The 144,179-nt window shown below is 43.5% G+C and overlaps 2 protein-coding genes across 4 annotated transcripts; both read right to left on the bottom strand.

Moving 5' to 3' along the window:
* Positions 1 to 38,082: 38,082 nt before the first annotated feature.
* Positions 38,083 to 86,617, bottom strand: LONRF3 (LON peptidase N-terminal domain and ring finger 3). 3 transcript variants are annotated; one of them, XM_008965072.3, is made up of 12 exons: positions 85,601 to 86,609; positions 82,465 to 82,583; positions 77,947 to 78,069; positions 73,834 to 73,989; positions 71,245 to 71,509; positions 70,357 to 70,447; positions 54,719 to 54,833; positions 51,730 to 51,851; positions 49,005 to 49,163; positions 47,777 to 47,939; positions 46,622 to 46,771; positions 38,083 to 43,437 (listed from the first exon to the last, which is right to left on the bottom strand). In XM_008965072.3, exons 1-12 carry the CDS (start codon positions 86,415 to 86,417, stop codon positions 43,288 to 43,290), a joined length of 2,430 nt encoding a protein of 809 aa, XP_008963320.1. In that variant the 5' UTR covers positions 86,418 to 86,609; the 3' UTR covers positions 38,083 to 43,287. The 3 variants fall into 3 exon arrangements, with proteins under 3 accessions (XP_008963320.1, XP_003812682.1, XP_003812681.1); XM_003812634.5 differs by lacking the exon at positions 73,834 to 73,989 and having other exon boundaries at positions 85,601 to 86,617; XM_003812633.6 differs by lacking the exons at positions 73,834 to 73,989; positions 77,947 to 78,069 and having other exon boundaries at positions 85,601 to 86,608.
* Positions 86,618 to 122,224: 35,607 nt separating this feature from the next.
* Positions 122,225 to 122,887, bottom strand: LOC100967405 (protein cordon-bleu-like). The gene has a single exon (XM_063601567.1). It carries the CDS (start codon positions 122,878 to 122,880, stop codon positions 122,368 to 122,370), a length of 513 nt encoding a protein of 170 aa, XP_063457637.1. The 5' UTR covers positions 122,881 to 122,887; the 3' UTR covers positions 122,225 to 122,367.
* Between the last annotated feature and the right edge of the window lie 21,292 nt (positions 122,888 to 144,179).

Below are 144,179 nucleotides of genomic sequence, written 5' to 3'. Positions count from 1 at the left end.
TTTTTTGAGACGGAGTCTTGCTCTGTCACCCAGGCTGGAGTGCAGTGGCATGATCTCAACTCACTGCAACTTCTGCCTCCCAGTTTCAAGCAATTCTCTTGCCTCAGTCTCCCGAGTAGCTGGGATTACAGGCTACTGCCACCACACCCAGCTAATTTTTGTATTTTTAGTAGAGATGGGGTTTCATCATGCTGGAAAGGCTGGTCTCAAACTCCTGACCTCAGGTGATCCACCCACCTCGACCTCCCAAAGTGTTGGGATTACAGGCTTGAGCCACGCCACCCGGCCATATTTTCTTTAAGAAAATGTTTTTAGCTTTTTGATACATTATTATCTTTTCAATGAAAAACATGCTGGCAACATTTTTTCTAAAATTTAATAAAATATTTCTTTTTTCTTTTTTTAGCCACATTTTACAGATGATCATATTTCTTTAATTATGAATGAATCACAGACCCACAATAACAAACTCAAATTCATACTCCTGTGCCAATTATCTCAGAAACTTTAAATTTAAATTTCTACTTGCACAGGAGCAACCCACTCACTAACATAGAGAATAACAATATGGAGACTGTCTGTGTGCCATGATTTTAGACGCTTTTGAAATACTTACAGTGTTCTTAGTAAAATGTTCAGTCCCATTATCTTCATCTCATCGAACGAGTTAATAATGGAAACCAGTACTGAAGGACTCCAGTCTCTGGCTATGGAACTTTTTCAATTACTTAACATTGTTTCCCATGTTTTCTTTTTCTCTCATAATCTTGTCCCTTGATGAGTTGCTCTGGGTGACACAATCTAGATGGGAAACTGTAACCTGGCAACGTGTATCTTTCCTACTCCATCAAATCCATACTTTCTTTCCAAGTGAAGCGCTGAGCAGTAGAGACCTAATAGCCTTAGAAGTACTGAAAAACCTGTTAGGATCATTAACACGGGAAAGTTACACAGCAAGTGCTTCTAGATTTGGTGAGCTAAGATTGACATGATAACAAAGACAATGTTATGTTAAAACTACTTGAAGTTTATGAACGTATAGGTGCTGCAGTTTCATTTGAAGAATTCTCAAGCCTTTTGAAAAATAGAAGCCCTCCAGGATTGTTCTCTTCTTCATAGCGGACATAATGAATTTTTTCCCACCAAGAAATTTAAAACAAGAAGTAATGGCTGAGGGGTAAATTATTACACTTTATCTCTTTTTGGCCACAGCTCAGTCAGCTTTTGTGACAATTTTTTTTTTCCAGAAACAGAAGCAAGCTTGTCATACAACTTGACAAATCCAACCGGCATTTTGCCTCAGTCATTAGAATATTTTAATCTTTACAATAAACTATTCATGTCATGGAATACAGAACTGCAGGATTTCCATCTGCCTGCCTCTAACAAAGCTTATTTGAGCAATGGATTTGGAATTTCTCTCCATTGTCCTCCCTGTTTGGCTCCTGTGTCTCATGCTTACCCTTAGAAACCACTTCTACATGTGAGAGATAAAGCTGCGGCAAACCCCTTATTCATGCCAGGCAAGAGAGTCTTCTGTCACTTTACCTCCATTCCTAACCCTCCACAAAGTCCCTTTGTTAGAGTAGGCAGATAGCCAGGAACGAACAGGCAAAGGAGCCCCTGGGAAAAGAAGTCGCGGAGACGCTGCCCACTGACAGCAAAAAAGATGGGCTACACTGGCTACTTCTGGTTTTGTGGTTGGGCTCCTCCAGCCCTGAAGGAGACTTATCAGGCCCTAGTTGGAGATAACCATGATAGGGACTTCCCAGGCAGATGTGCATGCACACTCCTCCAATAGCTTGCCCTAGAGTACCCTTTTGCTCATTATAATAGTAAAAAACAGACCCTTGAGTGGGGATTTTAAATACTAATGATACATGTGTCATGCATGCTAACATGTACCATCATCCAGCATGTGTACCCAAGGGTACCACCTAAAACATGATTGCAAGTGACACCCCGTTATGCCCCTTCATGAATAATCAAGTAAGATTCTCTTAGAGTCCCCCAGCACCAGCTGTTGCTAGCCCATTCTTTTGAGCAGCCTGCTCTGACTCGTGCTTCAAAGTGTACTGTCTGTTTAAATAAACCTTGCTGCTGCTGCTGCTTTCCAGCCAGACCAGCCCAGAGCTGTTTTGCAGCCAAGTTAACTGGCTCCTCTCTTGGGTTGTACTCTTATCTCTTTAATAAACCTTTGGCTTGCATTACTAATTGTCCCTTGGCCAAATTCTTTCTCCCAAATTAGACAAGAACCAAGGATTCCTGCACTTCCCAGTAACACCTTCACTTTTTCCATCTTCTCACTTCCACCCTCTTGAAGGGGGCCAGAAATGGGGATGCTATAGAAGAGCAAAATGGAATCATACAGAGCTGGGGTCACTTGTGGGCCTACTTCATAGTTTTCTCAGGCCTGGCCCTGACTCTTCTGAGATGTGCACTTGCTTTTCCTGGCTTGCTCACCAGTTTTTCTCATCTTAATATTCCAGGGTCACCTTTAACCAGTGAGCAGGCCATGCTCCTTCTTCCATGAACAGAAAGTAGATGACCTTAGAATAAGAGTTATGCCTGAACAGAGGGGTCTTGTACCATTCTTCTGTCACACTCATCTTTTTCTTAGTACGTTAACACAATGGGGATTTCTTGATTGCTCATTTTTAATGACGTAGAGCATAAATTAGACAAGGTAATATTTTATGGACAATAATGCTCAAAGGAAGAGAGATTTTCTTTAATTACACAATCAATCCATGTTCAATGTAGAAAATTTAAAACTGCACATGATTAAATAATACAAAGAAAATTAGTGTATGGCCGGCCACTGTGGCTCATGTCTCTAATCCCAGCATTTTGAGAGGCCGAAGTGGGCAGATCGCTTCAGCCCAGGAGTTTGAGACCAGCCTGGACAACATGGGGAGACCATATCTCTAAAAAAAATACAAAAATTAGCCAGATGTGGTGGCACGTGCCTGTAACCCCAGCTACTTGGGAGGCTGAAATGGGAGGAACACTTGTGCCTGGGAGGTTGAGACTGCGGTGAGCCGAAATCATGCCACTGCACTCCAACCTGGGTGACAGAGTAAGACCCTGTCTCAAAAAAACAAAAAAACAAAAAACAAAAAAAATTACAAAAATTGAAAAAAGAAAGAAAAACAGCTTATGATCCCATCATCCAGAAGTTGTTGTTGTTAACCCTTTTGTGTGTTTTTTGTAGGTTTATTTTTATATGTATATAAACATATGAACACATGAAACAATTAACCTATTAATTTGAGAAAGGTATTCACACTCAGAAATTTCTCACATAGATCTGAAAAGTGCATTTGAAGCTTCCACTCCCATTCCCATGGATGTTTTTCCAGTGTCGTGCTAAGTATGAGCTAACCACAGAAACAACAATGTGCACTGTTGGACCTTTCTTATTTAAGAGTCCATCACAGGCTGGATATGTATATAGAAAAGAGCACCAAGTTCTAAAATCTCCCTCTGTGGAGCTATTAACCAGCCTGTGGGGCACTACTTGAGGAGCCAGATCTTTGGCGTTGGCATCCTGAGGGTAAGAACCTAAGGGGCTTCTAAAATGACATTGAAAACTATCACTTCAGTTTTAAAAATTATCTTATTTTTAAAATATTAATACATGCACAGAAAGACAATCAGTGAAAAGCAAGACTTCCTCCTGCTTCTCCCTTAAACCATCCTCCTGAGACAAACAAGGTTACTGATTTCCTTGTGTGCATTAAGAGACGTTCCACACTTACACAGTCTAAACATGTTTTTCTTAGAAATGTTGCATACTAGACACTGTTGTGTGCTTTGTTTTTCCCTTAACACTACATCTTGGAGATCCTTCAGTATCAAACTACAGAGAGCTGCCTCATTTTTTAAAGGCTGCATAGTATTCTATTGTATGTATGTATCGTATTTTGTAGAATCAGTCTTAATTGAAGGACATAGTTTTCAATTTTTTGCTATTATGAATAATGATGCAATGAGTGAATATTGATGTATGTGTGTGTGTGAGAAGGGTAAGTGCATTTTTGATTTTAATAGACATTGCCAAATCACTCTCCAGCTTGATAGTATTGTCAGTTTACACTCTTGCCAGCAATGCATGAGGGTACTTATTTTCCCACACCTTGGATCACACAAGGTGTAATTAAACTTTGTGTCTTTGCCAACATAACAGGTAAAAATGGTATCTGGGTGTGGTTTTATTTTGCATTTCTTTTGTTACTACTATTGATGGGCATCTTTTCATGAGCTGATGCAGCTCTTATATTTCCTATGAACTTTTTATTTATTCCTTTGCAAACTTGAATTGAATTGATGGCTTTTGTTGTTGTTGTTGTGTCAATTTGTAGGAGTTCTTTATGTATAATAAGAAAATTATCCTTTTGTCTGTGATACATGTAACAAGTATTATTCCCAGTCTGTCATTTTTATTTTTTACATTGTTCTTTGTTTATAGTGTATTTCGAAATGCAGAAGTTGTTTTACTTATATGAGTTCAAATTTATCAATGTTTCCTTTTATGGCTTCTGGATTTCTGTCATACTTAAAAAGGCCTTCTCAACTGCAAAATTGTATATAAAAATTATCCTGTGTTTTCTTCTATTTCTTCATGATTTTGTTGTAAAATCCTTGACTCATTTGGAATTCATTTAGGTGTAAGGGACACTCAGGTTTCTTAAAATAAGTGATATTTCCTGGATTGACACAAGATTCCAAGTCTTCCAATCACTAGGTCTTAAATTCTTCTTAAAATGTCACCTAATTTTCTCTTGTTATTTCAGCAAGCTGAATATCCAACAAATATAAATAATTTTCTCTTGTTAACAAATATAAATAATTTTCTCTTGTTACTTCAGCAAGCTGAATATCCAACAAATATAAATATAAAATAATATAGTATATAAATATCAGTATTTATATTCCAAAAAGATTTTATGGATCACAATGTACTGGCTCGTCACCCAAGAAACCCGCTGAGGCCATCTTGCAATGATTAAGAACTTCAAAATTTTTACCATTCATGTAAAGAAAACAGGAGCACAATGTATAACCAAGACCAGCAATTTCAAAATTAATCCAGTCACTCTACAAAAATTAATTGGGTGTTTTAATAGATGGTGCTGAAACAATTGGGCATCCATGTACAAAAAGAGAATCTCAACACACGCTTTGCACCTTACACAAAATTAACCCAAAATGAATCATAGAGCTAAATGGAAAATGCAAAACTACAAAAGGTCCAGAAGAAAACGTAGGAGAAAACTTTATGATTTGGAGTTTGGCAATGTATTTTTAGATATAACACCAAAAGGCTAATCCGTGAAAGAAAAAATTGATATGTTTGACTTTATTACTATTAAAAACTTCTCTTCAAAAGATTCTATTAAGTGAATGAAAAGGCAAGCCACAGGCTGGGAGAATATGAAGAGGCTGATGGGATGTTTTGAAATCAAATCTAGGACTATTTGGACTCAGGAGACAGTAAATCCAATCTCAGGAGCCATTTTCAGTTCCGGATGAAGACGGCCCAGAATGATGACCCTGAGGACCTCCTCTTCTCAGAGCATTAGTGTTAGGACTCAGGCATGAAAGTGGATTCACCCATTTTGGGTAAAAATTTTAAGGGCCAAAAATGTAATAAACTATACATTCTATCAAACCCTCCATTAATCAGAAGACCGATCCCTTTGGCATTTCAGTGGTTGGCTTTCCACCTGGCACAAGGATGGGATGTATGTCTTTTGACTGAGGTTCTTCACTTGAGTTCTTTTCCCAGACACTTATGTTGACACCAAGTAAACCAAAAAGAAGAAGAAGAAGAAGAAGAAGAAGAAGAAGAAGAAGAAGAAGAATTATTGCAGGAATATAAGGAAAGCTGTGGTTACTTCAAACTATTTTATTATTTTTTAAAATTTTTATTTATTGTAGCTTTAAGAAAGTAATTAAATGTGACTATTAAAAGTGTTGGATAACTCTTGAGTTAGGAAATCAGTGTTTTGGTTCACTTTACTCCTAAGAGCATCTGTGGCCCATATTCACCCATTGGTGAAAGCATTCTTAAGCCTGATTAGATGAAGCCAGTGATAATAAAATGGATATTGTCTATTTCTTTGAGTTATTGATGAAATGTGGTAAAACTTGATTAAATGGCTAGATATCTTTTACATTGAGAAATTACAGGCTTCAACATATTAGTTTTCAAATTTTAGAAAAGGGACAACAAAAATTCTAAAATAGGTCAATAAACAAAATCTGTTTAAGGACAAGTTAATACATAATAAGAAAAAAAAATAAGACACTTGAAAAGCAATATGGTTGAAAATTAAGCAAGCCAATCTGTAAATTAGACATGGCCTCAAATGACACTCAGGCAGTTAAAAAGACTTAGATACTTTGCAGAGTTGAGGTAGGTTGAGGAGAACAGCACTGGCACTCAGTAGTCTCTCACTGCAAGATAGTGCTATTTCCTCTGTGCACTTCTAAATCTAGAAGTTTTATTATGTCTGTATATGCCCACCTTCATTTCCACCTGCAAAGACTATGAACTCTTAACTCTTTATGACTTTTATGTCTTGATATCTTCCCAGTATCTGGCATATAATATATTCTCTCTCTCTCAATATGTATGTGTTTATATTTATCTTTATATATTTATGTATATATGTACCATATGTGCATGTATACATATATTTCATGTCATACATATATCGAATTAAAGAGTAGTGAAGGATAAGAAGTCTCAGCATTCCATGACCATATGGCTAACAAAGGGCTAAAAACTCAGCAGGAATTCAGAGATGGCTATAAAAACTGTTGAGGCTAAATAACTAAAAATCATAGTATTTCAAAGTTTTAAAAGAGCTAAAGGAAAATCTTATTGTGGAGCACTCTTAGTTCAAGGTGAATTCATTTCAGTTCCTAATTATTGCTGAACTAGGTTCTGCAGGAATGTAGCAAAACAGACATGAACTGTGACCTCAAGGGATTCCAGCTTAATTATGGGCATAAGACAACAACCAATAACTACAATACAAGTTAGAATATCTGGTCAGTGATAAAGGAATGGAAATGAGTCTTGGAGGATGGATGAGATTTCCACAGGAAGAAATAAGAGGGAATTAGTTGAGGTCAAACAAATGCACAGAGGCAGAAAAGTATGGATGCTAATTGGGGAATGGAATTTACTGAGATATGGCTGAAGGCCACAATATAGGTAGAACAGAGGTGAGAGACAAGGCAAGCAGGAGGAGGTATGAAGGCCTTTTTTATTTTTTGACATCTTTATTGACATATAATTCACATATCATACAAGTCACCTATTGTAAGTGGACAAGTCAATGTTTTATAGTATAGTCACAGAGTTGTACATTCTTCACCACAATCTAATTTTATACTGAAAACTACAAAACATTGTTGAGAGAAATTAAAGACCTCAATACATTTTTTAAGAAGCATAAAATCTGGCCGGGCACGGGGGCTCACGCCTGTAATCCCAGCACTTTGGGAGACCGAGGCGGGTGGATCACGAGGTCAGGAGATCGAGACCATCCTGGCTAACACGGTGAAACCCCGTATCTGCTAAATAATACAAAAAATTAGCCGGGTGTGGTGGCGGGCGCCTGTAGTCCCAACTACTCGGGAGGCTGAGGCAGGAGAATGGCGTGAACCTGGGAGGCGGAGTTTGCAGTGAGCCGAGATCGCGCCACTGCACTCCATCCTGGGTGACAGAGCAAGACTCCATCTGAAAAAAAAAAAAAAAAGTGCAAAATCTAATTTTTCTTTTTCTTTTTTTTGAGAGGGAGTCTCTCTCTGTCGCCCAGGCTGGAGTGTAGTGGCGTGATCTCAGCTCACTACAACCTCTGCCTTCCAGGTTCAAGTGATTTTCCTGCCTCAGCCTCCTGAGTAGCTGGGATTAGAGGTGCACACCACCATATCCAGCTAATTTTTGTATTTTAGTAGAGACAGGGTTTCACCATGTTGGCCAGGCTGGTCTCGAACTCCTGACCTCAAGTGATCCACCCACCTCGGCCTCCCAAAGTGCTGGGATTACAGGCATGAGCCACTGCGCCCAGCCTAATTTTTCATTTTTGTTCCCCTTAAAGAAAATTACAGGCATTAGCCATCAATACCCATTATCCTTTACCTGCCCTACCACCATCTCCCCCTACCCCCAGCCCTAGGAAACTACGAATCTACTTTCTTTCTTTTTTAACATTTGCCATTCCTTTTATTTCATTTATCAAGTTTCATATACGTGTGGTTATTTCTTGGATTCTCTATTGTTTCATTGGACTATTTGTCTATCTTTGCTCTGTTACCACATTGTTTTTTTTTTCAGCTTTTATTTTAGGTTCAGGGGGTACATGTGCAGGTTTGTTACATGAGCAAATGTCCTGAAGTTTTCTTTTTTCATTATGTCTCTGCCAGGTTTTGGTATCAGTTTTGTTCAGGCAAAAATCCTCTCTAGGGAGGTTGGGAAATTTTTCTTGGACAATATCCTCAAATATGTTTCCCAAGTTGCTTACTCTCTCTCCCTCTCTTTCAGGGATGCCAATGAGCCATAGGTTTGGTCTGTACGTAATCCCACATTTCTCAAAAGTTTTATTCATTCTTTTTCATTCTTTTTGTTTTTGTCTGACTAGTTGATTTGAAGAACCTGTATTCAAGCTCTGAGATTCTTTCTTCAGCTTAGTCTATTCTGCTGTTAATATTTCTGATTGTATTACGAGATTCTTATAGTGAGTTTTTCAACTCTATCAGATTGGTTTAGTTATTTCTTAAAGAGGTGATTTCACCTTTCAGCTCTTGTATCATTTTACTGAATTCCTTAGTTTCCTTGGACTGGGTTTCAACTTTCTCCTGAATCTCAATGATCTTTAACGCCATACACATTCTGAATTTTATTTCTGTCATTCCAGCCATTTCAATCTGGTCAACAACCATTGCTGGAAAGCTGTTGCATTGTTTGGAGTTAAGAAGACACTCTGGCTTTTTGAGTTGCCAGATTTCTTGCACTGGTTCTTTCTTATCTGTGTGGGATAATGTTCCTTTAATTTTTGAAGTTGCTGTCCTTTGGATGAGGCTTTTTGCTTTTATATTATTTGATGTCTTCTAAGGTTTGACTGTGATATAAGTTGAATTTAGTTGACTGGCTTTGTTTCTGGATGATTTCAGGAGGCCAAGGCTCAGCTCAGCACTCCTGGGCTGCATGGTCATACATTGGGGGTTGGGACTAGGCCCACAGCTTTGTTCTCTGGCCCCTCAAGGTTGAGCCCTTGCTGTGCTGGAGGGGCTGAAGTGTCTCTGGTCCACTGGCAACAACACTCCAATGGGGGATGCCAGCAAAAGTACCTCATTGTGGCAGTGGCAGCAGGGTCTGCACTTGCACACACATGCTAGCAGCAGCAGGGCAGCAGCACAGCGGGCCTGTGTGCTCACCAGTGGCAGCAGGGCAGCAGTGTTAAGGTCCACACACACACACACATACATGCCAATGCTAATCTACTTTGTTGGTTTTTGTTTGTTTCTTTGTTTGTTTGTTTGAGACAGAGCCTCGCACTGCCCCCTGGGCTGGAGTGCAGTGGTGCGAATTCGGATCACTGCAACCTCTGCCTCTCAGGTTCAAGCTATTCTCCTGCCTCAGCCTCCCAAGTAGCTGGGATTACAGGCACCTGCCACCACGCCCAGCTATTTTTTTTTTTTTTTTTTGTATTTTTAGTAGAGACGGGGTTTCATGGAGTTTGGACAGGCTGGTCTCAAACTCCTGACCTGGTGATCTGCCCGCCTCGGCCTCCCAAAGTGCTGGGATTACAAGTGTGAGCCACCGCGCCCTGCCAATCTACTTTCTATTTCTAAGGATTTACCTATTCTGGACATTTCATATAAGTGGAATCATATAAAATGTGGCATTTTGTGACTGGCTTCTTTCTTTAGCAGAATACTTTCAAGGTTCTTCATGTTGTAACCTGTCTCAGTACTTCATTTCTTTTGGGATATACTGTATGGATATGCTGCACTTTATTCATTCATCAGTTCATGGACATTTGGGTTTTATGAATACCCAAATGTATTTGGTCATTATGAATAATGCTGCTATGAATATTTATGTACAAGATTTTGTGTGGAAATATGTTCTCAGTTTATTTGGGATATATACCTAGGAGTGGAACTGCTGGGTCATATAGTAATTCTAAGTTTAATTTTTTTTTTGAGACAGGGTCTTGCTCTGTTGCCCAGGCTAGAGTGCAGTGATGTGATCATGGTTCACTGCAGCCTCAGTCTCCTGGATTCAAGTGATCCTCCCACCTCAGCTTCCCAAGCAGCTGGGACTACAGGTGTGTACCTCCATTCCTAGGTAATTTTTGTACATTTTGTGGAGACAATGTTTCACCATATTGCCCAGGCTGGTCTCAAACTCCTGGGCTCAAGTGATCCACCTCATTCAGCCTCCCAAAGTGCTGGGATTATGGGTGTGATACACCGTGCCCAGCCTTTGTTTAACCTTTTGAAGAACTACCAAACTGTTTTCCAAGGCAGCTGTACCATTTTACCTTTCCACCACCAATGTATGAGGGTTCCAATTTTTCCACATCCTTGTCAACACTTATGATTGTCTTTTTTATTATAGCCATCTAGTGAGTGTGAAGTGATATCTCATGGTAGTTTTGATTTTCATTTCCCTTATGGCTAATGATGTTGAGCATTTTTTGTGTGCTTATTGCTCATTTACATATCTTTTTTAGAAAAATGTCAACTCACATCCTTTGCTAATTTTTAATTGGGTTATTTCTCTTTTTATTGCTGAGTTCTAATTGTGCTTCATATGTTCTGGACACAAGTACCTTAACAGGTATATGATGTTCAAATATTTTCTCCTGTTCTGTGGATTGTCTTTTCATTTTCTTGATGGTGTTCTTTAAAGCACAAAGTATTTTAATTGTGATAATGTACAATTTATCTAATTTTTCTTTGGTTGCTTGTGTATTTGGTCATGTCTAAGAAATCATTGCCTAGCTAAGATCACAAAAATTTAAGCCTATATTTTATTTTAAGACTGTTAGACTTTTACCTCTAACATTTAGGTCTTGAGTTCATTTTGAGTTTATTTTTATATATGGTGTGAGGGAGGTAACAGTCCAACTTAATTCTTTTGCATGTGGATACAGTTGTTCCAGCATCATTTCTTGAAGAGAATATTCTTTTCCCATTGAATCATCTCGACACCCTTGTTGAAAATCAATGGACTATAGATGCATGGGCCTGTATCAGGACCCTAGATTGTTCTGTTGGCCTATATGTCTATCTTTGTGCCCAATACCACACTGTCAAGATTATGGTAGCTTTGTAGTAAGCTTTAAAATCAGGGAGTTTGAGTCTTCCAACTATGTTCTTTTAAAAATTTATCTTGGCTATTCAGGTTTCCTTGTCCTTCCCTATGAATTTTAGGATCAAATTGTCTGTTTCTTCAAAAATTCCAGCTGGCATTTTGATAGGGATCATGGTGAATCTGTAGATCAACTTGAGAAGTATGCCATCAAACAACATTAAGTCTTCTAATCTGTAAATATGATATGTCTGTCCATTTAGTTAGGTCTTCTTTAATTTCTTTCAGCTTTTTTTTTTTTTGTAATTTTCAGTGTGTAAGTCATGACCTTCCTTGGCTAAATTTACCCCTAAGTATTTTATTATTTATTATGCTATTATAAATAGAATTGTTTTCTAAATTTCATTTTTGGAATATTCATTGCTAGTAGAGATAAATACAACTGCTTTTGGTGTATTAATCTTATTTCTGCCATGGAAGGCTTTTCACTAGGGGCGTGACTTGCTTAATATTTAATTCAGGAATCGTTATATTAGAGCTTAGTCTGGGTAATCTCTAGCTTTTTTTCCAAGCTCTGTGCTTTTAGAGGTGATGAGGTCCTGAAATAGGAACAATTGAAATGTAGAGGAAGACGTGTTTATGAGAGAACTTTGGTTTTATTTTTTAGAGATTTTCTGTGTGTATCTCCTCCTCTCCACCATCACTATCACTGCCTCAGTCAAGGTCCTTGTGATCTTTCTCTTGTAGTTGCATTAACAATGATCATTTAACTGTTATCACCTTGTTACCATTCTTGCCACCACCTCCTGCCCACCCAAACCCTTTCTCCATGCTGTTATTAGAGTGATCTTTTGAACATAGATCTGATATGTTGCAAAATCTAGTGTCCATTTCTCTATGTGTTTCCTTTGCTTTTTAGCAACATTCAAGATGCTTTACCACACTCTCCTTCATGAAACACTTTCCTCTCTAGACTTCTGGGGAACCACTCGATGGATTTTTCTTCCTATTTCACCAATCTCTTCTAAGTTTCCTTTGCTGCATCCTACCCCTCTGCTTAATCTTTAAGTCTTAGAATGACCAAGGCTCTGCCCGGGGACTCTTGCTCCTCATCCCCTCTCTCTCTAGCAATCCTATCCAGTCCCATGGCTTTAAATATTGTCAATGATGTTGACGCCTTTATTTTCATCTCCAGGCCTGACTTTTTCCAAGAACTCCAGACGTATATCCAGCTCTCCACTTCTATGGCATCTTAAATTTAACATATCCCAAATGGTACTCTTGATTCTTTCCCACCTCCAGTTACAGTGTTTCCCACTTCAGTTCTTAGTTGCTCAAGTCAAAAACCTAAAGTTCATGTTTAATTGTTTTTATTCTTTTACCACTCACCTGCAATATCTTAAGAAGTAGTATTTGCTGTAGCTCCAAAACATATCCCAAATCCATCCATCTCAATCACCACCACCTTAGGCCAAGCCTAAGGTTATTCTATTATTAAAATGTATTCTATTATTTCTTTGCCAGATGAATACAAACACATACACACACACACACCTTATTCTCTATACAGTGACCAGAGTGATCTTTCTTTCTTTCTTTCTTTCTTTCTTTCTTTCTTTCTTTCTTTCTTTCTTTCTTTCTTTCTTTCTCTTTCTTTCTCCCTTCCTTCCTTCCTTCCTTCCTTTCTTTCATTCTTTCTCTTTCTCTCTTTCTCTCTTTCTTCCTTTCTTTTGAGACAAAGTCTCACTTTGTTGCCCAGGCTGGAGCACAGTGGTGTGATCGCTGCTCACTGCAACCTTCACTTCCTGGGTTCAATTGATTCTACTGCCTCAGCCTCCCAAATAGCTGGAATTATAGGTGTGCACCACCATGCCCAGCTAATTTTTGTATTTTTAGTAGAGACGGGGTTTCACCATATTGGTCAGGCTGGTCTCAAACTACTGACTTCAGGTGACCTGCCCATTTTGGCCTCCCAAAGTGCCGGCATTACAGGCATGAGCCACCACGCCCGGCCTGCCTGCTTGCCTGCCTCCCTCCCTCTTTCTTTCTTTCTTTCTTTCTTTCTTTCTTTCTTTCTTTCTTTCTTTCTTTCTTTCTTCTTTCTTTCTTTCCTTCTTTCTTTCTCTCTCTTTCTTTCTTTCTTTCTTTCTTTCTTTCTTTCTTTCCTTCCTTCCTTCCTTCCTTCCTTCAGAAAAGGTCTTGCTGTGCTGTCCAGGCCAGTCTTAAACTCAAGTGATCCTCCCACCTCAGCTGCTGAGTAGCTGGGACTACAGGTGAGCACCACCACGCCCAGCTCAAGTGATGTTTTAAAGACATAAATCAGATCATGGTACTCTTTTACCTAAAATTTATCAATGGCTTCTTCTGGCACATAAATCTATCATGCCCTACATGCTTTATATGATATGGTTTCTGCCTATGTCTGTGACATCATGTTGTACTAATTTCTTATTCACTATGCTCTAGCCTATCTCTGTTTCTATTTCTTGAACACACCAAGTTCAACACAACCATAGAGTCTTGCTGCAGCTCTTTTCTCTTTCCCCCCATATCTTCCCATGGTTGGCTCTTTTCTGTCATTCAGTTCTTCCTTTAAAAGTCATCACCTCAGGAAGGCCTGATCACTTAATCTAAATTAGCCTATTTACTCAATTCAATCACTATCACATATCTCTGCTTGATTTTCATCAAATAATTCATCATTGCTGGATATTTTCTTCTGTATTTACTGTTTTGTTTATTTTCTCTTTCTTCTCCATTAGAATGTAAGCTCTATGAGAACAGAGACCTTGTTTATCTTATTTAGCACCTCATCTACAGCACCTAAAACAAACATTCAATAAATATTTATTGCATAAATGAACTCTAAGTTTGGAGCAAAAGTGAGAGGTTAGAGCTAAAGAGCAAGAAAAGAGAGAGGCCGGGCACAGTGGCTCACGCCTGTAATCCCAGCACTTTGGGAGGCCGAGGCGAGTGGATCATGAGGTCAGGAAATTGAGATCATCCTGGCTAACACGGTGAAACCCTGTCTCTACTAAAAATACAAAAAATTAGCCGGGCGTGGTGGTGGGCGCCTGTAGTCCCAGCTACTCGGGAGGCTGAGGCAGGAGAATCGCTTGAACCCGTGAGACGGAGCTTGCAGTGAGCAGAGATGGTGCCACTGCACTCCAGCCTGGGCGACAGAGCAAGACTCCGTCTCAAAAAAAAAAAAAAAAGAAGAGAGAGAGAGGAGAGAGAGAGAGAGAGAGAAATTATTAGAAATCGGCCCACATGATTATGGAGACAGAAACATCCCAAGATCTGCAGGATGAGTTGGCAAGGTGAAGGCCCAGAGAAGATGATAATGTAGTTCCAGTCTGAGTCAGAATGACTGAAACCCAGAAGAACCAACAGTGTAGTTCCAGTCCAAAGGCTGGCAGGCTCGTGACTCAAAGAAGAGCCAGTTTGAAGAATGTCAGGCAGGAGGAGTTCCCAGTTACTAGAAGGAGGGTCAGCCTTTTTTGTTCTATTCAGGCCTTCAACTAATTCATGAGGCCCATCCCCACCCACATTAGAGAGGACAATCTGCTTTACTCAGTATATTGATTATAATGGAGTTTTGGGTTTTTTTGTGTTGCTTTCTTTTTTGAGACAGGTTCTCACTCTGTCGCCCAGGCTGGAGTGAAGTGGCACAATCATGGCTCACTGAAGCCTCTGCTTCCTGGGCTCAAGTGATCCTCTCATTTCAGATTACAGGAATGCACCACCATGCCTGGCTATTTTATTATTATTATTATTTGTAGAGATGGGGGTCTCACTATTTTGCCCAGGCTGGGCTTCAACTCTTGAGCTCAAGCAATCCTCCCACCTCAGCCTCCCAAAGTACTGGGATTACAGGTGTGAGCCGCCACGCAGCTCCTCAAATGTTAATCTCATCCAGAAATACCCTCATAGACACACCTAGAATAATGTTTGACCAAATATCTAGGCCTAGTCTGGTTGACACACAAAATTAGCCATCACAAATGATAATTTGCATTTGTATAACTTGTAACTTTTCAAAGAACATTCACATATTTTCTTATGATGTCTTTATAATCACTGTGTATGTTGAAAAAGTGGGTATTAAACCTTGGGGAAACTGAGTTTCTGAGCGGATGGCTGACACTATAATCCAACTCTCCAAATTACTAACTCTATTAGTTCAAACTCTACTTCCAATGAAGAGTGGAATGTTTGGACAGTGCTATTGTTTGAATGTACCCCCTAAAGTTCATGTGTTGGAAACTTAATTTCTCTACCTTCATGAATGGATTAATGTCAGCTCTGGCCTCATGAATGAATTAATGTTGTTATCATGGAAGTGGGTTCATTATCTCAGGAGTGGCTTTGTTATAAAAGCAAAGTCTCTCTGACTCTTTTGACCTCTCTCCATGTGATACCCTCCACCATGTTACAATGCAGCAAGAAGGCTCTCACCAGATGCCAGTAAGGCTTTGGCATCTTAGATTTCCCAGCCTTCAGAACTGTGAGCTAAATAAATTTCTTTATAAATTACCCAGTCTATGGCATTCTGTTACAGCAACAGAAAACAGACCAAGACATAGTCTTGTGGAAATCATAGAGACCCAAGTGATTTGAATGGAAACTGAAGAAGACATTTGCTAAGTAACCACACAGGTTCTCATAACCTGTACATTCTAGCATAGTCTCTCTTGTGTTTTTCTGTCCATTTGTGGGAATAAATGAGTGGCTTCAAAGTGTTGTTTTATGGTTACCTGAGTGATATAAAGGACACCTGGTGCTCAGTTGCAGAGGAGCAGAGTGGGAAATGCATATGAAGAAATCTTGTGGGGGAAAAAAGAGAATAAAACAGAAGATATCTTTATTACCTCAAGTAGCTTTTATTTAAGTGGCTTTATTCTACCAAAAATCGACAGAAGAAGATTCATGAAGAGTTGGAAATGACAAATGGAATAAATAAATGTATCTTTTCAGAGCAGCTCAGAATACTCAATCTGTTTGATCAATATTTTAATTCTCAGCCAGGTTTGGTGGCTTACACCTGTAATCCTAGTACTCTGGGAGGCCAAGGTGGGAGGATTGCTTGAGGCCAGGAGTTTGAGACCAGCCTGGCCAACATGGTGAAACCCCATCTCTACGAAAAATACAAAAAAGAATTATTCAGACGTGGTGGCACGCTTCCGTAATCCCAGTTACTCAGGATGCTGAGGCATGAGAGTCACTTGAACCTGGAAAGTGGAGGTTGCAGTGAGTCAAGATCATGCCACTGCACTCTGGCCTGGGCGACAGAGTAAGACTGTCTAAAAAAATATGTATATTTCAATTCTCAAATCTCTACCTGCCCACTCTTAATTCCAACTTGTGCACATTTGTAAAGGCTCATCCTGTTCCCAATCCTAAACATAGTGGTGAATGTCAATGAGAGCATTCACAAGGGGGAAGAATCTCCCAGAAATAGACTTGTGTTAACACAGGAAGTTATCTTTTCAGGATAAAAATTTTTAAAAATGTACACAGAATTCTGACATTCTGCCTTATAGATTCTGGTCAATGTAAGTATCTTCTCTAGTCTGAGTGGTCTTCTTGGATTGGATTGGTTAGCTTAGTAAGTTAAACATTAAAAGAGTTGTGCAGTGTGATGTGTAATTTTGGTCCAGTTACTTGGCCTCCCTAAACCTCCATCTCTTCATCTATAAAGTGGAGAAAATAAAAGTTCCTACCTCCTAGCATTTGTTTTGTGCTTAGCGCAATTCTGGCAAATAGGGAGTAATCAATAAGTATTAGCTGTTATTATTTAAGGTAAAACAAATGATATTACAGTGGAAAGTTGCATGCTGTCCTGGAAAGGGCACTGAATTGGGTATCAGGGGTCCTGGATTCTAGTCCTGATTCTGCCACTAAATAAACATAATGGCCTTGGGTAAATGACAAAACCTCTCTAGAACTTAGTTTATTCACTTGTTAAAAATGTGGACATACGAGCCCTTCCAAAGTTAAATATCATTCCACGACAATTCCATAACCCCCTTATTGCTGAAAAGTCCACTCTATCTGACTTCTACTACTCCAAACTTCAGGAAACAGAAATGTTTTCCCATAAATTATTGGATTAAATGTCCATGAGGTTATCAGAGGAAAATACAGGCTCCTCACCAGCACTGCAGCACATTTCTCCCCATAGCAGTAGTCTGTTGTGAGGGGTAAAGTACAACAGGAACCCTGGAATAACCTGTTGGAGAAGGTTGGCACAGGCTGTATGTCATTAGTATGCCCAATGAGGCTGTCAAGGCCACACCTTATTGTCAACATTTAAGTGACTCTACTCTTTGCATTTGGAACACATGGGGGTGCCTCAGGGGTGCCCACATGATAGTTCTTTGATGACTGTGTCTAGAACAATTAAAATATCCGCACAGATCTTGCCTTTGGTTTTGTGTGTGTGTGCCATTACTGAAGCTTTGTTTCTGGGGAAAAAAGTTTCCTCTGGAGGCTGGAAGCCTTTCTATTTCCTATGACTACAATCCGAGATTGAAAAGTTATGTGGTGAATTGGTCTTCACTGATTTGGGGGGGATATTAAAAGCACTCACTGCCCTGAAATTAGATCTCTGTATCTGTCATGGAAAGACTTAGTAACATTTCATAGAAGCTCACTTCCAGAGTTTCCTTTCTTTTGAGGGAAAAACAAAAAAAAACAAATTAAACATAAAGAAATTTGTTAGAAAACATCTTGATTAGGCCAGGCACAGTGGCTCACGCCTGTAATCCCAGCACTTTGGGAGGCCGAGGCGGGTGGATCATGAGGTCAGGAGTTCAAGACCAGTCTGATCAATATGGTGAAACCCCATCTCTACTAAAAATACAAAGATTAGCCAGGCATGGTGGTATGCGCTGGTAGTCCCAGCTACTCCAGAGGCTGAGGCAGGAGAATCGCTTCAACCTGGGAGGCAGAGGTTGGAGTGAGCCAAGATTGTGCCACTGCACTCCACTCTTGGCGATAGAGCGAGACTCTGTCTAAAAAAAGAATATATTGATTAATGTGCTGTTTCCAGAGAACGAACCTCGCAAAATAGCCTTCAATTTGAGAGCTGGTCAGTTCCATTGAGAGCTGAGTATGATGTTAGGGCATCCAAGGGATGCCTAAAAGGTCAAGTGTGCAGAAGAACCCAGGGAGCACCCAAGTGGTCAAAGGTCAAGTTATACTGACAGTGATGAACAACGACATCATCTTCTATATGGGCTGGACAAATCATTCCGTTAGTATGAACACAGAAAACCCTGGGATAGACCCTAACAGAAGTCTAACAAGGTAGTTAATAGAAGATAGTCACTACATTCATGGTAGAAGGTAGTTAATGCATTTATACACTCCTTACCAAGCATTAGGGAAGCTCAGAGAGAAGCCCATGTGTTGTTTCATGCCTAGCTTTTTGGGATATGTGGCCTTCGATTGGGTCAACATGTGCTGAGGGTTGATCCTCAGCTTTTAGGATGCAGAAATTAGATTAGATCACTGCCTCCTCTTCCAGGGTGATGAGGTTCTGGGGAGATAATTATCACTAATCAAACTCATAATAAATGGATTTTAAACACACATGGCCAATTTAGTGATTTACAGTGGAGATAACCTTCTATTTACCTCTATATAGCAGTGACTCCAAGATTAGATTTCATCAACTAATTTAACTTCCAAAATGATTTGGGGGAGTAATTTAATAATGATTCACACTCTTCGAGCACTTACTGTGTGACAGGGACTTTGAGACTTTTTTTACATGATTTATCTTCTTTAAACTTCACGATAATCCTGTGACGTATTATAAAGCACCATTTTATCTCCTCATTGTAGATGAGGAAATTAAACCTCAGACAGAGGATGTAATCTACAGGTGGTAAATGACAAATCTGTATGATTCCAAAGCCATCAAATGTCATAATAATAATAGAAGACACAGCTCCTTCCTCAATCAGCTGGGAAGAGTATGGGAGGGGATGAGGAAGGAGGCCTAGAAGCGGAAAACATAGCTTGTCTCCCACTGCCTATGACTCAGCTGCAGCTGTGACTCATAGAGGACTGAAGGTCACTCAGCAAGCTGGAAATGACCCTGGACTTCAGTATTAGAGCCAATGCATGAGTGCTGTAGCTCTGGTTGTTATCCCCAACTGACCTCTCTCACCACTACTCCCCCAGAGTTACACATTCTTCAGTCCTGCACTCCTACCTTCTCTCAGACAAACGTGATCAAAGGTAACGAATAAGCCACCTGGGTGTGCTGTTTGGGGATTGGGGAGGTCAGAGGTGGGTTCTGAGACAGCAATGATGTTGACAAGAAAGCAATTTTCAGGGTCAAGAAGTTGGGCAGCATCCCAGACTGGTCTTTTGGCATTTGCATGATTGGTGAGAATGGGGACCCTGACCCCTATGATAGGACTGATGTGGATCAGGCGACAGGCTTTCCTCCCACAGGATGCTGAGAAAAGAGAATCCATCTCTCTCTCCTTCAATGTGTGACCCAGGCTGGAAACAATTTTTTTCTAAATCAACCCTGTGCTCTTCAGCAGATGCAAAAGAAAACAGTTGCCTTGTATGATGCTCTGCAATTCCCACATTAAATGAAACTGGGTTGATTAATCTATTTGCATCCGGTTTGCAGAGGTGTTGCTGAGATAAAAGAGCCTAATGGTGGGTATTCATTTCCAGCAGTCTCTGTATTAAGCACCAGTTTTTTATCTGCCACTTGTAGGCATAATGGGAACTTACAGTGGTTGGAATAGGTTGCGGGATAGGGAAGAATGAGGACTGAAAGGAATGTGTCTCTCGGATAGCTCAGCCTTCCTAATGTTGGCAAACCTTCAGGTTCCCAAGCCTAGGTTTTTTGTAACTGCCAGCATGCCCATCCTGGTCTTCCTGTTTTCTTGTCCACATATCGCTTTACTCCCAAGTCCAGCCGGTTATAGGGGAATAACAATAGGCCTCCCCGCCGACCCTTCTCCCCCATCAAAAAGAGGCCTGCCCACTCTTACCAGATTAGCAGGAGCAGCAGGGATCGTCTAGTCTGGGTAGTGCCAGACTTCTAACTCAAACCTTAAGCTTTCTGTTTTCTCAGGTTTTGTGGGTTTTTTTCCCTTCTTTAATGCATTCCCCCACCGCCTCCCATCCTGAAAACATAGGAACAACATGTTTTTGTTAAGCTTTCTGTTTTCTTAGGTTTTGTTTTTTTCATTCTTTAATGCACTTCCCCACCACTTCCCATCCTGAAAACATAGGTACAACATGCACACGCCTTGTCTCTCACCCCAGGTGAAGGCCCTCCTGATAATAGGGAAGAGTGATGCAGCCTCGGGCCTTTATAAAGACCTACTTGCTTCCTCCTGGGTGAGTGGGCTGTGACCTTCACTTATTCCAATTATATACTCATTGGTCAGCCGATTCCCATAAAGCTCTTCTCTGACCTAGTTGCACCTCTCAACTTAATGATTTCATAGGTTACCAGAGGTGCGGCTGCCAGGTTGCTATAGAAACCTTTGCTCTACTGACCTTTTTTCCCCCAATAAAAAGTTAAATTAAAAAAAAGTTAAATCAACTATTCAATGAAGAATTGGGTATATTTTAAGTATAATGTTTTCTTTCACAGTGGGGAATACTTCGAAGCCTTCTACCTTAGAGAAATATAATTTGTCTCCTGGGGTATTTTTGTTTTGTTTCTTATTTTCACATTTCCAATCAAATAATCCTGGCCAGGCATGGTGGCTCACACCTGTAATCCCAGCACTTTGGGAGGCCAAAGCAGGTGGATCACCTGAGGTCAGGAGTTCGAGACAAGCCTGGCCAACATGCTGAAACCCCATCTCTACTAAAAATACAAAAATTAGCTGGGCGTGGTGATGGTCACCTGTAATCCCAGCTACTCAGGAGGCAGGAGAATCGCTTGAACCCCGGAGGCAGAGGTTGCAGTGAGCCGAGATCGCACCATTGCACTCCCACTGGACAACAAGGGTAACACTCCGTCTCAAATAATAATAATCCCATTGAGTTCTCAAAAAGGATAGACAATAACCTGGGAGTTGTACATGCTATTGCTAAAGGACCAAATTTGTTGTCATGCCCAGGCTGTACAGGCTTGAAAGGAGTGGGGAAGGGCTGATGCACATAAGAGCTCTGATGAAAGAGTTCGGGCAAGGACAGAGAACAGGTGGCATTGATCTTACCCAGAGGACATTTTCTCAGGTCACTTTAATTCCTTTATGAGATGACAAAGGACACCTGCCAATCTGAACTCTGGAAATCTGAACTAAAAGATCAGCCTCCCCTCAAAGACTGATAATTGTGTTTATAATAATGGCAAAGAAGAGTTGGAAGTACCAGAAGCCGGGCAAGCCTGAGGTTGCATTTTTCAAAGGTCAGCTAAGGATTATGTTCTACGCCCAAGGGATGGGGCCACAAAAGCCATGAATCCTGTGCTTGGGGGACTATTGAGTGAAGAGTTAGGTGCCTTGGCAACCAGACGTCAGGCCCCTCCCATCATCTTATCTAATACCAGCTACTTTTTCTTCTCTATCAATCAGTTCTTTGTTAATGTCCTAGCAGCCTTGTGGCTGCACTCACCTAAATTAAAACATCTGGAGTTCTTAAACCTCCTGATCTGATATCCTTCTAGATGACCTTTGAATTGCTCCACCTAATGGCAGCTAGTTCCTGTATAAGTATCAATTCATGACCCAAAGCCCAGATGGGTGGAGATGCCTAGGGACATTTGACTATCATGTTCCTCAAGATAACCTATGGAGAAAATGATTCAAATGTGGTCCTGCTGCCCTTGAAAAGATCACAGTATATACGCACCACTGTTAATTTAAAAAGGTTAGGTACAGTTGTCATGTTTCATTATCAGAAATGCACTATTTTGTTTTTTCAATATACTTCTAGGTCACTGAGGAGCGTTAACCCAAGAGTTTCTCTATCTAGCTCTCATTTAAAAGTTTTCCATAATCCTGATTTTTAAATTGATAGTCATTAATTTTCCCCCAATAGATGGCTGTTAGTAGAAGTGACCTAGCTAAAATTCTGCTGTAAAAGAGTGAAACGAGGTTATTTTGTTTATGAGCCCCTATGTGTACATCTCTGGGCTCAGTCTGATTACCTTTTTTCTTTAGCCAAATAGAATGTCCTACTTTTTTCTTTAGCCAAATAGAATGTTCTATCCTTTAGCCCCACAGCTAAGAGAGGTGGGGATAGGTGTAATGCTACTGCTGGCAAGCGAGGGGTTTTGAATAGTAAAAGCCAATGGAGAATAGAAAAATAGTCAGAACTAGACTTTTAAAAAATATATCAACGTGGCTTCCTGAGTTGTGAGGTTTTTGTCTGTTTGTTTTCTGCAAAGCAGAAATCTATGAGAATCATGATCAAAATGCAGTTGTATCTTGTGAAGCCATATGAAACTCTTCAGGAGAATAAGAAAAAGCCCATCAGTGGGAGATGCTAGGACCATCAGCTGAGCCAGGGAGAGGATGATTAGGCATGTAATGTTCAGAGGCTACTTGAGGGGAAAGGGAGAACAAAAAAAACCAGCGTAATGAAAGGCCTCAAAGAATTAACAATAAAACTATATTTGATCCAGCAATCCCACTGGGAAACTACCCAAAGGAAAAGAAATAATTATATCAAAAAGACATCTATACTCAACGTTTATCACAGCACTATTCATAATAGTTATGCTACGGAATCAAACTAAGTGTCCATCAATGGATGATTGGATAAAGGAAATGTGATATATATACACAATGGAATATTATTCAGCCATAAAAAGAATGGAATTATGAATTTTGCAGCAAAATGAATGGACCTGGAGGCCATTAAGTGAAACAACTCAGAAACAAAAAGTCAAATACTGCATGTTCTCACTTACAAGTGGGAGCTAAATAATGCATTCACATGGACATAGAATGTGTAATAATCACTGGAGAGGCAGAAGGGTGGGAGGGTGGAAGAGGGGTGAAGGATAAGAAATTACTTAATGGGGGCTGGGCGCAGTGGCTCACGCCTGTAATCCCAGTACTTTGGGAGGGTGAGGTGGGCGGATCACGAGGTCAGGAGATTGAGACCATCCTGGCTAACATGGTGAAACCCCCGTCTCTACTAAAAATACAAAAAATTAGCCGGGTGTGGTGGTGGGTGCCTGTAGTCCCAGCTACTCGGGAGGCTGAGGCAGGAGAATGCCGTGAACCCGGGAGGTGGAGCTTGCCAGTGAGCACAGATAGTGTCACTGCACTCCAGTCTGGGCGACAGAGCAAGACGCCATCTCAAAAAAAAAAAAAAAATTTTACTTAAAGGGTAGAATGTACACTATATGTGTGATGGATACACTAAAAGCCTAAACATCAACACTATGCAATGTAGCCACATAATGAAACTGCATTTGTCCTCCTTAAATTTATACGAATATAATTGTAAAAAAAAAAGAAAGAAAAGAAGAGCTAAAGGAGTCAGAAAGAAAAAGTGGCTAGAAATATAATTATGAATCCAAGATAGGAGAGCCCAAGTATGGGGAAGCCAGGACAGAAACTACCAGACAAATGTGAAAAAAAAAAAGAAAAAAAAAAAACACCAGGAAGTGAATGTCCAGTTGGCTTTGGTCTAGACTCTAGGGTCAGAGAAAAACTATTCCCAGGAAGGGCCCAGATCAGAAGCCAGAAAGCAAATAGATGAGGATGGCCTGGGGGTGTATGTCAGGGGGTCTAAGAGCCACCAAATATATCTGCCCAGGGATATGCCCTACAGTGTTTTCTCAAAGGCAGAAAAACTTAAATATATTTCTGTTTCCACGGAATGGCCCCAGAAAGATTCAGTGAGTATTTACATTTGCTTGTTTGCTGAGTCAATTCTAGGCTATAGCCAGATAGCCAGCATGCCTGGGAGACTAAGTCAGAAGGGGTGGAGAGGGCAGTCCCCAAACTTGTCAGACTGGGAAAGTGGGAGTTTGGGATAAGTCCAAATTTAGCGTGTTATCCTAATATACTTAGCCACCAACAAATATTGAAATATTATGGGGCTCTCATGTTAATGCAACCTTGGTAGTCTCAAACAGTTATGGCTTAGAACTTCCTATTAAGGACTGTGGACTTTAGTGTGTAGAAAGCCTTATACTGGAGTACACATTGATTCAGGGGAGGTCTGTAGACTGTATGCAAAGTGCATGCAAAAATTGTGTGTGTGTGTGTGTGTGTGCGTGCCTTTTTCTGGAGAGCAGATAGTGTTCCACATGTGTGTGGTGGTAATCACTGAGATACAGCAATACTTTCATGCTTGTGCTGCCCCTCTATGAGCTACAGTGAGAGCTGGCGCTGTGAGGCCAAGTGCAGCAGACAGTACTCGTGGCAGGCCTTTTGCTGCAACAAGCCCTGTGTTGGGTGGAATGTGTAGAGGGCAGCTGGAAAAGCCATTTGATCAAGGCCTTACATTCTTTTTTTTTTTTTTTTTTTGAGACGGAGTCTCCCTCTGTCGCCCAGGCTGGAGTGCAGTGGTGCAATCTTGGCCCACTGCAACCTCCACCTCCCGGGTTCAAGCCATTCTCCTACTTCAGCCTCCCGAGTAGCTGGGACTACAGGCATGCGCCACCATGCCTGGCTAATTTTGGTATTTTTAGTAGAGACAAGGTTTCACCATATTGGTCAGGCTGGTCTTGAACTCCTTACCTCATGATCTGCCCTACTCAGCCTCCCAAAGTTCTGGGATTACAGGTGTGAGCCACCACACCAAGCCGGCCTTACATTCTTGAAGGGCCTCTATGAGGTTATCTCACAAAAAAAAGGCTATCTTTCATACATTCAGAGATTTATGGACAGGACTGAACAGAGACAACATTCATCATACAAATTTAACCTTGTGGCCAGGCGTGGTGGCTCACGCCCATAATTCCAGCACTTTGGGAGGCTGAGGTGGGTGGATCGCTTGAGTTCAGGAGTTTGAGACCAGGCTAGGCAACATGGCAAGACCCTATCTCTATGAAAAATACAGAAATTAGCTGGGTGTGGTGGCACACGCCTGTAGTCTCAGCTACTTGGGAGGCTGAAGCTGGAGGATTGCTTGAGCCCGCACAGAGGAGGTTGCAGTGAGCCGAGATGACACCACTGCACCCCAGCCCAGGTGACAGAGTGAGATCCTGTCTAAAAAAAACAAAACAAAACAAACAAATTTAAGCTTGTGTTTCCTTTCCAGACCACACTGCATATAATGCAGGACAAATTAATTTTTATATAAATCCTAGATTTATCTTGCAAAGAGCAAAGTTATACTGTATTAAACTGCTCTGTGATTAAATGCGCAAATGTGTTACCACAATATTTGCAGCCTTATCTTTGGCATTTCCTCATTTTTTTTAATACTCACAAAAAGATTTTTTTTAATTATGGTAAAAACCATGTAACATTAAATTTGCCATCTTAGCCATCTTTAAATATACAGTTCAGTTGCATTAACTATATTCACATTGTTGTGCAACAGATCTCTAGAACTTTTTTATCTTGCAAAACCAAAAATATCCCTATTGAACAACTCTCCGTTTATCTTATAAATAGCAAATTTATATTGCATTAAGTTGCTGTGTATTAAATGTGTGAATGTATTTTCACAAATTTTCTTTTGTTATCTTTATTATTATTTGTTTTTGAGGCAAGATCTCACTCTCTCATGCAGACTGTAGTGCAGTGGTGCAATCTCAGCTCATAGCAACCTCCACTTCCTGGGCTCAAGCTATCCTCCCACCTCAGCCTCCCGAGTAGCTGGGACCACAGGCACGTGCCACAATGCCTGGCCAATTTTTTTTTGTTGCTGTATTTTTTACAGAGACAGGGTTTCACCATGTTTCCCAGGCTGGTCTCGAACTCCTGAGCTCAAGTGGTCCACCCACCTCAGCCTCTCAAAGTGCTGGGATTACAGGCATGATATTTCCACACATTTTCCAACTTTTTCTTTGACATTTCCTCATTTTTTGTTTGTTCATTTGTCTGCTTTAATACATTAGAAAGATCGTAAAATGAAAATGGCCTGGGACTTTCTCAGCTTCTGTAATTTTCTCATTTATAACAGTCAAGTTCAGCAACCGATCAGTTTCCAGGTGTGCTGGCCCACAATGGACAGGGAGAGGAAATGGGCTGGTCAGAGAGAGCAGCAATGAGTCTGGGCTGAGCTATGGGAATGTTGGGGTGATCAGACCCAACACCAGGTCATGGGGGCAACAAAGTCTGGTGGAGTCAAAGGAATGAGAAAAAGTTTGAGATTGAAAGTGGGACCAGGGGGCCATCGTGAGTATGGAGGCTGCAAAGGCCCCGAGCTCTGGGAGCTCACCCTATTTATTGGTGATCAAAGAAACAGTTGGTGAGGATGTGGGGGTTGAAAGGAAACAGTGTATCAAGTGAATGAGAAATATATGGCTACTTGAGATAATGGGAGTGCTAGAAGCAAGGGGCCAGCAAGTCTACCAGACATGCAAGCCCTGCCTCAGCTTCTCTCCCAACACTCAGCTTTTCTCCCAACATGGGAAGAGCCACGGGGACAACTTTAATGGGAGAAAGTTCTCTAACACGAAGAAGGAGTGCTCTGGAAGCAGCCTGCCCACATTCAGATCCCCCTCCACTGCTCCATTGCTGTGTGCCTTCAAACAAGTTCCTTAACCTCTCTGAGCCTTGGTTTCCTCTTCTATAAAATGGGGATGATAGTAGTACTTGACCTATTGGACTGTTGTGTTAAAAAATATTTTGCCTGTTATATAGGAAGCCGTAAATATATATTTGCTGCTGCTGATGCTGCTGCTGCTGCTGTTGTTGTTGTTGTTATTTACCCCTGTGTCGTGGTGGTGCACAGAAACTTCTCTAGCTGGGAGTTCCTGGGCTGGGGACCTCTCAGTCCATCTTGTCATGGCCTTAGTGGGATGAATGATGAGGGATTCAACTGCTTTATTCCACTGAAATCCTAGGCAGGGGAAATAATTTCTATCTTGTGGTTTGAAGGGGGTGAGCTGGAGGGATGGCCGTAAGCAAAAATGTAGGAGAGTGTTGTTTATTACGCACATTTCAATAACATATCTCTCAACCACACCATTATGGATGGTGTCTCTGGCAGATCTCTGTTAAAGTGCAAATAAATTACCTAAAAACCAAGACCAGAAATCTGGACTCTTAGCACTTTACATATCCATGTGAATTAGTTGCGGGGGTTCCTTTTTCCTGAAAACAGCCCTATTGGCATTGGAAGTAAGCATAAAGACAGAGAAAGGAAGCACGCCCAGAGGCAGTGGTATGCTGGAAAAATGTAACAACCAGTTCTCTGTGAGGTGTGCCTTCATTTCTAGTGTGATGTAAATACTCCCACCTTGCCGATTTCAGCTACCACCCTGACATCACTGAACGTGGAGTTGGGAAGAGCTGCTTAGCGGCACACCATTCTATAGTAGCATTGCCACCACACAGATGCAGTAGACCTAAATACCTTCAAGAGCACAGATAACATTAAAAGTAGTAAAATAATTAGGAAGCAATAGGTTTTGAGTATTTATTACTTTGTTTTTAATGTTACTTAATTGTAAGTTTAGATAATTTTTTTTAAAATAATGGCTGTGTTTAACAGCTGGCTTTCAAAATTTTTGAAGTCTTAATGATCAGCTCTCATGAGCTAGTATGAGCCAGTTCTAGTATGCCAGAGCCCTGGTTTGTCTTTGGTTGATCAAGGTGAAGAGATTCATCTGGGTCCGTTATCCCAAAGCCTCCAGGTCATACAAATCATAATCCTCGATTCTAGTCATGCCAACTGCTTGCTTTCCTCCTCCCTTCCCAGCCAGTCTCCCCACTCCTATGGTTTTTTTTTTTTTTTTTTGACACGGAGTTTTGCTCTTGTTTCCCAAGCTAGAGTGCAATGGCACAATCTCAGCTCACTGCAACCTCTGCCTCCCGGGTTCAAGCAATTCTCCTGCCTCTGCCTCCCAAGTAGTTGGGATCACAGGCGCATGCCACCATGACCAGCTAATTTTTGTATTTTTAGTAGAGACGGGGTTTCGCCATGTTGGCCAGGCTGGTTTCGAACTCCTGACCTCAAGTGATCTGCCTGCCTCAGCCTCCCAAAGTGCTGGGATTGCAGGTGTGAGCCACTGTTCCTGGCCCCCACTTCTGAACACTCCAATCACTCCTCAAAAATTGTCTGTATCACCAACTACCACTTCTCTTCCTCTTGTGCAAACCCTAAGGGGCTTCCTGAGCCCAGCACCCAGCATCAGGCTGTGCCAAGGGGACTCCCTTGGTGGCTACCCATTAAACCGACTTGGCCAGCAAGCTGTGCTCTCATAGGCCAACCCTCTCCCCCTCACTCAAAAGCCTGCTGCACAGACCTCCTTGGAGACCCCCTTGGAGACCAGATTTTAATTGGAATGAAACAAAACCGTGAGAAACCAGGCCCTGCTCCCCTGTCAGGAACTTGCATACCTTAAGCCCTGTTCGTTACCAGGCTGAACTGCTCATAACATTCCACACGACTGGTCAATTCTCTCTCTATGGATCATCAGATGTTTTTCATGAGTTGTTGCGTCTGCCTGGAGTGCTCTTCAGCCCTTCCCTACTCTCTCATCTGCTTCGACCCTTCTCTACTCTCTTACGTGGAAAGCATCTCATTCTTCTGAGTTCAGCTCCTGCATCACCTCCTCCCAAAGCCCTCCCTGAACACCTCCCCAGGCAACATTAGGTGCCTTTCCTGTGAGGTACCACCACCATGCCCTGTGTAATGAATAAGTCCGTGTTTTCTTCCTTTGGCTGCAAACTTCTCAAGGGCAGGGATAGTGTTGTATTCCTCTCTATAGCCCAATGCCTAGCATATGATATGTGTCCTGCAAATGTTTGTTCCATTAATAAATGAATAAATTAGAGATGTTAATGCCCTTTTAGGGCCTGGACTAAGAATTACCATGATAGCTGAGCCTCTATTTTCCTGGCAGTTTCTATAAGTGAACATCCTCACATTTGAACCTTGAGGTAGGCGTGAGCACTAGAATTCCCCCTTTCTCCCTTTAAAAATTCCTTCATCTGTGGGTTTAGACCTGTTAGCCAACAAAAAACCCTCCCTTTAAGGCTTCTGGTCCCCAGCAGAAAGGACTGGATTGACTTGCTGCTTTTGTCAATCTACTTCACCATGGGGCTTTAAAAACATTCAGGAAAGATAGACCAGGCACTTGGATGGGATTGTTGAACCTGTGACCCCAGTCCTGAAATCTCTTGCTTCTTGTCTTCCTGTTGAAAAAGATAATGTATGTCTATTTTGGGTGGGAAAATTACAGGAAATATTTTGATGACCTGTCCTATGAAGTAGACACAATTGTTTTGCAGATGTGGAAACAAGGATAGTTTCTTTATCACATAGATAGTAAGTGGTGGGGGCAAGATTCTAACATAAACAGTCTAACTCTAGGGTCTGTGATCTCAACCCCTGCACTGTAGTAATATTTGATGGATGGATTAATGAATTAATAAATGCAGTGGAAAGCACTGCAGGCTGAAGGGCTGTCTATGCTGGATCAGGATCCCAAAGTCTGATTTTAGTCGTAACTGTGTCCGGAATTGGTTGGTTCTTGGTCTCACTGACTTCAAGAATGAAGCTGCGGACCCTCACGGTGAGTGTTACAGCTCTTAAGGTGGCACGTCTGGAGTTTGTTCCTTCTGATGTTCAGATGTGTTCGGAGTTTCTTCTTTCTGGTGGGTTCATGGTCTCACTGGCTCAGGAGTGAAGCTGCAGACCTTCGCAGTGAGTGTTACAGCTCTTAAGGCAGAGCGTCTGGAGTTGTTCGTTCCTCCCGGTGGGCTCATGGTCTCGCTGGGCTCAGGAGTGAAGCTGCACATCTTCGTGGTGAGTGTTACAGCTCATAAAAGCAGTGTGGGCCCAAAAAGTGAGCAGTAGCAAGATTTATTGCAAAGAGTGAAAGAACAAAGCTTCCACAGCGTGGAAGAAGACCCTAGCGCGTTGCCACTATTGGCGCCGCAGCCTGCTTTTATTCTCTTATCTGGCCCCACCCACATCCTGCTGATTGGTAGAGCCCAGTGGCCTGTTTTGACAGGGCGCTGATTGGTGCGTTTACAATCCCTGAGCTAGATACAAAGGTTCTCCAGGTCCCCATCAGATTAGTTAGATACAGAGGTTCGACACACAGGTTCTCCAAGGCCCCACCAGAGCAGCTAGATACAGAGTGTCGATTGGTGCACTCACAAACTTTGAGCTAAACACAGGGTGCTGATTGGTGTATCCACAAACCTTGAGCTAGATACAGAGTGCCGATTGGTGTATTTACAATCCCTGAGCTAGACACAAAGGTTCTCCAAGGCCTCACCAGTGCAGCTAGATACAGAGTGTCGATTGGTGCACTCACAAACCTTGAGCTAAACACAGGGTGCTGATTGGTGTGTTTACAAACCTTGAGCTAGATACAGAGTGCCGATTGGCGTATTTACAATCCCTGAGCTAGACATAAAGGTTCTGCAAGGCCCCACCAGAGCAGCTAGCTACAGAGTGTCGATTGGTGCACTCACAAACCTTGAGCTAAACACAGGGTGCTGATTGGTGTGTTTACAATCCCTGAGCTAGACATAAAGACTCTCCACGTCCCCACCAGACTCAGGAGCCCAGCTGGCTTCACCTAGTGGATCCTACACCGGGGCTGCAGGTGGAGCTGCCTGCCAGTCCCGCGCCATGTGCTTGCACTCCTCAGCCCTTGGGTGGTCGATGGGACTGGGCGCCGTGGAGCAGGGGGTGGTGCTCATCGGGGAGGCTCAGGCCGCACAGGAGCCCATGGAGTGGGTGGAAGGCTCAGGCATGGTGGGCTGCAGGTCCCGAGCCCTGCCCTGCAGGAAAGCAGCTAAGGCTCGGTGAGAAATCAAGCACAGCGCCGGTGGGCTGGCACTGCTGGGGGACCTAGTACACCCTCCGCAGCCACTGGCCCGGGTGCTAAGTCCCTCATTGCCCGGGGCCAGCAGGGCTGGCCGGCTGCTCCGAGTGCGGGGCCCACCAAGCCCACGCCCACCGGGAACTCCAGCTGGCGTGCAAGCGCCGCACGCAGCCCCGGTTCCCGCTGGTGCCTCTCCCTCCACACCTCCCTGCAAGCTGAGGGAGTGGCCTCCAGCCTTGGCCAGCCCAGAAAGGGGCTTCCACAGTGCAGTGGTGGGCTGAAGAGCTCCTCAAATGCCACCAAAGTGGGAGCCCAGGCAGAGGAGGTGCCGAGAGCAAGCGAGGGCTCTGAGGACTGCCAGCACGCTGTCACCTCTCATAACTGTGATAGCCATTCCAACTCCTTCCATGATCACCTGAATGACTGGGGGCACAGGGTGTGTGAGTTGGCAGGCATGAGGTTCCTCTTTTTCAGCCAAAAGCAGTCTGCCTCACTTTCATGAAACCCAAACTTCTGTGAATGGAGTGGAAGATTTCTCCTAAGTAACAGATTGTGTGAGAGAAAGGTTCCTAGAACAGGGAAGCAATCTAAAGAGAAGTTTGGGTCGGGGAGGGTGAGAGAGAGAACAGTCCCTAAAGGGGACTTTCCAAATAGGCTGTAGCTCTTTAAAAAATTCTTTGTTCTTCCCAATGAAAGTTCCATGTCCAAGAAGCCACACATCAGAACACTCGGGGTGGGGAGGGCCAGCTGTGAGCTTCTTCTAGTGTGTTGAGTGTGCATTACATTTTAGGCTCTTGTCTCATTTGGCCACTAACTCATGGAGTGATCTTGAACACTGTTGTGCAACCATAGTTCTCTTATCTGCAAAATGGGAAAAATAATAGTGGCTGAAAGCAGGAGATTTAGCTGGGCTGAATGATTTCTTAAGGCCTCCTTCAGCACTGGTGAGAGGTGACAAAGTGCTAGCAGCCCTCACTCACTCTCGGGCACCTCCTCGGCCTCGGCGGCATTTGAGGAGCCCTTCAGCCCTCCACTGCGCTGTGGGGGCCCCTCTCTGGGGCTGGCCAATGCCGGAGCTGGCTCCCTCTGCTTGCGGGGAGGCGTGGAGGGAGAGGCGTAGAGGGGAGCAGGCTACGCGCAGCGCTCGCGCTCACGCTCACGGGCCAGCGTGGGTTCCAGGTGGGCGCCGGCGCCTGCTGGGCTTGATCGGGGACGAGCTCCCTCTGGGCTGCCGGAGTGCCAGGGCTAGGTGCTGCAAAGTCCCGCGGCGGTGAGGGCCACTGAAAGGTGAAGCTGGCTGGGCTTCTGCCTCTGGTGGGGACTTGGAGAACTTTTCTGTCTAGTTAAAGGATTGTAAATGCACCAATCAGCACTCTGTGTCTAGCTAGAGGTTTGTAAACGCACCAATCAGCACTCTGTGTCTAGCTAAAGGTTTATAAACGCACCAGTCAGCACTCTGTGTCTAGCTAATCTGGTGGGGACTTGGAAAACTTTTGTGTCTAGCTAAAGGATTGTAAACGCACCAATCGGAACTCTCTGTCTCGCTAAAGGTTCATAAATCCACCAATCAGCACTTTGTGTCTAGCTCAAGGTTTGTAAATGCACCAGTCAGCACTCTGTGTCTAGCTCAAGGTTTGTAAATGCACCAATCAGTGCTCTGTGTCTAGCTAATCTAGTGGGGACTCGGTGAACTTTTGTGTCTAGCTAAAGGATTGTAAATCCACCAATCAGCACTCTGTGTCTACCTCAAGGTTTGTAAACACACCAGTTAGCACCCTGTCAAAACGGACCAATCAGCTCTCTGTAAAATGGACCAGGATGTGGGTGGGGGTCAGATAAGGGAATAAAAGCAGGCTGCCCAAGCCAGCAGGGGCAACCTGCTGGGGTCCCTTTCCAGGATGTGGAAGCTTTGTTCTTTTGCACCTGGCAATAAATCTTGCTGCTGCCCACTCTTTGGGTCCCTGCCACATTTATGAGCTGTAACACTCACCACGAAGGTCTGCAGCTTCACTCCTGAAGTCAGTGAGACCACGAACCCACCAGAAGGAAGAAACTCCGGACACATCTGAACATCTGAAGGAACAAACTCCGGACACACCATCCTTAAGAACTGTAATACACACTGCGAGGATCCATGGCTTCATTCTTGAAGTCAGTGAGACCAAACCCACCAATTCCGGACACACTGGGATGTATGACTCTAGAACATACATCTGTATGTATGTAGCTTTCAACGTTTATCTTTTATTTCGCCTTTTGAATCTCCAAATCTATACTCCTATTTTTTCTTTGATGCAAAAATAAATCAAATCGGCCACAGAGGTGAGTAGGGAGAAGAACAAGTTGGGCAAGCTGCGTTGATAATCAAGGGGCCCCAGAGCTTGTAGTCATTAGGGAGAGAGGCCTTCATGGAGGAGGACCCCAAAGACAGAAGAGGAGGCAGGTTTGGAGGGACTAGAGTTAGAATATGATAAGGCACAGGAATCAAGGCCCGAGAAGTGAGGAGAATGGTGGGCTTTATGAGAGGCACCCTAACTCACAGAGTGAGTAAGAACAACAGCTGTGGGGCAGACAGCCTGGATCCCAAGCCCCGCCTCCCTGCTTCCTAACCACATGACCTTGAACAAGTCACTTTATTTTTCTGAGCTGCCGTGTAAAAGCTGGGTAATAATAGCACCGACTTCAGAACTAAATAAGGTAATGCTTAGCACAGTGCACAGCACATAGTTCACATTCAATAAATGGTTGCTGTTGTTTTGCTGTCATCATTACTGGACGTTCTCCACCAGACATTTTTTAAAATTTAATTTTAAGTTCTGGGATACATGTGCAGGATGTGCAGGTTTGTTACATAGGTAAACGTGCTGTGGTGGTTTGCTGCACCTGTCAAACCATCACCTAGGAATTAAGCCCCATATGCATTAGCTATTTATCCTGACACCTAGGTATTAAGCCCCACATGCATTAGCTATTTATCCTGACACCTAGGTATTAAGCCCCACATGCATTAGCTATTTATCCTGATGCTCTCCCTCCCACCACCCCTCTGACAGGCCCCAGTGTGTGGTGTTCCCCTCCCTGTGTCTCATTCTTCTCATTGTTCAGCTCCCACTTAAGAGTGAGAAGACGCAATGTTCCTGTGTTAGTTTGCCAAGGATAATGGCTTCCAGCTCCATGCATGTCCCTGCAAAGGACATGATCTTGTTCCTTTTTATGGCTGTATAGTATTCCATGATGTGTATGTACCACATTTTGTTTATCCAGTCTATCATTGATGTCCATTTTGGTTGATTCCTTGTCTTTGCTACTGTGAATAGTGCTGCAGTGAACATATGCGTGCATGTATCTTTGTAATAAAATGATTTATATTGCTTTGGGTATATACCCAGTAATGGGATTGCTGGGCCAAATGGTATTTCTGGTTCTAGATCTTTGAGATATCACCACACTGTTTTCTGCAAAGGATGAACTAACTTACATTCCCACCAACAGTGTAAAAGTATTCCTATTTCTCCACAGCCTCACCAGCATCTGTTGTTTCTTGACTTTTTAATAATTGCCATTCTGACTGGTGTGAGATGGTATCTCATCGTAGTTTCGATTTGCATTTATGAACTGAGTTGTTCTCTTGGGTCTGTGGCACTACACAATGGGCGGCCCGTAACAGTGGGTAAGATTGTGGGCTTTGGAATCCATGCGGGCTCTGGCCCAGATCTTAATCAGCATGACCATTGGTAAGTAACAAAACCACCCTGTGCCATAGTTTACTTGCCTATAACAAGTATATAACAAGATGTCTACTTCACATATTATAGTGAGCTCTACTTCAGATTATTGTGAAGAGCTCTACTTCACAGATTATTATTTCTTTTTCTTTTTGAGACATAGTCTCGCTCTGTCACCCAGGCTGGAGTGCAGTGGCACAATCTCAGCTCACTGCAACCTCTGCCTCCTGGGTTCCAGCGATTCTCCTGGCTCAGCCTCCTGAGTAGCTGGGATTACAGGTGCGGGCTACTACGCCCGACAATTTTTATTTTTTTATTTTTTTATTTTTAGTAGAGAAGGGGTTTCACCGCGTTGACCAAGCTGGTCTCAAACTCCTGACCTCAGGTGATCCACCCGCCTCGGCCTCCCAAATTGCTGGGATTATTGGCGTGAGTCACCGCGCCTGGCCACAGATTATTATTTCTAAGAAGAATGTTAAAAATTCTAGAAACAAACATGGCACGTAATGAACACTCAATGGACACTGGCTTGGCCTTTGGATCAGTGACCAGCTCAATGAGGAGCTGCTGATACACTGTCTGTCCTTTCTGGGATCAGCCTACAGGTGCAAGAACATGGCTCATATTTTCTGAAGACATGACTGCAGTCTTAGTTTGGGCATAAGTGACTTCCCAAATCAGGATGGAAGATCAAGTCCACAGTTAATATGGGAAGAGGATACATGATGTTCCGGCCAGGAGATGAAAAGGTAACCACTTCGACTCTCATAATTAGCCATTTAACCCTTCTTTGCCTTCATTCCTCTCTTTTCCTTCTTTTCCTCTCCCCATCCTTTTCTCTGTCCAATGGGAGCTCATCACTGTAGACTGCTTAAGCAGAAGGGCTTAACTCCATTTGTGGACATAATGCTCCCCCTTCCCTAATAACCACTATCTTCTTATGAGAGTGTTCATTTCAGCTCGCAGAAGAAACACACAGTCCTGAGACTGTAGAGTTGCCTTCTACCAGTGGCAACAGACATCCTGATAGGCCAAAGGTGCAATGATCTCCCCTGTTCCCATGACTGTATCGAATATCACCATAATGCCCTTCTAAAATCCAAGAGAAGCAAGATTTCTGTAGCAAAACTGGATTTAGGGCAAGTGGGCTATTTCGGCCCTTTGCAGCATTTGTAGTGTCCAGAAATTGTTGATATTGACTTACTAGAAGGTAGGAAGTATTCTGCAAAGGGGTGCAATTTGGGAGGCCGTACTTCAATAAATGGAGTAGAATTTTTTCAGGTCTTTGTAATGCAACGATGACATTTGATAATATATGTGTGTAAGTGGACAGGAAACGTGTATGACCAGTCAATGTGAGTATAGGTTGAAATGGGAAAATCAGTAACCAAAAACTGGAAAGGGTGGGAGAAGGGGCCTCAGAGATACAGAGGCAGGGCTCCTCAGAACTTACACTTCTCTACCTTGACCAGAACATACCTCTGCATTGAGCTGACCACAGACAAGTCTGGCTAGGATATCTACATTACCTGAAGAAGTCAATATGGGGAGTACTGACACCAGCCCCTTCCCATCCCACCTCAGGCCCTCCTGGGAATGAAGAAATCATAAAACATAAGAGAACACGGAAAAGTTTAGGCTTCTGGGAGTCTAGGGCATTTTTCCTTCCTTTCTCTTGTTCATATCTCGTTTTTCAACTGGTGTTATCTTCTAGGGAGGCATCTTTGGCCCTGGAGAACTCAAAAGAGCCAGAATGGGCCAGGCGTGGTGGCTCACACCTGTGATCCCAGCACTTTGGGAGGCCGAGGTGGGTGGATCATGAGGTAAGGAGATCGAGACCATCCTGGCTAACATGGTGAAAACCCGTCTCTACTAAAAATACAAAAAAAATTAGCAGGGCATGGTGGCGGGTGCCTGTAGCCCCAGCTACTCGGGAGGCCGAGGCAGGAGAATGGCGTGAACCTGGGAGGCGGAGCTTGCAGTGAGCCGATTGCGCCACTGTACTCCAGCCTGGGCGGCAGAGCAAGACTCCGTCTCAAAAAAAAAAAAAAAAAAAAAAAAGCCAGAGTGGATCCCAGAAGAGAGGATGCAGTAAGTGTTGGCTTTGGTTCTAACAAAGGCCTGGGGTACAACTGCAAACAGAAGCTTCTTTTAAGATGGCTCAATTCGGTTCTCCAGAGAAAAATTATGCAGGGATTCTGGGCAGGACTGTCTTGGAAGGACTGGCTTGTGCCTTTAAGTGTACTCTATCTCTTAAGAACCAGCGAGTGGCAGACTGGGCACAGAAGGATGAAGTCTAACAGAGCCAAGTCTTTCCTCTGGGGCCTAGATGGACAGGAGTTCTGATTTTTTTCTATATCCCCCAAGGTCCTGTTACACAGAATAAGATCAAGCTCAAGTGGAATTTTCTATCATTTCATTTTTAATTGTCCCATTCTTGTGTCCTTCTTCCCTCAACGGTAAGAACTCATTTAAAAGTTATCAATAGCATAAGACTAAAATCAGTACTGTAGAGAAGATGGGATGTTGCTGAAGCTCTTCTGCTGGGATCAGCTTGGTCAGTATCACTTATTGTCACAAATGTTACCAATTTTCCTGTTAAAAGGTTCATGTTTGGGGCCTTAGCTTTTAGCCTATTGTTAATAAACTGCTTGTTTAAAATAAAAACGTGTTATTTGTTTTCTTGAACATTTTATGATGCCAAAGAAAATAGTAGGCAGTGTGTTGTGCTTTAAGCAAACCCAATATGTGAATGCTTGGATTTACATATAAAGTAGGGGCAGATATTGAAAAAATGCTTCAACATAATTCTTTATGTAACAAGCTTTTCTGGTGCATTTTGAAACACTTTATGGCCAGTTTTTCAGAACACATCAGTCACATTAATCAGTTCACACCTGCCTCGCTGTCACATACATGGGAGTTTGCTGTCTGAATGCAAGTATATTTCCTTAAAGGATCTTCTGGTATTACAACCAATAGGAACAAGAACAAATACATGTTCCTGAAGCATTCCTTTCTATTCAGCTTCCACCGAAGTGATACTGAAGCTAGTTGGATAATTCTTTTCCTAAGGTAGGAATACAGTTTTGTTGGACACAAAGTGAGGCAATAGGAAACATTTTTTAATGAACAAACAACTTTCACACAAACTGTCTGTATCACATTGTTATTACAACACAGATGAGCTGAAACGTTTTTGTACAGATTTGGAGGATGGGAATCCTAAAAAGAAATCAAGCATATAGAGGTAGTTGAATAGCAATATGGGGGGAAAAAAGCATTATCTTATATTTCCCTTCAGTTCATTACAGTGCAAGAGTAAAATGGCTGCTTACCAAACAAATGGAAAACACACACACATTTGCCACTGTTTACATGGCTTGCTTGATATTTTAATCCTGGCATTACTTACAACTGCATAAGATGATGGAACTAATTTACCTAAAATAAGCCTATGGTGCCACATTGGCCTATTTGCTTTCCTTTTATTCCATTATTAGTGTTGCTTTAACAATAGATAAATGTTAGTCAACTTTTAAAATTATGCATTAGCTACAGTGTTGCTTTGTAAACTTCTGTTAAATCACGTTTGCTGCAAAAACATTTTAAACAACAGCTACAGTCATGAAGCAAAAGCTTTAAAGTGACACCAGGAACAGAGATTACAGGCACTTCTCTCTGGAGGTTAACTTAGCATGTTTGGAAATACACATTTGTAAGTGAAAATTTCTTCATTTCACCTCTGGATGTGTGTAACCCAGATTATTAAATAGTTGTACAGTGTAATAAGGTGGGAGCTATCATTCTAAGATGAATTGAATGTGTACACTTTATGTGGCTCCTTTTCCTTCCTTCTGTTTGAACTCAGAAGGGCCACAAATTGAAGCCCATGCTGCCAGCTGCTTTTTAGAACTGTCTTCTACCATAAATCAAAACCTCACTTAGCCCCAAGAATGGGCTGAAAATCTCCTCTTTTCCATTGTTTGGGCTGCCCTCCATTTGCATCTTTGTCACACACCACTGCTATGGTTCTGCCTTGGTGAGCAGAAATGGATGCGAAGTCAACATGTTGGGAACTCAAAAATGAGTTCCTGAATAAAATTCCCATCTTGGAAATGGAGTTGGTGTGGGGAACACAGACGGATTGCAGTCTGTCAACAGTATGCAATCTGTTGACTGTAAGAGACCTCTGGGTGCTGTGAACTAGCCTCAGGAGCTCCACCGCTCCAATGGCCAGTCACAGGGGATTATCTGAGCCCAGGCCAGCTCCACAGGTAGAGCTGGAAGCGCCACATGCGCAATGACTCAGCTTGCCCCTTGCTGCTGAGGCAGCACTGGGCTAAAAGCAACCTTCAGAAAAGGCAAACTTTAAAAATTGTCATTCTCTGCCCCGCTAAGTCAGGGGCAGGCACTCTTTTCTCCAAGTTGTCTACAGAAAATTGGTTTTTCATTTTCTACATTTTGCTGGTTATTTGCTAGCAGCAGTAGTACAGTACAAAGCAGAAAGATATGATGTCTGCTTGCTACCTAGTGTATATATATATACACACACACATACACACACACATACACACACAAAGACATACATACATACATACATACATACATACATACATACATACAAAATATAACCTACTAGGCAAAGACTGGGTCCGTCATGATAGACAGAAAAACTAACTAAATAAGTGGCACTATCTACTGTGGGGGAAGTCTTATTTTTCTGGCCTAGATTTAGCCTTATGTCTTTCTTCTGTATACCCTTCATTCCCAAGCTGTGCAGCAAAACCAATTTCCCAGTGTAAAAATGGTCAAGACCAATTGATTACCTCGTTAAGGTACATCCCAAAGAAAGCCAAAGCTTAGCCTTGCATCCTGCCTTGCAACTACACAAAATATTTAACATAGTGGAGGCTCAGTTTTCTCATTCATAATATGGGGATAATAACTGCTCTCGCAGGGTTGGTATGAGAAATAAATGATGTAATGAGCTCAGGTATGTGAGATCACTTGGCTCAGTACCTGGTACATGGGGATCTCAGTACATTTTTTGTTGAATCTGTTACTTTGGGCAACATAAAGAAATACTATCAACTAAGAACAGAAGTCACAGATTGTAAACTCTCATCATCTGGGATGGGTAAGGTTCTCAATACATTTTGGAGAACAGGGAGTGAAAAGTTGATTATTCTAATGGAGCTAGAACTTAAGGCTTCCATTCTATCAGAAATCCTAGGCTGGGTGCGGTGGCTCACACCCACACCCGTAATCCCAGCACTTTGGGAGGCCCAGGCAGGTGGATCACCTGAGGTCAGGAGTTCGAGACTAGCCTGACCAACATGGTGAAACCCCATCTCTACTAAAACTACAAAAATTAGCCAGGCGTGGTGGTGCGTGCCTGTAATCCCAGCTACTTGGGGGGCTGAGACAAGGGAATCACTTGAACCTGGGAGGCGGAGGTTGCAGTGAACTGAGATCGAGCCACTGCACTCCAGCCTGGGTGACAGAGTGAGACTCAGACTCGCACACACACACACACACACACACACACACAAAAGAAAGAAAGGAAAGGAAAGGAAAAAGAAAGGAAGGAAGGAAGGAAGGGAGGGAAAGAGAGAGGGAGGGAGGGAACGAAAGAAAAAGAAAGGAAGGAAGGAAGGAAGAAATCCTAGACCTACATAGGGCACTACCTTCTAGCCCTTATTGAAGCAGGAAAAAAATTTCTGGTATAGGATTGATTCCTATCTCTGACCCTCATTTGTTCTCCAGTTATTTCACTTTCACACACATTTAATTCCCAAAAGAATTATCTGTAAATCATCAAATTATGGGTCCAAAAATCAGTGGTATCTATTCCCCCAACTAAGTTTAAAGGGGTTTCAAGTGGATATTGTGTGTAAAGGCAGTGTTTTATACAAATGTAGGCCCTTGATGATATTCTATAACTATGACTAATCTAATAGTAGCTATTATTTCTTGAATGCATTCTAGGTGTGAGACACTGTGCTAATTGATTTACACGTTATCTCATTTAATTTTCGTAACAACCCTATATGCAGAACTTATCACTATCATTTCATAGATTAGAAAACTGAGGGTTGGCAAAAGTTAAATCAATTGCCAAAAATAATATATCTAATAAGTAGAGAAGCTTAGGGCCTTTTTCTTTGTTGCATTTACACTAGATAACAAGAAACTATTAGGATTGTGTTATGACCACATGGTCTGGGAACCAGGTGGGAGGGGGAGTCTTTTCTGCTCCCTGAGCTTTGTGGAGTTTGCTTGCGCAGAAATAATGCCTATACTTCCGCCTATTTCTGTTCTTCACCTGCCCAGACTAGCTCCAAACATCAAATCTGATAAACACAACACTCTGGCAACATAATGTCCATTAAGTGAGTGCAGAAAAGACCATCTGGTTTCTGCTTACATGCATCTTTTTTTATGTTGTCTGGATCATCTCATTCTCCCTTTCCTGTTTCTAGCTACAGGTGGTGATGGGAGAAGTAAGAATTACACTCTCACCTTAACAGAGTGATGGGCTGTGAATGACTGATGCAAAAATCATTCACTGTCCAAAATCACATGGTATAATTTGCATGAAGGTACTAATGGCACAATTCACTTCCTCCCTGCTCTAATCGTTTCACTCTGCCATTATAACACTCCCGTACTCGTGGTACTTTACAGGCTGTCCTGCCACTGAAGGACTCAAACTAGCACTAAGCAAGCTAAATCAGGGCTTACTCTTACTCCTCACCCTATATTCTCCCCATACATTGAAATATTTCACCCATGCAACTAGAAGCAAAGGCAGTACTTAGGTAAAATAATAGATTATCTGGTTTCTTTTTTTTTTTGAGACGCAGGTTTGCTCGTTGTCCAGGCTGGAGTGCAGTGGTGCAATCTCGGCTCACTGCAACCTCCATCTCCCAGGTTCATGTGATTCTCCTGCCTCAGCCTCCCAAGTAGCTGGGATTACAGGCATACACCACCAAGCCTGGCTAATTTTGTATCCATTTTTAGTAGAGACAGGGTTTCATCATGTTAGTTAGGCTGCTCTCGAACTCCTGACCTCAAGTGATCCGCCTGCCTCGGCCTCCCAAAGTGCTGGGATTACAGGCGTGAGCCACCGTGCCCGGCCATCTGGTTCCTTTAAAAAGATTTCTATAGGGTTCTACTCTATTTGTCTTATTTACATTTTTAATAATAAAAAGTCCTTATCAAGTGTTTCTGTCCAGGTCTTGATCCTCAGAACCCCGGGGAGAGGTGGGTTATGGAGGCTAGTTGGGCATGACTGTGATGTGCTAAACTGAACACCATTTCCTCTGAAGAGTTAATTATGATCCTGCCTAAAATCCGATTCCTAACTGCACTGGGGAAAAATTAGATACACGTACAATTAGATTGCTGAAGTAAATGCCTATAATAAAAATAATTCTTTCAGCTTTGTTCTGTATTACACACAGAAAATGAATTATTTTACTTTACCTTGGCATATACCATAATCTAGGCCAAATCCCTTAAGTATTTTATATTGTTTAGTTCAAACTGAAAAAAAAAAGTGGACTCTGAAGACAGATGATCTTAGCATCATTCTGAACTTCTTTTAAGCATCCATTTGGATAGATACAGAAATGGTCTAAGAACTAGTGTCATTGTAGTAAAAAAAAGATAAAAGCAAAAACTGCACACTTCTAGTATTGTTATTTCCCCCTAGGTACATGGTAAACCACATCAATAAATAAAGCAATGGACTTTTCAGCAATGTACGCTTAAATAGTTACAAACATACATGTAGAAAAAAGGATACAGTAGTGCAAAAAATAAATTATTAAAACAGAAGTATGAACATTATTTTACACAATGCTCTATAAAACCTGAACCATTTGGAATGAGACCTCAAGTCAGTGAAATTATACAGCAACATTATTAGTATCTTTGTTTTCACATTTCAACCACACAGTCATTGATCTATGAAAGAAAGAATATTAAAGCAAAACCACTTTAAACTTTTGGAAATTTTAGTGTTAAAATCAAATTATGTTTTTCTGGGCTCTTAAACACCTCTGCTGTTTATGTAGTTATGCAGCATGTCAAGAAGCATCTTAAGACAGAAAGTTTCAAATAGGTCACATTCTTTTGGTCTTTCTACTCAATTTCTCTCTGTGATCAACAGCAGGCTGATGCCTCTGTTTGACACCCCCTTCTGTTAAGATATTATTGCAATTAGATATATTTACAAGAAGACTCCCCCCGACGGCAGTGGGGAAGGTGGGAGCTCCTCTTCGGCAATCCACTCACTAGTTTTAGTTTCGGGATATGAAGGCCAGGACTCGTCGAATACCATTCAGTCTGTCCTTTAAGGACCTCATTGCTAGGAAGGGGAGCTGAGCTCGGCTTTCCAAGGGAAGAACTGCTAACATCCACCAGCACCAGGCTGGGCCATTCGGGTTCATCTGCAACAGAGAAACACAATGGAGTCATCCTATTCCCATCCAAGAACATCAGTCTGCAGAGTTCCAAATGCTCAAGGTAAAGACCCCAGGTAGAACAACTCCATGTGGCAGATTGCTAATTGACCCTATATCTATTTTCCCCCTTATTTTAGCAGGGCATATAGCCACCCAGAAAAAAGACTGCATTTCTCAGCTTCCCTTGCAGCTAGGTGAGGCCATGAGACAAAGTTCTGGCTAATGAGATGTAAAAGGAAGTGATATGTGTAACCTCTTGGTCATGCTCTGGGAAAGAAGCATATGCCCTCTGCCTTCCTCTTTCTCTCCCTTTCCCCTAGCTAGAACATGGACGTGGTGAGGATCAGCCTTTCTCAATCAAGAGGATGAGGGAGACATTTTAAGGATGGTAGAGTTTTGTGATGAAGGAGCCTGGGTGCCTGAATGCTCTTGTGGAATAGAGCTGCCCTAACTGTCCAAGACTTAGCCCCTCCATCTTGTTTAAGCTCCAGTCATTTTTGTTTCTTGTTAAAGCAAACCAACCAGTATCCTAACAGATACACCATGCCTCCTAGTCAATGTGATTTTACAAGCTGGTATCTACTACGTAGTCTCTTCCACTTCTAATATTCTGTTGAGGTCCTTTGGACTGATGCATTTAACATTCAGGCCTTCGATTCCCATGACCCCTTGACCTTTGCATGTCTTTTAAGTCCCCTCATTTCCTTGATGTGGCTGAAGGCAATAGTCCATGTATACCATATCACTATACAGGGCCATAGCTCTCTTCTCCCCTGAAACCAAAGGCTATGATTTACAGTCCCAAAGAATCACAACCTCACTTTGCAAAAATTCCAATTAGAAAACATTCACATTAGAAATATATTCTGCCCCAGGGCCGGGCACAGTGGCTCACGCCTGTAATCCCAGCACTTTGGGAGGCCGGCGGGTGGATCACGAGGTCAGGAGATCGAGACCATCCTGGCTAACACGATGAAACCCCATCTCTACTAAAAATACAAAAAATTAGCCGGGCGCGGTGGCGGGCTTCTGTAGTCCCAGCTACTCCGGAGGCTGAGGCAGGAGAGTGGCGTGAACCTGGGAGGCGGAGCTTGCAGTGAGCTGAGATATGCCACTGCACTCCAGCCTGGGTGACAGAGCAAGACTCCGTCTCAAAAAAAAAAAAAAAAAGAAAGAAAGAAAGAAAGAAAGAAATATATTCTGCCCCTAGATTTCCTTTTAATAAAGAGCTTTCCCATTCCACATAAATCCTTCCCCAAAGCAGCTTCCCTGGCACATATTTTAGACATTGGGTACTTATTTCCTTCTAAGCCTAAAACGAGCTTTCTGCCCACAACTTTCACAAGTTTGGTTTTAGGACTATAGAGAACCATTCTGGTCAAAGTGCCTACACCTGAAATTATTTGGCTCCAAATTGGTTCCTCTGATCGTCACCAAATCTCACTGCCTTCTTTGCTTCTTTGTGCCTCTAGCTTCATTTGCATTCTTTTTTGTCCCTCCCTGAAGCTGGCAATATGCTCTCCCTCCTATGATCAGTTCTGAATATTAGACTGATGTTCTGAACTTTCTTTCCAAGGATCACCAACAAAGATATTTAAGCTGGTATTAACACTTGTGGCAGTTTCTAAGAAACATCCTCCTGACAGAACATGCTTATTTGTGGGACCACTGGGGCTGCAGCATTGACTGGAGCAAACTGGGATGGGTTTGGGTTTTTCTTTTTTGCTGGTGCTGCTGCTGCCAAAGCAACATAATAACAGAACTAAGAAAAAAGGAAGTGAAACCCAAGATTTCAACTTTCTCTGTCATTAGCCTTTATGAATCACACTGTAGCATCTGTGTTTTCCCGTTACCATTGCTGATCTGTATCTTTTGCCTAAGGGAGAACGCTTCCCGGAAGGTGAAGGGGACCATTAAGCTTGATCGTGAGTTTGCTCAGAGGTATATGCTGCAGTCCTGACTCATCGTGGCCCAGAGCCAGGAGCTGGGTCACAGGAAGCACTAACTGGCCTTTCTCCCTTGAAAACTCATGATGCCTTTGCATGGGGGCGGGGAAAGAAGCCACCTTTGTGGTCTGAGGAAAGCAAGACATTTCATTTAGGGAACAGACTGGTGTCTTAGAACCTCAGAATGCAAGAGGAAGAGGGGGCTTTAGAACCCTCCTCATGTCAGAGATGGGACAAAAGTTGAGAAAGGGAAAGGAATCTTCCCAAGGTCATACTGCTAGTGAGGTAAGCAGGACCAGACTTTTGGTCAGAATATGCATATTGAGATTTTTCTTTTGTGACAGAGTTGGGGATGAGCATAAGTAAAGAATCAATGTAGGAGAGCCAGCTTGGAGCACAGGAAGAGATGGTGGTGAGGAAATATGTGGTTAGGATATCTCCAGCCTTATCCTAGAAAGACAGTATTCCCTGATTTATTCCAGGCAAGCAAAGCTTAGTGAAACTTAACCATCTCCACTCTCCTAGAGAGCTTCTGATCTGCAGCTTGATCTTGCAAATAGGCCTATCCCCCAGGAAGAACACTGATCAGTAGAACCTAACAAACTACTGTCTAGTATAACTCAACTAACAGTATTTAATGATGAACAGAGCTGTTCAGCCCTGGTGAGGACAATAGCAAGGGTCTAGACTTGCAGGGCGAAGCATAGATAGACCGAGGCACGAAAAGTTTTTGTGGTCTTGCAGTTGTAATCTTATAAGGGTAGCTGGCCCTATCCCCTAGTTCCCAAAGCAATGAGGGAGAGGGTTATGAAGTTACCTGAAAGCAGCAGCTTTTGGTCTCAGCTCCCAGGATACCCTTCTCTTAAGTCCTGGCCTTTGCATGTAACTTGTCACCCTAACATTACCATGGTGTGAATCTGGACTCCCATGGAAGGTTCTTCTGTTGGTGATATCTATGTTCCCATTCTCTTATCTTACTTAGTTCTCAAAACCTGCCTTGGATCCAAGTTCCTACTGCTTTACTTTAGTTACCCCAATTCTAACTTGGGATCTTTTTGGTCTTACTCATGACGCTCACTGTGCAGCCAAACAACACCAAATTAAATCCATCTTCCTCTCTGCATTCGATGTGCTGAATGGCAGCGACATACCCATCTAATCACAAACACTAGGCACTCTCTTCTAGTGGGACAACCCGTTTAAAAATAGACATTTTTCTATACCTGAGGATCGGCGTCTTTCTCCGGCATGGGACCAAAGTGATTGAGTATCCGATTCTTTAGGGATAATTTGAGCGAATGAAACCACAATGATGCTTGCTGATAGACACAGTTATGTAATCCCATGAGCTCAGCACAATCCTCTCCCTGAACCTGAAAGTATCAAAGTGGAAGTGAAACATTCTGTACCCTCTCCATCATTCCCAGAGTCACTTTTGACACCTGATTCGCTTTGAGCATCCATCCTGCCTTCCTATGGGAAGGCTCACCCATTCAGCTTTCTCCTTTGCTTGATGTGAAATGCCCCTTAGTCAAGTGCTGGACAGTGTGTAGATACTGCTGACCATGGAGGAAGGAGAAAGGTTCAGCTGGGTAGATTAGCTGAAACAGCAAAACATGCAGAAAACCAGAGATTCAAACCGGCCTGAGTGGAGGCATGTGGTTAAACCAGGTTATGCTGGTCCATGCCTTTGCCCTTTTCATTTTTACATCTGTTTTCTCATTACTTGCTGGAAAAGACACAGGAGTATGTCAGTCTCAGCATGTAACTATCTTGGTCAAACACATTTACTCAGTCATCAGATATTTATTAATCTACTATGTAACAAATGTAAATATAAATGAATATAGGATTATTTACCTCTTCTTCCACCCATTACCCCAGAAAACCAAGGATTAACTAGATGTGTCATCTTTCTGCCTTATGGGATGATGGATTATTGGGAAGGGCTCTTAGCCAGGTTACGTACTTTAAAATACAAATGCATGTGTGGATCTATAATTGTCTCAAAAGAAAAAAGTTTAAAATATACATAAATCGATAGATAAAATATATATGTATAGACCCACCCCAGATCTATTCCTTGCAATCTTTGGCAGAGACTTAACTCCCAAGCTGAATGAGCCCCAGGGTTGATCTAGGATAGCATTTCCTATGCATGAATGCAACTCAGCAGCTAAGCAGAGCCAGGACAGTAGGCGCCCTCACTGCCATAGTGCAACTGGACAGCAATCCAGCAGCATTCAATGTTGCTGCAGCAATTTGGTGTGAAATCCCAAGGCCCTCAAGGGTTCTGAGAAATCCTTTCACAACTATCTTTGTGTATCAAGTTACAAGGATAGCCTGGCTTTGGGATTCTTGGCACTGGCCACCCTTACCTTTTGGTCTTCAATGTATTCAATGTCGGCTGTGTTGTAGCCATCCCGCTGGCTCTGATGGAGCACCCTGAAGCGCCTCTTGCCTATGCTGTCAACCACTGAGCGGCCATCAGCAAAGAATCGAACATTTCTGATCTCTAGGATGCAGCCATATTCTGCAAACCTGTTTATTGAGAATGGAGTCGAGAGACTAAATCCTTGATGAGTTCTGTTTCCCTGGGCTGGCACCCAGCCATTTCTGTAGCCCCATGCTGTGGCTCAAGGGACTTCTGCCTATTTTCCTGTCCCTGGGTTACAGCTTCAATTACACAACAGGCAGTGCCTGTGTGAAGAAAAAAAATTCGTAATGTATTCGTGTAACTGCTACCATTTATTGAGCACATACTATGTGCTGTGCCAGTGCTATGGTTTGAATGTTTGCCTCCTCTACAACCCATTTTGAAATTTAATTGCTATTGTAACATTATTAAGAGGTGGGACATTTAAGAGGTGATTAGGCCTCCACCCTCATGAATGCATTAATGCTGATATGGTGAAAGTACAGTAGGGTTGTTATTAATATAAAAGGGCAAGTTTGACCCCCTTCTTTCTCTCTCTCTCTGTTGCCCTTCTGCCATGCCCTTCCACTATGTTGTGATAAAGGAAGAAGGCCCTTGCCAGATGCCAGCACCTTGACCTTGGACTTCCCAGCCTCCAGAACCATGAGAAATAAATTTTGATTGTTCATAAATTATTAGTCTGTGGCATTCTGTTATAGTAGCACAAAATGGACTAAGGAAGCCAGGAACTGTGCTCAGCATTTTATGTACATTATTAACTCACCAATCTTCCAAGCAAACCCAATGAGGTAGGTACTATTATTGTACCCACTTTACAAATAAGGAAACTGGGATACAGAAAGGTTAAATAGCTTGCTCAAACTCAAACTTGCTCCAAGGCTGCAACTAGATAATGAACGCAGGCAGTTTGACTCCAAGGCCCACATTCTTACAAGTTTTATAACATATACCACCTGTTTAACCAAATATTAATTCTAGGGTTCTTTAAATAGACAGCCTCTCACATGGTAAACTAACCACCAAAGGGACAATGATCCTTACAAATGCTCATATTCTTCAGTTGGCTAAACCTCATGAGCTAGGCCTCCCTGTCTCCTGGGAGTACCCCAAAGTAAAACAGAAATCCCTCATTACACAACCTCCCTTTGCTCGCATGGCTCCTCACTTACCCTTTGACAGGATCTCCAAGGCACATGCCAAACTGTCTCGTGCCTGTCTCAATGCATCTACGAATCATCAGGCGGTAACAAGGCTCAAAGATGTGCAGGGGACAAGGAACGGTGGGATAGGCAATAGTACACACGAAAATAGGCACATTCTTATTAAGGCTGTCAGAAAGAGAAAATGACAGGGATCTCAAAGCAATCGGACAGAACACAAAAATATTGGTCAAATGTTAGCATGTGATACTCCTGGGGGAAGGCAGAGACACCAAGTTTGTTTTTTGACAGTGTCACTTGCCAAAGATACATCAAGTTTTGATGGCTAATAGAAAAATATTGAAATGCAATTGATAGTGTGGGCTGAGTCCCATGATCTGATGCAGAGGTTAGCCTAAGGTCTAAGAAATTAAAATTGGCATTCTACACATTTTAATTTGGCTGAAGAAGTTCTCTAGTATCTTAATATTGTGGATGATAGCTATAATTCATATTTTTTCTTTCTTTCATGCTCTCCACTCAAAACAATCTTTTCAGGTGTTTTTCAGGCTGCATGGGGAAGGTTGCTGATGATAGAAGTGGACTCAGCTCTCCAGAAGGGTGGTGGAAAATTCTCTGTAAGGTCCCTAGGGCATCTCAAATTTGCAAGGACCCCAAAGAACCTGCAAAGGAGGCACAGCTGAAAGGAGGAAGGACCAAGAGATAGGCAAGAGTAATCCAGCCCAGTGATGCTCAAATGCTTCTTTGCATCAGAATCAACAGGGGCTCTTCAATCAAGATGACTTGGACACCACATTACCAGAGATACTGATGCATTAGCTCTGGAATTGGGACCCAAGGGTCTTTCTTTTTCTTTCTCTTTTTTTTTTTTTAAGCGGAGTCTCACTCTGTCACCCAGGCTGGAGTGCAGTGGTGCAATCTTGGCTCACTGCAACCTCCGCCTCCCGGGTTCAAGCAATTCTCTTGCCTCAGCCTCCTGAGTAGCTGGGATTACAGGTGCATGCCACCATGCCTGGCTAATTTTTGTAATTTTATTAGAGATGGGGTTTCACCATGCTGGGCAGGCTGGTCTTGAACTCCTGACCTCAAGCAATCCACTGGCCTCTGCCTCCCAAAATACTAGGATTACATGCATGAGCCACCATGCCCGGCCCTGCCTTTCAATAAGTACCCCCAGAGATTCACACACACAACCCGTTGGGGAACCAAAACAGAGCCAGCTCCTCTGGGATCCTTGTCTTATTTGTCTAGTAAATCCAACACAGGAACATCTGAACCTAAACCTATCAAGAAATATAAGACCAACTGCCCAAATCTCAAAAGGATCAAGTTCAGGATTCATTTACATAGAAAGCCCTAATACATCTCAGTATTTGTTAATAAGACCTTAAATGAGATTTGAGATGAGGGCTTAGAGAGGCTCAATGCTAATTTACAGATCAGAAATAAAGATAAAGATCCCCCGAGTAGTTCCAATGTAAATTAATGAGAAAAAAAAAACGATTTCTAGTTTCTGAGAAAAGCATTAGTCTAAGTGAGGAGTGCATTCAAACAAGCCACTGGCAGAGTTTACGAATGTTCTCTACACAGTGGGCATGAAACCAGAACCATTTTTGCTGTCAGGAACCTTGCCTCTGGAATGCTGTTAGGATTCTACTGCGGATGGAGGGAGGAGAGGGCAGAAGCAAGAGAGGCAGAAATTAGTGATTGCCTCCTGCTTTTTCTGCTAAGGGAGCTGTTCTTACAGCCAGGCAGAGTGCTGAGAGCCTCAATGACGCCTCTGCCCCTCCCCTTCACCTCTCACATTACCTGTGCACGGCAGAGAAAGCGCTTGACAAGTATTAGTATTATTACCATTAATTAAGTGCTTACTATGCACAAACTCATTTGATTTTCATAAGAAGTCCATGAGGTGGCCAGGCATGGTGGCTCACGCCTGTAATCCCAGCACCTTGGGAGGCCCAGGTGGGAGGATCACTTGAGTTCAGGAGTTCAAGACCAGCCTGGCAAACATGGTGAAGCCCTGTCTACTAAAAAATACAAAAATTCGCTGGGCATGGTGGTGCATGCCTGTAATCTCAGCTACTCGGGTGGCTGAGGCAGGAGAATCGCTTGAACCCGGAAGGCGGAGGTTGCAGTAAGCCAAGATCGTACCACTGCACTCCAGCTTGGGTGACAGAGTGAGACTCAATCTCAAAAAAAGAAGTCCATGAGGTAAGAACTCAAGTTATTAAATTATTCTCAAGCTACAGATAAGGAAACTAAGGCCCAGAAAGGTTAAATGACCTGCCTAGGGTCGTGAAGTAGACTCACTTTGAGGTAGAACTGGGTCTTAAGCCCGGTTCTGGTTGACACCAAAGTTCTTAACCTCATAGCAACTCCTTATGTATCTGAAAACAATCTTTTGGACATTTCGTTAAGTTCCCCTGTTTATGCTACTCCAATTTACTCTTGCCAACAATACCCTGTTACTGGGGGCAGGGCGTACCCTCATCACTGGTTTCGCTTATGCTTCTTCAGTGGTATGCTGGTATGTTTAACAACTGGCTCTCTGGGTGCAGCGGAAACCCTGGTTTGTAGCACTTGCCAATTTCCATGGTGTAAATACTCTCACCATAGCCAATTTCAAGCAGCTAGCATGACATCACTAAGTTGGAAGCTGGGAAGTAATGTGCACATTCAGCTCTCATGAGCTGGTATGAGTGAAACAAAACAGAAATATGCATATACATACTTAGAAAGTTCTTCCATTTCCTCTTCATAAAGCTTCCTTCGTTCCTTCAGTTCTTCTGGAAGGAATTTAGCTATGAGCTCCTCCATTATTACATTTTTGCTGTATTTTCTTGATGCCAAGCACTATATGGGGGGAGGCAATTAGACAATATGCAATTAGGTAATACGCAGCAATCAGCAAAACACTTCTGATGTAATCAGTGAACAAGTCAAATGACCCACATATTGGAGTAATCTGGACCCACAAATTAGCAGCTGTTACCATCATAATATATGTATTTTCTGGATGTTAGTTTCATTTAAAAAAACACACATGCAATTGATTATCTTTATAATTAGAAAAAAATTTTTAACAAGGGGGTAAAACCTGCATTGAAGTTTTAAAACTCTCACAGTTTTTCTGAAACACTGAAATCAAGATCATGTTCTTGTCCAAAAAGTAGGGTGGGGGGAATTCTTCCCTTTCCATTTTCTGATGATTGTATTTACAAGCTCACAGAAATTGTCTCCATCTGGGATATGCTCAAAGTTAGTGGCCAAAAGTTTCAGGGAACTAAAAAGCAATTTTCAATCACTGATCCTTTCCTGCCCTGTCCCACTCCCAGCCTAACCCAATGCTTGGCTTCTGGATATTGCCAAATATACCTATTTTTTCTCTTTTAATTTTAGTTTAAAAAAACACAAACAGCTAAATATTGATTTGCCTATTTGCCTTTCTAATATACCATCTAGGTATCACTGAGATTAAAAGTCATGATTTCAAGAACTGGACTCAGGCTCAATTGTCACTGTTACTCTCCTCCCAAACACCCCTGTCCGATGCATACCCAGGGATGTTTAGGTAGTGGGTATTTAACGGTGTGAATCAAACAACTGATGTTAAAACATCTGCAGAGAATTGCTTGCTATGGAAACTACCCCTACAGTCCCAGCAGGGGGAGCGCCTGAGTATAAAACTGTTGGCTTCAAACAATTTTGTTCCTTTCTCAGTATGGGCTGTGTCTCTATTCTGCAGTGAAAATGATTGGAATATTTAATTCTATGTAAAATGGTGCAAGTGTGACCCTATGTGAATAAACAGAGATAGATAAGAATATCTTCTAGACCCCAAGTCCTGAACTCTATAGCATCTGTCTCCAGGATGCCTTATCTGCCACTGTCACTGCCATTGCCTGGCTATGGGAAAATCAACTGCATTTCCCAGTCCCAGTTGTGGGGGATAAGCATTGACTGAGGAGGTAGTCAGTCTAAAAAGTAGGTGACTCCTCTGCTGATACTAAAACAAAAAGCCAGAAAAGGCACATACTAAAATGTTAACTAACAGTGGTTTTCTCTAGGTACTGAGCATATGGGTAGATTTTTCTTCTTTCCACTTAATCTGAATTTTCCAGTGCTACAACAACACAGATGTATTATTTCAGTATAAGGATCAAGGACTTCTCACCTACAATCAGGCCTGCAAATCCTACAACTTTATCCAGGGAAAGGTATGACATTGACCCTCCTCCCAATCCCAACGCATACCCTCAGGGCTACCAGTGATGATGATTTCACTCCATTCCCTTAATTTAAATACTGGGGTGATGGTAAAGCTCAACATGTGACTTCTCTTGACCTGTAGTCACCTAGAGATAGCCTTGCATCTCCAACCTCTCCTCAGGAATGACAGGGGTCAAGGAACATTAACACCGATTGTAAAATGTGGCAGATAAGTCCCTGAGGGAGGGAAAACAAGATAGATTCTCAGGTCTTCTTTATCTGTAGGAAATTCCTTCAGGTTCACTTGAAAAACAAAGGTGGGAGTCTGTGTGATTAGTTTTAGAGAACCTGGAAGTCCTAGAGGGCTGCGGTCTGCTAAATTGGCTTACTGCAAAAGCTCTAGGGCTTCCAGGTACAGTGGCTCCTGAGGGGTTGGACAAGGATCACACTGAAGTTCTGTGAGGTTCTCTTCAAGCCACAGAATAAACACTGATGATAAGGGAACATCAGGGCTTACCTAGTCCAATCCTAGAGGGGACAAAAGATTTACTCAAGATTACAGTGTATCAGGTGCCACGATGACATTAGAACCAGGATCCAAGTTTATCATCTATTTAATACTTTCGTTTCCAACACAAATTAATTTCCCTACTTACACTGCATAAAAAGCTGCATGTTGCCTCATTTTCCTGAAGGACTTTATGGAGAGGGGGACAGTGGCTATAAGACAGGAGAAATAGGCTGGGCGTGGTGGCTCATGCCTGTAATCCCAGCACTTTGGGAGGCTGAGGTGGGTGGATCACCTGAGGTCAGGAGTTCGAGACCAGCCTGACCAATATGGCGAAACCCCATTTCTACTAAAAATACAAAAATTAGGCCGGGCGTGGTGGCTCACGCCTGTAATCCCAGCACTTTGGGAGGCCGAGGCGGGTGGATCACGAGGTCAGGAGATCCAGATCATCCAGGTTAACACGGTGAAACCCCGTCTCTACTAAAAATACAAAAAATTAGCCAGGCGTGGTGGCGGGCGCCTGTAGTCCCAGCTACTCGGGGAGGCTGAGGCAGGAGAATGGCATGAACCCGGGAGGCGGAGCTTGCAGTGAGTGGAGATCACATCACTGCCCTCCAGCCTGGGCGACAGAGCGAGACTCCGTCTCAACAAAACAAAACAAAACAAAACAAAAATTAGCCGAGCGTGGTGGCATGCGCCTGTAATCCCAGCTACTTGGGAGGCTGAGGCAGGAGAACTGCTGGAACCCAGGAGGCGGAGGTTGCAGTGACCCGCGATCACGCCACTGCACTCCAGCCTGGGTGGGAGAGTGGAGACTCCGTCAAAAAAAAAAAAAAAAAAGACAGTAGAAATAGATGGTTTGAGGGAGTAATGTGCCCTACCACAGTGCCGTGGCTGGGGGTCCAGTTGAACACTGTCTTAGTGCCCAATTCCAAATAAACTAAACAAAACAAGAAAGAAATACTGATTTAAACCAAACAAGAAAGAAATATTGATTTACCTGTGAAAGACCGTCTTTGCACAATGGACACTTTGCGTTGTGATCTAGGCATCTTTCTAGGCATTTTAAGCAAAAAGTATGCCCGCAAGGTGTTGTGACTGGCTCATAGAATAATCTGAAATTTAGGAATCAAAATGGAAGAAAACTGCAATAAGACCAAAAATAAAAGAGTGACTCAAAGCTAAGTTTTTAAAGCATTATTTAGAATATTTTAGGGTGGGGGAGGAGTTCTTTTTAAAAAGTCGCTATTGTTATACTTCAGATAAACATTTGCCTTTCATTTTTGAGCTGGATTAAAATACATTTATTAAAGTTTAGGGCATAGCTAGATCATTTTGTAACATCAATTCTAGTCTATCTCTTCTGGGGAATTCAGATTTTTTGCCCTGTCTGGTCCAAGAAAAATAGAGATTAATGCACAGAGTGTCTGGATAAATTCCATTCCGAAAATATTTAGCCAACCTGTTCACCTGAGTATATGTAAACACACACACACACAAACACACACACACGCACACACATTCTCTCTCTTACACATTTACCCATTTAAGCACTTTACATCATATTACCATGGAAAAAAACCGTTTGCTAACCTTGATTCCTCTTTTCGTCTAAGCAATGTTAATGCCTGAAGGATATCAAAATTGTACCTCTAACAAACATAACTGCCTTTTATATAGATAATTTTCATAGGGGCAGGAGAATAGTATTGTTAGTGTGCTTACTGATATAGACTAGATATGGATCTATATTGATGCATATACACACATATATACATACATTTACATGTGTACATACATATATATACATACATATACTTCAATTTGGTACTATTTTAATTCCTTGGGGAGAACAGGATATTTTCAAAGCAATGTGGGAATCCTTTTATAAATTTGTTCTGTACCTTCAGAAATTAATGGATTTACTTTGCTTAAAAAAAGGCTCACCTGCAGCGAGATCAGTGAGTGAGGGTAGCTGAAGATGACCGTTGAGGAGTGGGGCTTGCACTCACCAAGAGGAGCAGCACAGGAAGAAGGGAAAGACCCCTGCCTGACCAGCCTATTTTCACCTCACAAGAGTGTTCAGTGGAGAATCAGAGGCTGCCAGCTGCACGGCTCCCTCGTGTGGCCAGGAGGTGCACCAGCAGCCTGGCCAGCACTGCCAGACTGAGTAGAAGCAGCAACATGCCAGCTGAAAAGTACTTGAGAAGAAACTGAACTCACTAACTAGAATGAACCTGAGGTCCACAGGGGTTGAAGTTACTTGTCTAAGTGTGCACAGCCAACTGTTGACAGATGAAAGTCTATCCAACTTCCACTTCAGTCATGTGCCTTTTCTATTACAACAATAATTCTCAACCATTGCTGCGCATCAGAATCACCTGAACAGCTTTATCTTTAAACAGCTTTACTGATGCAAAATTGACATAAAATAAATGGAACAGACGTAAAGTGTACAATTTGATAAGTTCTGACATATGTACACACTTATGAAACCATCGCCACAATCAAGATAGGAAACATACCCATCCCTCCCAAATGTTTCCTCATGCCCCTTTGTAAGCCCTCCTTCCTGCCTCCCCCAATCACCTGGGGAGCCTATGAAAACTCTAGATGCCCACTACAGCACCTACAGAGATTCAGATCAGTAGGCCCAGTGTACAGGACAGGCATCAGAAATTTTTTTTAAGCCTCCCAGTGGTTTTAATGTACAGCCAAGGTTGAGGATCACTGTGTTACACAATCCCATTAATCTCTGCACAGGCAAACTTACTGTATTGGTCTTCAAATATCAGTTACGTGTGGAGCAAAAAAACCCATACATTGTGAAGCTCCACTGGCTAAAGTTCCAGATTCAGCAGGTCAAGGAGACCAGCAGAAATGGGATATTTTTAACAAGCCAATGGAGGTCTGGAGGAGGAGAGAGACTTTTCATGTATTCAACTTTTTGGTACTTTTTGAATTTTATGATTCTGTTTAAAAAGTAGTTAATTTGTTTAACAAATTAATTAAAACTAATAAATTTTAGTTATCAAATTGGCCAAAAAGCAAAGTTATTTTAAAAAGAAAAACTATTTACTATGGAGGTCTCAGTGCACTAAGGCAAGAAAAAAAATGAGAACTGGAGAGGAAAAAAACAAATCTGTCATTATTCACAAATGATATGATGGTGAACTTAGAAAAATCTAAAAGAATCTACAAATGATTATTAGAATAAGAATAGAATTAACAAAGTTACTAGATAAATACACACACACGTGCACACACAATTATAGTTCTATATACCAGCAATAGACATTAGAAATGTCATCATCTTAAAGATAACATTTGCAACTCCTTTTAAAAATCAAGTGTCCAGGAAGAAATCTAACAACAGTTGTAGGAGACCTCTATTGGAAAAAGCTACAAACACCTCACTGAAAGAAATTAAACAACTAAGTCCCAATAAAAAACCTCAATGGGTTATTTCATTTGTTTATTTTTGTAGAACTTGACAAGTTGATTTCTAAACTTTATAAGGAAAAGCAAAGGGCCAAGAGCCAAGATACATCTGAAGAGCAACGATGTGGGAGGACTCACTCTACCAGATTACAGAACATATAAAGCTGCAGTGATTAAAACAGTATATGACTAGCACAAGGACAAATAGACTCGGGGAACAGAACAGAAAGCCCAGAAACAGATCCAGACGTGGATTCTTGATTTATGACAAATGTGCCACTTCAAAGCAGATGGGGGAAAGATTTTCAATACATAAATAGCATTCTCAATAAATGGTATTAGGAGAGTTGGCTATCTATAGGGGGAAATGAAATTGAATCATCTCTCATATCATTCACAAAAATCAATTCCATGTGGGCTGTAAAAATAAATGTGAAAAGCAGAACAATAAAACGTTCATAAGATGAAATAGCCAGGCACAGTGGCTAGCACCTCTAATCCCAGCTACTTGAGGCGGGGGTGCTGAGGCAAGAGGATCGCTTGAGACCAGGAGTTTGACACCCCATGTCTCAAATAAATTAATTAGTCAAATAAAAGAAAATAAAGATAAAATAGGAGAATATCTTTATGACCTGAAGGTTAAAAAAATGAATTGTGACCCTGTCTATAAATGAAAAGATTGATAATTTTGACTGTATTAAAATGAAGAGCTTTTGGCTGGGTGCAGTGGCTCACACCTGTAACCCCAGCACTCTGAGGCTGAGGCGGGTGGATCATCTGGGGTGAGGAGCTCAAGACCAGCCTGGCCAACATGGCAAAATCCCATAAAAATTAGCAGACTGTGGTGGTGCATGCCTGTAATCCCAGCTACTGGGGAGGCTGAGACAGGAGAATCGCTTGAACCCAGGAGGTGGAGGTTGCCGTAAGCCGAGATTGCACCACTGCACTCCAGCCTGGGCAACAGAGTGAGACTCCATCTCAAAATAAAAAAAATAAAATAAAAAAACAAGAAGAAACGCTTTTAAGTTCATCAAAAAATGTCATTAAGAGGGCAAAAAGGCAAGCCAGAGTAGGAGAAGGTATCTGCAACACATACGACTAGCAAAGAACTTGTATCTAGAGCATACATAGACACCCTACAAGTCAGTAAGAAAAAGAGAAGGAAGCCAACAGAAAATGAACAAACACTTATAAGCACCAGCAGATGTAAACAATGTTTATAGCAATGTTGTCCATGATATCCCCTAACTAGATACAATCCATAAGAGAACTGATAAAACAGACTGTGGTGGATTCATATAATGGGATATTATACAATAATGAAAGTGAACAAACTTCACCTATATGCAATAACATGGATAAATCCTAATACTTAGTAAAAGAAGCCAGATTGAAATAATAAATTCTGGATAATTCAGTTTATATAAAGCTTTTACATAGGCAAAACTAGATTGCATCGCCTAGATACACATATTCGGGTAGTAAAGCTATAAAGAGAAACAAGATAAAAGTCAAGATAGTGGTTGGGGTAGGGAGGATAGTCCTGATTGGGAAGAGGCATATGGGCAGCTTCTTGAGTCCTGGCAATATTTTACTTCTTGAACTGAGAGGGGTTACATAAGTATCTTCTCTACAATATTTTGTTAAGAGAACATATTTATGTTTTATGCACTTTTCCACTGTGTGTCTTTCACAATTTAAAATGTTTTTCAAAAGTGTGATTTGGAACCACTGCTGTGATCTAATTATCAGAGCAGCCAAACCAAAATATCTCATTTCCTTGGTAACTTAGTCCTGTGAATCTGAATGCCTTATATTATTTGATGGTACTAATGATGAAGATGATTGATGAATCTGTATCTACAACTAATATGCAAAACCATTTTTCCTGAGAATTTTGCAATTGGGCCTATCGTTCATTTAAGAATGTAACCTAATGTAATCTATCTAAAATAACAAAGATATAGCTGGCTAATTAATTGCAATAAATACTGACATTTAGTGAGCAGATGAATAAAACACACACAAAAGGACACAGCAATCTCTTAGCAAAAGCTGTGATTAAAATGCCCCTGACTGAGTGGTAGCAAACACAAATGCGGCCACAGATGCTGCATAATTATTCCTTTGAAATAGTTCAGGGTTCAGATGCTTAGAATACATTACACTTTTCAATACTCAATTCACTTCTATATTTAGGGCTACTCTGCTTCTCTGCACAGCCAAAGTGACTGGAACAGATGGAATATATTTTTCTGGCTGTATTTCTTGGTGTGTCAATACTTAACTTTGTATATTAAGAGGTGGTAATTATGATTAGCTTCATTATACTACTGAGAAAATTTAAACCCAGACAGGTTAAAATAACTTGCCTAAGATCACACAGCTAGCTGGTAAGTAGCAGGGCTTTGGGATGTCAGGTCAGATCTGACTCTCGAGCCCATCTTTCTTCTTCACTCTATGATGCGGCAACAAATGTGTGCATGTATTTCTGCATCCAAATAGACATCATCCATCTACATGTAGATGCACACACTCATATGCACATTTTCCTCCCTCCCTCTCTCCTCTCTCCCTCCTTCTGAAAAAGAGAGAGACAGAGAGAACTTGACTAGAATTTTTTTACCACTTTAGGTAACGATTTCAGAAAACACATCCAAGAGGTATTTATAAATCAGAGCAGGGCCAGATTTTCACACAAAAAAACATTTTACATTGTTACAGTGATGGAGTAAACAATAGCAATAATAAATGCTTTCAGTTTGATGTCAGCCCAGATAAAATGTTTGGCTTGTCTGGAAATAGCTATCTTTTCCCACCAGTTACATCCTTGTATTGTTTTCTTTTGCTATCAAATGAGAGCAAAGAGGAAAGGAGGAGGAGAGGAGGGAGGGGAGAAGGAGAGGGAGAAATAGGGAGAGAGAGGGAGGAAGGAAGAGAGAGTGACAGTGAGAGAGAGAGAGAGAGAGAGAGAGAATGAGAGTGAACTGACAAGATCCTTAACACCAAGCTACTTGAGTAGCTAAAACTAGGTTAAATATGAAGCTTCTTGTTAGAATTGACAAAGAGGTCACTGGGCCATTAGATAACTGGTTCAAATATCAAACATTCTTACTGCATATCTCAAAATGTCTTTGTCACCCCAAAAGTTCTGCTCCACAGCAGCCCCAGAGGTGGCCCCCAATGGCTAAGGTATCCACACGAGGCAAATATCAAAGGAGAATTTGCAACCACTAAGGATTGAGGAGCAGAGTTCTTAAGGGTTGAAGTTAGGGGGTAACTTCCCTCAACAGAGCTCTCCCAGTTCAGCAAGGGAGACCTGGAGATTGGAATGGTCCTCACTTACACACCTCCGATTATTGTTCCATTCACTCTTTTCACCCTTTTTCCTGTGGAACTTACAACCTGCTTCTCCTAATTTTCTCTCTAGAATCCGTGTATACAAATTCATACTCTAACTTGTTTTTCTACCAATGCAGCACCATGAAACTGGATTTCATACTAAAATCTTGCACAAGTAGTACAAATGTCTAATTTCATGACCTCCACAGATTGTTTCAGACACTTTCTTTACTCTCAGACACTCTCCCCCAAGGACACATGAGGGTAATAAGAGAACCAATCATATTCCTAACAACAAGAAAGAGAAGAAAAACACTGGAGAGGTGGAATCAAAAGCTTTGTCAAGGCTATCATAATTCAAGCTGAAGCATGTGTTTGAAATAGCCTCTGTCAACATCCAATGTCTAACTTATAGACAAACCCTGTTGGAAAGGTAACTACATGCTTCTGACCGATGGCTGCAGTTTTCAGAACCTCAAGATCCAAAGTTCTGTCTAGATTTAGTAGGTTTCTTATCACCATCAAGCAGTGAGAGGCCAGCTACAACTTAGCAGTGTATGCAATGGCTACTCCAGGCACAGAGGGTTTTGTTTTGTTTTGTTTTGAAGTCTCACTTAGAACGGAGGGGCAGGATAAGGGAAATGATGGCTTTTAAATTTCGAGTGAGCCAACTAGAAGGGGGTCTTATCCTCTTGGTGTTTATTTCTTGGACCAAATTTTGAGACCTCCTCCAAAGCCCCCTGTTGAGTTCAAGGACAAACAAGATGAAAGGGAGAAAGCAGAGGAACAAAAGAACTTACACCTCAGGATTCTTAGTTTTCAGAGAAAACACAAACAGGATGAGTCTGTATGTTTGATTTCTTGTCCCCTGGATGTTGGGGAGAGTGTTAAGAAGGATACGCACAACAAAGACCTGGTCTCTGAGCAGGCTAAGTCAAGTCTACTCCACAGCGCACATCATGGGCTTAGAGCCACAACAGTGTTACCTGCAGGAGCCCATTGCTCTGCCTGGAAGCAGGATTTCTCTATCTTCTACCTTGGCTTTGCCAGAACCCACCTGCCATTCTATCATGAGGGGGTGAGGGAAGTAGTGAAAGGAACCTGCTCATTTAGCCCCTCCCACCCTAGCCCACTCCACCCACACCAACTCCTGACAGCATGGGAGGCTTGCTTTGAGTGCTTCAACATTCCACCTGCTGAGTTGTTTGTTATCAGGTCTGCCAAAGCTTATGAGAAAATCTGGCACCTAAAATTTTTTTTAAGAGAAAGAAGGTCCACATTTCAGGTAACGGCTGTGTTACTCGTTTTTAGTCATCCAACAACAATCATTCAGAATACAAATGCACATGATCGATATGAGAAGCATATGTGCTCATAAAGGGCGAGGAAATATCTGAGCAGTTTCTGCTGGCTGGATCCCACCATGTAGTGTATGAAAATACTTTTTTAGGGCCAGGCATAGTGGCTTATGCCTGTAATCCCAGCACCTTGGAAGGCCAAGGCGGGTGGATCACCTGAGGTTAGGAGTTCAAGACCAGCCTGACCAACATGGTGAAGCCTCATCTCTACTAAAAATACAAAAATTTGCCAGGCAGGAGGCTGAATTGCCTGAACTGGGAGGCAGAGGATGCAGTGAGATGAAATCACACCACTGCACTCCAGCCCGGGTGACAAAGTGAGACTCTGTCTCAAAAACAAAATGAATTTAACTTTATTTTTAAAAATGAAATAAATAAAAAGACTTTTGTTATATTTTCTCTTGGGTCAATCTTCTTAATTTCTGTTTTTAATTTATTTTATTTTTCCGTAAGTTATTGGGGTACAGGAGGTATTTGGTTACATGAGTAGGTTCTTTAGTGGTGATTTCTGAGATTTTGGTGCACCATCACCCGAGCATTATACACTGCACCGTATTTGTAGTCTTTTATTCTTCACCCCCTTCCCACTTTTCCCCCCAAGTCCCCAAGTCCATTGTATCATTCTTATGCCTTTGCATCCTTATAGCTTAGCTCCCACATATCAGTGAGAACATACAATGTTTAGTTTTCCATTCCTGAGTTACATCACTTAAAATAGTCTCCAATCTCATCCAGGTCACTGCAAATGCTGTTAATTTATTCCTTTTTATGGCTGCATAGTATTCCATTGTATATATATACCAGAGTTTCTTTATCCACTCGTTGATGGGCATTTGGGTTGGTTCCACGATTTTGCAATTGTGAATTGTGTTGCCATAAACATGCATGTGCAAGTATCTTTCTTGAATAATGGCTTCTTTTCCTCTGGGTAGATACCCAGTGGGATTGCTGGATCAAATGGCAGTTCTACTTTTAGTTCTTTAAGCAGTCTCCACAGTTTTCCATAGTGGTTGTACTAGTTTACATTCCCACCAGCAGTGTAGAAGTGTTCCCTGTTCACCACATCCATGCCAGCATCTACTGTTTTTTGAGTTTTTTATTATGGCCATTCTTACAGGAGTAAGGTGGTATCTCAATGTGGTTTTGATTTGCATTTTCCTGATCATTAGTGATGCTGAGCATTTCTTTATGTTTGTTGGCCATTTGTGTATCTTCTTTTGAGAATTATCTATTCATGTCCTTAGCCCATATTTTGATGGGATTGTTTTTTTCTTACTGATTTGTTTAAGTTTGTTGTAGATTCTGGATATTAGTCCTTTGTCAGATGTATAGATAGTGAAGATTTTCTCCCACTCTGTGGGTTGTCTGTTTACTCTGCTGACTGTTCCTTTTGCCATGCAAAAGCTCTTTAGTTTAGTTAGGTCCCAGCTGTCCCAGCTATTTATCTTTGTTTTTATTGCATTTGCTTTTCGGTTCTCGGTCATGAAATCCTTGCCTAAGCCAATGTCTAGAAGGGTTTTTCCAATGTTATCTTCTAGAGTTTTTATAGTTTCAGGTCTTAGGCTTAAGTCCTTAATCCATCTTGACTTGATTTTTGTACAAAGAGATGAGGATTCAGTTTCATTCTCCTACATGTGGCTAGCCAATTATCCCAGCACCATTTGTTGAAAAGGGTGTCCTTTCCCCACTTTGTGTTTTTGTTTGCTTTGTTGAAGATCAGTTGGCTGTATGTATTTGGGTTTATTTCTGGGTTCTCTATTTTGTTCCATTGGTCTATGTGCCTATTTTTATATGAGTACCATGCTGTTTTGGTGACTATGGCCTTATAGTATAGTTTGAAATCAGATAGTTTGATGCCTCCAGATTTGTTCTTTTTGCTTAGTCTTGCTTTGGCTATGCAGGCTCTTTTTTGGGTCCATATGAATTTTAGAATTTTTTTTTTCTAATTCTATGAAGAATGATGGGGATTGCACTGAATTTGTAGATTGCTTTTGGCAGTATGGTCATTTTCACAGTATTGATTCTACCCATCCATGAGCATGGGATGTGCTTCCATTTGTTTGTGTCGTCTCCAATTTCTTTCAGCAGTGTTTTGTAGTTTTCTTTTCTTTGTTTTTTTTTTTTTTTTTTTTTTGAGATGGAGTCTAGCTCTGTTGCCCAGGCTGGAGTGCAGTGGTGTGATCTCTGCTCACTGCAAGCTCCGCCTCCTGGGTTCACACCATTCTCCTGCCTCAGCCTCCCGAGTAGCTGGGACTACAGGTGCCCGCCACCACGCCCAGCTAATTTTTTGTATTTTTAGTAGAGACAGGATTTCATTGTGGTAGCCAGGATGGTCTGGATCTCCTGACCTCGTGATCTGCCTGCCTTGGCCTCCCAAAGTGCTGGGATTACAGGCGTGAGCCACCGCACCTGGCCTGTGTTTTGTAGTTTTCTTGTAGAGGTCTTTTGACTCCTTGGTTAGATATATTCCTAAATATTTTATTTTTTTGCAGCTGTTGTAAAAGGGGTTCTTGATTTGACTCTCTGCTTGGTCACTGTTGGTGTATAGAAGAGCTTCTGATTTGTGTACATTAATCTTGTATCCAGAAACCTTACTGAATTCTTTTGTCAGTTCTAGGAGCTTTCTAGAGGAGTCCTTAGGGTTTTCAAGGTAAATGATCATATCGTCAGCAAACAGTGACAGTCTGAGTTCCTCTTTACTGATTTGGATGCCCTTTATTTCTTTCTCTTGTCTGATTGTTCTGGCTAGGACATCCAGTACTGTGTTGAAAAGGAGTGGTAAGAGTGGGCATCCTTGTCTTGTTCCAGTTCTCAGAGGGAATGCTTTCAACTTTTCCCCGTTCAGTATTATGACAAACCCACAACCAACATGATACTGAACAGAAATCAAAACAAAAATCACATGATCATCTCAATAGATGCAGAAAAATCATTAAACAAAATCCAGCATCGCTTTATGATTAAAACTCTCAGCAAAATCAGCATACAAGGGACATACCTTAATGTGGTTTTCTTTTTTTGGTTGTCCTTTCCTGGTTTTGTTATTAGGGTGATGCTGGCTTCATAGAATGAATTAGGGAGGGTTCCCTCTTTATCTTGTGGAATAGTGTCAAAATGATTGGCACCAATTCTTCTTTGAATGTCTGGTAGAATTCTGCTGTTAATCTGTCTGGTCCTGGACTTCTTTTTGTTGTTGTTAGCAATTTTTAAGTTATCATTTCAATCTTGCTGCTTGTTATTGGTCTGTTCAGGGTATCTCATCCTTCCTGATTTAAGCTAGGAGGATTGTAGTTTTCTAGGAATATAGCCATCTCTTCTAGGTTTTCTAGTTTAAGTGCATAAAGGTGTTCATAGTAGCCTAGACTAATCTTTTGTATTTCAGTGGTGTCAGTTGTGGTATCTCCTGTTTTATTTCTTAGTGAGGTTTTTTGAATTTTCTCTCTTCTTCCCTTGATAAATCTTGCTAATGGTCTATCAATTTTACTGATCTTTTCAAAGAACATTTTTTGTTTCATTTATCTTTTGTATTGTTGTTGTTGTTTCAATTTAATTTAGTTCTGCTCTGATCTTGGTTATTTCCTTTATTCTGCTGGGTTTGAGTTTGGTTTGTTCTTGTTTCTCTAGTTCCTTGAGGTGTGACCTTAGATTGTCTGTTTGTGCTCTTTCAGACTTTTTGATGTAGGTGCTCAGGGATATGAACTATCCTCTTAGCACTGCCTTTGCTGTATCCCAGAGGTTTTGATAGGTTGTGTCATTATTGTCATTCAGTTTGAAGAATTTTTTAATTTCCATCTTGATCTTGTTTTTGACACAACGCTCATTCAGGAGCAGGTTGTTCAATTTCCATGTTATTTGCATGGTTTTGAAGGTTCCTTTTACAGTTGATTTCCAGTTTTATTCCACTGTGGTCTCAGAGAGTACTTGATATAATTTCAGTTCTCTTAAATTTAGTGAGGCTCATTTTATGGTCTATCATATGGTCTATCTTGGAGAAAGTTTCATGCACTGTTGAATAGAATGTGTATTCTGCAGTTGTTGGATAAAATGTTCTGTATGTATCTGTTAAGTCCATTTGTTCCAAGGCATAATTTAAATCCATTGTTTCTTTGTTGACTTTCTGTCTTGATGACCTGTCTAGTGCTGTCAGTGGAGTACTGAAGTCCCTCACTATTATTGTGTTGCTGTCTATCTCATTTCTTAGGTCTATTCGTAATTGTTTTATAAATTTGGGACTTCCAGTGTTAGGTGCATATATGTTTAGGATTGTGATATTTTCCTGTTGGACAAGGCCTTTTACCATTATATACTGTCCCTCTTTGTCTCTTTTAACTGCTGTTGCTTTAGAGTTTGTTTTGGGCCGGGTGCAGTGACTCATGCCTGTAATCCCAGCACTTTGGGAGGCCGAGGTGGGTGGATCATGATGTCAGGAGTTCAAGACCAGCCTGACCAACATGGTGAAACCCAGTCTCTACTAAAAATACAAAAATTAGCCGGGCATGGTGGCGCGTGCCTGTAATCTCAGCTACTCAGGAGGCTGAGGCAGGAGAATCGCTTGAACCCGGTGGCGAATGTTGCAGTGAGCTGAGATCACACCATTGCGCTCCAGCCTGGGTGACAGAGGGAGACTCTGTCTCAAAAAAAAAAATTTTTGTTTTGTCTGATATAAAAATAGCTACCCCTGCTCATTTTGGGTGTCCATTTGCATGAAACGCCTTTTTTTCACCCCTTTACTTCAAGTTTATGTGAGTCTTTATGTGTTAGGTGAGTGTCCTGAAGGCAGCAGATGGTTGGTGAGTTCTTATCCATTCTGCGGTTCTGTATCTTTTAAGTGGGGCATTTAGGCCATTTACATTGTTAGTATTGAAATGTAGTGTACCGTAGCATTCATTGTGCTCTTTGTTGCGTGTGTACTTTGGTTTTTGTTTTTGCTTTTTAACTTGTATTTTTGTTTTATAGGTCCTATGTGATTTATGCCTTAAAGAGGTTCTGTTTTGATGTGTTTCCAGGATTTGTTTCAAGATTTAGAGCTCCTTTTAGCAGTTCTTGTAGTGGTAGCTTGCTAATGGCAAATTCTCTCAGCATTTGTTTGTCTGAAAATGACTATCTTTCCTTCATAAGTGATGCTTAGTTTCACTGGATACAAAATTCTTGGCTGGTAATTGTTTTGCTTGAGGAGGCTGAAGATAGGTCCCCAGTCCCTTCTAGCTTTTAGGGTTTCTGCTGAGAAATATGCTTTTAATCTGATAGGTTTTCCTTTATAGGTTAGCTGGTGCTCTGTCTCAGTTCTTAAGACTCTTTCCTTCATCTTAACTTTGGATAATCTGATGACAATGTGCCTAGGTGAGGATCTGCTTGTGATGAATTTCCCAGGTGTTCTTTGTGCTTCTTGTGTTTGGCTATCTAGGTCTCTCACAAGGCCGGGGAAGTTTTCCTCGATTATTCCCCCAAATACATTTTCCAGACTTTTAGAATTTTCTTCTTCCACAGGTACACCGATTATTATTAGGTTTGGTGGTTTAACATAATCCCAGACTTCTTGGAGGCTTTGTTCATATTTTCTTATTCTTTTTTTCTTTGTCTTTGTTGGATTGGGTTAATTTGAAGACCTTGTCTTCAAGCTCTGAATTTCTTTCTTCTACTTGTTCAATTCTATTGCTGAGACTTTCCAGGGCATTTTGCATTTTTAAAAGAGTGTCCAAAGTTTCCTGAATTTTTTATTGTTTTTTCTTTAAGCTACCTATTTCCATGAATATTTCTCCCTTCACTTCTTGTGCCAGTTTTTGGATTTCCTTGCATTGGGCTTTGCCTTTCTCTGGTATCCCCCTGATTAGCTTAATAACTAACCTCTTCAATTCTTTTTCAGGTAAATCAAGGATTTCTTCTTGGTTTGGATCCATTGCTGGTGAACTAGTGTGGTTTTGGGGGGGGGTGTTAGAATAACCTTGTTTTGTCATATTACCAGGGTTGGTTTTCTGGTTCCTTCTCATTTGGGTAGGCTCTGTCAGAGGGAAGGTCTAGGGCTAAAGGCTGTTGTTCAGATTCTTTTGCCCTACGGGGTGTTCCCTTGATGTAGTACTCTCCCCCTTTTCCTATGAGTGTGGCTTCCTGTGAGCTGAACTGCAGTGATTGTTGTCTCTCTTCTGGGTCTAGCCACCCATAGAGTCTACCCGGCTCCAGGCTGGTACTGGGGGTTGTCTGCAGAGTCCTGTGATGTGAGTCATCTATGGGTCTCTCAGTAGATAGATACCAGTGCCTGTTCTGGTGGAGGTGGCGGAGGGTGCAATGGACTCCATGAGGCTTCTTAGCTTTGGTGGTTTAATGCTCTATTTTTGTGCTGGATGGTCTCCTGCCAGGAGGTGGTGCTTTCCAGAAAACAACAGCTGTGGTAGTGTGGAGAGGGACCAGCGGTGGGCAGGGCCTTAGAACTCCCAAGATTATATGCCCTTTGTCTTCCACTACCAGGGTTGGTAGGGAAGGACCATTGGGTGGGGGCAGGGCTAGGTATGTCTGAGCTCAGACTCTCCTTGGGTAGGTCTTGCTGCAGCTGCTGTGGGGGATGGGGGTGAGATTCCCAGGTCACTGGAGTTGTGTACCTAGGAGGATTATGGCTGCCTTTGCTGAGTCATGCAGGTTACCAGGGAAGTTGGGGAAATACAGCAGTCACAGGCCTCACCCAGCTCCCATGCAAACTGAAGGGCCAGTCTCACTTCCACCGTGCCCTCCCCAACAGCTCCAAGTCTGTTTCCAGGCGGAGAGTGAGAGGGACTTGAGAACTCGACGGAGGCTATTTGCCTCCCAGAGTATTTGGGGTGTCTCCTGGGTCCTGCAGAAGCAACCCGCTTCCTTCAGAGGGACTGTGGGCCCTCTCGGGATTGCTGGTTTGTTCTTTAGTCCATCTGGAGCTCCACAGCCCTCCCCGCAGGACCCGCCAGCACAACGAACAGTGGCCTGCCAACCGTCTTAATTTTTGTGCAAATATCTCAGCCTCCTTTTAATGCTCTTTTGGAAAACAGACACATTTGTGAATCTGCTAAAGGATGTGGACCTTGTCCTGGAAAACCCACATACTTTAACATACAACTTCGAGACATTCATACATCTATTAGAATTCATATATAGAACATCCTCAGAGGTCCATAGGCCCAAAGTTTCCTTCTGGACCTCTGGTCTACAAGGAAAAAAAAATAGTTAACATTTACTGAGTATCTATTATATGCCAGGCACTATTCCAGGTGTTAAACAGATTTTTCTCAATTAATCATGACAACCCTATGGAGTAGGTACACTGTTCTCTATTTTACTGACAAGAAAACAGTAGCAGAGAATGTCACTTGCTCCATCCAGGTCAACAGCCAGTAAATGACAGAGCAGGGAGCCTCTCCTCTAAGCCAGTAAGTCACAGCTGTGAAATCAAAGACATGTAAGCAATTTTAAAAAATTGTGTATGGTTACACACACCATAATCATAGCCTCTTTCTTTTGGGGTGGGGGAGCATGTGAATAATTTGCCTCTCCAGAGATCTGAGAAAGTAGAGATGATGTGGCACTGTTTGGTGGGGAGATACTTGGCTAAGTATCTCAGGCCCACCACTAATATTCATGGCACAACACAAAACAAAAGCTAGTCAGGCCCACCACTTGGCTTCCCAAGAATAGATCTGTGGCGGTGACAGTAGTCCTTGAACTTTGAGCTCTTGACCATGTAACTGAGATTAGTGCTGGGATCCAAAATTTAAATTATCTCTAGGGGCTAAGAATGTAATGCAATTGTGACACACAGGTTGGAATAAGGCAGTTGGGTGGCGGGGGCATGGTCAACTGGAGAGTACATGTCCTGTCTCAAGACATTCACGTTTAAGAAAAACAAACCCCATGAGGGCCAAACAAAAGACATATTCAGACTGGGTGCAGTGGCCTGTAATCCCAGGACTTTGGGAGGCCCAGGCAGGCAGATCACTTGAGCTCAGGAGTTTGAGACCAGCCTGGGTAACATTGTGAAACCCTGTCTCTACTAAAAATACAAAACTTAGCCAAGCATGGTGGCACAGGCCTGTAATCCCAGCTACTTAAGAGGCTGAGGCACGTGAATCGCTTGAACTGGGGAGACAGAGGTTGCAGTGAGCTGAAATCGCACCACTGCACTCCAGCCTGGGCAACAGAGCAAGACTCTGTCTCCAAAAAAAAAGACATCAAAAAAAAAAAAAAAGACATATTCAGACATATTCAGCCCAGTGGGCCATCAGTTTGTGACCTGTGAATAGACTGTTCCCTTCCCACTCTCCAGGTTTTTCCAAGTCAGGAGCCAGGAATGCAGGGAATGCAGTCTGTGGGAAGGGGACACAAGCTGACCCATGTGACAATCAACGTTGTGATTTCCATTCCGTTAGAGCTATGCTTTTTACATGCTAACCAACCCAGCAGTAGGTCACTAGCAGAAAGGTCCAGACACCAGAGATGAAGAAACATCAGGAAGTAAATGATAGTACACAGGACGTACCTCATACATAGAGCGCATTCAAGGTCAGATGCGTCGAAAGATGCAAGTGGTAAACTGAGAGCAGGTTTGTCCTCCTGATCAGTGGGAGGATCTGCGATTTAGAAAGCAAGAAGTCAGCGCTGGAGCCACCCCGGTTTCATAGATAGTACTTCTGAGGCAAAATAATCCAATGCGTTTTTCAGTTTGCCACTCTCACCACCACCTCCCAGAGAGTTGATTTAGTGGACACCTGAGCCGTTGAGAATGGGACACTCAGAAGTAGGCTCTCAGAGGTTTCCAGCAGCCCCAACAGAAAGAGAAATGCAAGTCAAAGAATGTCCAGGAGCCCTGGGGACTTCATTCAAATGCAACATGCACCTCTGTCAACAGCAGAAGCTACAGCAACTCAATGGACTGAGCCAGGCCTTCAAAGCTAAAACTGAATCTTGGCACTGCCAACCTCTCGTGGAAAGATAGCAAGCCACAGCTGCTGCTTCTCACATGCCTACCTATGGGAACACAACTGGGAATGAGCAGGGTGAGGCCTGACCTCACTTTCCTCATCCTGCATTCCTAGAATGGGGATGGGGGTAGCAAGAGGCTGACCTAGAAGGAAGTGGCATCCCCATGGGTATGGGATGTCATTAGTTGATACTGTGCTTGACCTGATGCCTTGGCTTTCCATTATATTAATAATTAGTATTGAACACTTTTTACAGTGTGCTAGGCACTGTACATGATCTCACAGAAGCCTCATAGCAATCTCTGAGGTCACACAGCTAGTAAATGCCAGAGCTGGGCCCCACACCCAGAGCCTAAGGAGCCCCCAGACAGAGGTAAGTAACTTGTATATATTGGTGAGCCCGGGGATCTCCTCCAAGCTACCTTCTCTCTGGGTAGAGCCAGTACCTTGCTTGGAGGCTTTATTAGGCATCCCCGTTTCTTCTTGGGATTCAATCTGGCAATGTTTCCTTTTCTTTTCCTGGCATTTTCCAGTCTTGCTGGAAGTAGCTTTTGGAGAGGTAGCATCCCACTTCTCCTCCTCTTCTTCCTGGTCTTTCATGTGGTGCTGCTGACCATCCCCCTTCACTTTAGCTGGGTCCATCAGACTGCTGCCATCTCCCCTGGCTGCTGCTTCCTCCTGACTAGAACAATGTGGGAGCTCCAGATTGTCCTGGATGAAGAAAGGGCCACATATCAGAATCTTCTTAGGACCAATATTGTCCTCTCATATTCCTACCCAGAGGAACAAAGGGAAACTATAGAGTCCTGATCCCCACCCCGAACTCATAGTGGACACAGAGCTCAACTTGGGGGCCGTCATAAGGCATTATTTCCTACTTCTTTTCTGCACAGTATCTGCAACCAAGGCATGCCCAGCTTGGGTGGAGTTAGGGAACTTCCTTAGGCAAGGACAGGAAGGTATGTAGGAGGAGAGCCTCCTTGGGCAGGTAGGTGCAAAAAGGGGAAATGCCAGGGATAGGCACCAGTTCCCCTTCCTATAAAATCCTTCCCCAGTAACCACTTTAGCAAAACCAAGGCAGGCAGTGAGGGCAGATCCTGTCACTCAATAGTTCCTCTCGCCCTCACTGCCATTCACGGCCGTCTGCGATCCCCAAACTCCAGCTCCAAAAGGACTTTTGGTAGGGCTTTGGCACAGGTCTGTTCACAGGCCTTCTAAGTTACCTCATGCTCCAGGGCTGTATGTTACACTGGTCAAATGAACAAGGTACAAACTATTCCTTTTACTAGATTTGGGGTGAAAAGCATTAAAAAAAAAAAAAAAAGACAAAATCACCTGGCAAAAAAAATCAACAATGTCTCTAGCCTTTTCAAGAATATTTTCCCAGGAGATGGATATTTGAAAAAGGATTTAGAAATAAGTGCAATAACAACATGTTTATGCAGATTTACATGGAGAACCCCTCTCTAATCTAAACCCATAGTCCATAGGTCAAGATACTCATCGTGTTGTTTCCCTCTAACCCTACCAAAAAAAAACTGGCAGACAGGTGAAAAAGGGGAGCATATAGCTGGGAGAAAACAATGAGGTGAGGAGAAAAATAATATGGGTTTTCTCTGTGTCTAACTTGGGAGTTGGGGTTTTCTCCAGCACTACAGCAATACTACAACCTTGACTTTCCATGAACCCAAGGCATTGGCCACTCAGGAGTATACTGCTTTGCAAAGCAAAGTTTGGGTGGAAATCCAATCCTTGTTCCCCAGCTGGTTGACATTGGAAAGCCAAGGTTGCTATTTTTCTTCTTTTCAGATGGAGCTGCAATTAGAAGTCACTCCAGGCATTTGGGTTCAGTATTAGCATTCTCAATCATTTAATAGTGATCTTAATTATTGAAATCACTGGGGGTTCTGTGATTTCAGGAGATCCTCTAAGTTCTGCCATTTTTAAAGAAAAGTTGGGCGCACCTGCATTTCAGTCCTTTTATGACAGCCCAGGGCTTACACACAGGAGAAGAACACCGGGCATGAATGGAGGGAAAACTGCCCCCTAAAGATGCCCAGGCATTCAGTGCTAAACTCTGCCTTGGAGTCTGTGCTTCTGATCCTCAACTTCTGACCACTTACCCTCTGCCGGGAAAGCCAGGGCCTGGAACCCATCTCTCTTGTGTTCTGTTTCCTGGTTTTCAAAGAAAGGTACAAATACCTGTCTTCCTCCCAGGTCCTTCAACTCAACTTTCTTTCCAACATCTCTTTCCTCTTCTCTGTTACAAATACGTATTGGAAGCTTACTTATGTATAAGGCATAGTGCAGGAATATGAAATTACATCCATTTGAGGATCAGAGTTGTCTTTGCACAGGATAAGTGCTGGCACTCAAAGGCCAGCAGCTTGAACAAACAAAAGCTCGAAAGGAGGGATTGTTAGGCCCTCTTCCCAGACTCATCCCCAAAGCCTATAAACCCACCCAAATGGTATGGCCCAGGGGCAGTGAGCCAATTCCTTTCTAGCTCTGTAAAATCTCTCTCGGCTGGATCTAACCAAGAACTGGAAAAAAATGTATCCTAGCACTTTGGAAGGCCAAGGTGGGAGGATCACTTGAGGCCAGGAGTTCGAGACCAGCCTAGGCAAAAACTGTGAAACCCCGTCTCTACAAAAAAAAAAAAAAAAAAAACTTAGCCAGGCATGGTGGCACATGCCTATAGTCCCAGCTACTCGGGAGGCTGAGGTGGGAGGATCTCTTGAGGCCAGGAGTCTGAGGCTGCAGTGAGCCATGACCATATCACTGCCCTCCAGCCTGGGTGATAGAAAGAGACCCTGTTTCATAATTTTTTTTCAATGTAATGAATAAACTCTGGGACCATGCCTGAAATTCACAGCTGCATCTTTAAGAGATTCTTTGCAAAGAACAGAACCACTAGTGACTCAATTTCTTCTTTCTCAGGAACCAAAATAGGAGAGGGAAGGCTCACTCCCCACGTTTGCCCACGAAACAGCCAAACGAAGCGTCACGAGCGAGCTGGGTGAGTTGAGTTTTACCTGTAACAACCTTGGTAGATTATGGCTGGTAACTTCAGTAGTCATTGACTCTACGTTTTCCTTTAATCTAGGGTGAGGTGCCAACAGCTTCAGGATATCGGGAGAATGTTCCTGAGAATCCCCCGGGACTGATGGTGAAAAGAAACTAAGGAGAAGCTGTGACATAAAACAGAAGACTTCACTACTTAAGTTTCTACAGGTGCCCAGGTGAAGGGGAGGAGGGTGAAGGGGGGAGGGAGCCAGCTTGCAGGGCAGAACTCCAGGGAGGAAGCCTTGGACCAGTGTCCCTAACACACCACGCCAGGGCAGGGGTCCTCGCTTCAGCGGGCATCAGAATCAACTGGGGAACTTATGAAAAATCTAGGTCTCTACTTTGTACTCCCATCTCCCCCAGGTCTGAAGTGTGGCCCAGGAATCTGGATTTTGAGAAGGCACTACAGATGCCTCTGTTGCCTAGCCAAGGTTAAGAGCCACCATGCTAGTGCTAACACTCCGCAGAAATATCTGCAGTGGGATTTTAAAACTCATCTAGGAGGAAAGAGACAGAGAGGTAAAGTCAGGAGAGAAACCTCACTTGGGGAATTTGAAGTTCATAATACCTCAGTGGGTAGAAGTCTACAAATGTCTTCTAGGATCCTCACTGTTTCTTTTCTCCACTACCCATTTTGCTTCCTCCTCTCCCCACCATCACCCCTGGATCTTTAATCCCTTCAAAGCTGGGAACCTGAGCAGTTAACTGTTAGGAAAAACAGAACTCCAGCTTCCTCCCTCTTCTCCCAACCTCGCCTCCCCTATTCTGGCCTTTGCCTCCCAGAGGATGTTAGGTTAAGTTTAAGTACTAGGCGCAAGGAGGTTCCAGTCTCTTGCTGGTTTCCCTTGCAATTGGATAAGCTGGGAGGGTAGACGTGCGTTCTAATGTAGCTTGCACCATTCAGTGTCCACATTCTTGCCCCAAGTTTCCCCTGTACTAGCAAGGATTGTGTGTGTGTGTGTGTGTGTGTGTGTTTCCATATACTGAAACATGTAACACAAGGAGAGCAGGTGACTTTGCTTCTAAAACCTGCTCCAGTGCTTACCACCCAGCAGCTCCTGCAGTGTTTGGAGATCCACTAAAGGAAGCTCCAGTCCCGTGCTGAGGGTACATAGTTAGGGTATTAATTGATCAACAAAATTTGACAGAACACCAAACTCCAGTTTGATTTATTCTCTGGCCCCCAGCAATCTCTTCATGATGTTCCTTCAGATGCCAGCACTTGCCATGAAGCCAAACCCCACTCAGCCTTCAAAGCTCAGCTCAAGTGCTACCTTCCCTCACTATTCCAGTCCTGTTCTACACAGTAGTAGAGAGTGCACCATAATATAGCATCTTGAACAACACCACGTTATGTTATCCTAGAAATGTGTCACAGATGTAAGCCTTTCTCTCCTGCCAGATGGCCAGCTTCTAGAGGGCACATAACAGATACCCAATAAATGCTCATCACACTGGATGGAATTGAATTAAGACACTTATCCACCCCAGGGCCCAGGGAGAGGCCTAGCATTCAGGCCCAAAGTCCTCAGATTGATCCTTATGTTTCCTTTCAGCTCTGAGAAACCCACTTTCCAGTTATGAGTTGGCACAGGAGTTAAATGGGGAGGTACTCACAGCACCCGGGGCCATAAATGCCAGCTTTCAGAGGTCCCTCCTCCACAGGAGCCAAGGTTGGTCCTCTGAAGCCCTAATGCGTGACTCAACAGGACCAAGCCAGTTCTGAGGAGGCAGTATCCTTGGAATTCTCCCAAAAAGAGCATAATACTCTTCAGTGGCAGCCACACAGCATCACAAGGTGCAAGGATGAAAGGGCAGAGGGTGGTGGGAAGGAAAAGAAGGCCAAGGGAGAAATCAAAGGAAATAAAGCAGAAATAATAACAGCAGTTCCCTTCTTCATTTTACTACTTGAGATCTCTCTCTAGGCCTTCTCAATGGCATTGGAAAACAAAAGTTGGGGTCAATTCTCAGTGAGAATGATCATTCCACATGAATGAAAGTCAACTCCACTTCAGCCTCAGCCTTAGAAAGGCCCAAATAGGTCAAGAAGAGGGAAAAAGAATCTGCAGTAAAAACAAACATTAAAAAGAAACACAGCCTGTGAGTTCGAAGGCAGCTTATAAATGTCAACTGAACCTGCATCATCTCTGTCAAATCTTTAGCCCTGAAACTGGAATGATCTAGTAAATAAACACAACTGAGGACTCTTGATGTTCTGAATCGCTGCCATGGCCTCATCACACTCAGTGGAAATTCGCCTCTAAATTCTCGCCCTCACTTCAGAACTCTGTAACACTAATCACGGGCATACGCTTGCTTGCATCATCTGGCATTTATGTTAACAAATGCAAGATTGTTAAGTTCCTTGAAGACTAAAACTGTGACTTATGCCTCTTTGGGTCTCCAGAGCTTCACACAATGCCTTGCCTCAAACCATTAGGCAGCTGTGGAAATGACAACAGTTTCTCTATAAAAGCAGACTGGAGAGACAGGTCAGCCCAACTGATGACACCAAAAACATCTCAGGCCAGCTGGGAAATGGACAAACAGGAGTCAAGAAACCATTCCTCCTTGGGTCTGAGACCTGCCTCTGCTGGCCTTTGCACGCTCCGTCCCCAAAGATAAGTTTCTTCTAACTGCCTTTGTTCATCCTGGAACTGGAAAGTTCCATTGCTACTATTGATCCAGCTTCACCAGTGAGTGCTAAGGCTGTGGCCATGTCCTCATGGGAAGCAGGATGGCAGAGCAGCTAAGAGGCCAGGCTTTGGAAGCAGATAGACTTGGGTTTGAATACTTTCCCACCAATCACCAGCTGCATGACCTTGGGAAAGTCAGCAAGCCCGAGCTTCATCTGTCTCACCTGTAACCTGAGGATAACTAACCAAACCTAGCCTCAGGAATGTAGTGGGATTTAAATAATATACTCCACATAAAATGCCTAGCACAGTGTATAATGCAGAAGAAATTCTCAACGAATGTTAGCTATTATTATTATCATTACATCATGGACTACACTTAAGATTTGGAGAAGGGTCCACAGCTTGAAGCAATTCTCCCCGAACCGTGCTCCTCTCAAGCACACCTTTTTCACATACTCAAACCAATTCAAAGCAACTTCCCAGAAAGGAGATCTTTTGTGAGACAGAAAATCCAGGGCCAGTTCCCTTATTTCATTGATTTTGCTAACTGTTCCTTTCTAGAGCCTTCAGAAACCAGTTCTGTCTCTTGCTCACTTTCTTTATCCACTGCTCTGCCAAACCACACTGGGACAGAAACCGTAAGGCTCCGCGGTGAATAGTGGGTGGGGCACAAGGAGAGCAGAGACAACCGCCAACTGTCAGAATCCAACTTACAGGCCGATTACCCAGACACCAGCAGAGTAAACTGTAGAACAATAAACAACAAAGTCCATGAATTGAAGATGGCTGAGCCTTCACTAATGCTCTCAGTATTTCACACCATTTTTCTTTTATAACTACCACATTCTGCTGGGACCCAAGAGTTGGAACGACTGCTTGCATTATATTGTAATGGTCTCTGACTAGCATTTGTGAGGCAGTGTGTTTTATTTCTAGCAAAGGAGCTGAAGGTTGGAGTTCTGTGTATGGTGATAGGGGAGGTGGGGACCAGCAACGTCCCTTCCCAGGGGCTGGCTGTCATGTGTGGCTGGTGAAAACTGTGATTCAGCCAAAGAAAAGTTATGTAACAGCAGGTAGCCCCATGCCCTGGATCTCTCATCAACAGCCAGAATGTCCTCAGTGAGCCTCAATCCCCATATTAATGTACTTGATTTTGGTTTTTCTCCCACTGACAATCCAGACCCTGAGTCAAAGAAGCAAGAACATTCCTCACAGGCTCCTACAAAAATGTAGAAACTGCCCAAACTGATCGTACACACCAGAAGGACGGTGTTTCTGGGCAATCAATTAACACTCCCATCTCCCTTTTGTCCCCTTAACCCAGGGAACCACCCACTCAGGACCCCAAATGCCAAGGAGGACAGCACCCTCACTCCCCTTCCTAGATAAGACAGAGAGGGGAGGGTCCAGTAGGCAGCTGGACCTGATGTCATTTCAACTCACTCTTTGGGCTTCACATCTTGCTCTCTTGTTCTTTCCATCAAGGGATACACAGTAGAGAAACTCCCTTAGTGCCTCCTCCACCTTGCCTAGGGTGGCTAAGGCTTGGGCTTTTCTGAAATGTGCCTGGAAGGAAACATTAGCATTCAATCCCATTTTATTCAGCCTATTAACACTACTGCTCTAACAATAACTAACCCAGAGCACTCACTGTTGTGTGAAACATTTTAAAAGGACTCTCTTATCTACAGCCCTAAAATGCGGGCAACTGTTCTGATGCCATTATAAAGAAGACAAAACTGAAACCCAAAAACGTTAACTTGCCCAATGTAACACAGCTGGTAAATTGTGGAATCAGGGTTTGAACCTGGGACTGACTGATACCAAAGCCTGTATTCTTAACCACTCTGCCATACTACCTTGTCTCTGCCCCACCATTGTACGGAGTGACCATCAAATGTAGCAAGAACCCCCATTTGACCACATGCTAACCAGCTTTCAGGGCCTGCCCAGGTATGCGTTCGTTTGAACTAGTCTCTCAAGCAGAGAACCAGTCCTCAGTAGTGGCTTGAAAGAGCACCTAAACTAACTGATCAGTTTTCAGAAGAGGCCCAGGAGAAGGGATCTGACCTCTCCAAGACCTCAAAGGTCGCTAGTGGCAAAGCTGGAACTAGAACTGCAGTCTCAGGACTCCCAGAATGCTCTTCTCCACAAAGCAGACTGCCCTTCAGAGGGCTAACCAGGGGCTGAGCTTACTCTCCTAGGGGCCTGGATCACTTCTGCTCCCTCAACACATACTTTAAAAAGTATAAAGAAATTTATGGCTCCTCAGGGCCCAAGCCCAACTGCTCTGGGAAAGACACTCTAGGGAGGGCAGAGGAACATCCTGGGGAAGAAGGAAGAAAAAAGAGTAGCGGGGGAGAGGGCTGCCCTCTGTGTGTGTCTTGAGACAGGTGGACACTAGCAACTTGGCTTGAAGAGCATTTCACTTGAGTCATCTAGGACGTCCCTCCACCCAGTGGCCTGCTCCCTTGCCTCCTCCATTGGCAGTACTAAGCCTAACTTAGTGAATGAAGTGATCCAGGTTGTGGCTGCTGGATACTCCCCTGCCCCCCGTTCTAACATGCCTCTTTGCAGGCCCCAGAGCCCTCAGGCTATGGCCTGGCTGCAGAGGCTGCCCTGAAGCTGCCTTCTTGAGCAGTGGCCCCTGCTCCAAACCTCTTGAAGACCTTTCCGCATTCCCCCAGCTTCTTCTGAAGCCTTGTCTTGGCTGATACATGGATGTTGATGGCCTCCCTTGTTGCTTCTCCCAGCAGTGTTTACCAAGGGTGTTTGGGAAAGGCTTGCATGACATCACAGGGCAGCTAGAGGGGAGAAGTGTTGGGAGACTGGAAAGGCCTCTGTGTGATCCCACTAATCATATTATCAAGTAGCAATCCATATACTCTTTTTTTTTTTTTTTTTTTTTTTGAGATAGAATCTTGCTCTGTCACCCAGGCTGGAGTGCAGTGGTGGATCTCGGCTCACTACAACCTCCGCCTCCTAGGTTCAAGTGATTCTCCGGCCTCAGCCTCCTGAGTAGCTGGGACTACAGGCATGCGTCACCATGCCTGGCTAATTTTTGTATTTTTAGTAGAGATGGGGTTTCACCATGTTGGCCAGGCTGGTCTCAAACTCCTAACCTCAAGTTATCCACCTGCCTCAGCCTCCCAAAGTGCTGGGATTACAGGAGTAAGCCACCATGCCCGGCCAACCCATATACTCTACCTGCTCAGGGCAACCAGCTCACACCACTGAGAGCTGTATCACCTGCAGGATGTGCTGAGTACCACACACTCTGGTTGGATGGCTGGAATAGAGAATAGGGCTGCCAGATAAACCCCTACACTTGGGGCATTTTACATAGAAATGTTGGGAAATATGCAAATCAGGGTGGGAGGTGGTTTTGAATTATAGGCATCAGTTCGTCTTCTCTTAACCTCCAAGAAAATAAATTATCTCATCACTGCCCCCACCTCTCACTTCATCACTATGGGGAAATGAAACTCCTATTTAATACTTTCATCAACTCTTCCTTCACTGGAGAAGTCACTTTTCCCATTTCATCCAAAATGCTTCACTGCTTCTCAGCTCTGCTTCTCACCACAATATCAAGTTCCTTAGCCCTAGGATCTAGGCTTAGGGTGGAGGTGGAAAGAGTTGCAAGTCCTCTTACTCCTAGGCAGCTCCCTGACTTGCACTACTGGGAGGCTGAAAGTGCCCCCACTAAAGTTCCTTTGGGTTAAGACACTGGTGACTTGTATTAAACACTAAATGTGTTCCTTGGGGAAAAAAAACCATACTAATCCATCATTACTCAAGAAAACCTTCTCAGAAAAAAAAAATGAATCCATCATCACTCATGAAAACCTTCTCAAGAAAGAACATACAAGATTCACCTGACATTCATTGCAGAGTACACAGGTCCACATGCTTTATCTGGTTTCCAGATCCAAAAAAGTTCTGATAATCCATTATTTTCATAAGCTTGACATCAAAATTCATTAGATGGCAAAACCTGACCTAAACTGATATAAAGTGTTTAAAAATATTTGTCCCACTGAGTGTGAATTTTCATGGAATCTGCTGAATAGTGTGTTGGATTACAGGAAGCTGTCCAGAGCTCACTGAGACCTAATATATGGTCCTTGCAAAATATAAAACATTCTGGATTCTGAACACCTCTGGTCTTATAAGATTCAGATAAGGGATCATGGACTTGAACTTGGATACATTGGTTTTCTGAGGAAGGCATCCTTGGGTTGTGTAGAGACAGAGCACTACACCTAGGAAGCTTTATAGCTTGCAGAATGTCCTCTTGGCCACGTTCACTTTTGACCCTCATTGCATCATTGCGAGGCAATCAGGGCAGATATCAATAGCTTCATTTTGCAAACAAGGATACTTGGGGTTCAGAGAGTGAAGCCACCTCCCCATGGTTTGCAAGTAGTAGAGCACAGGCTCAAATCTAATCTTCTAAACAAAGTACTGACATGTGGCTGAGGGCCAGTCCTGAAGCCAGGCAAAGATACAGAAAGTGACACTTTGCATCCTGGCATCCTGAGAGGTGTCCAGGCCGTTTTTCTTCTCACTCCCCATGTGACCTAAATCCTTGGGGATACTGGCAGGCTGACTGACTATATTAAGGACTTGAAATGGCACAACCATTGTGTGAGTGTGAGGATCCCTTCAGAGAAAACTGGCCAAGCTGCCAAGGAGCCTATCAGTAGAGGTTCACGAGCACCAGGCCAGCAACACCACTCTCACCTTCCCCTTTCTAATGTCCCTGGAAAATGATAACAATGGCGATAGAAAACATTTATATAGGCTGGACACGGTGGCTCACACCTGTAATCCCAGCATTTTGGGAGACTGAGGCAAGTGGATTGCTTGAGGCCAGGAGTTTGAGACCAGCCAACATGGCAAAACCCCGTCACTACTAAAAATACAAAAAATTAGCCGGGCATGGTGGCACACGCCTGTGATCCCAGCTACTCGGGAGGCTAAGGTGGGAGACTCACTTGAACCTGGGAGACGGAGGTTGCAGTGAGCTGAGATCACGCCACTGCACTCCAGTGTGAGTGGCAGAGTGAGACTCCGTTTCAAAAAAAAAAAAAAAAAAAAAAAAAAGCCAGCGCGGTGGCTCACGCCTGTAATCCCAGCACTTTGGGAGGCCAAGGCGGGCGGATCATGAGGTCAGGAGATCGAGACCATCCTGGCTAACACGGTGAAAACCCGTCTCTACTAAAAAAAATACAAAAAATTAGCCAGGTGTGGTGGCGGGCGCCTGTAGTCCCAGCTACTCAGGAGACTGAGGCAGGAGAATGGCGTGAACCCAGGAGGCGGAGGTTGCAGTGAGCTGAGATTGCGCCACTGCACTCCAGCCTGGGTGCGAGAGGGAAACTCTGTCTCAAAAAAAAAAAAAGAAAGAAAACAGAAAGAGAGAGAGAGAAAGGAAGGAAGGAAGGAAGGAAGGAAGGAAGGAAGGAAGGAAGGAAGGGAAGAAAGAGAATGTTTATATAGTGCTACATGCCGGACACTGTTCTAAGCACCTTACATTATTAGCTTATGTAATCCTCACAACAGCCCTCTTTAGTAGCTGCTTTGAATATCCCCCATTTAACAGATGAGGAGATGAAGTACTGGGAAGTTAAGTCATTTGCCCAGGGCCACAAAGGTCATAAAAGTTAGCAGAGTTGGGACATAAACCCAGGCAGTCTGGCTCCCAAGTGCATATTCTAGAGAGTCACTATGCCCAGGCTGCTCTGAAGGTCATGAGTTGAAGACTGAATTGGGGAAGAATCCAGTTCCCTTGCAGACCTGAGTCACTCTTTGCCCAGGGATCTTTACCCTGGCTCCTTTGCAAAGTCTTCTTCCTGTTCTGCTTGAGCTCTAGTGCCCCTACGCTCCAGGGAGGCAGCCCTTCCTGCCAATTCCTGTCTACAGTACAACCCCTTCCCACCTCTTCCATCCCACACTCACCTTAAAACCCATCGGGCGGAGCTTACATGCTATTTCTGCATCATGCAGTGCATTCTCATGAGACTCCAAGGTGAAATAAATCTGAGACCGATTGCTATAAAGCAAGTGGTCATTTGGAGCTGCCAAAATAAGAAAGAAAAACCTTTATTAATGGCCCCCAGCGCAAGCAGGTGTTAAGTCCTGTATGAGTATGGATCTTGAGCAAATGATAAGTTTTCTAGGACTTTTCTACTGGAGATCAAAAGGGTTAGGCTCTATTTCTAGTCCTAATATTGTCCTGCCTTCTACACCCCCAGCCACTCTGGGCCTGAGGTTCCCCAACTGCAAAGTCATTTTTGCCCCCGCTCACAAGTGGTTCATTAGAGGCCCCGTGGTGTCAGTGGTGCATTAGACACTTTGACATAGGCGAGATGTGGCTACACATGGCTAGTGCCCGGCAGCCTGGTTTATGAGTGCAGTATTACCAACAAGAAAACAGGCCAGGTAGGAAGGAGAGAGAGGTGGGCAGGTGTGACCCCTATCTGAACCACCAAGAAGACAAATCCAAGTTACTTTTCCAGGTGGGAATGACTGATGACATTAGTAACACCTTTGTCTACAAAGCCCAGCACATATGAAGATTTCTTGAAGAAAATGGAAATACATTTACATGATCCCATCCTCTCATCTCAAATGGCCAAATGTAAATGAACTTGGACAAGGTTTCTGGGAATAAGGTGAGGCCGGCTCTCACCAAAAACTCTGAATTACTAGATGTCAGAGCTGGACAGGCTATTAGAGATTATCTGGCTCAATCAACCCATTCTTCAGATGGGAAAATCAAGCCCAGAGAAGGGAAGGCATTTTCTCAAGGTCACACGGCTAGCTGGGCAGTCACTGATAACTGGTCAGACTTTGAAGCTTTGAAGCTGGGATGTGGGGAGCAGGTTCCTTTTTCTGAAGGTGTGTGCAGTACTTGGAATAATACGGACACAATGGCCATCTTCCAGAACAGAGAGCCTCCTTTCCTCTTAGAAGGGTAAAGCTGGCCTTGACATTTTCACCCTGACTTCTCTGAGGGGATTAACAAAGATGCAAGGAAGAACCTCCAGGGGAATGTGGTGGCAACAGAGGAGGAGGGTGAGGGCAGGAAGGGGCTTTCCTGGCCCCTGGGGGATGGCTAAAAGGTATGGAATCTGCCTTAGAGATCTGGAGTTAAGTGACCTCCACCTGCCTCATTCATATTGCCCTGCTCTTCCCCAAGATCTGGGATCTAGCTTCCTCTGTGGCAACAGGCTTTGATGTTTTTTTTTTTTTTTTCCCCAGGGGTGTGCTCAGGGCTTGCTTGCGTGCCCATTACTTGCTCTTAAGACATTAGCAAATTGTTTAGTCTTTTCTGTCTTTTTTCTTCTGCAGCACACTCCAGCCTGGTGGCAGCTCACAGTCTGCCTTGCTTGTGCACAGACAGGAGCTAGAAGGGTCCCCTTCTCCGGCTGCCAGCCTTGCCCCGTCAGTCCTCATTCCTCCTCCTCCTCCCCCCATTACCTGTTGCAAGCTTGAGTGGAGATTAAACACGTGGAGACTCCGGCCCACACCCCTCCTCCACTCCACAGAGTCAGGTCCAGGACACCCTCGGATCCCAGGGCCCTGCCTGCCCGGCCCTGCTGCCTCCTCCCCGGCATGCTTCGCCAGACACCGCGCCCCACGGCCGAGCTCCTGGCAAACTGCCAGAGCTGGGCAACACCGGCTGGCGGCTCAGCAGCCACTTCCTGGGTCCAGGCGTAGTGGGTCAGAGAGCGGCTCCCTGGGGAAATTCGGGTGCCCTAGTCTAGCTGGAGATGGGGGACTGCCTACGTTACCCTTGAAGCTGCAAAGCCCACCCAACCCTCCCAGGTGGCACTGAAAAGCGGGACAGAGGCGTGACCCATTCGTAGCCAGCCCACGGTCCCCAGGGATCCCCAAGCAGTTGCCGCGCCGGCCTCCCGCCGGGCTGGCCAGGTTAAAGGGGTTGGAGGCGAGGGCACAGGCTACGGGTTGGCGGGGCGGGCAAGGGGGGGCATCTATTTCAGCCGAGGATCGTGTGATAGGAAGCGGTGACAATGAGTCACAGGGCAGCGGGGCGCAAGCGCTCCCCCTCCCCCCGCACACGCTCGTGGGATGGTTTCCGAAGCGAGCGTGGTGGCCCACTTCAGTTACCTCAGCGGTTACACAATCCCGCCCGCTCGCGCGGGGGAGGGGCGCCCGACCCGGGCCGCTCGCGGCCCTTATGCAACCAGTGCTCTCCTGACCTAATTCCATGCCGGACCCACCCCACAGGGAGCCGCGGCCCCGGAAGGGGCAACACCCGGCGGCGCGAGCGGCGGACGCAGGCGCCGACCGGACATCTCCTGCTGGCTACAGCCCAGAGGACCGGGCGCGAGTGCGAGGAGCGCGCGAAGTTCCTCTCAGGGAGCCGCGGCCCCGGAAGGGGCAACACCCGGCGGCGCGAGCGGCGGACGCAGGCGCCGACCGGACATCTCCTGCTGGCTACAGCCCAGAGGACCGGGCGCGAGTGCGAGGAGCGCGCGAAGTTCCTCTCAGGGAGCCGCGGCCCCGGAAGGGGCAACACCCGGCGGCGCGAGCGGCGGACGCAGGCGCCGACCGGACATCTCCTGCTGGCTACAGCCCAGAGGACCGGGCGCGAGTGCGAGGAGCGCGCGAAGTTCCTCTCCTCGCTGGGAAGGTGCGAGCAGGTGTAAGAGGAGACCAGGAGTGCAGCGGGAGAAGGAGAGTCAGAGGAACAGAGACAGTGACACCGAAAAAGAAAGAAACAGTGACAAAGATACGAAGAGACGGAGAAAAAGAACCAGAAGCAAGGAGACACAGACAGGAACGGGGACTGAGAGACAGGAACACAAAAGCTAACAGAAGTAGCAGGAAAAGACAAAAAGCAACCGAGATCAACACAAACACAGTGAAACACAGATAAGCAGTGAAAACAGAACAAACTCAGAGACTCAGCCCCAGAATCACCCCTCCCCCACCCCGCCACAGTCCATGGGTCCCCCGCCCCCTCTTCTGCCCTGGTCCAAATCCCTTCTCGCTGCGGGGTTTGTTCTCCCGCTCCCTCATGTAGCCACCGAGCCCCAGCCCCGGCCCGGCAGCGCGTTGGACTCACCCAACTTAACTGCCTCGTTGTACTTGAGCAGTGCCGCCTCCACCTGGCGCTCGCGGTACAGTCGGTTGCCCTCGTGCCGGAGTTGCGACGCTCGCGCTGGGCCTGGAAACAACTTGCCGAGGAGGCCGCTGAGCACCACGTTGACTCGCAGCGGCGGCGGCGGCTGCTGCCCAGCCCGCCGGGCTCCACGCGCCCGCCCAGTGGCCACCATCAAGGCGGAGAGCTTGACCCCGCACAGCGCACAGCGCCGGTCGGCGGCCCGCCCACGTTCCAGGCACAGTTTACAAAAGGTGTGGCCACACGACAAGGACACGGGGTCTGATAGAAACCCATGACATTTCCGGCACTTAAAGCCGTCCCACACCTCGGTGGCCGCCGCAGCCGCGGCGGCCCCCGTCTCTTCCGCCGCCACGGTGCCGCTTGCAGTGCTACCCTCGTCCGGGGGCGCCGGCGCCAGCGCCTCGCCTTGCGGGACTTTCTCCGCCAGGCAGCGCACCAGCTGCTCCAGCTGCTCAGCCACCAGCTGCTGCCGCTCGGAGAGCTGTCTATACACCTCGAGGGCTTCACGGATTCGCCCCCGAGACGCCAAGGCGTCTGCCTGCGTGAGCAGGACTTTGCTCTCCGGCGTTGAGGTCCCCGGAGACTGCTCTTGCTCTGGCTCCCGCGTCGGTAGAGGTGCGGGGCCCTCTGCAGCCACCTTTGGGTGGGGGCCCATGTCTACTTGGGCCGCTGATGCCCCTCGCTCCGCCGACTCCAAGTTGTCGCTGCTGACCTCGGCGGGCAAGCTCAGCATCTGTTCGATCCGTACTGACTCCATGGGAAGAGGGACACGGGAGGAGACGAGGCGTCTAGGGACCGGGGACACGAAGCAAGGAGTGGCAGCTGGAGGAAATCGGGGCAGCCACCGCCGCCATGCCACCGAGGTCCTGACCCTGCCGCGCCTCAGGGAGCTCTGTGCCGGCCGCCCCGCGCCGCCTAATAACTGTCTTGTCTCAGCAAAGTGTTACATAAAACGGTACCACGTGACGTGCCGCCACGCTGTTCATTGGCCGGCGGCGGGGAAATTGTTACAAAACCAGACAGTTTTGTAACAGTGTTGCTCTTGCTTCTTTGGGCTTCGCTTTTCTTGGCTTCTTTTTGAGGTTGTTTGTGTTTACACTTCGCCTTATTCCTCCTCACCACCTGGTTCTTTTTCGGAAGTGGCGTTGGGGGGTGGGGAGAAACTCAGTGTCTTCTCTTGGGCTTCTCAGTCTCCAAACCCCACTCCATCCCACCTCCAAACGGGCCAGCAAACAGGTCCCCTCTGCCAGCCGCTGACCAGCGGCCCCCCACTCCTCCCAGGAGAGGCTGGTACCTCGAGGTGCACAGTCCGCAGGGTCTTCCGGGACGCCTAAGACTCTCCCTCTTGGGGGAGATGGCTGCTGTCAGGGAAAGGAAGCAGGTTGGGAGGGGTATCCGTGAAGCCCCCCCCACACACACAACCCAGTCCCAGCCCGAGAGCCCTGGGAGCCCCGCCTGGGTTCCTTGCCTTCTCCCAGGAGCCTCCCAAAGGTGGTGAATGCGGTTTCTGAGGGTGCTTGGTCTTCTGTGCCAAGAGTGACTCAGAGCAGTGGGTCCCACAGGCGCAGAAGTTGGGCAGCGCTCGCTGGACAGTGAGGAACTCGCGGAGAAGATGCGCTTGCCGGCTCAGCCCTGGGAGGGAGATGCCCCGCTAACTCCCCTCCTTACCTCTCTACCCCCAACGCCAGAACTAGCGCTGGGGCAGGCGGTAGGCGCCCAGCTGGAGACACACCAGGCCGGCCCCTGGAGCCACTGGCCGGATGGGCGCGGCAGGGATGTACCCGGCCTGCTGGGGTCGGTGGGTACTCTGGGGGCGTGGGAGAGTGGCAGGGGGAAGACGCGAGCTGAGAGCGCTATTCAGGAGAAAGTCCGCGAATCCCGGCACAGCCCAGTGGCAGACCGAATAGCCTCCAGGTTTGTCGCTCCTGAGCGCTGCGCGGGAAGGGTACAACTGGGCACGAGCCTCAGCGCCTGGTTTACAATGGCTAGGGGGCCTCGACGGTGTCCTACACACTTCCTGAAGGCGAGCGGGGTGGCCAACCGCACACTCTTTGTCTGCCTTGAACCCCCACATTTAGGACGGGAACCAAGCTCACAAATGAGCAGACAGAAAACGGTATAGTCGCACTGTTCCAAGCAGGGAGGCAGGGTCTAGGCTTGTCGCTGGCTCAGTTGGCCTTCAGAGCCTGCGGGCTCTTGGGCAGTGCCAGGGTGCCGCCCCAGGGGCCTGAAGACCTATTGTTGCCCCCTGCTGCAGCCACCTCTTAGCCAGATGACCTTGGGGAAGTCAAACTTTAGAATCCATCATTTTTGCTTCTGAACAAATGTTACAGCTGATCTTACTTGGGATTAAGTCATGTTTCAGAGCTGGGTTATGGCAGGCCCCCTCGGGTCTCTGCTTCTCTTTAGGTAGTTAAACCAGTCTTAGATCAACACCAAGGTCCCAGAGAACAGGTACTATGCAGCCAGCTCTAGAGCCTCTTTCTAATAAGACAGGACAGAGGGAGAGGGTCACAGGGCAGAAAGGAAGCATCACATAGGGGAAAAAAGACACACACACGCAAAAAAAAAAAAAAAAAAAAAAAAGAAGAAGAAGAAGGAGAAGGAGAAGAAGAAATAGAGAAACTCCAGATGTAGCCAGGAAAGCACAAGGGACACATTGGAAAACTTGGCTTGAAGCCTTGGATTTGTCACATATTTGCTATGAAACCTTAGGTAGGTTCTCCAAACCTTAGTTTCTCTTAATCTCCAAGGTTCCCTCCAGCTCTAACCTTGAGTGGCTTTGATCCTAAGACCAAATTTCATGATACCAACTCAGTTACTTAAGTACAAATGACTAGTCCAAATGCTGTGGATGGTGGCTTGAACCGGGGTTGAGGGGATGGGAAATCAATGGAAGATTGTCCATTTAGTCGGGGTCAGACCTGAGCTAGATTTTTTTTTTTTTTTTGAGATGGAGTTTGGCTATTGTTGCCCAGGCTGGAGTGCAATGGAACGATCTCAGCTCACCACAACCTCCGCCTCCCAGGTTCAAGTGATTCTCCTGCCTCAGCCTCCCAAGTAGCTGGGATTACAGGCACGTGCCACCACAGCTGGCTAATTTTTTTGTATTTTTAGTAGAGACGGGGTTTCTCCATGTTGGTCAGGCTGGTCTCGAACTCAGGTCCTGACCTCAGGTGATCTGCCTGCCTCAGCCTCCCAAAGTGCTGGAATTACAGGTGTGAGCCACCGCGCCTGGCCCCTGAGCTAGATTTTTAAGATGTAGAAGTCGGAGGACTGGCTAAGAGGTGGAGGAGGTGGCCATACCAAGCAGTAGGGGAGAAACTGGGGTTCCTGGTGAGTTGCTATCTAGCTGAAGGGAGCTCTTTTCACCTCTCAGTTTCCCCTACTATCAAATGAGGTCCCCAGCACTAATTATCTGCCTGCCCCTTCAGGCATCTGTGAGGAAGGACAGTCGTTGGGGAAGGAAAGAGATTCATGAGATAGATAATGATGAAACCATCTTAATTCAAGAGCTTTACCCCTTCGACATATCTAAAATATATATATATGTCTGTTACCCAAAATTGTTTCCTAGATGCAAATCTGGGATGTGCTTTGCTCCGTGGACGACCTTGACAAGGGAATATCCTCTGGGTTGATTCCCCTCCCTTGCCCTGTTATGGTAGGGAGGCTAAGAGAGGGCCAGGTCAGGTAGAGAGTCACAGTCCTGCAGGCATGGAGAAGAGAGGCTCTCTCCAGGCAGGCCCTCTTGGCTGCCAGTGCAGGAGGTTGACCGTGAACTTGGTCAGGAATGTGAATAGCGGTCCGGATAATGCGAGGTACTCTGGTGTAAATGGCAGTACCAGCTACTCACTGACCAGACTCCACAGGGAGTTTTACATTGTAATCAAGACTGCCTGTAGGACAACACCAAGTGGGTTTCTATTGAATGCTGAAAAACATTATCACAGTGGTTTTCTTTCTTTCTTTGTTTAAGTTAAACAAATATTACCATTACATTGATAGACATTGTTGAACCAATTCAGAAGTCTCCTACTCAGAACTTCCTTCCCTCTGCTCTTACTAATTGGAGCCCCCCTGGAATGAGGGGAAGGGGGAGATTAACACCATTTTTTCAGGTGCAAATATTCCCTTTGGAGTTTAAGGTTCTTTAAACCTCCATTTATTTTGCTAGGATCACCTTGTGGCTAAGGTTAACCAAGAAGAGAGAGCAAGGATTGAGCTGCCCCTCATTTTCAACTAGTAGTTTTCCAACTGGACTCTCAAGAATCTCTCTGGGGCTCAGAGGAGACAAGCAGACAGGCTTTGACCCTAGCTCCCCTCAAGCAGGGCAGTATTGTATCCATCTGTTTCACATAACTGAGCCTCCAGGTATGATTTCATTGAAGAAAAGCTGTCCCTTACAATATCAAGTTTGAAAACCATAGCAATTTTCACACATTTTCATATATTTGTTGGGCATCTTCCACATACCAAGGACTGTTCTAGATACTGGAGACACATCAAAGCAGCAGCCGGGTGTGATGGCTCATGCCTGTAATCCCAGCACATAGGGAGGCTGAGGTGGGTTGATCACGGCAAAACCCCGTCTCTACTAAAAATACAAAAAAAAAAAAAAAATAGCAGGGCATCATGGTGCACGCCTGTAATCCCAGCTACTTGGAAGTCTGAGGAAGGAGAACGGTTTGAACCCAGGAAGCAGAGGTTGCAGTGAGCCAAGATCACGCCACTGCACTCCAGTCTGGGCGACAGAGTGAGAGACTCTGTCAGAAAAAAAAAAAAAAAAAAAAAAGCAGCACATAACTCCCAGGCTCTCCCTCACTTATGATAGTGCATCTTTCCCCACATACACACATCCTTGTACTGGCTTCCCATGTAGGCTAGAAGCTTCAGAGGGCAAGGACTGGTGTCTTATATCTCCTCCAGTGACATAAGCAGGACAGTGCTTGAACAGATCTTACTGAACATGCCAGTGGACATTCTGGCCCTAGGAGTGTGCAGAGGGACAAGAGGAAACAGTTGGAATGCCATGCACTGTGGTCATTCACAAAGCAGAGACTGGGCACACAAATAACAAATGGTTGACAGTCCTGTACTTGGAAAGGCCTGCTGAGCAACTCTGGAAGGAAAGAGTCCATTCGAAGCCAGAGACCTGTAGTAAGGTGTAAGCAACCCCGCACACACATACACATGCACACACTCTATGCCTGGAAGCCTGGCCAAAGCACACATTTGTTCTGTATTTGATATTCTCATTTTATAAACTGGGGTGACCCATAAATCTGCAGTCCTTACAGGGGGAAAAAAAGGAACCATGGACATTAATGGTATTGATATGGAAAGCAAGACCGCTCCTTGCTATACAGAGTAGCCAAAACCCACAACTAAAAGAAAGTTTAGCCGGGCATGGTGGCTCACGCCTGTAATCCCAGAACTTTGAGAGGCCGAGGTGGGTGGATCACTTGAGGCCAGGAGTTCAGGACCAACCTGACCAACATGGTGAACCCCCATCTCTACAAAGAATTAAAAAAAAAAATTAGCTGGGAGTGGTGGCGCGTGCCTGTAATCCCAGCTACTGAGGAGTCTCAGGCAGGAGAATTGCTTGAACCCAGGAAGTGGAGGTTACAGTGAGCCAAGATCGCACCATTGCACTCCAGCCTGGGCGACAAAGCAAGACTCTGTCTCAAAAAAAAAAAAAAAAAAAAAAAAAGGAAAGAAAAGGAAGGAAGGAAGGAAGGAAAGTTAGCTTACACATCAGCTCTGGTTTCACAAATGAGGCCACTGAACACTAGAGAAGGCAAGTGACTTGCCACAGGTCATAATGAATTTGATACAGCCAAATTGGAAGCTAGGGCTCGTATCTCTTTGTTTATAAAATTTTTTTTTCATGTGATCAGAAAGCTAAAGAGCACAGAACATCTCCTTCTTTTTTTTTTTTGAGACAGAGTTTCGCTCCTGTTGCTCAGGCTGGAGTGCAATGTTGTGATCTTGGCTCACTGCAACCTGCGCCTCCTGGATTCAAGTGATTCTCCTGCCTCAGCCTCCTGAGTAGCTGGGATTACAAGCATGTGCCACCGCGCCCAGCTGATTTTGTATTATTTTAGTAGAGACAAGATTTCTCCATGTTGGTCAGGCTGGTTTCGAACTCCCGTATCTCCTTCTTCTTACTTATTGTAAGAAATTATTTCAGATTTCCCACCTACAAGATTTTCATCAGTTCAACAAATATTTATCGAGCATATACTATGTGCTAATGGAGTTGGCATTTGTAGGGCAATAATAGGATATGACACAGTCCTTATCCTCTAGTAGCTAACTGAGGAAACAAGAGACAAAGATTTAAAAAATAACAGGCAGTCTGTAAGAAGTGCCAAAATTAAGGGAACAGTGTGTCCACGGAAGCCCTCAAAGGGGACAGACTGCAATGCAGTCTCATGGAAAAGGTGCTTTTAAGCTAGGTTGGAGAGGATTTAAATAGAGAAGTGAGACCATCCTGTGGCTCAATACCAGGGGACTTCCTTTATATTGGGGGATAGGTGGCCCAGGAAAAAGAGAATTCCAAGTAAGCTGGACTGGTCAAGTGCAGTGACAGGATCTCAGCTCACTGCAACCTCTGTGTCCCAGGTTCAAGCGATTCTCCTGCCTCAGCCTCTCGAGTAGCTGGGATTACAGGCATGCACCACCACACCCGGCTAATTTTTGTATTTTTAGTAGAGACGAGGTTTTGCCATGTTGGCCAGGCTGGTCTCAAACTCCTGACCTCAGGTGATCCATCCGCCTCAGCCTCCCAAAGTGCTGGGATTACAGGCGTGAGCCACTGCGCCCAGCCAGGAATTTGTATTCTTAAAGGCTACGCATGTGATTGTGATGCTCAGTTAAATTTGATGTTCACCCATGTAAAGGATGATGCAGAATACACTGGAGGAGTTTACCCCGATTCTTCCCTCCCTACCTCATCCTCAGTTCCCCTGGTAGTGGCATTAATAATTCTTCCCTACATTTTACTGAAGGGTAAACTGAGAGTCCAGAGACTTTCAATGATGTGCACAAGGTCATTCAGCAGTAGTGGAGATACTGGCCTGTCAACCACTAAAAAAAGAAAGATGGCAAGATACTATCCCAAGGAAGATTTCGCTTAATTTCTCTGCAAGACAAGTTAGACCCGCTTGGTTAGCCAGGGAGTCTGTCGCCCAGAGTGCAAAAAGGAGCAAGTCTTGAGCTGCCAGGTGTGTGGGACAGAGCCCAGGGAGAGGTTAGTCGCTGGGAGGTTGGAGTTCTAACTTTGCTATGTGACTCAGCCCAAGCCACTTCCCCTCTCTCTTTATGTCTGTTCTTCACCGATGAATAACAATGCCCAGGGTCACTGCTGGAATTAGTTACCAGTGATGGAAAATGCACAGTGCAGTTAGTCCCGATGTGAGATGTGATTCCTGGGAACAGAAGGGATGCACAGCCATCTGTTAATTGTTATGAGTAAAATTTGTGCTGGCTGCTCTCAGAGTAAGCATTTTCTTCCCAAGAGGAGAGTGGGCAGGAGGCTTGAGCCTGGGCCCTGCCCTCTTCAGAGACACTCACCAATGTGGAGGATCTAGAGGACCAGACAGAGCAGTCTGGTCATGGGAGGAAAAAGAAACAAAAGGCAGGTTACCTGGAGGGAAAGCAGCAAACATTCATCAGGAGCAAATTATCTGAAGGCTTTGGCAGGACTGAGAAATGGTTAGAATCAGGGCTTGGATCTTTTTATTAAATTGTAGTAAAATATACATAACATAAAATTTATCATTTAACCACTTTTAAGTGCATGATCAGTGGCATTAAATACATTCACATTGTTGTGCAACCATCGTCATCATTCATCCATCTCCAGAACTTTTTTCATCTTGTAAAACCAAAATTCTATACCCGTTCAACATTAATTCCCCATTCTGTTTTCCCCCAATCCCCTAGTAAGCCACCATTCTACTTTCTGTCTCTATCAATTGGACTACTCTAAGCAGCTCAAAGAAGAAGATTCATACAATATGTGTCTTTTTCCAACTGGCTTATTTCACTTAGCATAATGTCCTCAAGGTTCATCCATGTTGTAGCATATGAGAATTTCCTTCCTTTTTATTTTGGAGACGGAGTCTCGCTCTATCGCCCAGTCTGGAGTGCAATGGCGCAACCTCAGTTCACTGCAACTTTCGCTTCCTGGGTTTAAGCCATTCTCCTGCCTTAGCCTCCCGAGTAGCTGGGTTTACAGGTGCACACTGCCATGCCTGGCTTATTTTTTGTATTTTTTAGTAGAGACGGAGTTTCACCGTGTTGCCCAGACTAGTCTCGAACTCCTGAGCTCAGCCAATCTGCCTGCCTTGGCCTCCCAAAGTGCTAGGATTACAGGCATGAACCGTGTCACCCGGCCGCAAGAATTTCCTTCCTTTTTAAGGCTGAATAATATTCCATTGCACGTAAATCTCACATTTGTTTATTAATTCGTCTGTTGATGGACACAGGTTACTTCTGCTTTCTGGTTATTGTGAATACTGCTGCTATGAACATGGGTATACAAATATGTCTTTGAGACCCTGATTTTAATTCTTTTGGGTATATACCCGGCAATGGAATTGCTGGTTCACACTGTCCTTCTATTTTTTTTACTTTTTATTTTTTGAGGAACCAACACACTGCTTTCTACAGAGGCTGCACTATTCTGCATTCCCACCAGCAATGCGTAAGGGTTCCAATTTCTCCATATGCTGGCCAACTCTTTTTGTTTTCTGTTTTGTTTTTTTTTAATAGTAGCCATCATAATGAGTGTGAGTAATATCTCATTGTGGTTTTGATTTGCATCTCCCTAATGATTAGTGATGTTAAACATCTTTTCATGTGCTTTTTGGCCATTTTCATATCATCTTTGGAGAAAGGACTATTCAAGCCTTTTCCCATTTTTTAATCAGTTTGTTTTTTTAAGAAAACAATTGCTGGCCGGGCGCGGTGGCTCACGCCTGTAATCCCAGTGCTTTGGGAGGCCGAGGCAGGCAGATCACAAGGTCAGGAGATCGAGACCATCCTGGCTAACACGGTGAAACCCCGTCTCTACTAAAAATACAAAAAATTAGCCGGGCGTGGTGGTGGGCACCTGTAGTCCCAGCTACTCAAGAGGCTGAGGCAGGAGAATGGCGTGAACCTGAGAGGCAGAGCTTGCAGTGAGCCAAGATCACGTCACTGCACTCCAGCCTGGGCGACAGAGCGAGACTCCATCTCAAAATAAAAAATAAATAAATAAATAAAAAGAAAACAATTGCTGCTGAGTTTTAGGAGTTCTCTATATATTCTGGATATTGATCCCTTACTGGCTATGTGATTTGCAAATATTTTCTCCCATTCTGTGAGTTGTCTTTTCACTCTGTTGATAGTTTTCTTATATGAAGACTTTGGCAGGGCATGGATCTTGAACTTGAAAAATCTGGATTCAAAATCTGGCTGTGTAACTTTGGGTAAGCTGTGTTTTCATCTGAAAAATAGGGATGACGCTCATAATAGAACCTTGCTTATAAGATTGCTATAATGATAAGTAAATGAGATTGTACATGTAAAATCTTACTGCAGAGCCTAGACCAGGTTAAGTGCTCAATAAGTGGTAGCCTTTATTACTATTGGGCTTAAGAAGGAGCCAAAATAATGTGCTTGAAATATTATATTCTTTATTATCAAATGGGTGAGTATGCCAACAATAACTAAGCAAGCAATCTGAACACAATAACGTTACATAATACTTAACACTTGTGTAGCAAGTTGCAGTTTACAAAGCATTTAAACATGCATCATTCATTCAACGAGCTCCACTGGGGACATAATGATGAGTAAGACACAGTCCTGCAGAAGTGAGTGGGAGAAATCAACAAGGAAAAAAAGGCCGTTTAATCAGGCTGAGGAGTGTTAAGAAGACAGAAGCATAGGGTGCTGCGGGGGTGTGACGGGGGAGACACAGAGGAAGAGCAGTTCAGACTGGGGGAGGGTTTCCCAGGTGGGTAATATAGATACAGAATATTACAGGGTTACAAGAAGAAAAGGGGGAGTGGGAGCCGGAAGGCACTGAGTGTTCTGGGAACAAGAAGAAGCTAGTGCAAAGGCTGGAGGTGAGAGAAGCTGGCTCACTCAGGAACAGCTGTTAATTATGGCTAGAGCCTAGGATTTAAGAGGGAGTAGTAGTGTGGGATGAGTCCAGAGAAACCAGCAGGTGCCAGATCATGAAAGGCCTTGTAGACCAGGGTAAGGAATTGGGATTTTTATTATGATAATAACAGAGACCTATTGAAGGGTTTTGAGCAGATGAGCTACGTAACTCGGTTTGCCTTTTCAAAAGATCTCTTTGGCTACAGTGTAGAGAGCAAAATGAAGAGGACTCAGCTAAGGAGAGAACAGAGGATGGAGAAAAGAGGAATTTAGGGATAAGACAGAGCAGATGTGGAGACTGACTGGATGACCTCAATTGATTCTCTTTGGTAGTAACTTAGATATTAGCATCAATGGAAGTTGAGGATCCTAGGCTAAGTGATTTGTACGAGGTCTCACAGCCTAAAGAATTTGGTCAGGACCCTGGCTTTCCACCTTGACATCTTTTGTTCACTTCTTCAAAAGATGCTGTTAGATGGGTTGCTAGATCTTTGTATGTAAAGCCACTTCAAGGAATTCAAGTCCCATTTCCCCATTGACTGCTATGAAGCAAATATTCATTTCAGAGCTATAGTACTTTATCTAAATGTTGAACTGGTCATCAGTGTACTATGTTTTGGAATACTTGAGCTTCAAGTCACTCTTTTATCTTCTATTTTACTTTTAGCATTTAATGGGCAGCCTGTAAGCAAACGCTTCCATTCCAGGGAGGCTCATATAAACAGGCCAAGGCTCAGGAAAGAAAAATGGGCTTGCGTCCTAGCCCAGACCACTAATTAGCTGTGGGATGTAACTAGTCACTTTCTTTTTATAAACTTGTATCAGAAAACCCAGGGGAATAGAATAAACAAGTGCATACTCACTCAAATTCAATAACTTTATGAATGTCTTTTAAAATAACTGCACTTTCAAACTGTGAATAGCAACTCTCTCATCAATCTATTTGGTAAATTGGTCTCTGACCTCATAATACACTTATACTTGATAGCGATTTTCCCTGAACTCTACTGTTTGCTCACCAGGGAGTGTGTCCCTGCCCTGTAATTGCTGAGCATGGTGTTATCAGACTCAAAGTGTCAACCAAGATACATGGGTATGTTTGTTTTTTTCTGAGACACTTGTACTGCTAATATACTTTTGGAGGGGGAGGGCCACTCACTGAGTTAGAAAACCAGTAGGAAGGGAAAAAATGACTGAGGAAGGAGATGAAATTACAGTTTATGAAAAACCCAACTGATATGCCTATCCTGAGACATCAATAAGATGATGAAGAAGTGTTGCTGTGAATGGCAAGGCCCTGCACACACAGAGGGTATTAATGATAATAATCTTTCTTCGAATCCCACAAGCTAGGTTAGCCTGTAAGTGAAAAGGAGCCTGTGGTGGTGCAGACTTGCCCAGAATCAGGGCCCAGTGGGGCTGCAGTTCCTGCTCAACAGGAAGGATGGAGCCCTGACAGGCAACTCCACTCCCAGGGGCTGAGCTCAAGGTCACAGAGCCTGTGCAGTGACCCCCATGGGATGTGGGAGTGAAGGTCAAATCCCAAGAGAGACCAGCATTCCACACTGTCCCCCACCCCTCCCGTGGCTTCCAGGAGCAGCAGGAAGCACTGGGCTTGAGGACCAGGGGCCCTACCCCACCTGGAGGGAGATGGCACTCCTGCACTGGTGTTTCTCTTTGGAGAGTGCCCACAGCCTGCTTTGGCTGTGACACAGTAGACTAGGAGGCCAGCAAGGGACCAAGTCACTCCCTGTATGTTGGGGGCGGGCGCAGGGTCTCCCCTGAGGGGTGAGATCCCTCATTGTCCCCAGCCTCACAGCAGAATCACACTAGGCCGGAAGAGCAGAAACCTCATGCGAGGCCAGGGAAATGATCCTAAGAAAAAGGAAGAGGGGATAGCAAGGCCCTTTGTAGACAGTCAAGCCCTAGGCAGGTAGAAGAGAAACACCATTCATGGTGATAGTGATTCCAAAGCCCTTTGAGTCATTCAGCAAGCATTTACCAAACACTGACCTGGTGCAGAGCCCTGTGGCAGGCTCCGTGGGTGTTACAAACTTGAGGCAGGCCTGGGCGTTCCCCCTAAAGGGCCTTTCTTAGGGGAGCTAAACCATATCCACACATATCACTGTCATTCAGGATGGCCTCTGGTGAGGGTGGTAGGGGGCAGATATAGAAAAGTAGGCTGCCTGGAGGCCCTGAGTTTTGAGACAGGCTGTAAAGTAGATCTTTGGGCTGGTCTTCCAGGGGTGTTGCCTGTTATCCCAACATTAAGTGGAAACCTCTGTGGGTTGTTGTGGCTTTAGGTCTCTCCCTCTGTCCCACCCTGACCCTGATGTTGGTCTGCAAATGGAAAGGACTTGGCCACTTCTGTTGACTGACAGAGGGAGTAGGGTGGGGAAAGAGAGCACCTTTCCCTAAGAAAAATTGTCATCATCATCCAAATGTCTGTCTTCTCATCTAGACTAAACTGGGGCAAGCCACAAGTCTTAGGCAACTGTGAGTCCCCAGCCCCTAACACAACTTCAGGCGTATAGTAGATGCTCAATACATGTTCACTGCATGATTGAATGAGTAGAGTCTAGAGTGTTTGTCCTGCAGCTTCGAGTGGACAGCCCTGCTCTTCATGACCTGGGAAGACACTTTTTGCTTTCAATGAAAACTGTCTACCTAGGAGGATTTGATTTTGCGGTAGGCATAAAGATGCCTTATTCGTCATCCTCCTCACCATAGAACTTCCATTAAATCTTCTAGGTCTGTCCTCTGGACAGGACAATATCCCCTTCCTTCCTCCTTACCACAAGGCTCAAGTTTTTTGTTTGTTTGTTTGTTTTTTACAGCCAAGAACCCTCTGAGGCCTCGTGCATTTTGACATAAGTCCTGTGGAGACAATGTCCTGTCTTTACTGCCCTACCCAGACAGAGTATGCTGCCTATCTTTTGAAGCCCAAGTCCCTCCTCCTCTGGGAAGCCTTTCTTGAGAAAAGGCCACACACTGTGACCTTTCCTGACTCTCTTGACTGCATAGTTGAGTAAGTCATTATATTATAGGTAAACATGGTTGAGTCATTTGAGTCATAGAGATGTTTCATGTGTAGCTTTTTCTCCCAAATAGATGGTGATCCCCCTGTTGCCAGAGATGCTAGCACTGACTTCTCTATTCCCGGTAGTGTTTCCCAAAAGACATTGTGCATAGGTATGTGGCAAATACTTGCTTGATTGAGGGGAAGGCAGATAACTGATCTGAAGCTTCCAGGGATTGTCAAGTCACACATATTTCCTTTTTCTATGCCGGATTAATCGACTTTCTGCTATCAAGTTGTCCTGGAAGTTAGCCAAGAAACAATTCTGTCTCAACTGCAGATTAGAAGTCAGGAAATCTTGGTTATAGTCCTGACTGATGTGAACTTTGGCAAGCCAGTTAGCTGCCTCAGTTTCTCCAGTTAAGAAATAGGGAGACTTCCACTTCTGGCTAAGATGGAGCAACAGGGTTTGTAGTTACCCTCCTGAATGAAACAACCAAATAAAATCAAATAAAGACAGACAACATGAAGCAAGTTTTCAAGTCACTAGATATTAATAGTAGGTGACTAAGGATGGTGATCCCAGGAAGATGGGAAATAAACAAGGTGAGCCCTATGAATGTCCCAGGTTATTTTTTTAACAGCTTTATTGTGCTATAACTCACATACCATACAATTCACCCACTTAAAATGTAGAATTCAGTGGTTTTAGTATATTCACAGATACTGCAACCATTACCAATTTTGGAACATTTTCATCACCTCAAAAGGAAATCCCATGCCCTTTGGCTATCGCTGTTCTATTCCCTATTCCCTTCAGCCCTGAGCAACAATCTACTTTCTGTCTGTTTAGATTTCCCTATTCTGGACTTTCAAATTAATGGAATCATACAATATGTGGTTTTTGTATCTGGGTTCTTTTACTCCATGTAATGTTTTCAAGGTTTATCCATGTCGTAGCATGTATCAGTAAGTACTTCATTCTTTTTATGGCCAAATAATATACCACTGTATGGAGATACCACATTGTGTCTATTCATTCATCAGTTGATGGACATTTGTGTTGTTTTCACCTTTTGGTTATTATGAAGGATGCTGCTATAAACACTCCTGTACAATTTCTGTATAAGTTTTTGTGTGGACATATATTTTCCTTACTCTTGGGTATATACCTAGAAGGGGAATTGCTGGTTCATATGACAACTTTCTGTTTAAACTTTTCACGAACTGCCAGACTGTCTTCCAAAGTGGCTGCATCACTTAACCTTCCTGTCAGCAATGTAGGACGATTCTAATTTCTCCACATCCTTGCCCATACTTGTTATTTGACTTTTTAATTATAGTCATCCTCATGGGTATGAAGTGGTGTCTCATTGTAATTTTGCCTTGCATCTCCCTGATGATGTTGAGCAACTTTTCATGTGTTTATTGTCCATTTGTACTTCTTCCCCAAAGAAATGTCTATTCAGATCCTTTGCCCATTTTTAATTGGTTTTTCTTTTTATTATTGGGTTTTTATATAGTCTAGATACCACTCCCTTATAATATTAATGAACTGAAAATATTTCCCCCATTCTGGGGGTTGACTTTTCACTTTCATGATGGTGTCCTTGTTTTACATTTTGATGAGATCAAATTTATCTATTTTTTATTTTGTTGCTTGTCCTTTTGGTATCATAAATAATAATTCCTTGCCAAAGCTGAGGTCATGAACATTTAATCTTATGGGGTTTTTTGTTGTTGTTGTTGTTTGTTTGTTTTTTACGGAGTTTTGCTCTTTGTTGCCCAGGCTGGAGTGCAATGAAAACGTCTCGGCTCACTGCAGCCTGCACCTCCCGGGTTCAAGCGATTCTCCTGCCTCAGCCTCCTGGGTAGCTGGAATTACAGGCGCCCACCACCATACCCGGCTAATTTTTGTAATTTTAGTAGAGACGGGGTCTCACCATGTTGGCCAGGCTGGTCTCAAACTCTTGACCTCAGGTGATTCACCCTTCTTGGCCTCCCAAAGTGCTGGGATTACAGGCATGAGCCACCGCACCCGGCCATATTTAGGTTTTTGATCCATTTGAGTTCATTTTTATATATAGTGTGGGGCATGATCCAACGTCATTCTTTTCTGTGTGGCTATGCAGTTGTCCCAGCACTATTTGTTGAAAACACTATTCTTTTCTCATTGAATGGTCTTGGCACTCTTGTCAAAATCAGTTGACCATAGACACATGGTTTTATTTCTGGATTCTCAATTCTATGCCATATATCCTTATACCACTACTGCACTGTCTTGATTACCGTTTGTTGTAAAATTTGAAATCAGGAAATGTGAGTCCTTCTACTTTGTTCTTCTTTTTCCAGATTGTTTTAAGTATTCTGGGTCACTTGCAATTCCATATGAATTTTGGAATCAGCTTGCCAAATTCATTCTTTCTTTCTTCTTCTTTTTTTTTTTTTTTTTGATGGAGTCTCGCTCTGTCGCCAGGCTGGAGTGCAGTGATGCAATCTTGGCTCACTGCAACCTCCGCCTCCCAGGTTCAAGCGATTCTCCTGCCTCAGCCTCCCGAGTAGCTGCGATTACAGGCGCACACTGCCACGCCCAGCTAATTTTTGTATTTTTAGTAGAGACGGGCTTTCACCATGTTGGCCAGGATGGTCTCAATCTCTTGACCTTCTGATCTACCCGTCTCAGCCTCCCAAAGTTCTGGGATTACAGGTGTTAGCCACTGCACCCAGCCATCTTGCCAATTTCTAAAGAAAAACTAGCTGGGATCTTATAAAGATTGCATTGAATATGTTGATTACTTTGGGAAGTATTACCATTTTAACAATATTAAGTCTCCTGACCCATGAACATAGAATGTGTTTCCATTTATTTATACCTTCTTTAATTTCTTTCAACATTGCCTTGTAGTTTTCACAGCATAATTTTCGTACTCCTTTTCTTAAATTTATTCCTAAGTATTTTATTCCTTTTGATGATATTGTAAATGGAATTGTTTTCCTTAATCTCATTTTTTATTGTTTATTGCAAGTATATAGATAAACAGTTGATTTTTATAGATTGATCTTATATCCTGCAACCTTGATTGACCTTTTTTTTGTGGATTCCTTGGGATTTTCTACATACAAGATCATGTTATCTGCAAACACAGATACTTTTACTTTTTTCTTTTCCAGTCTAGGTGGCTTGTATTTCTTTTTCTTGCCTAATTGCCCTGGATAGAACTCCCAATACAATGTTGAGATGCTGACATCCTTGTTTTGTTCCTAATCTTAAGAGTAAGTCATTCATTCTTTCATCATTAAGTATAGTGTCAGCTGTGATTTTTCCTAGTTGCCCTTTATCAAGTTGAGGGAGTTCCCTACTGTTGCTAGTTTGTTGAATATTGTTATCATGAAAGAGAATTGGGTATTGGATTTTATCAAATGCTATTTTTTTTTTATGGAGTTTCACTCTGTCACCCAGGCTGGAGTGCTGCAGTGGCACGATCTCGGCTCACTGCAGCCTCCGCCTCCCGGGTTCGAGCAATTCTCCTGCCTCAGCCTCCTGAGTAGCTTGGATTACAGGCACCCGCCACCACGCCTGGCTAATTTTTGTATTTTTTAGTAGAGACAGGATTTCACTATGTTCGTCAGGCTGGTCTCAAACTCCTGACCTCAAGTGATCCACCTGCCTTGGCCTCCCAAAGTGCTGAGATTACACGTGTGAGCCACCGCACCCAGCCTGTCAAATGCTTTTTCTGCATCTATTGAGGTGATCATGTGAATTTTAGTTTTTATTCAATTGCTATGGTATATTGATTTTCAGATGTTAAACCAACTTTATATTCCCAGGATAAATCCCGCTTTTCTTTCTTTCTTCTTTTTTTTTTTCTTTTTGAGACAGAGTCTCACTCTGCTACCTAGACTGGAGGGCAGTGATGTGATCTCAGCTTACTGCAACCTCTGCCTCCCAGGTTCAAGTGCTTCTCCTGCCTCAGCCTCCCAAGTAGCTGGGACTACAGGTGCGCGCCAACACGACCAGTTAATTTTTGTATTTATAGTACATTTTGTATTTTTAGTACATTTCACCATGTTGGACAGGCTGGTCTCGAACTCCTGACCTCAGGTGATCTGCCCGCCTCAGCCGCCCACAGTGCTGGGATTACAGGCGTGAGCCATTGTGCCCAGCCAAATCCCACTTTTCATACTGCATTGTTTTCTTTGCGTTGTTGGTTTCAGCTTTCTAGTATTTTGTTTTGGATTTTTGCATCCATATTCATAAAAGTTACTGATCTTTAGTATTCTTTTCCTGTGATATCTTTATCTGATTTTGGTATCAAGGTAATATTGGTCTCACAGAATGAGTTGGGAAGAGTTCCATCATCGTCTATTTTGGGATACTTTGTGATGAACTGGCGTTAAATTAACTTTTTTTTTTTTTGAGAGGGAGTGTAGCACTGTCTCCCGGGCTGCAGTGCAGTGGCAGGATCTCGGCTCACTGCAACCTCTGCCTCCCGGGTTCAAGCGATTCTCCTGCCTCAGCCTCCCGACTAGCTGGGATTACAGGCTTACAGGCGCCTGCCACCATGCCCAGCTAATTTTTATTTTATTTTATTTTATTTATTTATATTTTTGAGATGGAGTCTCACTGTGTCACCCAGACTGGAGTGCAGTGGTGCCATCTCGGCTCACTGCAAGCTCCACTTCCCAGGTTGACACCATTCTCTGGCCTCAGCCTCCTGAGTAGCTGTGACTATAGGCGCCCGCCACCACGCCCAGCTAATTTTTTTTTTATATTTTTAGTAGAGATGGGGTTTCACCGTGTTAGCCAGGATGATATTGATCTCCTGACTTCATGATCGCCCGCCTCGGCCTCCCGAAGTGCTGGGATTACTGGCGTGAGCCACTGCGCCTGGCCAAGTTTTTGTATTTTTAGTAGAGACGGGGTTTCATCATGTTGGCCTGGCTGGTCTCGAACTCCTGACCTCGTGATTCGCCTGCCTTGGCCTCCCAAAGAGCTGGGATTACAGGTGTGAGCCACTGCGCCAGGCTAAATTAACTCTTCTTTAAATGTTTGTTAGAACTCAGTGTTGAACTATCTGGGCCTAGAGTTTTCTTTGTGGGTAGTTTTTTAAAATTACTAATTCAATCTGTTCACTTGCGATAGGTATATTGATATTAGTTTTTTCTTCTTGAGTCAGTTTCAGTAGTTTTCATCTTTCTAGGAATTTTTTCATTTTATCTAATTATTGATGTCCAGTTGTTAATAGTATTTCTTTATAATCCATTTTATTTCTGTAAAGTCAGTAGTAATGTTCCCTCTTTAATTTCTAATTCTATCAATGAAACCAACCCAATAGTCCCAGAGACAGTTTTTGTGGATAAACATAGAAATTGACCCTTCTGTTCTTAAAGCTTGAAACTTCCATTTGTTTCATTTGCGTTCCTTCCTCAGGAAAAGATCCTCAGGCCTCTCAAAAAGTATCGGAGAACTGAAACTCAACAGATCACCACATCCAGACAATGAAGTGCCAGACCCCTCATTCCTCATGATTCCCTCCCTAGTTCCTGATTTCCCACACAGTTACATTTCTTCCCCACTAAATAAACCCCTAATATTAGTCAGCCAGGAAGATGGAATTGAGACTCATCTCCCAACTCCTCAACTGCAGCACCCCTCACCCCCACTCCATTAAAGCCTTCTTCCTTGGCAATACTCATTGTCTCAGTGACTGGCTTTCTGTGCCAGGAGCAGCAGGATCTAGACCAAACCTCGGGTGTTTTGGTAACAGTAATTTGAGTCTTCTCTCTTTTCTTCTTGGTCAACGTAGCTAAAGGTTTGACAATTTTGTTAATTTTTTTCCAAGAAGCAGCTTTTAGTTTCAGTGATTTTTCTCTATTGTTTTTCTATTATCTAGTCTGTTAATTTTCACTCTAATTTTTCTCTTCTTTTCACTTGCTTTAGGTAAATAACACTGAGTAAAATGTTTCCTTACATTATTTGTTTTTGTTTTGGCCTACCTTCCCTTCTTTGAAAGCTATCACATTCAATCATTGGGTAAGCTTATGTTAAGTTCCTTTATTGCTGAACTATATAAATTAAAATACCAAGTTAAAACAATTTCTGCAAAGACAGAGATGGATGTCTATCTTCTAGAACCTTGCTACTAAATATGTGGTCCACGTATCAGCAGCATCAGCAACACCTGAAAGTGTTTTGGAAATGCAGAGTCTCAGGCCCTCTGCAGACCTAGTGAATCACAATCGCACTTTAACAAGATCCACAAGTAATTCCTGTACACTTAAACTTTAACATGCACACTGCTATGGAAAGCAGCATTATCAAAGAAAACCAAAGTGATGATCCAGATAAGCCTAGAAGCCCATGTAATATTAAAGAGCCTAGGCCCAGATTTTGGTTTAGAGAGCAATATGGGAAGAAGCTGAGCTTCGTTTAAGGTATGACCAGGCTTAATTCAATGGCTTGGGACTGTTGCACATAAACTGAATAGAACACCAAAGGCTGGGCTGGGGAGGAGACTAGAAGTCACAGGGGCTGTGAGAGAAAGACCTCTTGGAAGAGCAAAGATTGAGTGGTGGCAGTAGAAAAATGAATAAGGGAAAAGCTAGTTCCAGAGGGATACAAATATTGTAATGGCACTTATATGGATTTTTAAAACATTTAATACAACTTATATATGCTTCTTCCATGGCAGACCGGAATAAAAACATTTAATCAATTTATATATATACACATGCATGGGAATGATCATACAAATATATATATATATATATAGACACACACACACATGTATGAGAATGATAAACAGCACATTTAGGACAGTGGTTACTTCTTGGAAGGTATATTAGTTCATATTGCATAACAAATTAACAAATTACCCCAAAATTCAGGAGCTCAAAACATAATCCAGACATGGCTTCGCTGAGTCTTTTGTTTCAGGGTTTCTTCCAAGGCTGCAATCAAGGTGTCAGCCAGGGGTTCAGTCTTACCTGAAGACTTAACCAGGAGGATCTGCTTCCAAGTTCACTCACATGGTTGTTGTCAGGATTTGGCTCTTTGTAGGCTGTCGGACGAAGGACTCAGTTCTTCACAGGGTGTTGGCTAGAGGCTTCCCTTGATTCCTTGCCATGTGGGCCACCCCATAGAGCATCTCACAACGTGGCAGCAGGCTTCATCAGAATGAACGAGTGAGAGTGCTGGCAGGATGGAAGTCAAAGTCTTTTGCAACCTAATTACAGAACTGACATCCCACAACTTTTGTCATATTTTATTCATTAGAAGCAAGTCGCTAAGTCCAGCCACAGTCGGGGGAGGGGGATGACACAAGGGCATGAATACCAGAAGACAGGGTTCATTGAGGGTCATCTTTCAAAGCTGCTAGTAAAAGCAGAGGATGGCGGGTCACAGCAGCTCACACCTGTAATCCCAGCACTTTGGGAGGCCGAGACAGGTGGGTCACTTGAGATCAGGAGTTTGAGACCAGCCTGGACAACATGGTGAAACTCCGTCTCTACTAAAAATACAAAAATTAGCTGAGTGTGGTGGCAAGCAGTAATCCCAGCTACTTGGGAGGCTGAGGCAGGAGAATTGCTTGAACCTGGGAGGTGGAGGTTGCAGTGAGCCGAGATCGCGCCACTGCACTCCAGCCTGGGTGACAGAGCAAGACTCCGTCTCAAAAAAAAAAAAAAATTTTTTTTAAATAAAAGCAGAGGATGTTAGTAAAATAATTCTAGTTGTGTGGGTACTTCAACTATATCTGTAACATTTTCTTTCTTTTTTTTATTATTATACTTTAAGTTTTAGGGTACATGTGCACAATGTGCAGGTTAGTTACATATGTATACATGTGACATGCTGGTGCGCTGCACCCACTAACTCATCATCTAGCATTAGGTATATCTCCCAATGCATATTCTCACTCATAGGTGGCAATTGAACAATGAGAACATATCTGTAACATTTTCTTGCTCAAGTTATGGGTATTTATGCACATGGGTATTTATAATGGTTTTTATATACCATTTGCAGGTCTGAAATATTTCATAATAAAGAAAAAAGAGAAAAAATTAAAGTTCAGTGGACCTAATCTCTGAATCTGTTGAAGATAGTTGTTCAGAGAAGGGGAAGGGTCCAGGGATTTGAGGGTTGGTAGCCTTGTTTCTACTTTTAGTTAAAGCTTCCTAGGTGCTCTCTAGTTAGCATCAATGCCTTCTCCCATATTATGCAATAGCATATCTCATAGTCTGTCTTACATTAATATTATTTATATATATATGTGTGTGTGTGTACTGTCGTGTGTGTGTGTGTGTGTGTGTGTGTGTGTGTGTGTGTGTGTGTCTATCTATCCCCCTCCTAGGGATTGTCAGGTTCTGGAAAGTTCAGACCTTATAGAATTTTATTTGTCTTTCTATCCTATATCACCTATCTATCCCCCTCCTAGGGATTGTCAGGTTCTGGAAGGTTCAGACCTTATAGAATTTTATTTGTCTTTCTATCCTATATCACCTAGCACTGTGCTTTATACATAGTAGGTGCTCAGTAAATGCTTGCTAAAGTTAAGTGGACTTAATGCTTCCCCACCCCATTTTGGCACTTGTGTTAACATTTTAAAATGTATTATATCCTAGTATGTGTTAGGACCATAACTACAGGGTGAAATAAAAGACAGATATCCCTTTGTCATCAGTATTAAAGAGACAGAGCAAGAAAAAATAATTAGTTGCCCATACAATGTGGTGAAGTACTCCAAAATCCTCTCCCAAATAATATGTTCCCCACCACTGGAGCCTACTTTTCCTTTATTGTAGAATTCTTTCTTTAGGTTAAGGCATTCTTTCCAGGAGCTCTCTGCTAAACTACAAATAATCTTCAAATGAAACTACATCAACCTCATTGCATTAGACCTTAGTACCATACTTCTTAATTTTTTGGGGGGGGGAGGATACTGATCTCTTTGAGAATTGAAAGAATCCTTTGAATACCCCCACTCCGAATGCATAACATTTTACTTTCAAGTGATGATTCATGAACTTTCTAGAGGAACTTCTTTTGCTTAAAAAGATTGAGTTGTGGCCTTGAGGGAACAAATACCCACACTTGGATATTTTACGGTTGAGGGACCATAGAGGAGGAATAGTGATTGGGAAGTGGGAGCATTGCCTAGAGAGAATTAGGTGGGGCATTTCTTTTTTTTTTTTTTTTTTTTGAGATGGAGTCTTGCTCTGTCGCCGAGGGTGGAGTGCAGTGGCGCGATTTCAGCTCACTGCAACTTCTGCCTCCCGGGTTCATGGCATTCACCTGCCTCGGCCTCCTGAGTAGCTGGAACTACAGGCAACTGCCACCATGCCCGGCTAATTTTTTTTATATATTTTTAGTAGAGACTGGGTTTCACCGTGTTAGCCAGGATGGTCTCGATCTCCTCAACTCGTGATCCACCCGCCTCGGCCTCCCAAAGTGTTGGGATTACAGGCATGAGCCACCGCGTCTGGCCTGAAAGTGGGGCATTTCAACACGAAAAGGACCCAGGCACCCCTAAAGTAGCAATCATGACTGAAAGTGCATGCTTGGATTTTTTTTTAAGTCTTGATATTAGAAGGACAACAGAAATTATAGTAGTTGTAGTTGCTGAAAATTTCATTTTCTGAAACTTTAGGAAGTTCTGGGTGAGGTCAGAAACCCTAGGCATCATTATTCATGTCCAGAAACGGTGTTAATCATGTACATACTCAGAATGCAGAGTTTCCTCACAATATTAATATGCTTTATGATTACACTACTCATGATTCACGTAGCAGAATAAAATCCATCACTTTAGGATAAACTGTTAATAGCTGTTGAGGGGAAATAAATATGACAGCTGTGTACTTGCTCTGTACAACTTAGAGTGGCATCTTCCAAAATAGTAATTCCAAACTTTAAGCAGAAAATTCAGTTTAACTAAGTAGACCTGGAACAAATGCCAAATATAGTACATGGCCCCAATTACCATTGCCATATTCTGTTTCTCTTTCAGAAGAAAACACATCTGGGGCTCCACTACAGATTTCTTCTTAAGAATTGATATAGTAACTGGCCGGGCAGGGTGGCTCATGCCTGCAATCCCAGCACTTTGGGAGGCCAAGGCGGGCGGATCACCTGAGGTCAGGAGTTCAAGACCAGCATGGCCAACATGGTGAAACCCCATCTCTACTAAAAATACACACACAAAAATAATTAGCCAGGTGTGGTGGCGGGCACCTGTAATCCCAGCTACTCGGGAGGCTGAGGCAGGAGAATTGCTTGAACCCGGGAGGCGGAGGTTGCAGTGAGCTGAGATCACTCCGTTGCACTCCAGCCTGGGCGACAAAAGCGAAACTCAGTCTCATAAAAAGAAAATAAAGAATTGATATAGTAACCTTACCTTCTTCTCTTGTGAAAGAGAACTCTTTCAACAAACACCCTACCTCCTGCTTGCCCCTTGGGCCCAGAGAACACAGCATGTCATTTTGGAAGGGTTGCTGGCCCACACTATTTCTCTTTGCAATTACTTTAATTCCCCCAAATAATCCCTTGACTTCTTTGAACTTCTCAGAAGAGAAACTGAAAAGTGTGCAGGAACATATATGTAACCACATTGTTTCATACTACACTTAGTACTTCAAGTCCATTTTCTTCACCAAGTGAAGCCTTTGCAGAATTCATAAAGGAGGGCCTGAAATAAGCCCTGAAAGGGTTTTAAAGTTCTTAAAAGTTCACAGTCTGGTGCAGTGGCTCATGCCTGTAATCCCACTACTTTGGGAGGCTGAAGTGGGAGGATGGCTTAAAGCCAAGAGTTGGAGACCAGCCTGGGCAACATAGCGAGACCCCATCTCTACAAAAAAATTAAAAAATGGCCAGGCATGGTGGTACAAGTCTGTGGTCCAAGCTACTCAGGAGGCTGAGGCAGGAGAATCCCTTGAGCCCAGGAGGTCAAGGCTGTAGTGAACCATGATTGCACTACTGCACTCCAGCCTTGGCAACAGAGTGAGACCCAAGTCTCAAGAAAAAAAAGTCCACAGAAATAAGATTTACCAAATGTTCAAAAATAATTATGATGAATCACAATCATGAAGAAACAGTTTTCTGTCTTTATTACAAAGTTATTTTTGAAGTGTTTCTTCATGAATCATACAAAATAGCTGATTGCAATATATATTGTCATCTTCATAACTACTTCTGAGAGAGAAAAACTCTAGTTAAAAAAAGGAAACCAATATTTTAATTGAAAAATATTTTCTGGGCCAGGTGCGGTGGCTCACGCCTGTAATCCCAGCACTTTGGGAGGCCGAGGCGGGCAGATCACATCTGCATCTCCATCACATCAGGAGATGGAGACCATCCTGGCTAACATGGTGAAACCCTGTCTCTACTAAAAATACAAAAAATTAGCCTGGCGTGGTGGCGGGCACCTGTAGTCCCAGCTACTCAGGAGGCTGAGGCAGGAGAATGGCGTGAACCCGGGAGGCAGAGCTTGCAGTGAGCCGAGATTGCACCACTGCACTCCAGCCTAGGTGACAGAGCGAGACTCCATCTCAAAAAAAAAAGGGAAAATATTTTCTGCACAGTAAAATAAATGACACAGTAATGAAAGAAACAATATACTTCCCAAATGTAGATTATGTCATTATTAAATAATTCTCTTCTTAAATTTTGATTCAATTTTAATCCATAGTAAAGCTGTAAGTTATTTTGGTAAAGTGGCAAGCCCTTCTAGATTATTCACTTCAAGGATCAGAGCAGCATTATGTCTTTGTTCTTGAAAGTGGAATTGGTTTTTTTTAAAAGATAGAGACATATTAATGATAGAGTCTATGAATTCTCTGTCCGGAATGGATTCTATTCAGAGCGATGCGTGGTACATTAAATACTTTCACAGGCATTAACATCACATATCATTACTTTGTTTAAAAAACAAATGGGGCCAGGCGCGGTGGTTCACACCTGTAATCCCAGCACTTTAGGAGACCAAGGCAGGCAGATCATGAGGTCAAGAGATCGAGACCATCCTGGCCAACATGGTGAAACCCCGTCTCTACTACAAATACAAAAATTAGCTGGGCGTGGTGGCGGGCACCTGTAGTCCCAGCTACTTGGGAGGCTAAAGCAGGAGAATCGCTTGAACTGGGGAAGCACAGGTTGCAGTGAGCCCAGATGATGCCACTGTACTCCAGCCTGGCAACGGAGCGAGACTCCGTCTCAGAAAAAAAAAAAAAAAAAATTTTAGTCAGGTCTTTCTGCTGCTATCACTATCATGAATGTCAGGTATCTGGCTATACTGACATTCATATTCCTGGGACACACTGTTTTGAATTGAGTGGAGGGCATTCAGTACTTACAGAACTCTACTGAGATGTTACCACTACTAGATCCCTCCCCACAATGACAGTTGACTTTTCTAAGGGCACTCATCAAGTTGTATTATAAGATAAATCACATGTGTATATTTTTCATAAGACTGTGAACTTACTGAGGGAAGGAACTTTTTTTTTTTTTTTTTTGAGACAGAGTTGCCAGGCTGGAGTGTAGTGGCGTAATCAAGGCTCACTGCAGCCTCTGCCTCTTGGGCTCAAGCGATTCTCCTGCCTCAGCCTCCCAAGTAGTTGGGATTAAAGGTTTGCCACTATGCCTGACTAATTTTTGCATTTTTTGTAGAGACAGGGGTTTTGTTATGTTGCTCAGTCTGGTCTTGAACTCCTGAGCTCAAGCAATCTGCCTGTCTCCACCTGCCAAAGTGTTGAGATTAAGGCATGTGTGACCGCACCCAGCCCCTTTTTTAAATCTTTAGTATTACTAACACAGTACCTCAAACATAGTAATAATGATAAATGTAATGATGATAACAATAATAACCTATACTGAACACTTTCTATATACCAGGCCCTATTTCTAAGTATATTACGTGGTTGACTCAATTAATCTCACAACGATCTTAGGAGGGAAGTACTGTTTAATCTACATTTTACAAATGAGGAAACAGAGGTACCCACTGGTTGAGTAACTTGTCCAAGGCTATACAGCTAAATAAATTGCACAGCCAGGACTTGAACCCAAGCAGTCCAGCTCCAGAGTAATGGTCTTAACCTCTAAAGGTATGCTCTGCTGCCTAGAGTATGTATTCAATAATTATCATGGCAAATATTTATTTGACTATTCTCTAGACACATGTTGTAACTTAAACATGTAAATGAATGTAGTCCTTCAAAGATGTTGCCCTGGCCGGGTGCGGTGGCTCACTCCTGTAATCCCAGCACTTGAGGAGGTGGAGGCGGGCGGATTATGAGGTCAGGAGATTGAGACCATCCTGGCTAACATGGTGAAGCCCCGTCTCTACTAAAAGTACAAAAAATTAGCTACTCGGGAGGCTGAGGGAGGAGAATGGTGTCAACCCGGGAGGCAGAGCTTGCAGTGAGCTGAGATCGCGCCACTGCACTCCAGCCTGGGCGACAGAGCGAGACTCCATCTCAAAAAACAAACAAACAAACAAAACAAAACAAAAACAAAAAACCGAAGATGTTGCCCTGGGAAGCTTCTATTGTTCAGAACCTTTTGTAATTCCTCCTTTGGAGTTGTTCTCAGAGCCAGTCTACGAATCAGAGAAGAAAAGTGGTCAATATATTATGATCATAACTCATTTTTAAATAAGCTAGATGAATACCTTATGTGCCCAACTTGTTTCTGAATAACATTTGTTTTCCAAAAATCATTCTCCATTAAAAGAATGAAAATTTTCTGTTGTTGAAGATGGTCCAAAAATGTGATGCAGAGATATTTTTCAATCAACTAACAAATGTTTACTGAGCAACTAGTCCTGTACATGCTTGGCCCCAGGGGTACAAAAACCACAGAAGACATCCTCCCTATCTTCAGGGAGCACTCAGCCAGGTGAAGGAGAAAGATAATCCAGTATGACAAGTGCTTTGACTGACGCAAGCACAGGAGCCCAGAAGAGGGGCATGAAACCCAGCTTTAGGAGTGAGGGCCAGCTTCCTGAAAGAAGGAAGTAATGTCTAATTTTAGTCCCAAAAGACAAGCAGTTGTTGCCACACCAATAGAACAAAGGCATGGACTCTCATGGTGGCTACATTAAAGGGGAGATTATATCTTTGAGTGAGTACACCCTATTATGTTTGTTGTTAAAAGATAATAATCACTTTATTTTGTAGTCATACCTGGTACTCAAGTTGTTTTTGCCTTAAAACTGAAAATATTTGTAGATAGTGGTTTAAAAGCTACATGAGTTTTAAGTATGTTTGAGTGTTGTTTGCTTTTGTTACTGAACCAGTTACATAAGTTTCCCTAAAGAATTTTGCTGAAGGAGTAAACAGAAAACAAAATGATACATTAAGAAGTTAATTATATCAGAATCTACCACAGTGGGTAAATAGGTATAGTATATAGCAGGCACATGATGACCATTTGTTTGAAAAACTAAAGGAGTAACTCCTTAGTACTGATTCTCCATATTTTTTTTTTTTTGAGACGCAGTTTTGGTCTTGTTGCCCAGGCTGGAGTGCAATGGCACGATCTCGGCTCACTGCAACCTCCACCTCCTGGGTTCAAGTGATTCTCCTACCTTAGTCTCCCAAGTAGCTGGGATTACAGGCATGTGCTACCACCCAACTAATTTTTGTATTTTTAGTAGAGACAGGGTTTTACCCCATTGGCCAGTCTGGTCTCAATCTCCTGGCGTCACGTGATCCACCTGCCTCGGCTTCCCAAAGTGCTGAGATTACAGGTGTGAGCCACCATGCCCGGCCTGATTCTCCATAATTTAAACAAGCAGCTTGTTTCCTTCACTCCTGTGAGCCAAAGTAGGCCAGGATAACCACACACTGGGAGAGAAATGACTGCTCTGGCAGTGGCTCATGCTTTTTTCAATATATCGATTTGAAGGACAGTAACTTTGAGCCATGAGGAGTGGGAGATATGATAACCCAAGAAAAGGATGCCCTATGTTTTTGTAACTTACCTGCCCTTAAAAATAAATGACCCTGGGATCACACAAAACTGTCCTTCGAGGAAAAAAGGTCTCGGGAGGTAGGTAAGTGTTGTTCAACATGGGTGGGGTTAAGTGCTTAGATACAATGAGCGATGGTGGGCAGTGTTCTATTCCAGTTGCATGCAGAGACAAGAGTTTGAAGGCTCTCTTCTCTGTAATCTTCATCCTCTAAGTGGCCTGATGCTAACTCTGTAAAATTGTTATAGAGAGCAAGAAGTAGAACTCATAACAAGGAAGCCTAGAGGTCCTAGAGCCTCTCCTAGAGGATTAGGAAAGGTCTGAGGCATGAGATACTATATGGGAAGACAGCCCTTTCTGGGATTTGAGAGTGAAATAACCCTGGGTAAGAGGATACACTGGGCACTTGGGAAAAAGGAATGCCTGCTAAAGCAAAGGGTGCCAAAGATAAACTTGACCTGATTGTCTAGAGCCGAGCCCAGTGAGTTTAAAGAGTAGGGGACAAGAGTTAATAGGAAGGAAAAGAATTTTCCTGCTCTATCTGCCTTCCTACCATTTATTGACTCATTTGCACATGAAATATTTAAAGAATCATGACAGGGAGCTGAAGGAGCTACAGAAAAGAGTTTCTGCCCTCAAGTAATTTGTAATCCTGAGGGACTCTGATGCTGTACTAAGTTACGTCTTGTTGCTAAGACATAAAACAGTCAGCGAAACAATACAATGTCCTTCCCCAGATCCGCCCCACCCGCTCCCCAACACTACCCTTAAAGGCTGTTCATCCTACACACTCTTAATTATTTCAGACTCATGAAAATCCACAGGTATTGATTTTACAAAGAATGCAGCAATATTCTTTCAAATGATTTCCCTATGTGTTCCCAGTGCACAGAGAAATATATCCACATGTTCAATCACTTACCTATTATATAAAGCAGGGCTGTTCAAATATGTTTTTTCTTCTTAGCAGTTGAACTTCTTTTCAAACAAATTTTACAGAGAATAGCCACACGTAAAATATGAAAACAGAGCAATTCTGACTAAGATAGCGTGGGGGTAAAAACTTTGACTTAGCTCTTTTTTCATCCATTTTCTAATGAGACCCATGAAATACCTCTGTCAGTGTGTCAGGGTGGCTGTAACAAAATACTTGCAACTAGGTGGCCTATAAACAACAGAATTTTATATTTCACAGTTCTGGAAGCTGGCAAGTCCACGACCAAGGCAATAGCAGATTGGCGTCTGGTGAGGGCTTGCTTCCTGGTTCACAGATGGCAACTTGTCACTGTGTCCTCACATGGTAGAAGGAGTGAGCTAGCTCCCTGAGGCCTCTTTTATGAGGGCACCAATTCCATTCAAGAGGACTCTGCCTGCATGATCTAATCACCTCCCAAAGTTTCACCTCCTAATACCATCATCCTGGGAGTTAGAATGTCAACATATGAATTTTTAGAGGACATGAACATTCAGTCCATTGCAACTGCATTCTGCAAAATGCAGTTCAAAAAGCATCAATGTAAAATATTTTGTGTAAAATCATTGATTTATCAAGTTAGCAGAAAACAAAGTGGAAACCTTAAAAAAAAAACAAAACTCTGCTGCTCTGGGTTACATTTAAGTATATTTGTACCACATAGTCAACCTTCAAGTTTCCATCCAAAAAAAGTGGAAGCAATAGCATGTGAAATCCAAAAGTCAATAGTATTGAGCCCTGGAAAGCATGGTATTATGTTCTGGGGCTGCAGAGCAGATTTACATTTCCTTTTGAGCTCAGGTTAGGCCAGTGATTCTCAACCTCAGCACTACGGACATTTAAGGCCTGATAACTCTCTGTTGTGTGAAGCTGTCCTATGCCTTATAGTGATGTTTAGCGGTAGCATCCCTGGCCTCCACCCACGACATGCGACAACCCCCTCCCCAAATTGTGACAACTGAAGTTGTCTCCAGATATTGCCAAATGTCCTCTAGAAGGCAAAATTGCCTCTAGTTGAGAACCATTGATAAAAATATGTGCCTGACTGTGTACACAGACATATCTGTTGTTGCAGGTGGCATATATGATGCAGGGGGCATTTAAATGATGACGAGGATAATTTATACTCAGATAATAAAAAGTTGGCCATCTCAGGTGTTAGAGCTGATAATGGTCTCATGGCACCAAAAAAAAGTCAGTTTTAACATCCTTCAGCTTGGTTCCATGAAGAAGTCACTGTCAGCTATGCTGGGACAATCAGAAGTTTGCCTCCACCACTAATATCTCCTTTATTGACCCCACCATGGTACCTAAAATATATTACTTCCTCTGGTTTTCTGGGAAAGGGAACATTCTAAGCCATCATAATTTGTGAACAATGAACTATAATTACTTTTTTCCATTTTTAAAAATTGTAGTAAAATACATATAACAAAATGTACCATCTTAACTATTTTAAGTGTGTAGTTCAGTGGTATTCGCTACATTCATAAAGTGCAACCATCACCACCCTCCATCTCTAGAATTCTTTTCATCTTGTAAAACTGGAATTTTATATCCATTATCAACTTTATTTATTTACTTATTTATTTACTGAGACAGAGTTTCACTCTCGTTGCCCAGGTTGGAGTGCAGTGGCATGATCTCTGCTCACCACAACCTCCGCTTCTGGGGTTCAAGCGGTTCTCCTGCTTCAGCTTCCTGAGTAGCTGGGATTACAAGTGCCCGCCACCATGCCTAGCTAATTTTTGTATTTTTAATAGAGACGGGGTTTCACCATGCTGGCCAGGCTGGTCTCGAATTCCTGACATCAGGTGATTCAACTGCCTCGGCCTCCCAAAGTGCAGGGATTACAGGCGTGAGCCACCGCATCTGACCACCCATTATCAACCTTAAAGAAAGATACCAGGAGGCCAGGCGTGGTGGCTCACGCCTGTAATCCCAGCAGTTTGGAAGGCCGAGGCAGGCTGATCACGAGGTCAGGAGATTGAGACCATCCTGGCCAACATGATGAAACCCCGTCTCTACTAAAATACAAAAAAAAATTAGCTGGGCATGGTGGTGGGCGCCTGTAGTTCCAGCTACTCGGGAGGCTGAGGCAGGAGAATCGCTTGAACCCGGGAGGTGGAGGTTGAAGAGCTGAGATCGTGCCATTGCACTCCAGCCTGGGCAACAAGAGCAAAACTCCGTCTCAAAAAATAAAAATAAATAAAAAATAAAAGAAAGACACCAGGAAAAAAAATCTCCTAATTTGAGGCATTTATTTAGTAGTAAGCAGAGAGGATTATAATCTGGGGTGCACAGCTATGGCAAGCCACAGATGCATCTGAAGAAGGGAGGGGAAGGGGGGCCAGGCACGGTGGCTCAGGCCTGTAATCCCAGCACTTTGGGAGGCCGAGGCAGACGGATCACGAGGTCAGGAAATGGAGACCATCCTGACTAACACGGTGAAACTCCGTCTCTACTAAAAATACAAAAAAAAAAAAATAGCTGGGTGTGGTGGCGGGCGCCTGTAGTCCCAGCTACTCGGGAGGCTGAGGCAGGAGAATGGCATGAACCTGGGAGGCGGAGCTTGCAGTGAGCGGAGATCACGTCACTGCATTCCAGCCTGGGCGACAGAGCCAGACTCCATCTCAAAAAAAAAAAAAGGGCGGGCACAGTGGCTCACGCCTGTAATCCCAGCACTTTGGGAGGCCGAGGCGGGCGGATCATGAGATCAGGAGATTGAGACCACGGTGAAACCCCGTCTCTACTAAAATACAAAAAAATTAGCCGGGCGCGGTGGCGGGCGCCTGTAGTCCCAGCTGCTCGGGAGGCTGAGGCAGGAAAACGGTGTGAACCCGGGAGGCGGAGCTTGCAGTGAGCCGAGATCGCGCCACTGCACTCCAGCCTGGGCGACAGAGTGAGACTCCGTCTCAAAAAAAAAAAAAAAAAAAAAAAAAAAAAAAAAAAAAAGGAAGAGGAAGGGGAAGCTTTTATTGGCGAAAATAATTTCACATAAGCTGTTGGAAACGAAGTTCATTGGTTCAGGAGGTTCAAAATCAGAGTTGGCATCAGTTCATTGATGGAGATGCTGTGCTAGCCAAGTGTTCTTTCCAGACCATCTTATCTGAATTGCTGCAGTCCTATAAAAGGAATATCTTGTGGGGTTATTTTAGAAGGTCCTTGAGACACAGTCTTTATCTTATACATGCAGGCATGGACTCTCCTCCTTCCTGCTTTCCTGGCTCCAATTCGTTTGGGTTTGACAAAAGTGAATTTATCCTGGTATCTGCAACATTTAAACCATTAAACATTAACTCCCCATTGCCCCTTTCCTCTGGCCCATGGGAACCACAATTCTACTTTCTCTATCTATTATTTTGACTACTCTATGCATCTTATACAAGTGGAATCATATAGTCTTTTTGTGACCGGTTTATTTCACTTAGCATAATATCCTCAAGGTTAATCCATGTTGTAGCATATATCAGAATTTCCTTCTTTTTAAAGCTTAATAATATTCGATTGTATGTATATACCACATTTTGCTATCCATTCATCTTGGGTTGCTTCCATATTTTAGCTATTATGAATAATGATGCTATGAACACGGGCATACAAATCTCTTTTTGAGACTCTTAGAGAAAATAATTGAATTGCTTTCTTTTTTCTGTTTTGAGACAAGGTCCTCCTCTGTCACACAGGCTGGAATGCAGTGGCATGATCGCAGCTCACTGCAGCCTCAACTTCCCAGGCTCAAGCGACCCTCCCACCTCAGCCTCCTAAGTAGCTGGGACTACAGGCACGTGCCACCATGCCCCACTAATTTTTGTATTTCTTTTTGTAGAGATGGGGTCCCACTATGTTGCCCAGGCTGGTCTTGAAGCCCGGGGCTCAAGCGATCCACCCTCCTCAGCCTCCCAACATGCTAGGATTACAGGTGTGAGCCACCACACCCAGCCTGCATTGCTTTCAGTTCTTTTGAGTATATACCCAGAAGTGGAAGTGCTGGATCATATAGTATTATTTCTTCTTCTTCTTCGGATCATATAGTATTATGTCTTCTTCTTCCTCTTCCTCTTCTTCTTCTTCCTCTTCTCCTTCTCCTTCTTTCTTCTCCTTCTCCTTCTCCTTTTCCTCCTTCTCCTTCTTCCATTCTCCCCCTTCTCCCCCTCCTCCTTCCTCCTCCTTCCTCCTTCTTCCCTTTTGTTTTTGAGATGGAGTCTTGCTCTGTTGCCCAGGTTGGAGTGCAGTGGCATGATCTCAGCTCACTGCAACCTCCACTTCCCGGGATCAAGCTATTCTCCTGCCTCGGCCTCCTGAGTAGCTGGGACTACAGGTGCATGCCACCACGCCCAGCTAACTTTTGTATTTTTAGTAGAGACAGGGTTTCACCATGTTGGCCAGGATAGTCTCAAATCCCTGACCTCAGGTGATCCACCCACCTCGGCCTCCCAAAGTGTTGTGATTACAGGCGTGAGCCACCATGCCTGGCCTCATATAGTATTTCTATTTTTAATTTTTTGAGGAACCGTCATACTGTGTTCCATAGCAGCTGTATCATTTTACATTCCCACCAACAGTGCACAGGGGTTCAAATTTCTCCACAACCTCACAAACACTTGTATTTTCTGTTTTTTTTTTTTTTATAGTAGCCATCCTAATGGATGTGAAGTGGTATCTCATTGTGTTTTTGACTTGTATTTCTCTAATGATTAGTAATGTTGAGCATCTTTCCTTGTGCTTTTTGGCCATTTGTATATCTTTGGAGAAATGTCTATTCAAGTCCTTCGCCCATTTTTGAATTGGCTTGTTCGTTTTGTTGTTGTTGTGCTTGAGTTTTAGGAGTTCTCCACATGTATTCTGGATATGAATCTCTTATCAGATATATGATTTGCAAATATTTTCTCCCATTCTGTAGGTTAGCTTTTTACTTTGCTGATACTCTTTCTTCTTCTTCTTCCTCCTTCTCCTCCTCCTTCTTCTTCTTCCTCTTCTTCTCTTCTTTTCTTTTCTTCTCCCTTCTTCTTCCTCCTATTCTTCTTCTTCTTCCTCCTCCTCTTCTTCTTCGTCTTCTTCTTCCTCTTCCTCTTCCTCCTCCTCCTCTTCCTCTTCTTCTTCCTTTATTCTTCTTCTTCTTCCTCTTCTTCTTCTTCTTCCTCTTCTTCTTCTTCTCCTTCTTCTTCTTCCTCCTCTTCTCCTTCTTCTACTTCTTCTTCTTCCTTTATTCTTCTTCTTCTTCTTCTTCCTCTTCTTCTTCTTCTTCTTCCTCTTCTTCTTCTTCTCCTTCTTCTTCTTCCTCCTCTTCTCCTTCTTCTTCTTCCTCTTCTTCTCCTTCTTCTTCTTCCTCTTCTTTTTTTGAGACAGGGTCTCACTTTGTTGCCCAGGTGAGAGTGCAGTGGCATGATCATGGTTCACAGCAGCCTTAGCCTCCCAGGCTCAAGTGATCCTCCCACCTCAGCCTCCCGAGTACCTGGGGCTACATGGGTGAAGCAACACACCCAGTTAATTTTTAATTTTTTTTTGTAGCGATGAGGTCTCACTATGTTGCCCAGGCTGGTCTCAAACTCCTGAGCTCAGTGGGGTACAGTGGCTCATGCCTGTAATCTCAGCACTTTGGGAGGCTGAGGCAGGCGGATCACGAGGTCAGGAGATCGAGACCATCCTGGCTAACATGGTAAAACCCCGTCTCTACTAAAAATACAAAAAATGTAGCCGGGCATGGTGGCAGGTGCCTGTGGTCCCAGCTACTCGGGAGGCTGAGGCAGGAGAATTGCATGAACCCGGGAGGCAGAGCTTGCAGTGAGCTGAGATCACGCCACTGCGCTCCAGCCTGGGCAACAGAGCGAGACTCTGTCTCAAAACAAACAAACAAACAACTCCTGAGCTCAAGTGATCCTTCTGCCTCAGCCTCCCAAAGTGCTAGGATGACAGGCATGAGCCACCACATCCAGCCTGATACTATTTCTTTTATTATTATTACATTTTAGAGACAGGGTTGCCTTATGTTGCCCAGGCTGGCCTCAAACTCCTGGACTGATCCTCTTGCTTCAGTCCCAAGTAGGTGGTATCAGAGACACATGCCACTGTACCTAGCTGATACTATCTTTCAATGTACAAAATGTTTAAAATATTCATGAAGTCCAATGTGTTCATTTTTTTTTGTTGCCTGTTCCTTTGGTGTCATATCCAATAAATCATTGCCAAATCCAATGTCATGAAGCTTTTGCTCTGTTTTCTTTTAAGAATTTTATAGTTTTAGATCTTCTATTTATGTATTTAATTCATATTTAGTTAATCTTTGTATATGGTGTTAGGTAAGGGTCCAACTTCATTCTTTTAATGTGTAGATGGATATACAGTTTTCTTAGCATCATTCGTTGAAAAGACTGTCCTCTCCCCATTGAATAGTTCTTGGCACCCTTGTCAAAAATCATTTGACCATATATGTGACAGTTTCTTTCTGGGCTCTCTATTCTATTCCATTGGTCAATATGTCTGTCTTTTGCAGTACCACAGTTTTTACTGTAGCTATGTAGTAAGTTTTGAAATCAGGAAGTATTAGTCCTCTAGCTTTGTTCTGCCATGATTGCTTTTTTTTAATCAGAAGAAACAGCTTCGTGTTTTCCATTTGCATAATCTTATCATAGACCCATACAAGAAAAAGGTACCATTTGTGCCTAAATTTCTTTTTATGAAAATGCAGCTATCATATCATGAAGTACTCAAAATAAGTCAGTCACATTAGAAAATATATATATATACGTACATATATACATATATACACACACATATATACGTATATATACACACATATACATATATACACACATATATACGTATATATATACACACTACGTGTGTGTATATATATGTGTGTATATATATGTGTATATATATGTGTGTATATGTGTATATATATATGTGTATATATATGTGTATATATATATATTTTTTTTTTGAGACGGAGTCTTGCTCTTGTTGCCCAGGCTGGAGTGCAGTGGCACAATCTCGGCTCACTGCAGCCTCTGCCTCTTAGGTTCAAGTGATTCTCCTGCCTCAGCCTCCCGAGTGGCTGGGACTACAGGCCTGCACCACCATGCCTGGCTAATTTTGTATTTTTAGTAGAGACGAGTTTTCACCATGTTAGCCATGGTTGGTCTTGAACTCCTGATCTCAGGTGATCCTCCTGCCTCAGCCTCCCAAAGTGCTGGGATTACAGGCATGAGGCACTATGTCCAGCCCTTTCCAATGCCTTGTCTTTCACAGGTGGCCCTGAACCTGGAGGAGGAGGGGCTCAGCGTTTCTTCATCTCTGACTTCACAGACGCCCCTGAGATGCTGCCCAGCAAGAGGGATGGACCCAGTGTAATGGAAGGTCAGTGCATGGATGGAGAGTTGGGTGTTGTTAAACAGCCATTCAAACCCCTTCCCGGGGGCAGCCGGGAGGTGCCCTCATCGCTGTCTGCACCCGACAGCACGAGCTGCTCAGCCTTACTATTGCTTCTTTTATTAACTTTGAAAAATCCCAGAAATTTTTTCTTCTCTTTATCTGTCTCATCATTGCCAAGCGATGATTTTCTAAAGGTTTCTCTTCTGTTGTCTCACGAGTAGAGCTCCTTTATCCCAAGCTCATTCAGGGACTTGGACAACTCCAGCTCCTCCCTGGCAATGTTGTCCCTGAGGAGAACCATGTGCTCTGGGCTGACCTCACACTTTGCACAAATGGCTGGGAGAATATTCTGGAGAGGAACCTCAGGGCTCACATGCACAACAGCTTTTTGTGTCTGCAAGTAATTCACGACCAAACACACAGATTTCTCAGGCACCTTAGGGGGAACAGGCTTAATTTTTTCTTCAGGAAATTTTTCTTTCAGAAACACAGTATGCACATTCAGGGTCCCAATCAAAGTATTTGGCTTAAAACTCAAAGGTTGTTGGGTTTCTGAAGACCAAATTTCAAGGGCATGGTGGGATGGATTCAGGTGGTTCTGAAGGCAAAGTTCAACTAGTAGGTCCATCATTGCATGGCTCCCATTGAGCACGCTCCTCTTCTCCAGCTCGCTGGGCAGGACCATGGTGACGTCCATGATGGTGGCCCTTAGCACCTCCTTCATGAGGACCAGGTTCTGCTGCAACCTGAGGGCCCCGTCGTTGGGGTCTTCTGGTGGCTGTGCATGTGCAGAGTGGCAGCCTTTCCAGGAGGTGGGGTAGCACGGGCCTTCATCTTCCTCCTCTCCTCCCAGGCACACCTGGGGTCTCAAGAGCCCCCATCGGCATACACTCAGCTCTCCATGACGTGAGGTGGGTGCCTGCAGTCACACCAGCTGCTCTTTTAGGCCCAGAGGGAGGATTACATGGGATAAAGTGTGCACATTTCTTTTGGTGGTGCCTGGCTCTGGTAAACAATCGATCCACGTAACTCTTACTATTCAGACTTGTTCACTTGCTTTTGGTGTGTAGTTCCCTGCACAACTATGCAGCTAGAGTCCTGGTCCCTTGAAAAGAACTCAAAGCAGAAACAAGAGCCAAACACCCGTCATTGCGCTCTGGCAGGTATACATGTCACCTGAGCTGGGCCAAGGTGGTGCAGGGCGGCAGGTTGTGGGGCTGTTTTTGGGAGCGGGAGAGTCATGCATCCAAAGTCCTCTTCTCCAGACAGTGTGCTGCAGTACCCATGATTGATTTTCAAGATAAACCTTTGCGGAAAAACAGTCCCAAGGAAAAGGGACAAAGCACATTGTGGTTTTGACAGGAAGATGGGAAGAAATACTCTTGGAAGCTGTTTCTGAGTTGGATAGATCTAAGTGCTCGGAGGATGATGATGAAGAAATTAATAAAAGGAAATACTACATATTGAGCATCTACTATGTGTCAGATATTTTCATATATCCTCACAACAAACTCCGGGAAGCAGGTAATATTATCCTCATTTTTCCTGGTAACATTCTCCTCATTTTTCCTGGCAATATTCTGAGAATTAGCTAGATGAAGTAATTTGCTTGTACCGCTAGTAAGTGACAACTGAACCCATGTCATTAAGATTCTAAGGCCTGTCACCATACTTCCTTGATAATGGAACTACCTGAATAAATGTATCAAGCAGGTTCTAATCAGAAGAAAGAAATCACATGAGCTATTTGGTCAAAGACAATTTAATATAAATAATTATTAACTAGGTTTATAGTTGTTAACTAAGCAGCTTAAAGGGTAAAAAGATAACTTTTTACCCAGCACAGATAAGACTGTGCTGTCCAATACAATAGCTACATGCAGCATTTGAGTGCTTGAAATACAGCTAGTACAACTGATGAACTGAATTTTAATTTTTATTTAATTTTAATTCATTTAAATTTATATTTAGAAACCATTAGTTGGTACTTCCACTTCTAGCCAGTATGAAATAATAGAGACTGAATTTACCCTCACATTTGAAACTACTGAATATTGGATCAAATATGTGAAATGGTTTCCAACACGCTGGACAGCAGACAAGAAGAGCAGTGATTCCCTGAGAGAAGAGAAATAAGTGAGGTGAGCTCTAGGATTGTCCCAGATTACTGACTGAAGAGAGTTTCCTGGCTGTGGCACAGGGAAGGTGAGGTAGAGCCAGGAGGACTCCCTGAGTTGAAGAGACAGGACTGAGAGTTCAGGGAGCTCAAAGCAGCTAGACTGCAGGGAAGAATACCAGAAAGGAGAGAAGTACACAGAAGGAGAACTCTAGAGAGTTTTGGTGGGTCACCTTCAAGTACTGATAGGTGTGTACATGTGAGGGAACTACCAGAAGCCAAGGAAAGGACTATACAAGAGGACTAAAAGGAACAGTACCCCGCCCGGCGCCCTGGCTCATGCCTGTAATCTCAGCACTTTGGGAGCCCGAGGCGGGCAGATCACGAGGTCAGGAGATCGAGACCATCCTGGCTAACATGGTGAAACACCATCTCTTCTAAAAATACAAAAAATTAGCTGGGCATGGTGGCGGGTGCCTGTAGTCCCAGCTACTCGGGAGGCTGAGGCAGGAGAATGGCGTGAACCCGGGAGGCGGAGCTTGCACTGAGGCAACATCACACCACTGCACTCTTGCCTGGGCGACAGAGCAAGACTCCATCTAAAAAAAAAAAAAAAAAAAAAAAAAAAAAAGGAACAGTACCCAACATATACACAGAACCTGGAATACTGTCTGTCCCAAATAGGCAGACTGGAAAACCTCATAATTAATGGTAAATTGATAGATTATTCAGAAGGATCTTCCCTTGTAGTGGGAAATAATTAGCCCTAGAAAAAAACACTGCTGTGCTCCAACCTAACGGATCTTAAAAGAAAGACTGAAAAGGATAAAACTATGTTCAAGTAATTTTAAAAATCAATTAATTAAAATGGACCAGGAACTAACATAGATGTTAGAATCAGTAGACCAGGATATTTAAAGATTTATTGTAATTGTATTTTAAGTGGTAAAAAAGTTATGTAGAACCATGTAATATATTAAAAAGATGAAAATGAAACTTAGATATGAAAATTATAGTATCTGAGATAAAACACACTGATAGGATTAACAATAGATCAGACATTTCAGAAGGAAAGATAAATGAACTTGAAAACATGTCAATAGAAACTATCCAGTGAAAGAGAGAATAATAAAATAATTATTAAAAAATGAAAAGAAATTCAGTGAGCTATTGAACAACTTCAAGCAGCTTAATATATGTATAATTGTAATCCCCAGAGGAGAGGAGAAAAGGGAAGGGAAACAAAACAAATATGAAGAAATATTTGCCCATGTTTTCAAAATTTGATGAAAGCTATAAACCTACATATCACAGCAGCTCTATATCATGCCACTACACTCCAGCCTGGGTGACAGAGTGAGACCCTGTCAAAAAAGAAAGAAAAGAAAGAAAGAAAGAAAGAAAGAAAGAAAGAAAAAGAGAGAAAGAAAGAAAGAAAGAACAAAAGAAAGAAAGAGAGAGAGAAAGAAAAAAGAAAGAAAGAAAATAGAACGCTAGTTGTCAGGGCTAGGAGTAGAGGATAATGGGGAGCTGCTGTTTAATGGATATAGAATTCTAGTTTTGCAAAATAAGAGTAGTTCTGGAGATAACTGATAATGATGGCTGCACAACAATGTGAATGTGGTTAATGCCACTGAACTATACATTTAAAAATTATTAAGATGATAAATTTTGTGTTATGTGTAGTTTGCCACAATGTAAATTTTTTTTAAGGGTGAAATAAAGACTTTTTTTCTTTCTTTCTTTTTCTTTTTTTTTTTTTTGAGACGGAGTCTCTGTTGCCTAGGCTGGAGTACACTGGCATGATCTAGGCTCACTGCAACCTCCGCCTCCCGGATTCAAGTGATTCTTCTGCTTCAGCCTCGCGAGTAGCTGGCTCTACAGGTGCATGTCACCACACCCGCCTAATTTTGTATTTTTAGTAGAGACAGAGTTTCACCATATTGGCCAGGCTGGTCTCGAACTCCTGACCTCGTGATCCACCCGCCTTGGCCTCACAAAGTGTTGGGATTACAGGCGTGAGCCACTGCGCCCGGCCCAAAATAAAGACTTTTTTTTTTTTTGAGACGGAGTCTTGCTCTGTCACCCAGGCTGGAGTGCAGTGGCACCATCTCGGCTCACTGCAAGCTCCGCCTCCCAGGTTCACGCCATTCTCCTGCCTCAGCCTCCCGAGAAGCTGGGATACAGGCGCCCACCACCACGCCTGGCTAATTTTTTATATTTTTGGTAGAGACGGGGTTTCACCACGTTAGCCAGGATGGACTCAATCTCCTGACCTCGTGATCTGCCCGCCTCGGCCTCCCAAAGTGCTGGGATTACAGGCGTGAGCCACTGTGCCTGGCCAAAATAAAGACTTTTTAAGCATACAAAAGGTTTAAAAAGTCATCACCAACAGACCTGAATTATAGTAAATGCTGAAAGACATCCTTTTTTTTTTTTTTTTTTTTTTTTTAGACGGAGTTTCACTCTTGTTGCCCAGGCTGGAATGCAATGGTGCAATGTCAGCTTGCTGCAACCTTTGCTTCCTGGGTTCAAGCAATTCCCCTTTCTCAGCCTCCCAAGTAGCTGGGATTACAGGCAACTGCCACCATGCCCAGCTAATTTTTTTTTTTTTGTAGAGACGGGGTTTCACCATGTAGGCCAGGCTGGTCTTGAACTCCTGACCTCAGGTGATCCACCCACGTGGGCCTCCCAAAGTGCTGGGATTACAGGCATGAACCACCATGCCTGGCCTGAAAGACCAGGAAGAAGAGCAGCAGAAGAAATGACCCCAGATGAAAATATGGATCTATAGTAAAGCAATAAAGAACACTGGAAACAGAAACTTCATGAATAAATATATATGATATTTTTCTTATTTCATAAATATCTTTAAAAGATAATTGACTAAGCAAAAATAGTAACAATGCATTGTGGGCTTTATAATTTATGTGTAAGTAAAATATATGCAAACAACAGCATAAAGGCCAGGAGAGAGGAAATGTAGGTATACTATTGGAAGGCTCTTCTTATATTATTTGTGAAATGATATAATATAACTCAAAGGGAGACTACAATAATATATGTGTGTGTGTGTGTGTGTGTGTGTGTGTGTGTGTGTATGTAGCTTGAACCCAGGAGGTTGAGGCTACAGTGGGCCATGATCAGGCCACTGCACTACAACCTGAGGGACAGAACAAGACCCTGTCTCAAAAAAAAGAAAAAGACCATCAGACTGGATAATAAAAAAGCAAAAAAGCAAGACCTAAGTGTATGCTGTTCACAACAAACACACTTTAAATACACAAACCAGTGAAAAATAAAGTGATGGAGAAAGATATACCATGTGTAGTGGACTCAGTGGTGGCCCCAAAGATATGTCTATGTTCTAATCCCCAGAACCTGTAAATATTACCTTACGTGGCAAAATATGTGATTAACTTAAGGCTTTTGCGAAGAGCTTGTCCAGGTAGGCCCTAAATGCAATCACATGTATCCTTATAGGAGAGAAAGAGAGCTAATTTAGCTACACTAACACAGAGGAGAAGGCAATATGAACACGGAGCAGAGAAAGAGATAGAGCTGTAGCCACAAGCCAGCGAATACTGACAGACAGCAGAAGCTGGAAGAGGCAAAGAATATATTCTCCCTTAGACTCTATGATGGAAGTGTGGTCTTACCTATACCTTGATTTCAGACTTCTCACCTCCAGAACCGTGGGAGAATAAATGTTTTTTAAGCCACCAACATTTCAGTAATTTGTTATAGTAGCCATGAGAAACTAATAGATCTAGTTAATTAATGCTAACACCAGATGCAGGAAAGACAGATGGCTATAATAGTGACAAACAAGTAGATTTCAAAGCAGCAAATATCACAGTAGGATGATAATAATAAAGGGGTCAATTCATCAATAGTACATAACTGTCCTAAATGTTTGTGTACTTGACAAAGCTTCAAAATACATAAAGCAAAACGTGTATTCAAGTCATACAAAGGATGTATTCTGATGTCAATGGAATTAAATAATATTCTAAAAACAGAAAGCTGGAAAATACTCAAATTTATGTGGAAGCTAAATGGCATACTTATAAGTAAAACATGAATTCAAGAAAAAATCAAAAGTGGAATTGGAAGGCATATTTAACTGAATGAAAATGGAAATACAATATATCAAAATATGAGATACCATAAAGCACTATATAGTGGAAAATTTATAGCACTATATTCATATGTAAGAAAAGAAAAAAGATTTCAGATCATTGACATCTTTTCCACATTAATAAATTGAAAAAGTAGATCAAATTAAGCAAAAACTAAGAAGTAGAAATCAATAAAATAGAAAACAGAAAATCATTAGAGAAATTTAATGAAACCAAAAGCTGGTTCTCTCGGATAATAAGCAAAATTGATAAAACTCTGGCTATGTGGATCAGGACAAAGAGAAGACACAAATTACCAATGTCATAAATGAGATAAAAATATTAACACAGGGCTGGGCACGGTGGCTCATGCCTGTAATCCCAGCACTTTGGGAGGCCGAGGTGGGCGGATCACGAGGTCAGGAGATCAAGACCATCCTGGCCAACACGGTGAAACCCCGTCTCTACTAAAAATACAAAAAATTAGCCGGGTGTGGTGGTGGGCGCCTGTAGTCCCAGCTACTCGGGTGGCTGAGGCAGGAGAATGGCATGAACCCAGGAGGCGGAGCTTGTAGTGAGCTGAGATTGCGCCACTGCACTCCAGCCTGGGCGACAGTGCAAGACTCCATCTCAAAAAAAAAAAAAAAAAACTGTTAACACAGATTCTACAAATATTAAAAAGGTTAATAACGGAATATTATAAACACATTTATAGCAATAAATTTGAGGACTTAGATGCGATGGGCTAATTGCTTGAAAGATATAAACTACTAAAGCTCATTAAAGGAGATTATATCTCTATCTAGCTATCTACCTATCTATCTGTATGTATAGAGACACATACACACACATACAAACACACAAAAATGAATACCCCTAAACCTATCATAGAAATATAATTTGTAGTTAAAAAGCTTCTCACTAGTAAACTCCAGTTTAGTAACTCCAGACCTGGATGTTTACACTAGTTATCGCTACCAAAAACTTAAGGTTTGAAATAACATCAATTTTACCCAAACTCTTCCAGGAAATTGAAAGGAAGGAATATTTCCTAACTCATTCTATGAGGACAGCATTACCATGATACTGAAGCAAGACAGATAAAACTACAAACCAATATCCCCTCATGAACATAGAAACAAAAAACTCTAAACAAAATATTAGCAAACTGAATCTAGCAATATAAGAATATAAAAAATATAATGGGTCCAAAAAAAACAGTAGAAAGAATAACTAAGACCTACTATTTGATAGCACAACAGGGTGACTATAGTCAATAATAACTGTACATTTTAAAATAACTTAAAGAGTGTAATTGAATTGTTTGCAACTCAGTGGATAAATGCTTGAGGGGATGGATACCCCATTCTTCATGGTGTGCTTATTTCACATTGCATGTCTATATCAAAACATCTCATGTACCTCATAAATACATACACCTACTATGTACCCACAAAAATTAAAAATTAAAAAAATAATAATACATCATGTGTAAGTGTGGTTTATATCAGGAATGCAAGGTTGGTTTACATTTGAAAATCAATCAATATAATTGACCATGTTAATAAATTAACAAAGAAAAGCCATGGGCTCATCTCAATAGATGCAGAAAAATCATTTGACAAAACCAATATCTATGGCTGATAACAATTCTCAGCAATATAGGAGTAGAAGTAAAGATCCTCAACCTATTAAAGCACATCTATGAAAATCCTATACCTAACAAACTTAATGGTGAAAGACTGGGTGCCTTCCTTATAAAATCAGTAACAAGTCAGGGATGTTTGTTCTCACCTCTTATATTCAGCATTGCCTTAGTCTGTTTTGTGCCGTTATAACAGAATACCTGAGACTGGGTAATTTACAAAGAACAGAAATTAATTACTGATAATTCTGAAGGCTGTGAAGTCCAAGATCAAGTCACCAGCAGGTTAGAGCCTGACCTCTCTGCTGCCAAGATGATGCCTCGAACACTGCATCCTCTGGAGGAGAGGAATGCTGTGTCCTCATGTGGTAGAAGAGAGCAAACCCACTCCCACAAGTCCTTTTTTTATAATGGCATTAATCCATTTAGAGGGCAGAGCCCTCAAAACCTAAACATCTCCCAAAAGGCCCCACTTCCCAACACTGCTGCAACTAGGGATCAAGTTTCCAACACATGAATTTTGGGGGATGCATCCAGACCATAGCAAACATTGTACTGGAGGGTCTGGACAGAGAAATTAGGCAACAAAATGCAATAAAAGCTCACAAATGATAAAGGAAGAAGTATTCTCTTTACTTGGAGATAATTGCTCATATGCAGAAAACCAGTTACAATCTAAAAAAAGTTCTAGAACTGAAAGTGAGTTTAGCAAGGTTGCAGGCTACATCGTTAATGTTTTTTTAAAATTTCATTTATATATATTAGTAATTGACAATTGAAATTGAAATTTTAAAATACCACTTAGTTCGGGCGTGGTGGCTTACACCTGTAATCCCAGCACTTTGGGAGGCGGAGGCAAGTGGATTGCTTGAGGTCAGGAGTTCAAGACCAGCCTGACCCACATGGGCAAAACCCATCTCTACTAAAAATACAAACATTAGTTGGGTGTGATGGCACACACCTGTAGTCCCAGCTACTCAGGAGGCTGAGGTGGGAAAATCGCTTGAACCCAGGAGGCGGAGATTGCAGTGAGCTGAGATCACACCACAGCACTCCATCCTGTGGATCGCACCATTGCACTTCAGTTTTATATACAAATGGTCGTAGAAGCTTTATTTGCAATAGTTACAAACTGGAAAGAGCCCAAATGTGCATCAACAGGTAAATGGATAAACAAATTGTAGTATAGCCATACAGCAAAATACTACTTAGCAAAAAAAGAAAAGGACTATTGATATATATAATAACATAGGTGTGGCCGGGCGCAGTGGCTCACGCCTGTAATCCCAGCACTTTGGAAGACTGAGGTGGGCAGATCACGAGGTCAAGAGATCGAGACCATCCTGGCCAACATGGTAAACCCCCGTCTCTACTAAAAATACAAAAATTAGCTGGGTGTGGTGGTGCACGCCTGTAGTCCCAGCTACTCAGGAGGCTGAGGCAGGAGAATCACTTGAGCCCAGAAAGGCAGAGGTTGCAGTGAGCCGAGATGGTACTACTGCATTTCAGCCTGGGCAGTAGCAAGACCTTGTCTCAAAAAAAAAAAAAAAAAACCAGCAACAACAAAAAAAACTAACATAGGTGAATCTGAAAATAATTCTGCTGAGTGAAAGAAGTCAGAAAAAAATTGATGTATGATTCAATCAATCAATGAATCAAAACGTATAAATTCTTTTTTTGGGGGGGGTTCTTTTTTTTTTGAGTTAGGGTCTCGCTCTGTTGCCCAGGCTGGAGTGAAATGGCGTGATCTTGGCTCACTGCGACCTCCGTCTCCGGGGTTCAAAGGATTCTTCCACCTCACCAAGTTAGCTGGGACTACAGGTGTGTGCCACCACGTCTGGCTATTTTTTGTGTTTTTAGTAGAGACAGGTTTTCACCACGTTGGCCAGGCTGATCTTGAACTCCTTGAGTCATCCGCCTTGGCCTCCCAAAGTGCTGGGATTACAGGCGTGAGCCACTGTGCCCAGGCAAAACATAAATTCTTAAAAAACACAAACTAGGCCAGGCGAGTTGGCTCACGCCTGTAATCCTAGCACTTTGGGAGGCCAACATGGGAGGATTGCTTGAGTTCAGGAGTTTGAGACCAGCCTGGGCAACACAGTAAGACCTCGTCTGTACTAAATTTTTTTAAAAAAATTAGTCAGCCATGGTGTGAATGCCTGTAAGTCCCAGCTACTTGGGAGGCTGAGGTGGGAGGATCATTTAAGCCCAGCAGGTCGAGGCTGCAGTAAGCCATGTTTGTGCCACTGCACACCAGCCTGGGTAACAAAGTGAGACCCTTTGAGGGTCAAAGTGAGATTGTACACTTAAAATATGTGCAGTTTATTGTATGCCAGTCATACTTCAGTAAAGCTGTTAGAAAGAACTGACCCACACAAATATGTCCAACTGACTTTTGACAAAGATGCAAAAGTAATTTGGTGAAGTGTGAGAAAAGGCTAAGGCCTGACAGACTTCGCCAATAAAAAAGACACCATGAGTGCTTTTAAGATTCAGACAGTTTATTACTTACCTGGAGAGTGAAAAGAAGTGTAGCCAAAGGTGCCAGCTCCCTGTGGTCCTTGTTTCACACACCAAAAAGGATGACATCAAAACAAAAGGGACCTCTTATCCTCTTGTATACCGAGAAGATCACAAGGAGTTCTGCCAAGATTCAGATAAACTGCAGGTCAAGTCTTTGTCTGTGTGGTCTCTGTTGTCAGGTTGCCATGACAGAGCTGTTCCTCTACACATAAAAGCCGCAGACCCTGAGGTTTGAACAGATTTCTCTGGGCAGAGTTATTCCTCACATGGTCCTGTAGTTCACTGCAAGAGAGAAAGCACATCCTGTGTGGCTTCAGATGGGGAAGTCTATGCCTGACCTCTCTGGACTCTGTCCAATGCATGCATTTTTCCTGTTGTTTTTGCTCTGTTTCCTTTCCTTAATAAACTTTAGCAGTGAGTAAAACCTGCTATATTGACTCTTGTGACTCCTTCTAGTGAATCACTAAAACTGGGGTGGTCATGGGACCCCAGAAACACGGGAATTTTCTTTTTAACAAATGGTGCTGGAAAATTTGCACATCCATAGGCAGAAATAAACAATAAACCTATACCTAAGCCTCATACTTTATACAAAAATTAACTCAAATTTGATCTTTGATTTAAATGTAAAATTATAAAGCTTTTAGAAGAGAACACAGGAGGCTGGGCATGGTGACTCACACCAGTAATCCCAGCACTTTGGGAGACTGTGGTGAGCCGATCATTTGAGTTCAGGAGTTTGAGACCAGCCTGGGCAAAATGGTGAAACCCTGTCTCTACTAAAAATATAGAAATTAGCAGAGTGTCATGGTGCATGCCTCTAATCCCAGCTACTCAGGAGGCTGAGACAGGAGAATCACTTGAAACTGGGAGGTAGAGGTTGCAGTAAGCTGAGATCGTGCTGCTGCACTCCAGCCTGGGCGACAGAGTGAGACTCCGTCTCAAAAAAAAAAAAAAAAAAAAAAAAAGCCAGGTGCGGTGGCTCATGCCTGTAATCCCAGCACTTTGGGAGGCCAAAGTGGGCAGATCACGAGGTCAAGAGATGGAGACCATCCTGGCCAACATGGTGAAACGCCCCGTCTCTACTTAAAATACAAAAATTAGCTGGGCGTGGTCGTGCACGCCTGTAGTCCCAGCTACTCGGGAGGCTAAGGCAGGAGAATCGCTTGAACCAGGGAGGCGGAGGTTGCAGTGAGCTAAGATTGCGCCACTGCACTCCAGCCTGGCAACAAAGCAAGACACTGTCTAAAAAAGAAAAAAAAAAGAAGAAGAAGAAGAAGAAGAAGAAAGACAAAGAATAAAGAAAAGGCCGGGCACAGTGGCTCACGCCTGTAATCTCAGCAATTTGGGAGGCTAAGGCGGGTGGATCACCTGAGGTCAGGAGTTCGAGACCAGCCTGGCCAACATGGTGAAACCCCGACTCTACTAAAAATACAAAAATTAGCCGGGTGTGGTGGTGCACACCTGTAATCCCAACTACTGGGGAGACTGAGGCAGGAAAATCGTTTGAGCCTGGGAGGCAGAGGTTGCAGTGAGCTGAGATCATGCCACTGCACACCAGCCTGGGCAAAAGAGTGAGACTCCGTCTTAAAAAAAGAAGAAGAAGAAGAAAACACAGTAGAAAGAAAATCACCATGATTTGGAGTTAGGTGAAGGGAACATAGACATGACACCAAAAGCACAATGCATAGAAGGAAAAAACATAAATATATTGATGAAAAGCTCACAGAACTTCTGCTCTATGAAAGACATCTGTTAAGATGATAAAAAGACAAGCTCTGGGGCTAGGCGTGGTGGCTCATGGCTGTATTCCTAGCACTTTGGAAGGCCAAGGGGGGCCGATCGCTTGAGCTCAGGAGTTTGAGACCAGCCTGGGCAACATGGCGAAACCCCGTCTCTACAAAAAATACAAAAATTAGCCAGACATGGTGGCGTGCACCCGTAGTCCCAGCTACTTGGTGGCTAAGGTGGGAGGATCGCTTGAGCCCAGAAGGTCAAGGCTACAGGAAGCCAAGGTTGTGCCACTGCACTCAATCCTGGGTGACAAGATGAGACCTTGTCTCAAAAAAAAAAATTATCTGGGCATGCTGGCATGCACCTGTAGTCCCAGCTATTCGGGGGGCTGAGGTGGGAGGATCACTTGAGCCAGGGAGATTGTGGCTACAGTTAGCCATGATCACACCACTGCACTGCAGCCTGGGCAACAGAGTGAGGCCCTGTCTCAAAACAAACAAACAAACAAACAAAAAACGAGCTACAGTCAGGGAGAACATATTTGCAAATCACATCTCTAACAAAGAATATATATCCAGAATATATAAAGAACTCCCAAAACTCATCTGTAATAAACCAACCATCCAGTTTTTAAATGGGTAAAAGAAGACTTGAACAGACATGTCACCAAAAACAATATACTGGTGGCAGATATATACATAAAAAGATGTTCAATATCACTAGCCATTAGGGATATGCCAATCAAAATCACAACGAAATGCTGTTATGCACCTACTCAAATGTCTGAAAAAGAAAACACTGATAACAACAAATGCTGATGAAGATGTCAAGAAATAGGATCTTTCATATGTTTTTGGTAGGGATGTAAAATGGTAGAGGCAGGCTGGGCGCGGTGGCTCACGCCTATAATCCCAGCAGTTTGGGAGGCTAAGGTGGGCAGATCACTTGAGGTCAGGAGTTCGAGACCAGCCTGGCCAACATGGTGAAACCCTGTCTCTATTAAAAGTACAAAAATTAGCCAGGCTTGGTGGCAGGCGCCTGTAATCTCAGCCACTCAGGAGTCTGAGACAGGAGAATCGCTTGAATCTGGGAGCCAGAGGTTGCAGTGAGCCAAGATCATGCCACTGCACTCCAGCCTGGGTAACAGAGCAAGTCTCCATATCAATAAAGATAATAATAATAATAATAAAGGGCAGAGCCACTCTAGAAATCATTCTGTCAGTTTCTTAAAAAGTTAAATGTAGGCTGGGTGTGGTGGCTCACGCCTGTAATCCCAGCACTTTGGGAGGCCGAGGCAGGCAGATCATGAGGTCAGGAGATTGAGACCATCCTGGCTAACACGGTGAAACCCTGTCTCTACTAAAAATACAAAAAACTATCCGGGCGTGGTGGCACGAGCCTGTAGTCCAACTACTCAGGAGGCTTAGGCAGGAGACTCATTCGAACCTGGGAGGCGGAGGTTGCAGTGAGCCGAAATCACACCACTGCACTCCAACCCAGGCAACAGAGTGAGACTCCATCTCTAAAAAAAAAAAAAAAAGTTAAACATAGAGTTACCATATGGTGCAGCAATCACAGCAATCACATTCCTGGGCATTTATCCCAGAGAAACTAAAACCCATACCTACAGAAAAACCTATACTCAAATGTTCATAGCAGCTTTTTTTGTAATAACCAAAATTTAAAAATAAGTCAAATGTCCTTCAACAGGTGAATGATTAAACACACTGTGGTACATCCGTACCATGGAATATTACTCAGCAATAAAAAAGGAACATATCATTGCTACATCCAACAACCAAGATGGATCTTATGGGCATTGTGCTGAATAAAAAGGACAGTTTCAGCTAGGCACGGTGGCTCATGCCTGTAATCCCAGCATTTTGGGAGGCCGAGGTGGGTGGATCACCTGAGGTCAGGAGTCTGAGACCAGCCTGGCCAATGTGGTAAAACCCCATCTCTACTAAAAATACAAAAATTAGCCAGGTGTGGTGGCCTGTGCCTGTAGTCCCAGCTACTTGGGAGGCTGAGGCACGAGAATCGCTTGAACCCGGATGGCGGAGGTTGCAGTGAGCCGAGATCACCCCACTGTACTCCAACCTGGGCAACAGAGCGAGACTTGGTCTCAAAAATTAAAATTTAAATTTAAAAAAAGCCAGTCTCAAAATGTCACATACTGTATGATTCCATTTATATAACATTCTCAAAATGACAAAATTATATAGATGGAGCATATATAAGTGGCTGCCAGGATTAGTTGTAGGGAAGAGAGGAAGTAAAAATAAAGGGGCAGCATGAGGAACTTCCATGGTAGTAATGGAGCAGTTCTGTCTCTTCATTGTAGTGGTAGTGGTCACACAAATCTATGCACATGAGAGCTACCATATGATCGAGCCATCCCACTACTGGGCATATACCCAAAAGAGAGGAAATCAGTATATCAAAGAGATATCTGCACTCCCATGTTTGTTGCAGCACTGTTTACAATAGCCATGATTTGGAAGCAACCTAAGTGTCCATCAACAGATGAATGGATAAAGAAATGTGGTAATTATACACAATGGTATACTATTCAGTCATAAGAAAGAGTGAGATCCTGTCATTTGTAACATGGATGGAACTGGAGGTCATTATGCTAAATGAAGTAAGCCAGGTACAGAAAGACAATCATCACATGTTGTCACTTATTTGTGGGATCTAAAAATCAAAACAATTGAACTTATGGAGATAGAGAGTAGAAGGATGGTGGCCGGGTGTGGTGGCTCACACCTGTAATCTCAGCATTTTGGAAGGCTGAGGCAGGCAAATCACTTGAGGTCAGGCGTTGGAGACCAGCCTAGCCAACATGGCGAAAGCCCATTCTATAGTAAAAATATAAAAATTAGCCAGGCATGGTGGCACATGCCTGTAGTCCCAGCTACTCGGGAGGCTGAGGCAGGAGAATCACTTGAACCCAGGAGGCGGATGTTTCAGTGGCCAAGACTGCACCACTGCACTCCAGCCTGGGCGACAGAGTAAGACTCCTTCTCAAAAAAAATAAAAGAGAGAGAGAGAGTAGAAGGATGCTTACCAGAGGCTGGGAAATGTAGTAGGGGGAAGGGCAGGAGTTAGGGATGGTTAATGTGTACACAAAATAGAAAGAATGAATAAGACCTGGTGTGTGATAGCACAACAGGGTGACTATAGCCAGTAACAATGTAATTGTACATTTTGAAATAACTATAAGAGTATAACTGAATTGTTTATAATACAAAGGATAAATGGTTGAGGTGATGGATATCCCATTTTACATGATGTGATTATTATGCATTACATGCCAGTATCAAAACATGTCATGAACCTCATACACATATACACCTACTATGTACCCACAAAAATTAAAATTAAACAATTTTTTAAATCTATACACGTGAGGAAATGTTATATAATCACAAAGACATACAAAAAAACAATATGTGCATGCCAAAACTGGTGAAACCTAATTAAGACTTCCAGTCTGGTTAGTTGCATTGTGCCAGTTAATGTTCTCGTTTTGACAATGCACTATAATTACAGAAAATGTCACCAATGGGAGAAGCTGTGTGATAGGTACATGGAACGTCTCTGTACTATTTATTTCAACTTCTTTTGAGTGTATAATTATCCCAAAGTAAAAAGTTAAAAATTTATAATTCCGCTAATGAAAAATGTTAAGTATGCTTGGAACAACTTGAGTATGTGAATCCATATTTCCTTTCTTCCTTTCTTTCTTTTTTCTTTCCTCCTTCCTTTCTTTCTTTCTTCCTTTTTTTTTTTTTTTTGAGACAGAGTCTCACTGTGTCACCCAGGTTGGAGTGCAGTGGTGCAATCTCGGCTCACTGTAACCTCCTCCTCCCGGGTTCAAGTGATTCTCCTGCCTCAGCCTCCTGAGTAGCTGGGGTTACAAGCACGTGCCACCACACCTGGCTAATTTCTGTATTTTTAGTAGAGACAGAGTTTTGCCATGTTGGCCAAGCTGGTCTCGAACTCCTGACCTCAGGTGATTCACCTGCCTCGGCCTCCCAAAGTGCTGGGATTACAGGCGTGAGCCACCGAGCCTGGCTAATCCATATTTTCAACTGTAAATTTTATGAAATCTAAAAACAGATCAAGAAGCCTGGGAAGCCTAGGCTAGGAGGAAAAGGGAGGAGGTTGTAATTATTAAAACTTGGGGGAGGGGCTCCATGGAGCTAAAACCCATACTTCTGAAAAGGGGTCATCTGCTTGCTGGTGCTGAAATCTCTGAGCTTGGAAGAGGATCCCTGTGATGCTGGTGAGAGGTGACAGCGTGCTGGCAGTCCTCAGAGCCCTCGCTTGCTCTCGGCACCTCCCCTGCCTGGGCTCCCACTTTGGTGGCATTTGAGGAGCCCTTCAGCCCCCCCACTGCACTGTGGGAGCCCCTGTCTGGGCTGGCCAAGGCCGGAGCCCACTCCCTCAGCTTGCAGGGAGGTGTAGAGGGAGAGGCACGAGCGGGAACTGGGGCTGCGTGCGGCACTTGCGGGCCAGCTGGAGTTCTGGGTGGGCGTGGGCTTGGTGGGCCCCCACACTCGGAGCAGCCAGCCAGCCCTGCTGGCCCCGGGCAATGGGGGACTTAGCACCCGGGCCAGTGGCTGCGGAGGGTGTACTGAGTCCCCCAGCAGTGCCGGCCCACCGGCGCTGTGCTCGATTTCTCGCCGGGCCTTAGCTGCCTTCCCACGGGGCAGGGCTCGGGACCTGCAGCCCACCATGCCTGAGCCTCCCACCCACTCCATGGGCTCCTGTGCGGCCGGAGCCTCCCCGACGAGCACCACCCCCTGCTCCACGGCGCCCAGTCCCATCAACCACCCAAGGGCTGAGGAATGCGAGCGCACTGCACAGGACTAGCAGGCAGCTCCACCTGCAGTCCCGGTGCGGGATCCACTAGGTGAAGCCAGCTGGGCTCCTGAGTCTGGTGGGGACGTGGAGAGTCTTTATATCTAGCTCAGGGATTGTAAATACACCAATCAGCACCCTGTGTTTAGCTCAAGGTTTGTGAGTGCACCAATCGACGCTCTGTATCTAGCTGCTCTGGTGGGGCCTTGGAGAACCTGTGTGTCCAAACTCTGTATCTAACTAATCTGATGGGGACATGGAGAACCTTTGTATCTAGCTCAGGGATTGTAAACGCACCAATCAGCGCCGTGACAAAACAGGCCACTCAGCTCTACCAATCAGCAGGATATGGGTGGGGCCAAATAAGAGAATAAAAGCAGGCTGCCTGAGCCAGCATTGACAACCTGATTGGGGCCCCTTCCAAAGCCTGGAAGGTTTGTTCTTTTGCTCTTTGCAATAAATCTTGCTACTGCTCACTCTTTGGCACGCTGCTTTTATGAGCTGTAACACTCACTGCGAAGGTCTGCAGCTTCACTCCTGAGCCAGCGAGACCAGGAACCCACCAGAAGGAAGAAACTCCGAACACATCTGAACATCAGAAGGGACAGACTCCAGACGTGCCACCTTAAGAGCTGTAACACTCACCGCGAGGGTCCGCGGCTTCATTCTTGAAGTCAGTGAGACCAAGAACCCACCAATTCCGGACACATTGGGACCCAGATTTCTAAGGAGGGGCACAGACTGTTGGTGTTGTCTATGAGCAGGGCATGTCGAGATTAGTTCTTACTCTCTTACTTCTTTTTTTTTTTTTTTTTTTTTTTTGAGGGAGTTTTGCTCTGTCGCCACGCTGGAGTGCAGTGGTGCAATCTTGGCTCACTGCAACCTGCGCCTCCCGGGTGCAAGTGATTCCCCTGCCTCAGCCTCCCGAGTGGCTGGGACTACAGGCACGTGCCACCACACCCAGCTAATTTTTTGTATTTTAGTAGAGACGGGGTTTCACCATGTTGGCCAGGATGGTCTCCATCTCCTGACCCCGTGATCTGCCCACCTCGTCCTCCCGAAGTGTTGGGATTACAGGCCTGAGCCACCTCGCCCGGCAGAGATTGGTTCTTTCAAGTGATGGAAAAACTGTAAACTGGACTCACTCAATTCTACAGGAAGGACTTGCTCTTTTCAGGGTAAAGAGGCAAGGCCGGGGTGGCGCTCATAGGAACTACAAGCAGACAGGCAACCCACCTAGGAGCAAGTCCTTTTCTCCTTCAGCTTTGCAATCCCCCTCTACAGACCCCTATTGGCAGAAGCTAACACAAAGCCAGCAGACAAAACTGACTTGTAGTTTTCAGTGTCCTATTGCTAGCATCACGAAATAAGGTATAGAAGAGTGGGTTTGGGACCCGGCGCAATGGCTCACTCTTGTAATCCCAGAACTTTGGGAGGCAGAGGCGGGCAGATCACTTGAGGTCAGGAGTTCGAGACCAGCCTGGCCAACATGGTAAAACCCTATCTCGACTAAAAATACAAAAATTAGCTAGACATGGTGGCAGGCGTCTGTAATCCCAGCTACTCAGGAGGCTGAGGCAGGAGAATTGCTTGAACCTGGGAGGCGGAGGTTGCAGTGAGCCGAGATCCCGCCACTACACTCCAGCCTGGGTGATAGAGCAAGACTCAGTCTCAAAAAAAAAAAAGACTGGTTTTGGAGCTGAGACAATAACCTAATAACTGCCAAAATACAACTGTGGCAAAGCCACTTAGCTATCCCCCAAATATCAGTACTGCCTTTTCATCATGCTAAATAGTGGCAGCGAGGTGGCTCTGCAGATCGGAACTACCATTTCTTAGTTCCTCTTGCATCTAGGTGATACTTTATGACAGGTATGTGTGACATTCAGGCCAATCTAAGAACCCACTCTTTCTTGTTTCCCATGCGTTGACTAGTTTTGTCAGCATCCAGGGTGACTTTTGATGCCATATGTTGAAAGTGACAGAGCTAGTGTTACCATAACAGATACATAATAATGCTCTAGACACTTTCGCACTCCTCATAGTAATCATGAGATTGCCAAGGAGGTTTTAAAATCCACCAGCAGGGAGCTCACAAATGCTTATCAAAATACTACCCCCAAATACATGCTACCTTCAATATAAGAAGAAATATTCCTTTTACCCTTTGAACTTAGTTTATTTAGCTGAGAAAAAGTGATACTCTTAAGAGTTTTAGAGACTTTATTCATGCATTCTAAATTGGAGAATACTTAGTGTTGATAATGCTTCTGGTGTAATGCTGCAATTATGTTATAATAGCACACTATTAAACTTGTTAAGAATTTCTGTAAAATACACTGGGTGGGGAGTGGACAATGGGGATGAATTCCAGTGCCTCTCTCTTCACCAGAACAAAAATGCTGTGTTTTTTTAAAATGATGCAGTGTGAGATTACTAACAAGTGGCCATCTTCAGACTCTAATTGAAGTCACATGTTAACACACAAATTTGAACTTCCACCAGCTCCTTCATTCAACAAAGGTGTAAAAAAAGTTAGGGTTTTCATAAGGGAATGACCCTTAGGCACCAATCCCAGAAAAAAAATCTATGTTTAAAATTTTCTCAGATATTGGGGCTAAATACAAAGGAGATAAACAAAGAAAGATTTTTCTGGGTTAGTCAGAGCAGTTGCTTTAAAATTTCCCATCCTTTTGTAAAAAAGGAAGCCTAGAACCTCTGCAACAAAGTCATACATTTACTTAAATTCCCTTTTAGATTGTTTAATTTTAAATTTGTTTAAAGTTTAACTTGTTTTCTGCCTTTACATTTTGAAATATCATGAAGAAATCTGGTCAAATACGTTTTTAGAAAGGTAACCGGCAACCTCTCATGAAGATCATGTTGGATGTTGGCTCAAGAGGCCAGAAAGTGAAGAGGAGGCAGTCTCAGTGGATTGGTCGGAAGGTCTTCCTGGACCTCAGAGTTCTGCTTCCCAAGGGGGAGATGTTCTGGAAGACTAGTGAAGATGTCTTAGAGAGGAATTTGATACTTCTTTAGCTTTCTCTTCCTCTCAGTCAAGTTTCCCTGGTAGCAGAGAAGGAGAGTGATTGACAAAGGGACTAGAAAGAGAACTGGAGTGGCTTTGATGAATAAGGACAAGCACCAGGAGGGCTCTGACACACTTACCAGGTGTGGGAGAGCAGCAGGCTTGCATGTACGCGTGGGTGCACGTGTGTGTGTGTGTGTGTGTGTGTGTGCGCCTGCTCCCTCCTCTCCTCTTGCCCCTTCCTTCTCCTTCTACCTCCTCTCCTCTCTCTCCCTCTCTCCCCTCTCCCCTTTTCTCCCTTCTCTACCTCTCCTTCTTCCTCTCCCTCTACCTACGCATGTGCTGATATACCTTGATATAAACTTGAACTCCCTGAACCCTGATCCTACCAAGTGCAACTCTTTGCCATGCTCACTTTACTTTCACTTGCTTCCTTTCTCCTGAGACTTCCCTAAAAAATGTTTGCTATGTTTGCCTATGATATTACCGCCTTTTTTAGTGTTATGAACTCCCAGTTCTCTCTTCTAAGTTAGGCTCAAAGGAATGATATATAGTTGTAGTTTACATAGAATAGAATAAAAATTTACAAAGTTGTGCAAAATACACAAAATACATTTATTTTTATTAGAATTCTGTACCAGTAGAAGTAAACAGGTTTACCTTCTGAAGTTTAAGGGGCTATCAAGTCACGGAAAGATCAATGTGGATTAAGGCACACCAAGTGATTAAACTATTTGTATCTGACATTAGCTGCCAACCTCCAAAATACTCTCCTCAGTAGCTTTCCACTTACCCTTGAAATTCTCACCAATTCCCAGCACAATCATAGCTCACTGCAGCCTCAAACTCCTGGGCTCAAGGGATCCTCCCACCATGTCTGGCAGAACCTTCCTGTGGAAGGCAGGGCCTTCCGAAGAGATACAAACAGGTTTCCAGAGTATTGGCACAAAACAGTGAAGTAATTTACATTTATGATAAATGATTTGGCATAGTCCCTGCTTCACAACTGGGTAGTGATTAAAGCTCTCTGAGATTTGGTTTCTTCATTTGTTTTAAAAAAATTCTCTCTCTTCTCTATACTTGATGGCCATTTCGTGGGGTCCTTGAGCAGCTGCATTAATTATCCAATAAGATGCAAGCTGACAAGACTGAAGGTGGTCTCCCTTCCTGTGATATTTACATTTTAATAATAGTATCTCAATAACTTATATCTGATAGATATTTGTGAGCTCTCGTATAATCTTCCCACCAGTTCTGTATGGTAGCCTGATTATACATCTATCTTATTGCCAAGGAAATGATCTAAGAGAGGTTTAAATGACTTGACCATCATTATAGAACAAGTCAGTGGTAGAATAAATATCAGAAATCATATTTTCTGCCGGACATGGTGGGAGGATAGCTTGAGCCCAGGAGTTCAATACTGCAGCGAGCTGTGATCGTGCCGGTGAATTGCCACTGCACTCCAGCCTGGGAAATATTACAAGACATTGTCTCCAAAAAAAAAAAAAAGAAAGAAAAGAAAAGAAAAAGAAAAGAAAAGAAATTATATCTCCCACTCCTAGCAAGTGCTTTTCCCTAGGGGTGAATATTTTCAGCCTCTGTGTTTCTGGACCTTCCATGGTTTGTTTCTGATGATTTGGACAGAAGAGAGGGCAATCCCAGTCTTGCCCTGAGCATAAAACCACTAGCATCAACCCTAGTTTATTATGTGCACACTATGTGCTTTGCCTCACATCCAGATCCTCTTCCTCGACTCTGGAATCCCCTACCAGTCCTTCATGGTCTGGCTAGAGACCTTCTCCAGGCAGCCTCTCCTGATCAAAACCACACTAGAGTCATTCTTTCCTCAAATTAAATCCCCTCAGCACATGTGAATCCATAACCCTCCACTAGTTGGGCTTTTTTGTGCGTGTTGGTGGTGGGTGGGAGGTTCCATATACCAGTTTTCAGGGAAAAGAGAAAAGTGACAACATAACCAACTATC

This window comes from Pan paniscus, chromosome X, assembly GCF_029289425.2.
Source record: "Pan paniscus chromosome X, NHGRI_mPanPan1-v2.0_pri, whole genome shotgun sequence".
NCBI classification, from domain to species: domain Eukaryota; kingdom Metazoa; phylum Chordata; class Mammalia; order Primates; family Hominidae; genus Pan; species Pan paniscus.
This window is presented reverse-complemented; position numbering and strand designations above follow the sequence as displayed.

Bases quoted from the DNA above. Each gene is read 5' to 3' on its own strand.
- LONRF3 (XM_008965072.3), bottom strand. From the start codon at position 86,417: ATGGAGTCAGTACGGATCGAACAGATGCTGAGCTTGCCCGCCGAGGTC. The intron at 73,990-77,946 runs GTGAGTTGAAAT...TTTATGTCACAG, and splicing joins CAAGATGTGAAGCCCAAAGA to CTTCTCCTTAGTTTCTTTTC. The intron at 70,448-71,244 runs GTACTGGCTCTA...TCTAAATCGCAG, and splicing joins TAATAAAGCCTCCAAGCAAG to ATCCTCCCACTGATCAGGAG.
- LOC100967405 (XM_063601567.1), bottom strand. From the start codon at position 122,880: ATGAAGGAGGTGCTAAGGGCCACCATCATGGACGTCACCATGGTCCTG.